We start from the raw sequence: 144,179 nt of genomic DNA on the forward strand, positions 1-144,179 counted from the left end.
AGGCAAGAATACTGGAGAGGGTTGCCATTTCCTTCTCCAGGGGATCTTCCCAACCCAGGGACTGAACCGAGGTCTCCTGCATCACAGGCAGATTCTTTTCCACTAGAGCCACCCAGGAGGCTGATACTCTTGGGTAACCAATACTTTTTCCCTGAACATTAAAGCTTGGCAGATTAATTTCATTTCCCAGTTTTCCTCAACTTCCAGCCAGTCATTCATTTATTCAGCAAATAGTTATCCCCCGTCAATGATGTGCCAGATGCTGTGCTGAGAACTGAGTCTACAAAGACCAACACAAGAGGCTCAAGGACTGCTGAGGGAGAAGGACTGATAATCACAAAGACTGTCCAGACTCTTCTGACTCCTGATATCATCCAAAGTATAAGCTGCTGTTGCTAGTAACTTTTTCATCTGTAGACATGACGTTTTGGGGGCTCCAAAAAAAAAAGTGTCATGTCCACAGAGGAATGACAGCAAGGAGATCAAACCAATCCATCCTAAAGGAAATCAACCCTGAATTTTCATTAGAAGGACTGATACTGAAGCTGAAGCTCTAGTACTTTGACCACCTGATGCAAAGCGCCAACTCACTGGATAAGACCCTGATGCTGGGAAAGACTTAGGGCAAAATGAGAAGGGGGTGGCAGAGAATGAAATGCTTGGATGGCATGACCAACTCAATTGGTATGAGTCTGCACAAACTCTGGGACATAATGAAGGACAGGGAAGCCTGGTGTGCTGCAGTTCATGGGGTCACAAAGTCTGACACGACTGAGCTACTCAACACCAGCATGACACGCAGGTTCTTATGTCTTTACGTAAACGACAAAGGAAATGTGGGGAGGACTGAGCGTGATAGCAGGACAGTGAGGCCTTGTCTGGGGGAGCTCTGCCCTCCAGCTACGACTCCACCTGACGATACGATGCCCACATTTCTGCACGGTTCCCAGGACCCTTTGTTTTGCTGAAATAAAGTTTCACTCTTTTTATTCCTCATAACTAGTGGCAAAGGAAATATACAAGAGAGGAAGGGAGGAAGGGGGAAGGAAGGAAAAAGGGAAGGAAGAGAGGGAGGGCGGGAGGAACGAGGAAGGCTTAAAATGAAAAAAAGATTTACATCAGCATCAGGTTTAAATAAATCCAGAATATGATGTGATGATGACATTTGAAGATTTGCCCATTCTGTTATTTTTTCATTTTTTTCGGGGTTACTCAAAAATCACCAACCGTGTTTCAACCATCACATACCAGCATGTCCTGGCTGTCCCCTAGGGTGCAGGAGGTCAGTGCTTGGACAGCTCGGTTCACATGATGTGTACTCCTGACTCCACTTCTCTTGAGCTTTGAGCATCCCTTAGAGAAATATTTTCCTTTAACAGTTCTGCTTGCCCTTTCACCTGCCAACATTTACACAGCACCCAGCAGACAATGGGCACCCACTGATGTAGCAGCACAGAAGAAGCCCCTGGAGGGCTCCCCTGGGCAGCACAGGACCCCAGGTTTCCCAGGGAGCTGGGAAGAGAGATACAGGGCTGGAAAGGAGACAGCTCACTTGGACCCTAGTCTTCCTTCCCCACTCATTGTGGCCTTAAACATTTAACATTGTCTCTAAAAATGTTTAAGGAGAAATTGAAGGAAACCTCCCCAAATCTGGGATGAAAAAAATTAAGAGAAAAAACAAGGGGTCCAACAAGTAACTGCTAAGACATAAAAGAGAAATTGGAAAGAAGGACATAAAGACTACAAGAATGCTTCTCAGAACTGAGAAACAAAGTCTCCTCTGGTCAGAAAGGCCGTGGATTCCAAGCCACATCGTGTGAGCTCAGGACCTTCACTCTTCCTTTTGCCTCCAATAGAGAACTATCCTCTCCAGATTGCTTCCTCCTCCTCCTCACTCCCCAGTCTCCGCTCTGACATGATCTCATCAGAGGGAGAGGGGTCTTCCCTGACGCCGTCCCACAGACGTCCTCCAAATTCATTTTCCTCTTCTATGTTCTTCACTGTCCTGTCACTATGTGAAATTATTATAGCTATCTGTGTATTTCTTAGTTTCCCCTACCCGATTATAAGCTCTATTGAGAGTGAAAACCTCATCTATTTTATTCACACATCATCTCCAGTGTTCTGAACAGTGCCTGGGACAAAGTAAATTCTCAGTAACTGGCAAATAATTGATTTCCTAATACAGCAAATGACAAGATGCCTCACTGAGTCATGAATTATTATAACAGCAAAGTTAAAGAGAAGATCCTAAGCGTTTCAGAGAGAAAAGGTAACCAATGCATTGGACATCCCTTGGGCAACATTAAATGCCAGAAGGCAGTGGTGCAAAATTCTACAAAATCTTGAAGGAAAAGACTTTTCAACCTAGGCTTCTATACCTAGCTAAATATCTACTACATATAAAGACAGATTAAAGATACACCCTTTCAGACATGAAAAGATTTTTTAAAAATTAATAATAACCTCCCACACATTTTTAAAGAAGCTTCGGGAGGATTACTAGTGCAAAGTAAGAGTAAGGATGAGAGAGGAACTGTAGAAACCAGAACAGGAGATACACTACAGCGAGTGACATGGAGTTCAGTATTACAACCAGGAGATGCCCTGGGTGCAGAGCTCTGCAGGAACCCAGGGACTAACTGGCATCCAACAGAGCAAGAAAGCAGGCTCCAGCTGATTTTTAGCATATACATGTAATATACTATAGGTTCCCAAATGTTATATGGTATGCTATTTTAAAATTTCTGCCAATCACTTTTTTCCATCATTCTCTCTATACAGTCTTAAAAAGTATAGTAGACATACAGTATTGTTACAGAGTGCTATATAATTACTATTTACTTTTATTCCTATGGATTTTAGTATCATGTACCATTACATGTACTACCTATTCAAAATGAGTATTTCCTAAAGGTTAGTTCAAAATGATGTATGGGTAAGGGAAGTCTAACATATATTGCAGACATTCACTTAAAGCCCACAAAGGCCATCCATCAATAGCTAGAGGGTCCCCTGAAAAACCACGGGAGGGCTGTTTCTGCCTTCAGTCGCCACAGGAGAAACCATCAAGCCCTGACCTCTAAAGAGTTTGACCTGATTTTCAAAGCCAGTTCTATTTTTATCAAAGGCCAATTAGTTACATACACATTTTTAATAGTATATTAATTAGACAGACTTAAGAGCTGAACCATAAAGGAGGCTGAGTGCTGAAGAATGGATGCTTTTGAATTGTGGCACTGGAGAAGACTCTTGAGAGTCCCTTGGACAGCAACGAGATCAAACCAGTCAATCCTAAAGGAAATCAACCCTATTTTGGAAGGACTGATGTTGAAGCTGAAGCTCCAGTTCTTTGGCTACCTAATGTGAAGAGCTGACTCATTACAAAAGACCCTGATGCTGGGAAAGATTGAGGGCAAAAGGAGAAGGGGGCAACAGAGGCTGAAATGGTTGGATGGCATCACCGACTCAACAGACATCAGTTTGCACAAACCCTGGGAGACAGTGAAGGACAGGGGAGCCTGGTGTGCTGCAGTCCATGGGGTTGCAGTTGTACATGACTGAGTGACTCAACAATACAATTTGACTGCACATAATCTAACACGGGATAAAATGACCTTGCCCTCTTCTGTCAGCTTCTAGCAGAGGACAGAAACCACCGGAGAGGCCCTCCAGCATTTCTGGTCCTCTGCTAAGACAGGTGAAGTTCTTCACCCTTGTCAAGGAGGACCACTCTCTCACTGATGGCAACCCAGTCATCTAGCCAAAGGCTACAGGAGCAAATCCCGATGAAAGATCGTGTGTGAATGTGGACTACTAAACACACTTACAGTTGAAATGTCACTATTATGAAAGCTTGGGTTTCACTAGAATTTGCCTGCCAGGTGGCCTTCAGTAGGGAGGATAGCACCAGCAAAGCTACAGCTTCACAGTTCTGAGACTGAAAGCTAACCCAAGTAACAGCCAGACACTGGGGAGTGGAAAATATTCAAACATACTTACTGCTTTAAAAATTAGGATTAAACTACAATTCCTAATGTCTTCTGAATGGGGAAATTTAAAAAGCCACCATTTGAAGTAAAAAAAAAAAAACACACACAAATAAACCTGTACGTTTTTGATGGGGATCAACTATTCATTTCAAAACAGGTCATGGGCAAGAGGGGCAGCTGGAGGTGGGGATGAGCTTCGGATGCACTCAACCTATTTGCCTGCTAGTTTCTCCCCACATCTTCATTCCCAGGGTCCTGACGACTCAGAGGAAATGTCAACTGAACGTGCCTGTGCTAGTCTAATTTCTTTTGACAGCCTGTTTCACAAATTAAAAAAAAATTCTGAAATTAAGGATCTTTGAAAATGGAAAACAGACAAACTGTCCCAGGATGGAGGGAGGGGGCACGCCATGGATAAAGTAAAAATTGTGGCAACCCAATTCGCAAAGGGTTGGGGGTGTCAGTGTTAGAAATGGTCTGAATTAAAAAACACGAACAATAGAGACTATCAATTAAGCACGAGGGCTCTGAGCCTATGTGCTGGCTCGTCTACAATTTTTTTTTTTTTTAATGTCTGGCAGAACGTTTTACAAACTAAAACCCAGCAAGACTACAATTCTACCAGAAGGTGCCTCAGATGGTTTTGCTAATAATTTTGATCAGCTGAAATGGAGAAAAGCATCATTTCAATTATTCACTTTTCAAAACCTGTCAATTTTAAGTTGGAATATTAAATGCCCCTTTTCTTTCTCCACCACCAACCAAATAAAACCAAATCCCAAAAGAACACTCACAGAAAGGAAAAGGGGGTCGACAGTGACATTTTCTAGTATGTTAACATAGTAAAAATCTTGATGTTGATTTCTTGCCACTCAGAAGGAAGTGGGAGTCCAGCTTACGTGTAACTTTGAGGGACAGAAAGTTCCTTGAGACAGAGCGAGCTAGGGGGGAGGCTGGCATTGCTCCTGCCGCAGAGATACAAGTGCAAACCACCATATATTGGCTTTTGTTTTAATAGCCTTTTAACCAACTTTGTTAATGGACTGAATGCAATTTAGATATGGAACTTGGCTAAAACGTAGCTTCAATTGGCTATTAAAATTTAAGAGCCAACTAAGATAGCTAATTACAAAAAAAAAAAAAAAAAGCTCCAGTGATAATGCTAAGCAGAATTAGTAATAGCAAATGACAGTCTGTCTGGTCTTATTCCCATAGGGAAAGAAACTCTTAACTGAAGTCAACCAGAGACTGTGCAGCCAACCTAATTGCATTACTGGTATTATGGCACACAAACCTGGCAGCTTGCTGGGACACAACAGCAAAGGCAGTCTATCCAACCCGAGGCAGAAAGTAACGACCCTCTTCTCCATACCAGTTACAACAGGTTCCGGGAAATTTTATTTTTATTCGGTTGATGGGGAGGTGGTCTTTCCTGAGGAATCTCCCGGTAAAACCCTGTGAGGAGTGAGGATGAAAGCAGACTCCAGAAAGCAGTTCAAAAGGAAAAGAGCCTTCGTGACACAGAATGAGATTCTCCCGTTAGATATTTAGGTCTGAAAGAGACAATAAATATCTGACTGCTAAAAAGTTGAGCTTGGGGCAGGGGGGTGGCGGGGGCGGGGACAGTGGTGGTGGTGAGTGTTGCACCTCTTTGCTTCATTACAGAACCCTCATTATGGCATCGGGGAAGTGCAGACCAGCTCTCCTGTGAAGATTTATCGTGTGTGGTGGCCACTTTGAATCGGAGGTGCCGGAGTCTTTAACATTCCCTAGTCAAGTGTCTCCCTGCTGCGTCTGTAAATGTCAGTCCAGTTTTTTCACGGCTGTGCGCACAGATTAGAAACAGCAGGAGAGCCGGGGAGTATGACTACAATACCAGTCAGGACACTTGTCTTCGTGGCACTGCTCAAGTGATTCTTGGAATGCAGGACCCTGCTGTTTTCTAATATTTACACACAACTGGAGTCATCAAGAGCAGTAAATGCAGTCTAAAGGCAGTCTGCTTCTTTTGTTAGGGACTTTACATTCAAATAGGGACATCAACAATAACACCAGGAAAAAGAAAAAAAAAAAAAAACCACCACCACCATTTTAAAAAGTTTCATATTCCACTCCACCTCCAACTGCCCCCACCCCCGGTTTTGCTGCTAAAAGACCAACCAGGTATTATCAGGACTGTTCCCTTAGCCGACCCTCTCTTCCGAACATCTGTGAGCATCACACAGTTCACTGGGAACAGCAGGGGTTCTGGATTCTTGACCCCGAATTGTGATTCTGCAGGCTGCGGTTCCTCTGACCTCCACACAAATAGACGGGGCCTTGGAAATCATTTTGATGTAATTTCAGCCACCTTTGCTTTCCGAACACTTTGCATGACATATCAAAGACTTATTTGGGGCCTTGTAGCACCTGGAATACAGACTTCTTTTTCAAAAGCATGGTTAGGAGCTTTAAGAAAGGGCGGTGTGTGTGTATGTGTGTGTAGGGGGAGCCCACTGTAACTGCGTGTGTATCTTAAGAAATGTCTAAACGATCCTATTTTAAATGATAAATTATAGGGTAAGTTATGTATTTGGTCTTAAGTTTTTAAACATCTGCCAAGAATTTTTGGAAGAGAAACCTGAGAGGTGCTTTTAACCTTATGAAACATACACAGTGATATTTGTCAATTATTTCTCAGTGAAACTGGGACAAAAAAACAAAACAACTTCCGTGGCTGGTAGAAGGTGATGGAGTGCTTACATGTGGACCACACATCACACACTTGGCAACCAGTACTAAACAGGTAAGGACGTGCATAGCACTCCTCCAGGTAGCCTGACTCATGGGTCAGCACCAAAATATTCTACAAGAGGTAAAAAAAACATGAAGATTTAAAAAAAAAAAAAAAAAAAACTCTTTTTTTTTTCAGGGGCAGTGCGGTGCGGAATCTTAAGTGCCTAGAACATGAATGTCTTCTTAAGGATCTTAAAGGCACAGGTCTCTCCCTTGAAAAATTCAGGAAATAAACCACTTCTCTCTCGGCCAGGCAATCCAACAGAACAATGTGTACTTCCAGTTGTAATCTTCCGAGATATACAGCCCTAGAACTTCACAGTGTTCAGGGTTAGCAGACCCTTCAGTTGCTTCACTATGAATTTCAAGTACATATCCAACCCGTATGAGGAAAGCTTGAGACATCTCTCACATCTGAGAATACCAAGAAGGTGTGCCATGAACTTCTGTACTATTTTTATGTTAAGGTCAGAAAAAATGTAAAATGCAGCAATTTTTTAGTTATTAAACAAACTGAGGCCCAGGTGTTATAACATGCTCGTTTACATAACTGCAATCACATCTCTACATTGCGACCACTTGCTTCTAAGACACCAGAAGCAGAAAAACCTACAGAAAAATGGAAAGATTTCAGACTACTGTCCCACCTCCTCCCGGCCCCCACCCAAGGCTGGATTTGAGCCTTTAAAATTCCTTCCTGCCTCTGTACTACCACAAAGATTATCTTATTTCCACTGATAACTCAGACCCCTGACAAATGGTGGACCTAACCAAGACAACAAGAAGGGTTTTTCTGAAGAGGCTTTTGCAATTCACAAATAAATCTGTACTTTGCTCAATGGAGAAATTTTATAGGTAATTTCATGACAAGTCAAGACTACAAAAATTCAGGACTACTACTCATCAGCTGCAAAATGTTACTCCTATAATAAAAAAAAGCTCACCAATATATGAATAACACAGCCTTAGTACAGAGGAAACAACAGTTATTTTATTTGTAAAATAACAACCAAGTGGTATGAGTTGCCTAAACCATCTGGGAAACAATATATTACACAGAATCGCTAATATAGTGAGTATGGCTGTATTTACCTAAAGAACCCCTTTCCAATGTTAATTCTTCAGTGTGTCTTGCATTTTTTATATCTGTAGAGCTTAATGAGTGATGGGTATATAGAATAAACTGTGGAACTTTAGAAGACACATATGCAAAACTTTAACAGTGCAACTAGTACAACTGGAAAAATTACATGAAACAGAAAAATAAGTTTGATTGTTGTGGCAGTGGTGAGATCATAAATGAATTTTTTTCTTTCGTTTTGATTTCTGTTAATGTGGTCTGGGCAGTAAATAAGAATTAATAAGTAAAACGGCACTAATTAAATCAGTGTGGTGCTGGCATAAGAACAGACAAGACAGATCAATGAAACTGAACTGACAGTCAGATCCTGGTATAAGAACTTAACATGTAATAAAACAGGCAAAACAGACCAGAGTGGGAAGCGGGTGGGGAAGAGAATTTAACAAATGGTAGTTAAACTACTGGTTAGCTATTTGGAAAAAAATCTGTTGTGATCCTTATCTCACAGTATACATAGCAAAATGAAAGTGAGGTCACTCAGTCGTGTCCGACTCTTTGCAACCCCATGGACTGTAGCCTACCAGGCTCCATCCGTGGGATTTTCCAGGCAAGAATACTGGAGTGGATTGCCATTTCCTTCTCCCAGGGTATACATATACCACACTAAATTTCATATGGATTAAAAATTCTGAAGCATTAAAAAAGAAAAAAAGCCCTGGTAAACATTTGATATCGGGATGCGAAATATTTTAAAACAGTGGCAGAAATTACAATGAAAAAGATCAATAGATGAAAGCCACAAAAATTAAGTCTTCAAAAAAAAGGTGGGGGGGGAGTCAGCAACAAACACGACAAAAGATCATTACTATACAAACAGTGCAAACACACACAGTCAAAAAGTGAATAGAATGATTAGTTTACAAATAAAAAATCGCTCAGGTTCACTAGCAATTAAAAAAAAATTACCTTAAAGTGTAAAAATTAGTAGTAAAGTATAAAAATTAGTAGTAGGATGACAAAAATGTTAAGCTGAGCACTGATTTATTGGGTACAGTGTTACATTAAGTGGTGTCCTTTTCCAAAGCAAGTTAGTAACATGCACCAATAACCTTCCATTTTCATAGTCTTTCACCCAAAAGTTTCCTTTTGAAAATCTAAGGAAATACTTCCAAACCTAGCCAGACTCTGAAATGTGTGTTAGTACTTTAGGGCTTCCCTGGTGGCTCAACTGGTAAAGAATCTGCCTGCAGTGCAGGAGACCCAACTTCAATTCCTGGGTTGGGAAGATCCCCTGGAGAAGGTAATGGCAACCCACTCCAGTATTCTTGCCAGGAGAATCCCCTGGATAGAGAAGCCTGGTGGGCTACAGTCCCTGGGGTCACAAGAGTCAGACACGACTTAGCAACTAAACCACCACCACCACCAAAGAAACACTTGTACATGTGGACAAAGACTTCTGCCCAATTTTATCCAAGAATATTGTGTATAATATCCTAATATTGAAAACAACGTCCAATATGAGGGAAACGGTTATAACAAATTCATAAGAAAAAAGTATTATGGAAGCACAAAAACTATATTTACAAAGTATCTGTAATAACATTAAGTATTTAATGTTCACTTTACAAAGCAGAATATAAAGATATGTAAAGTATGATGTTTAAAGACAAAAATGCATAGAAAAGATGTGTCAAAATATTAACAGCAGGTTGCCTGTGTGTGGTAGTAATATGGCTAGACAGTTTTCTGTATATTCTAAATTTTCTACAGTGATCATGTATTACTAACGCACTATGATGATCAGAAGAAAATAGAGCACTAAAAATAGAATTTTAAAGGACAAACAAGCATAACACACACAAATACAATGAGGTGTTTATATTTCCACCAATTATTTACTGCTATGCAACTTAAGCTCTTGATATGCACATTTAAGTTAGAAATTAAAGAAGTAACTGGGGCCGGGGAGGGTTGGGACGGGGTGGGACGGGGTTGGGGGGGAGTTGCTGCCCTGGCCTATTAGCGTTTGATTTGTCTTAAAGATCATTATTGAAGAACACCTAGGAGCTACTTTACACCAGGGCTTCGATGGTTATCCAAGATTTATCAGTTGTTTTCTAGAAAATACAGAGCACCTGTAGCTCCCGTTGTCTGAAGGCAAGTGCCTGGCACAGGTGTGGGTCCTCAACAGAGCTGCAACCCTTGCTCATCACTAAGGACCTAAGAACACAGAGGGGAAGGCAGGCCATGGTGGGGACAGGAACGTCCCACGTGGACGCTGCATGGTAAAGGAAGAAGGAAGAAAGGCAAATCCACTGGATGCAGGGACCGGAAAGCAACACAAGACTGAAAACAACAAGTATGGAACTGAAAAAGTCAAGGATCAAAAGCCTAACTCCGAATGACAAGGAGGTTATTTGACCACTTTTTAGAAAAATATATGGGGTAAGAAAATTCCGAGAGAGGTAGGGAACAGAAGAACAGCAGAACGAGGGGATGCAGCTGAGGAATCAAACTGGCTACTGCGGCTACTGGGTTTTCATTTCTGCAGCCCTGCCAATAGAGTAACATTCGAGAAAATGCCAGCACTTGTTAAAAACAATATGTGAGGAAATATTTGTTTTCTTAATATTTAACCAACAGGTTTTTGCTATGTTTTTGTGTTTTGAAAAATAAAAAGGCTAAGGCATATACACAAAAACACGCCACACACATTTTATCCTATTTTAAGCGTCAATGTGTTTGAAACAGAACTCGAGAGTCGATTTTAGGTGTTACAAATAAACTTGAGTCCATAGCACTGATGAAAATCCAGCAATCTACAGAAAACTGGAGGAGGTTCTGCCCAAAATCTAGTTCTCTATTCTGTAAAGACACAGAGCCCAAGAACTTCAGGAGGCGTTTAAAAGATTAACCTTCAAAGGAAAGTTGCAGATCTGCTTTGCATATTTCAATATCCAACCACCACAGTGATAAATGCTTTGTGTTGACAACTAAATACCCACATTGGAGAGCAAAGGGTAAAGTCTTTGTGTTGGTTCGGAGTGGCTCAAACCTGGTACAACCCTGACGATTTCTGGTATGTCTACATCCACCTGTACTATTATTTAGTTAATATTTTCTTCAAATCAACTTGCTTTTTGAAAAAACTCTAATACCTACTTTAGCCTTGTCCTAAGCAAGAGAAATTGCCAGTTTAATGCTATTTATATTCTGAATACATATTAAATAAATGCTTAAATATTTAAATAAAAGACCATCTAAAAACACCGTATAGGTTACAAGTTGTAAGGCATACCACTCTTAGAAAATCCAATCCGATTCCAATTTCTCTAATGAAGCAAATCTTGAAATTGTTTATGTTTAAATTCCAAGCTTTATTCCTAATTCAACTATAAAAAGTCCACATTTTAAAATTTCTAATCACTTAAACTCTGAAGTGTTTGGTTTTCTATACAAGTATATGCTATAAAAAATAAAAAACTTGTAAGAAAAATAATCTCCTGTAAATGAACAATAAGTCACATGTATATATTTGACAGTATTTCCTTAAAGGAAGCCAGTCTATAAAATCTTTGATCATGCCACCTTGTGATAACTGTTTTCTTATCATACAGCTTGCACACTTAACTAATTCTCATGTAATCTTTCAAATACATATTTCATTTCTCACGGATATACTTACTATTCTATGTTTTCTTCCATAATCCTTTCCCTTCTTTTTGTACCTCTCATTTCATACAGCAGGTGATTAATAAATGCTTGTGAAACTGAACAAAATCAATACAAACTAAAATCTTATGGTCACAACAAATTGTGTATTTGTACCAAGCAAAAAAGGACCTTTATTTTAAGTTGTGTATTTCCTTAAAAGTAAGGCTTTTGTCGGACATTTATACTCTGGAAAACATACAATAATTAAAAAGTGCAAACACACTGCGTGGGACAGCTTCAAGGGTAGAACCTTAAAATTGGTACATTTTATAAATTAGGCTTTGATAAATTGCATAAAGTATTTATTTAATTAAAAAAAGTCTGCTTTTCAAACACATAGGTACTTCATTGTTACCTCCACTTCCACAAGACTCACATGAAAATAAAACACTTAATACAGAAAAGGAGGAAAAGGTCAACTGGAAAGGAGGAAAGCCAAATGAAGGAAGAAAAGAAAACCAGTTCACAATATTTACTTCTGCACTCTCTTTCTGGTTTTTGAACCTTGAAGAGAAAACAAAGAGATTTAAATCATTAATCATTACTTTACAAAAGCAAAATAACAGATATATAAGCATTTCCATATACAGTTACTAATATTTAAAATCTAACTGTGATTTTGTGGAGTAGTCAGTGGAGATGAAATTCAGACACCAATTTATAACTGTTAATACCCTGAAAATCTTAGGAAATTGTGTCATTTTTTTTAGTGTGTCAAAAGACATTCTAACCAAGTCTACCTTCTACTTGGAGGTTATATGAGAATGCATCCACTGGTAAAATATACCCCATTTACACTGGTCATGAACTATTTCTCCCCCAAATTTTTACTGTGCAATTTAAAACATTAACTCCTAATATAAATCATAGCAACAAGGTAGGTGTTCCTTGGGGGAAAGCACTGAGTTACGCTATTATGAAAAGCCAGGAATTGTGCCTAGATGCGTTGCTTTTTAAAGCCTGCTCCCTCTGCTCTTCAGGCAGGAGAGCAGTGGGCTATTCTGGAATGCTAAGTCTTGTCCACTAGGAATTAAGTAGATCCCAACCAAGTTGCCTTCTAGAAAAGCGTCACATCTGACATTGGCCTACGTGCCTTCCAAAGATAGCTCCTGGGCTGGGAGAAACCAGCGCTTCTTTATCTGGGGTACGTGGATCCGCCTCCCCAAGGAGACTCTGTCCCCCCACACCCCAGGCCACCTCCACCTCAAGCACAGCAGAGGCAGAAGGACGAGCCCAGCCCAATCACAGCCGCCTGTGCTGGCAAGTGGAGTGTGCCTTCCAGGCCTCGGGCTTCCTTCCGCCAGGAGAGAGCAGCGGAACCAGGGTGAGGGCAGCGAGGAGCCCGCAAGTGATCAATGAGCGCACTGAACAACAAAGAGATCAATACTTCTTTTCTGAAGTGAACAAAACATCCTTTGAATCTAGGACAAAATATCTACCACACATGTCTAATCACACACAGTTTCTAAAGGCTTTCTGATTATAGGTTTATTTAGGTACTTAATTGGAAGATCAGTTGTTTTTTTTTTTTTAATTCTCCAGGTTCTAGTTTCTATTCAGTTGCCATACATTTCAATTCATGCAAACTTTAATCTTATATAAATGCCTTTTTTTTCACCACCACTCATAGTGCTCAGCCTATATACTATGGTGGGCTTAAGAGTTTTTCTTCAATTTTTGTGATATGGCCTTCTTTTAAAAATATCCCATGGCAGACTTTTAGGTTTTTACTATAATAACTTTGAAATTAATTTTGCATAGAAAACTGAAACCGCTGTGATTGTCTGAAACTGGCATAACAGAATAACACAAAATCAAGGTCAAAGGGAATACATCTACCTTTCAATAAAATCTGAATCTACTGCCACATTACAAAGGACACTAAAGTTAACAGTTATAACTACTTTCTCATTAATGTCCTAATTTGACATTCTACTCTTAAACACCGCACTGCTACTTATCCCCATTCAATCTAGATTTAAAGTTTTCCACTGCAACTAATAATGCCATCACCACCTAGAATTTATTATATAATAAGTATTATGCAACGTAGACACCTTGTTACAGGTATCAATTCAAAATGGCTCCTAATAATCAATTCTGACTGTTTCAAGAAAAAAGCTATTTCTCCTCCAATCCCTTTAAAATATATACTCATTTTCTTAATATTTTACTATGAGTAAAAGGCCCAATCATAAGACTAATGTGTAAAATTTAATATTTGAAAACTAAAATATACAAGATTGGGGTATTCTTCTATGATGCAGAAGGAAAAAAAAAAAGTGGGAAATTTCTTTGCAGGGTGCCTTAGAAATACCTCTTCCTTTACTAGACCATAGCTCTTCAAGGGGTAAACATGTCATGCTTTCCTCAAAGAACCCTCAGGAATAGTCCAAAATCCAAGGTACTTGAAAAATACCATCACCAAGAGTAGGCTGTTGAGTACTGTCTATTGTATGAACAGCAGGGACAAAGTACACTAGCCATAAATATCATGGCTATATTAACTAATTTTTAGTGCAATTCTGAAATATTGGCATGGTTTTGAAATGCCAGAATACATGTGGTTTTTTTTAAAGGTTTATCATTTTGTGGGGGAAAAAAATTACTTGCAGCAAATTACCAAATTTCCTCAATTGGTAAAAATTATGCCTTGCATAAAAATAAAAGGATTAGAGGCCTCTGTTCTTCCTGAAAACCACCCTGTCACCCCCTCTCTTTCTTCAAGAAAACCTACACAATACACATTTTGAAAGCTTTCAGAAAGTGTTCTTACACAATAGACCCCCAGCTAGTCAAAATGAGTTTAGGTGTATCAAGAAAATTATACACATTTTTAAAATGGTCTAAATAGATATTAAAGGAAAGTTGCTCCCATTTTGCTAGGCACAGCATTCTAAAAGATCACACAGTGAGAAAAATCTCTTACCATATTGTAAACCATAAATTGTGTTTGAAAATAAAATTGTTAATGAAGAAACTGACATTTCTAAAGCAGCTGTTAGAGGTAACCATTCTTGAAACATGTTTCTGACACAAAATCTTAAAGCTCTAGAAACACAGAATTCACTGAATCGTATTATGCATTTCTTTAAAAAATTCAAATGTAATAATGTGCCTTCTCCTTCAAGTTACTTTAAATTGATGAATACAAATACATACATTTTCATGAACCCCTGGATGGTTTTTTTTCTTTGCAAGAAGCAATAACATTTTACTATCTCAGGTAAAATTTCTGTCATTTATGAATATTTAGATAGCAAAATACCTTAACCAGCCTTATATTTTAATGGAGAAAAAGAATTACAATGGGAAAATAACAGCATTTAATTAAAGCAATTCAGAGTTTATATGAATAAAAGAGAATCTATTATCTTCATTTTTTTAACATCAAAAAAATCTGGATTGTTAAATTAGTGATGGAGTCTATTCTCTTCTTTTGTCATTAATAAATAAAACAAAGGTACTAATATATTTTCTTACAGTAAAAACCCATCAGTATAAGGATCTTAAATTAAAATTTTAGGTATAAAAAACACTTTTCATAATTATAGTCAAACTGAAAATCAGCACCAAAACAAATATCTCAGATGCTCATTAAGCAAAGTTCAGGGAACAAACGACCCTCAGGCATGAAGGGAGGCAGGAGGCTTCCCCAGGCACAGCTGGGAACTGGCTTCGGTCTACATGGGTATCAACCTTACTATAACAACACAGGCCCTCTCCTAAACTAAAATTGCCTGTTTTAAATGTAAGGGGTTTCTTTAGGTAAAAATATTGTTCGATCATTATAAATGCTCCTTGATTTGGCTCCCAGTCACCATCATAGCTGTAGCCACTAGCCTCTGGCTGAGACATACTTCCATGTATTGCTCCCCGGGACTCCTCACTTTCTAATAACAAAATGAACAAGACAGGGGAGGAGGTGGGGGGGAAACAAAAACAGGAGGGAATGGAAGACAGCAGCAGAAAAGTGAGAGGCACTGTTTCAAAGCCTTTAGCTTCCAGAGTGATGTTATACACTCCCTCTTCAGATGTCCCAAGGATTCTCTTGGGTAAATTCAGATAAACCTAAGGACGAACTATCCATAATATACAATGAAGAAAATGATCGTAAAATCAGGGTGAAGGTGATTCTCGCTCAAAAGTCAATTTCTGCCTTCCACAAACATGCACCAGTGCTACTTGTCTAAGGGAAGGGAAAACACAGCACTGGCCTGGCTCTACAGGGCACTGACAGTTTGATGAAATTTTTTCCCAAAATAAGCCTTTTCTTTCAGAAATCAGAAACATTTCAGGGCCAACAAACTAATAAATAAAAGGCAGACAGAGAGGAGAGAGATTTGGGGGGTGGGGATTGGGGGGTGAAGAATGGTACTGTAGCCAGCTCTGAATCTCTCCTCACCGAGGCAAGTAAACCATCTCTCATGGACCCTGGAACACTCCCCCCGCTTTCTGAGCCCCACAGGTGTGCCTACACACCACAGGCTGGCCGCTCACTAACCAGACCAACGTCCAACCTCGTCTTGCCCTTCGCAGTGCTGCCTTGCTGAGGTCACTTCTGGAAGCCACGCTTGAGGTGTTCTCAGAACCAGTGTAGGAGCCACTGAAGAAATGACTTTATACTTTGCTTCCTGTTTCAAGAGCTTGGAAAAGTGATGATTCGAGGCTTTAATTCCTTGCAGCCCAACTTGTTGACAGAAGAGCTGGCAGACCCTGCAGTAGGCCATGTATAACCACCTGACCTGACATGCCCCTTCAAGCCCAGAGTTCTGTGGCTAAGTGTGGGAAGTTGGCCAGAGAGCAGCCAGAGAAGTGTGTGTTCTGGTCTGCACATCTAACCCTTTCACAACATTCTGTCATGTAAATGCTCTGTGTCTTGGGCTCCATATCTGCAAAAAGAGACCAACTCCTGGTCCCAACTTCAGATTCCTGGAAACATGATCAGAGTATGTAAGACAATGTGTGAACAAGGACAACGTGATGGATGGTGTCTAAGACATTCTCTTACTTTTTTAATTATACAATAAGAATGTTACGACCCAAACAGTTAACCCTTTATTCACTGGGAAGAAGTGAAATTTGCGTTTATTATATAAGAACTAATAGACCGTTCAACTTACGGGTTTGTGTGGCCTCTTCTGTCTGTTTATCCGAGCATTCCATGTCTTCAACATTAGATTCTACGCTTTCCTCAGCTTCTTTCTTTCTCTTCTTACACATAAAAATTAAAAGAAAGAAAAAGAAATGTGGCATGATGATTAAGTAAATATACCAGATATTAGCACGAATCTATCTATACAGGATTGAGTGCGCCAAAACATACAGAATACACACAGCTTCAAGGGTGGGAGTCACCTAAGGAAGGGGTCAGGGATGAGAGAAAATCCGGTTAAGAGAAACTTTACCTATATAGTTAGCCTAGGAGTGGGTACATTTGCTATATCCACCTTTTTATGCTTCATATAATTTATCATTGAAAGTCATGTTTTAGCCACCCAGACTGACTATACAGAAACCCTTTTTGAAAGCAAAGTGTTTTACAAATTTAATACCATGGCTTGCTCAAGCCAATGATACTTACTTTTGCCATTTTACACAATGTGGGAGGGGTGGTCGGGGTGGGGGAGTAAATTCATTTAATAGGAAAATATATACCTGGCCCATGTATTGCATCAATGGTTATACCCTATAAGTTGGTTGGAAAATTGCATTCACTAATCAACAATGGCAAACTTCCAATAAATGGGTTTTTGTTTTTTTTTTTTTTTTTTAAGTTTAAGAAGGCCATAAACCTTACTGTAAAGGAAGAGTCTTAAAAGTATACAGTGCTCCTAAAATCTCAGAAACAGAATGGATTTTCTAATAGTCTCTCAGGCCTTTCCTGTTTTCTATGTACTTTTCTAGTCAAGTGTTATTAATACTTAGGAGCTAATGCCTACATTCTATCACAACCAATTCTTTCCAAATGTTCATATAACTTATTTTTCTTACTTTCTATCACAACTATAGTTTCTAACTAGTTCAATACTGTGTAAAACATTTTAAAATTCTTTTTTTCTTGTTACTTTCTTAATTTTATTTTTTATTGAAATACAGTTAAGTTACAATATTGTGTTAGTTTCAAGTATACAGAAAGTGATCCGGTTATTTTTTTTTAATGGAAGAAAATTACAATGTTATGGTAGTCTCTGTTGTACATCAACATGAATCAGTCATAATTATATACGTTTGTTATTATTTAGTCGCTAAGTTGTGTCTGACTCTTCTGTGACTTCAGGAACTATAGCCCACAGGCTCCTTTGCCCATGGGATTTTCCAGGCAAGAATACTGGGGTGGGTTGCCATTTCCTTCTCCAATCTCCTTCTACATATATATATGTGTGTGTGTGTGTGTGTATATATATATATATCTCCTCCCTAAAATTCGTAACATCTCTCTATGTGGGTATACCTATAGAAGGACATTAGTAATGAACCGAAAACTTTGTATTTTTCATACAGCTTTATCCCATGTAGTCTCAAATTTAAATGTGTTGAAATCCACATCAGAACTCAGAGCTTCTCTCGGCTTCCTAAAGTAAGTTTGTAGTATTTAGGAAATCATCTGATACCTCCCAAATCTCAGAGATTACAGCACATCAGAAGGTCCTTGTTTATATTTTCCTAACAATTAGTTTTAAGTTAAACTTTGTTGAAAAAATAATTTTCCCAGCTTCAGGCCGTAATGTGTACAGCTATGAAAGAGTATAAGGAATGCCTGCTGACAGGCCACGGTTCTTTTTCCTAATGGCAAGCATGGGTTCTGTTCCACAGACAACTACAGGGAAAGCACAACTCTATTCAAATGACATCATCTTAAAACCACCAAATGGTCAGAACTGGTGTTATCTATATACCACAATTAATCCCACTGTTCCAAAACACGCTGAGGGTGGCTATGGAAAGATGAGAACTCAGACATACCCACCACGGTCCTGAAGAAAATGCAATGCAAATATAAAAATAATATCCTGACTAAACCTTACGAAACTTTCAAAGGCATTCATTTAGCAGATTTGTATATGGAGGTATTGCTTCTCAAAAATAGCTGGAAGAGTGGCTGTAACTTCATGTAAGTGATGAGAGAAGGGGATAGTGCCTCACATCTTTCTTTTCCGAAGTGTTGCTTCATGATTACCATCTAAACCCTGCTGGGCTGAACAGATTGGTTCGATAATTACATACAATAACTGCAGTGGGCAGGTAACCCTCAGCTGGCACAGGGCAGCTCCCCTGTGAGAACTTCCATATGCAAACCGCACTGATGGAGCGCATTAGGTGCCTCTCTCCTGCGGGTGCACAGGCCTGATTAACGCCAGCCAAGACTCCAAGGTTAGCATGTCAGCAGATTTGTGATGCATTAGGCAGGAATAAACACAGACACTTTTGTTCGTTCGGACCAAAATTAAGGAGGAATATTTCAGTACTACGTTGCTTTCCATACGGGAGAGAATGCATTTTCCAGTTTTAGGAGAGCAGATTTTTAAATGTCTCATTATAAAGGGAGCTATCCAATACGTTCTACCCAAGAACCCAATGCATTCATCTTGTTTTCAAGCTTATTTAATAAGTAGGAGCTTTCTTTATCCCCATGCAGGTAAATTACAGAGGAATGAAAATCAGACAGTATTCAACCAACAAAAGAAACACCTGTGTTTGAGCAGGACGCACTGGGGAAAGCACTGCATTTCCTGAGTCCATGCTCCAGGTGGGTGTCTCTAGCCCGGCTCTTCTGACAATGCATACGGTAAGGATGGAAAGGACCAACGGTCTACAGACTAAGACCAACTAACAACAACAACCACCTTCATGTTAAAGAATATCTAAGTATGTTACCCATTTTACAAGGCAATGAGTACACTTCCTAACAATGTGCTGCCAGCTTCTTTCTCCTGATATCACCAAATGCTTCACTTTGTTACCTGACAGCATCCTGGGCTTCAGACAGTGCATTATTTTGGTTATCTGTGAACAGAAAACAACTTCACAAAGTGTGCTGAGCTCTGACTTTGACATATTCCGTATCAGGTCTCACAGTCTCTTTCTTTACATTTATAAACAAAACCAAAATATTACAGGACATACAAGAGTAATTCATAAGCTTAGGATAAGGCTTTCTTTCAATTCAGCATGGCTAAAATATCTTTTAAAAATTAGGTTTATTTCAAAGGGCATGAGTGCATACATTACACATTATATTTCTGAAGTGCCTAGATATGCTAGGCTACAACTTCTCACCACTAATTTAAAAACAGGAAGACAAATCAGCTAGATGCATTGAACTGATAACTTACTAACAGTCTAACTGAATGGAGGCCAGTTATAGACTTAAAGCTGTTTTAAGGGAAAAGAGAAGTCTTCAGAGACAAAAACCAAGGACCAATTCTTTGCACCCCAACTCAAACATCCAAAGATAACCTCTAAATGCTTTCAGCAACATCTAAGAGAAGCCAATCAAATTTATGGTTACAGCAAAGGAGATGCGTGCTCAAGGACTGCTGTTGGGTTTTCCCCCCCGTATTACAAAAGTCATAAATGTTTATTATATGGGACTTCCCTGGTGGTACAGTGGATAAGAATCCACCTGCCAATGCAGGGGACACAGGTTCGATCCCTGGTTGGGTAAGATCCCACATGCTGCAAAGCAACCAAGCCCCTGTGCCACAACTACCGAGTGTGTGCTCTAGGGCCCACAGGCCACAACTGCTGAGTCCGTCTGCTGCAACTACTAAAGCCCGCGTGCCTACAGCCTGTGCTCTGCAACGAGAAGCCATGGCCATGAGAAGCCAGTGCATGACAACTACAGACAGCCCTGCTCGCTGCAACTGGAGAAGGTCCATGCACCACCATGAAGGCACAGTGCAATCCAATATAAACAATTTTTTAAAAATTACTGTTCCCTCTATTCTGTTCCCTCCCTTTCTCATAGAAAACCATATTTCAAAAAAGTGTTTATTATAGAAACTTAGAATGCACAGCTTAAAAAGTTTAAATGTTTGGTATTGCACATGCGTCAAACAAAGAACTGTACACACAAACATGAGATTGCAACACACAGTTAATCTTACTGAACTTCTTTGATTAAGGCCACTGAAATCATCAGGCCAATGTCGACACTTTACAAATTACTATTATATTCCTTAATAGTAGCCAGAAATAGAGTATTTGTTACTAGTGGTAACTAAAAGGAAAAAGACAGAATGTATCTTCTATGACCCTAAAGAAACCTATGCGCTACACCACAGTGTTTATAAAACCAGTGGATCTTAGTTAAATTTCACTATCTAGGCAGAAAAAACTGAGGCTGGGACAGAAGAAAAGCTGGGAGAACCCGTTCAGTATTTCAATCTGGTGGGGGTAAGGCCAAGAGGACTCAGAGCTCGTGGTTCTTCTCAGAACTTCCTTCCACAGGACCATACTTCCTCCCACAAGACTTTTCCGAGTGACGTGGTGGTTACCAATAGCGGTGCTTTCACTGTAACAGACCCCTTCCTGGAGAGCCAGTGAGCACTTACATTCATGTGTTCCTGGCCAGCCACTGCCCACGCCCTCGTTACCTGCTCTCCCACCCTGGACCCTCCTGGGGGCAAGGGCACCTGCCATTATGCATGTTACACAGGCATACGTATCTGGGGTCTGCACCTGTTGAGCAAGTAGTCCACTACTACAGTAAAAACAAACAGCCACGATGCAAGCCCCTCAAAAACCATGTAAATGGACGACGAGTAATTATAGAAATGTTTTGAGAAAAAGTAGGAAAAGATCAGACATAACGGAAAAGAGAAGAGATGAAAAGATGGGAGGTGGGTTAGGAAATGAGTCAGTGACTTAAGAGAAGGGCAGATGAATTTAAAGAATGGTCTAAATGTTACCATACATCAAAGTGATTTATTATTTTAAATGAGTTTGTGTGTTAAAGGTTGTGATAAGAGTAACACATGCTGTAATTTCCTTCCACGGTAACCCTGATTCTACTGGAAAAGAGGCAGGAACCCCATCATGTACTTTCTAAGCACCTACTGCGTGCCAGGCTTCCCTGGTAGCTGAGCTGGTAAAGAATCCGCCCACAATGCAGGAGATTCCAGTCTGATTCCTGGGTTGGGAAGACCCCCTGGAAAAGGGACAGGCTGCCCATTCTAATACTCTTGGGCTTCCCTGGTGGCTCAGATAGTAAAGAATCTGCCTGCAATGTGAGAGACCTGGGTGTGATCTCTGGGTTGGGAAGATCCCCTGGAGGAAGGCATGGCAACCCATTCCAGTATTCTTGCCTGGAGAATCCCCAGACAGAGGAGCCTGCAGGCTGCAGTTCATGGGGTCGCAAAGGGTCGGACACGACTAAACGACTAACACTTTCAATGATAAGAAGTCATTTCAGAGTTCCATAAGTGAGTCCAATGTAATCCCACATATATAGAATTTCACTCTGTGAAGTATTAATTCATTTGTAAAGTGACACAGGCAACACGACATGGTCAAACCCTGATTTTCCTTACATGGCTGACAAAATGTGGAATATCTACGTCCTTCACCAGTTCAAGCTACCACACTCTTATGCCATGAAGAATGAAGCACTGCCTGTAATTATATGAAAATGGTGTGGCAAATATCATTGCTAACTCATGAGTGAGCAAATAAAACCAATGCACCTGTACACTGTCAGAATAGATAAACAAGTGGAAACATTGCAATTAGGTGGCAAGCACACGTGATTGCTTGCTCTATGGGCAACACATTTTTTAGCAAAAATTGCTTTCACAAAGTAGGCATAAACGTCCACTTGCTTATCTGGAGCGAATGTGTGTTACTTCTGAAGACCTAGAAACGAGCTGCTTTAGGCACCTACTGTCACCCACACTCCTAGAAAAATAAAGCCACTAAGCAGACAAGGAGCTGAAAAACAAGCTGGATCTGAGCACGTGACCTTCAGGAATACTACATGACTGAGAACTTACTCTCATCAAGTAATAAGGGCAATCAAAGCCTGGCAAGATCTCCCAATATAAGCACTTCGGGAAACAGTAAATCCATCTTCCACAGTGTTGGCAACAATGGCTTTTTGAGACTATCATCACTCACATCACAAGCACCACAAATATGATCAAACTTGTGATCACTGAACAACTGCGAGCTGTATCCAGACATTCAACAAGCAAACGTCTAAAGACACACACATGACAGTACTCTCTTCTGTGCTGGAATTAATATGACCTGAGGCTTCCATCACCTGTACCATTAATGTCAAAACTCCAGCAAAGTCACGGTCTTTCAAGGGCAACTTACAGGCAGAGGCAAATGCACAGCTAGTGATGCTTTAATTGTCTTTAATATTTTATATCTAAAACCACTAGGAGATTTTCAAGTGCCTTGAGTTCCTATGAGGGAAAAAACTATATAAATGCATAATAATAATAATAATTAATGGTTATATGGCCCTGAACAATTCATCTAACTTCTGATTTTCACTTTCATCATTTGTAAGCAGATATATTCTCATATCAGTGCTGTAAAGTATATGCAAAATAACGTAAAAGTACTGACAGACTGCAGAGTACTACGTACATGCTCAAAGGAGACCCAAGGCTGATATAACCAGCACTGAGCACTATCAAGTCCCCTGGGTAAATTTCAAACTAAGAATTAAAAGCACAAGACTCTGAAGTTGTAATGCTGCAAACTAAAGAGGCCAATATTTATAAAAATACATATTTCAATGAAAGCCAAACCCTCTGTATGTACTAGTGGGGAATTAAACGCTCTAAAGGCATTCATGAACAAGTTTCTTAAAAATAAACCAGGCTGCATTAGCGTTCCTATTAAAAACAGACTGTCTGACCTCCTCCCACAATACATCTATGCCACAACATTTCTAATCCTTAATCAACATGGGTGAATGGTGAACGCAGAATCCTCTGGCATCAGAAGGCCTCTGCTTTACATCAACTGTCTTGGTCCCTTAGTATCAATCAACAGCTTGAGGGAAGAAAGTTAACTTCAAACTCATTAATTTAACTATTTTTAATATGAGTGAGTTATGGAGCTCTATTTTGTAACCTTTATTTCACAGCAATTATCATCTTGTTTTTGTTGCAAAATCAACTTTTACCCATTCCCCATCATTTACTATTCCAAACCATCAACTTGAACACACACACTCACCAAGTCAATGTTAAGCCAGTCTTCACTCACATCTGCCCGATATACTTGATTGCATAAACTGAACTTTAATGATATATGATCTTAGTTGAAGGTGTTGAAAGATTCAAATAAAAATTATTTTATTTGAATCTTTATTTTCCTGACATCAAGACACCAGAAAGACTTGAGAAAATGTACTCAGTGAAACAACAGCATTAATGTTGCAGTTAACATTTACTGATTAACTTATCATGTGTTCAGCACTGGTCAAAGCACTTTCTAAATCTCATTTAATCCACACAACAATCTTATGAGCAAGATAGGCAATATTATTATTTCCACAGAAAGATAACTTTAAAAAAAACTCATTCTTTATTAAAAATGAATTCACACAAATGTTTAATATAATTCCTAAAAACTAGTCATGATATCACAGAAAAATGCAATCTTGGTCTAATACTGTCTTTTGAGATCTAAGTTTTGAACATATCTTATAAGCATATCTGTTTATTATGTCCAAAAATAAATCTCCCTACATACCATTCAAAGCACTTATATGATGCCAAATTTCCTTTTCTATCTTTTCCAATAAAAATTAAAACACGGCATGTATGAATAACTGTCTATGAATACAAACTGGTCATGAGGCTGATAAGTGCTATTATTCAAAGTCTTTTAGACTTAAATGCCCAATATCTGCTTTGTCTATTTGCAAAAGGAATGGTTTTCACATGGAAGCTAGAATTCTAAGATACTCAAATTTTGGTTGGCAGTGGTTCTCAGCTATGCCCGCACAACATAATTACCTAAAAATCCTGAGGCCTAGGTCTACTCCCATAGCTTTTGGTTTAATTGGTCTGGGGTGTAAGCCAGGCAATGGAATTTTTAAAAGCTCCCAGGTGATTTTAATATGCAGTCAAAGAGGCCACCCCCTGCCTTTCATTTGCACCAGAATCATCTGAGGCACCTGTGGTATGGTGCCCTCCCAGATCACAGCATGCAATACACAGCTGGAGACCCCACTGTGAAAGAAAACGCAGTCCTCCCCTCAAAAAGAAATCTTATAAAGTAAACTGGAGGCTTAAAAAAAGATTTTAACGATTAAAGAAATGAGAATTTTTAAAAAAGAAATAACAAGGAAACCAGATAGCTAATAAGCAGAAAAATAATCATTATAGAATTTATAAGTATATTAGAAATTTCGACAACAACAGACAGAGCTGACAACTAAATGACATGAAGGAAAGGTCTGGGATGATTATAGATGATGCAAAAGAAACAGACCAAGAATTAAGTAAGCAGTTAGACATGGAAGATGTGTATATTCTCTACATAGTCAGATGCAACCACAAACATCACTGAGGTAAGTGGAAGAATACCTAAATAAATACAGAGGTATACCATATTCATGGAACAGAAAAGAATATTGTGAAAATATCAGTTTTTCCCAAAAGTCAATGCAATCAAAATCCCAGAAGTATTTTTGTGGAAATTAGTAAAATGTATAGGGACAAAGGGCCAAAAACCAGAAAGACAATCTCATAGAATAACAAAGCTGGAGAACTTAACTATCAAATATTACCACAAAGAAGTAGTTCAAGCAGTTTGGCACTGATACAAATGCAGAAGAGCAGGCCTACAGTAGAGAACAGGGCATCTAGAAACACATTCAAACATGGGTGGCCACCTGAAAACCAGCTTCCTGCTCTAAGGACACTATGATCTTTTCTGTAAATGGTTCAGATCAGCTGGATAACCAGAGGGTAAACAAACACCAATTCACACCATTCACAAAATCAAATTATGTTAAATTACAGACCTAAGTGAAAAAGACAAAATAAAATTTCTTGACACAAGAATGACTGTGAACAAAATCTTTCTAGACTAGAATACACAAAGCACTAGCCATTAACAAACACATACACACCAAAAACCCCTGAAAAATTAGGCTTCATTAAAGTTAAGAACTTCTGTTCATCAAAGATGTCATATTAAGAGAGTAAAAAGAAAAACCACAGACTGCATTTAAAAAATGTGCAATACATATATGGTGTATATACAAAGTACTTAACTCAATCAAAGAAAAGCAGACAACTCAGACATATTTTAATAGACCTGAAATGCACTTCACAAAAAAAAGGTTATCAAGACTGATGTGCACATGAAAAGGTGTTCAAAATCAATATTCCCAGGATATGAAACTAAAACCATCAAGAAATACTAGTGAGCACCTACCAAAGTAGGTAAAATTAACATAATGCAATAACTAGCGTCAGAGAGCAACTGAGACTCTGCTAAGCTGCTGGTGGGAGAGCAGAGTGGACAGAGCCTTGGCAGGATCTGCTGAAGCTATTAAGCATACACAGACCCTACCCCCTGGTAGCTCTACTACAAACACACCCAACTTGAATTAATTATGTGTGTTTCCTAAAAGAATTTATAAGCGTGTTTTTAACAGTATAATTGCAATCACCGAAAACTGGAAACAATGTATATATCCATGAAGAGCAGAAGAAACAAATGAATCATGATACAGTCATACAGCAGAGTACTGCATGCGTGCTCAGTCACTTCAGTCGTGTCCGACTCTGCGACCCCATGGACCGTGGTCTGCCAGGCGCCTCCGTCCATGGGATTCTCCAGGCAAGAGTACTGGAGTGGCTTGCCACTGCCTTCTCCGTAACAGCGTACTATACAGGAACAAAAACCAAAAAGACTTCTGCTACTTGCAACAGCACAGACATTCGAAATACAAACGAACCAAAGACTCAAAAGTATACAAAACACATGGTGGTACTGCCAAGTATTTTTAAAACAGCAAAATGAACTCACGATGTTAGAAGTCATACTGTTGGTTATTCTTAATGAAGGGTAATGGCCAAGAGAGGTTTCAATGAATGATCCAATCTTGATTTAGGGGACATTTAAATGCATGTGTTCACTTTTGTGAAGTTCAAACTTCTCGCTTATTTGTGCACTGTGCTGCACAGGTAGAGCTTCCCTTGTGGCTCAGCTATAAAAGAATCCACCCGCAATGCGGGAGACAGACCTGGGTTCGATCCCTGAGTTGCAAAGATCCCCTGGAGAAGGGAAAGGCTACCCACTCCAGTATTCTGGCCTGGAGAATTCCATGGACTGTATAGTCCATGAGGTCACAAAGAGTCAGATACAACTGACCGACTTTCACTGCACAGATATCATAATTTCACTTATTTTAATGGACTTTAAAAAATTAGGGGCAAAAGATACTTGACAAAATCCAAATAAGACAACATTCAAAGTAAAGAAATCAATAATGGGATTTATTGATATAATGGGATTTACTGATTTATTAAGGACAGAAACAGTATGGACCTAAGAGAAGCAAAAGATATTAAGAAGAGGTGGCAAGAATACACAGAAGAACTATACAAAAAAGATCTTAATGACCCAGATAACCATGACAGTGTGATCACTCATCTAGAGCCAGACAGACATCTTGGAGTGCAGAGTCAAGTGGGCCTTAGAAAACATCACTATGAACAAAGCTACGGGAGGTGATGGAATTCCAGCTGAGCTATTTCAAATTCTAAAAGATGATGCTGTGAAAGTGCTGCACACAATATCCCAGCAAATTTGGACAACTCAGCAGGGGCCACAGGACTGGAAAAGGTCAGTTTTCATTTCAATCCCAAAGAAAGGCAATACCAATAAATGTTCAAACTACTGCACAAATGCACTCATTTCACATGCCAGCAAAGTAATGCTCAAAATTCTCCAAGCTAGGCTTCAACAGTACATGAACTGAGAACTTTCAGATGTGAAAGCTAGATTTACAAAAGGCAGAGGAAACAGAGATCAAACTGCCAACATCCGTTGGATCATCGAAAAAGCAAGAGAATTCCAGCAGAATATCTACTTCTGCTTCATTGACTATGCTAAAGCCTTTGACTGTGTGGATCACAAGAAACTATGGAAAATTCTTAAAGAGATGGGAACACCTGACCTGCCTCCTGAGAAATCTGTATGCAGGTCAAGAAGCAACAGTTAGAACTAGACATGGAACAACAGACTGGTTCCAAATCAGGAAAGGAGTATGTCAAGGCTGTATATTGTCACCCTGCTTATTTAACTTATAAGCAGAGTACATCATGAGAAATGCTGGACTGGATGAAGCACAAGCTGGAATCAAGACTGCCAGAAGAAATATCAATAACCCCAGATATGCAGATGATACCACCCTTATGGCAGAAAGTGAAGAAGAACTAAGGAGCCTCCTGATGAAAATGAAAGAGAAGAGTGAAAAAGTTGGCTTAAAACTCAACATTTAGAAAACTAAGATCATGGCATCCGGTCCCACCACTTCATGGCAAATAAATGGGGAAACAATGCAAACAGTGAAAGAATTTATTTTCCTGGGCTCCCAAATCACGGCAGATGGTGACTGCAGCCAAGAAAAGAAAAGACACTTGCTCCTTGGAAGAAAAGCTATCAGAACAAACCTAGACAGCATATTAAAAAGCAGAGACATTACTTTGCTGACAAAGGTCCATCTAGTCAAGGCTATGGTTTTTCCAGTAGTCATGTATGGATGTGAGAGTTGGACTATAAAGCAAGCTAAGCATGCAAGAATTGATGCTTTTGAACTGTGGTGTTGGAGATGAAATCAGTCAATCCTAAAGGAAATCAGTCCTGAATATTCATTGGAAGGACTGATGCTAAAGGCGAAGCTCCAATACTCTGGCCACCTGATGTGAAGAACTGACTCCTTAGAAAAGACCCTGATGCTGGAAAAGATTGAAGGCATGAGGAGAAGGGGACAACAGAGGATGAGATGGTTGGATGGCATCACCGACTTAATGGACTTGAGTTTGAGCAAGCTCCGGGAGTTGGTGATGGACAGGGAAGTCTGGCGTGCTGCCGTCCATGGGGTTGCAAAGAGTTGGACACGACTGAGTGACTGAACTGAACTGAATGGGATTTATAGGGAAAGGAATTCTTAGTAAACACCAAATCCACTTAGATATAGATTTAAGAGCAAACTACCATTAAAAAACAAAGAAATGTATCAACTGCAACAATCTGCTGCTGCTGCTGCTAAGGCGCTTCAGTTGTGTCCGACTCTGTGCGACCCCATAGACGGCGGCCCGCCAGGCTCCCCCATCCCTGGGATTCTCCAGGCAAGAACACTGGAGTGGGTTGCCATTTCCTTCTCCAATGCATGAAAGGGAATCGCTCAGTCCTATCTGACTCTTTGCGACCCCATGGTCTGCAGCCTACCAGGCTCCTCTGTCCATGGGATTTTCTAGGCAAGAGTACTTGGAGTGGGGTGCCAATAATTAAAATACAGTTTCTGCTATTCTATCATACAAAAACAGCTAGACAGACCTTCACCAAATTTAGACGGTATATTTGGAGCAATCTGACTTCAATTATGGGCTACATGGTGTAAATTTAATGATGCTGAGGTGTGATCACATCCAAGAGACACAAGTTGTCCACCAGAGCAGCTGCAGGCCACTGATGGGAGCTGGAAGACCTTTCTTTGCTCTTGTTCAGTCCTCTGTACCATGTTGCAGGCTGAGCGCCAGCAGGAATTTATTTATTATTTATTTAACAATGGTTAATGATTTTTCAGAGGAACTATGGAAAGGTAGACTAGCATCACATAACTTAGAAAAACAAAAAATTGGAAAGTAGAAAAAAAGGGTACTTGGACATCACTTATAGGGAGCAACAATATATACTGCTTGAAAATAAAAAATTGCAGGCCCATGCTCTAGACCTAGTCAGCAGATCTCCAGGGATGAGACCCAAGAGATTCTAATGAACAGCTCTTTTTGTTGGCTTGGGCAAGCAACTTAATCAAAACCTTATAAAAAAAATAGCTAATGGAGGTATTAATGTCTTTTAACTTGCTGAGTTCTTTCCAGTAAATTAAGCTGTTCTTAACCCAGATGGGACAGGGAGAAATTCTTTAAGGACAGAACTACATGTTATTGATCCCTGTAGCCCCGGGGACCTAGCCCAGATCAGGTACATAAATTAGACCTTACACATAATTGCTGAAAGGTGATTTAAGAGTACACAGTGAATCCAGTAACTGTTGCAACTATACCCACAGATTCTAAGTGCCCAGTTCTAATCAACACTTGAAATCTTTGGCTGCAGTATTTTTTAAGGAGAAACTAACACTTAGTATCTTTCTACTTCAGCTTTATGTCAAATCAAAATTCTGTGCTTTAAATAATACCCTTAGGTTACTGAGACCAAAAACAGTTACAAGTGGATGCATTCATATTTCACTACACTTTCCAAATTTACTGTACCACAATCAAGCATGGCTGTAAAATACTAGATAGAGGCCTTGCTTCATTTCACTGCTGACCAATTCTTATAGGTTTAAAAAAAAAAAAAACACTCTTATCTCTTAGGAATATAAAGAGAAATATACATTGAATTGATTAAACTCATCTCTTTCAGAGATTTGCTGCTGCTGCTAAGTCGCTTCAGTCATGTCCGACTCTGTGCAACCCCATAGATGGCAGCCCACCAGGCTCCCCCGTCCCTGGGATTCTCCAGCCAAGAATACTGGAGTGGGCTGCCACTGCCTTCTCTGTCAGAGATTTGAGTGTCGTCAGTACAAAGAATGTACACTTTAAGTTTTTTAAAAAATTATGACAAACGAAAAGAATAAAGAATAAATATGCAATTATAAGGATTAATACAGTTTCTATGACGAAGCATTATACTCAGCTCTGAAATTCTGAGAACCAGAGCAAAAAAAAAAAAAAAAAAGAGGAATTTCAATACATGTTCCTAAAAAAGAGATGGAATATACTAATTTCTCAGAAAAGAAAGCTTTCTCTTGTTGGAAGTCCTCAGACTCAAAAGTTGGATGAAGCTCTGCTTTTATCTGTTTTAGATGTGGTATATTTACAATTTATTTGAAGAAAGTGTTCTGATGCTTAAAAACAAAAACTAACTCTTTCACTTTACAAATAAAAAACAAAAGGCTAACAAAATCAACAATTAATCTACAGTTAAATGCCGAACAAGAAGCTTCAGGATCTTACCTAATCTTAACTTTGATTAATTTCTTTTCAATACAAAAACAGTCTTGTGCCAGTTTTGAGGTGGGGGGAAAAAAAGGGCAGCAAACCAATGAAGGAAACCTAACAGTTCAGCTTTTTATTCACATTCTTCCCCTAAATGAAGCTTTATACATGTAGGGGATGATCTAACAAGAAATTTCCAGCTTTCTGAACTATCCAAGGACACAAGAGAATTATAAGGTCACAGATGTTAGCTCTGCAGCAGACTGACCTATTCAGCTGTAAAGTCAGCCAACCTGGGGAAACAAAATTTTCTCCAGCATGTAGTTACAAACAACAGTGATTTGCACAGGGAAGGGAGATGGCACTGGACAAGTTCTCAGGACTACAGAGATCTTTATTTTTCAATCAGCAAAATTTTAGAGCAAAACACTACAGAAGCCAGCTATAAATATTAATGCACAAAAATCTGTCCTAAGCAAGATGTGAGCTGTATGTTTATACATATATGCAAATTCTAAGTTTACCACCTTCCTGAAGAATTCTACTCAGCCTTCAATTTATCCTCTTCACATAAAACTGGATATGTTTTTCCTCATGGTTGTTGACCACAAAAATGGAATAAGGTACAGTTGAGACAAAACTTATGAAAGCAAGAAGATGTATATATAGATGCATATGTATAATTTCAGATTCTGTGATGAAATTATAAAGAAATCTACTATTAGCCAAAAAAAGTCAAATTAATGATCCAATTTCAAAATTCCTATCTCCTCTGTAAATTAAAAAAATTATGAAAAACTTTTAATATGCTGCTTATTTTAAAGGGAGAAAATCTGTTTTTAACTCTTTATCTCATAGTTTGGAACATGAGACTTTCAAAAAGTCTACTGGAATTTACAGAGTTAATGACAATTAAAAGTCAATAATGTAAAAACATATTTTTCTTCTAAAAGTAGTCTTCCTTTTTCATATAAAAGTAACTAACACAATTTCAGATTAAAGAAGGAAAAAGTTAATCAATAATTATTAAAAATAACCAGTAAGATAATGCATACCTTAAAATCTGAATTTTAAAGTGATACCAGGGGTTATCTACAAATCTGTACAATACTTCTACCATAGGTTTATTATTTAACATCTTTCCAAAAAATTAATCTTCTTATATACAGATACACAGCTTTATGAAGTGACATTTCTGTAAAGAGCAAAATAATGTTTAAATGGGAAATATACCACACCAACAAATAAGGAAACTTTCAAATGCAATTTTCAAATGATAATTTTTCAAAACCAATTTTCAAATGGCAAATACTTGGACCACACCAATGAACAAGGAAAAAGTGAAACACGGGATCAACCGAAAGGGGCGACATGCGAGAAAAGGACACACAGTATGTGAATTGAGCGCCCCACCCAAATTCCTCTGCCAGATATTAGTAACCCAAGTTAGACTTGTTCAGGGAATTTCTTAACTTGCTACCGGACATAAGAAACACATACTCATTTTTCTAAAACCCTCTATGTATTTTTCCATATCACAAAGGTTTGCTTTTATGTAATGATGATAAATATTTAACTGCAGAGCAATCTGCTATTTTCTTTACTGAGCTACTGATTTACTTGCCTATATTTGTTGCAAACAGTCACAGGAAACCCAAAGGAAAATTCAATAACAAAACTCACTTTTGCCACTGGTTTTGCTTTCAAACTTCCATTCTCCACAACAGTGAGGTCCAGCTTTCCATCATCCTTACTTCCTATAGCTTTCAGTCCTTGCAAAAGAATATCTCGTAACTTTTGATAAAGAGGTTTTTCGACATAATCCAGTAGTTTCACTGTTTCCATGTACTTAGCAATTTCATCTAAAAGAATAACACAATTATTTTGTAGTTTTTATCATAAATACAACATACTTACCTCTTCTAAGAAAATGATCCACAATTATAGTAACATTAGAATGCAAATATATAGCTTGTTAAATATGTCTTTCTATCACGTCTTCATTGAAAGTATGCTTCTGAATTCAGGAATTGTCAGATAAGTCAAATAAAAAAATGTATTTTTAGATACAACACAAAAAACATCTTTTAATTCTGACAGTAAGAAAGAAGACAAGCTTAACATGTAAATATATATAAAAACAATTACTAATATAATTTTAAAGCTACTTTTTAAAAGGACCTAAAATAAATATTATGAAGTAAAATGTGCTTAAGTACAATAAATATCATAGCCAGAATTTTTTTTTTGCCACAGAAACCATTAGTTCTAGAGAAGACAGCTGCATTTTTTGGGTAAATGAAAAATAAAACATGAAAATCAGGTTGAAAAAAAGAAACACAAGGAAGCCCTGATTGTCCCATAAAAGAGAAAAACCAACTTGTGAATGATAAAAGGTCTACTGGACACTGAGGCAGAACCAAACCCATAAAAAGAAATCTTACTAGTCAAGATCAGCACCTCTCAACACCCATCTAAAAATCCATCTTTGGGTTAATGACTCATACATGTATATGCCCAGTCCAGCCTTTCCACTGACCTCCAGACTTGTATACCCACTGACTTCCACTGACTCATATACTGGCTGTGTAACCAGCATCTCACATGCCAACCAAATCCAAAATCCTGACCAACCCCTAAAACCTGCTCACCCTGTGTTTTTTCTGTCTGAATTATAGAAAATCCCATTCTCCCAGTTCCTCATATCCTCCTCCCACATCCAATAAATCAAGACATTATGTCAGTGCTACACACGCATTCATTCATTCATTCATTCAGACATTTTAAGTACCCACCACATGTCAAGCATGATTCTAAATACTTAAGTATGTGAGAAAAAAGAAACAAAAATCCTTCCTTTCAACTTTCTTAATCTGATAAAGGGGATCTACAGAAAACCAAAAGCAAACGTCACCAAGTGTGGTAAAATACTGGACTTCCCTTCTGAGAGAAGAAAACAGCAAGGAAGCCCATCTGTACCGTTTCCATGCTGCCTGAAAGTCCTGCAGTTTTTAGCCGGTGCAGTAAGGCAAGAAAAGAAACAGACAGCACTGAGTGGAATGATGCAAAATGGTTTATTCACAACATGAGTGCACGTAGAAAAGCCTAAGAAATCTATAAAAAAACTTCTAACCAATATGTAAAGTTAACAAGATCATAGGATATAAAGTATTTAAAAATCTTTCTATACACTAGCAACAAGCATTTAGAAAAGTAATAAAAACATATCATATACAATAGCATCAAAAAGCATCAAATACCTACAAACAAATATAATGAAAGATGGGCAAGATTTTTTCCAAATGAAAACTATAAAACACAGGTCAGAGAAACTGACACCAAATTAAATGAAAGCCATAAAGTATCAATTATATAAAGATGCCAATGCTCCCCAATTAGTCCACAGAGTCCCTGCGATCCCACTCAAAATTTCAGCACATTGCAGAGGGAGAGGACATGTGTGGCACTGACAAGGTGATTCTAAAATGTACAAATATACAAAGGATCATGCAAAACAGCAAAGTCAAGTTTAAAGAAGAAAATGTGCCAGAGGACTTAAACTATCAGAGAAAGCTATAGTAATTAAGACAGTGTGCCCCAAGAACAGAAAAAAAAAACAACTACTATGAAAGAGCCCAGAAACAGACTCACAGATTCGCACATGATTGAACACAAAGGTGCCATCACAGAGCAAGGCTGGTCTTTTCAAGAAAGGCCGCTGTTAACACTGTGAACTATGCGAGGCGATAGCGGTGCTAAATCCTGTTCATCGTTCTCCAGTCTGCATGTACAGGCAGGTCTCGGAAGACACCGCGGGTTAGCGCCAGACCGCCGCAATAAAGCAAGTGTCACAATAAAGCAAGTCACCTTTTCTGGTTTCCCAGTGCATTGAAAAGTGATGTCTATGCTATACTGTAGTCTATTATGTGTGAAATAACACAATGTCTAAAAAAACGTGCATACCTTAATTAAAAAAACACTTTATTGCTAAAAAGTGTCCACCATTATCCGAGCTTTCAGTGAGTCATAATTTTTTGCAATAATAATATCATTGATCACAAATCACCATAAGTATAATAATAATGAAAAAGCTTAAAATATTGTGGGAGTTACCACAATGCTTGACACAGACAGGAAGTGAGCAAATGCTGTTGGAAAAATCAGCACCAGCAGATTTACTCGACACAGGCTGCCACAAACCTTCAACTAGTAGGAAAAACAACACATCTTCAAAGTGCAATAAAGTGAATCGCTATAAAATGAGGTATGCCTACATAGCAAATCATCACATTATAGAATTATATTTGTCAATTATTCCTCAATAAAGTCCTTGATGTTGGAAGTTGTGCTAGTGATTCATTAGGCCAGAGGGAAAGGCTGGTGACTGGGAGAAGGCAACAGGGAGCAAATCTGAAAAAGCAGTAACATTCCATTTCCAGATGTGGTTGACAGGTTGCAAATTTAAAGAGCTTAAGCTCACACAGTAGACCTCCCTGAAAAGGAGACAACTGAGCAAAGGCTTGAAAAGACCTAAATATATCCAGACTGACCACTGCTCACACCTGCACTGCTACTTCCCTTGCTCGGATTATGGCGGGAGGCTTCCAACTAGCTCCTGTTTGTACCTGGCCTTGCCTCCTTAGCAGTCGATCTTCAAGACAGGAGCTGGAGAGACTTCCCTTAAAGATAGACAGTTCACATCCCTCCTTTCCTCCACACCTCATGCACTCTTGCTCAAAGTAAAAGCCAAAGCCCATGATGGCCTAGATGCAGGCATCAGCAGGTACTCATGCCCTTCCGCGTGGACACGTTCCTCCCCAGAGCTCACTCCCTGTCTCCTTCCCATAGCTGCTCAAATGGCACGTCCACAGGAGGACCGTCCCAGGCCGCCCTATTTACAGTAACAACCCACCCCATCCCTTCTATTCTATTTCCTGTGTTTGTCATTTTTGCCACAGTACTAACCATGCAATAAACTGTGCAATTTACTCCTTTACTGTCTACCTTTCCCAACTAGAGCTTCACAAGGACAGGAGTTTTTACTTTGATCCCTAGTGCGTAGGAGAGTCTGAGGCACAAAACAGAGCCTCAACTAAGAAAATAGCTGCATTACTGAATGAAGTTTGGTTCCTTGACTGAAAGCGCTGAATAACAAGTGAGTAAGGCCCACATGTGGAAAGGCCCACGTGAGCAGGCCCCAGTGAGACGGTTACACTTAACAATACCGAAGCTCTTACATTAAGCGTTGTTAGTCTATGGACCTCAGGAGGTTTCTCCTCTCAGAAAACAAAATTCTTATGAACACTGAAGAAGTCTTTGCTTACCCGGCTTGTTTTTCTCAGGAAAACATTTGTCCATCAAACTCGCAATATTTTCTCTGTATCTGTTAAAAATTAAAAGAATGAGTCATTGTTTGATGCTTGATGCCATGGAAAGTTATTAATACTTAATAACAGTAAACAGCACATTAAGCAGCACTGTGCTACATCCTAAATACACTTACGAACATTCTTCTAAAATAAATTCAACAAAAAGAAACCCAAGGAATCTTACTGTTAAACAAGCCCTTTCTTATTTCTACATTAGCGTCAGTTAAAGCCATAGTCCTCGTAAAGAAGTTCTGACCGAACATCTGCCTCATCATTTTGCCCGAAATAATTTACTGTAAGTTTTCCTTTACCTAATTTTGGAATCTCTAACGTAGTTAGGATCTTTCAAATTATCTTCCCACGGCAGATGGCCACTAAGCCACTGGATCATGCAATAACCAAGGATTTCCAAGTCACCGCGTCTTGATGGTGCTGTGAAACAAAAGAAGCAGATTCAGCACAGTGAAACGATGTTTAAGGCAGAATTTCAGGTATATCTAAAGCAATAAGGTAAAAAGAGTCAACCATATGGTCTTCTTTTTCATCATACAATCTTGACTCCATTTTGAAAAAAAACACCGAATACTGGGCAGTATCAAAGAACTCATTTATCTCCAACTAATAATTTACTTTATAACCCAAATTGGCAAAACTCTACAGTTTCAAACTGACACTACTAGTCTACGAAATAAATTATAAAGCAGTGACACATTTAACAGTGCCCTTGGAAAATGTGAAGATATTAAAAATGCTGCAAGCTATTAAGAGGCCCAGAGAACAGGGGGTTTTAGCTCCTCCACAGTGTTGGACGCAGAAAAAAAAGAAACGATGGCTGAAGAAACAGGCCAGCTGAATGGGTGACAAAGTAAGTCTACTGGTTACAAAGTTGTAGCTGCATAAGAAAACACAAACCTTTATGGAGGAAAGCCCCCAGCATTCCAATTAAGCTAAAGAAAAGCAAAAGAAGCCTCACTGCAGCTGACTGCACTACTTCGCCACTGACCCATCACGACCTCGGAAGGGTGAGAGGAAGACGGAGAGAACACAGGTGCCCTGTCCCTCAAACGCAGGAGCTTAGGCTCTCTCTCCTTCCCCCGCCCTATCCTGCATCTTCAGTTCTGATCCGCCTGCTTATCCACTGGTGCAGGATGAAGAGCCACGCAGGGGTTCAACGGAAAGCACTGGTGCTGTGGCTCCAGTTCAGGTGCCTCAGACGTACCCACACCGTTGTGCGCGTCGATGCTGGTGAATTCAACTGTGCCATCATGACATCTTTTGGGGTCTTCTTTGTATTCTTTATGAGTCCCTTCTGGGCAGTATCGATAAGCAAGGCCATAGTCTACCAAGTACACCTATAAATGTCCAAGCACCAAGATAAATTAAAGCCTGTAAAGCTCAGAAACAGAATACTGTCACTGGAGGGCAGATTCACCCACAAAGCCACACTATGACACCCCACATGCTTGATCCAACACGCGAACAACATCAAGTACTTAATTCTGAAATACCTTTTATTTAAAGAAAAACATTAAATGACCGTGTAGCTACAGTGCAGATAATACCACCTGACTGACTTACGCAAGTATGTGCTTTACTTGTAATAATCTTGTCTCCTCAACTTGAGCAAGGATCATAAATCATACACTTTTTCTTATGGCATCGAAAACAAAACTGAGCAGAGTAAACCATCAATACTTGTCTCGATACAACTGCCACACGCTGAGTGCAAGTGCTAACTCAGCTGACACGTGGTGTGTTCGCTTTTCCTCTCTTTACTTATAGAATAACCAAGTATCGATTCACTTCATAAAAATATTTTCAAGATTATAATGATGACCTGAAGAACTTTTAGATGAGGCTCTTAGGTACATTTAAATATTATATGTTAAAGTCAAGTCTTCATAATTAAAACTAAATTTTAATATAATGTATACACATATCTATGGGAATGTACATGTACATCTGATTAGCATACAAAGCTAATAAATTTGGCTTTCCTCTGTCCCAGAGCCACATATTACATCTCCAACTCCGGGTAACTGTCTCGCAGATGTATGCATCTGGTCACAGGAGGGAAGTGAAGTAAAAATATGGGTCTGGATTGAGCACATACATCTAATACTAAAAAAATTATCCCATCCAAAGCATATGCCCAAAGGATAGCCAAGCTGCGAAAATATTTCCACCTGAACAAAAGGCAGCATGTTTTAGTCAACTGTAAAAAGAAATTGTATTTGTGTTTATTACATAAGTCTGGTCTACTTCAATTAACGGAATCCTTACCATTCAGGTTCTTAGCTGTGTATTGTTTGCTTGCTTGCTTATTTTTAACCTAAATGCAAATAAAGTAAGTTGCCTGGAAATTCTGTGGCTGCCTTTAGGACTTCTCCATTGGCCTGCTCTAACCAGCAACTTTCTTCTGTGGTACGTACATAGCTCCTTACAGCCACCATAACACAGAGAGGGAAGGGGAGGACAGGAGAAGAAAGGGGAGCCAAAGGAGAAAGGGAAAGCTAAACAAGAGGAAGTCAAAGTCAGGGCTAAGACAAAGAAGAAAAAAGTACAGTATATTGACTCAACACACCTAAAGTGCCCAAGTGTCCCTTTCTTATACAAGCTCAAGTTAAGAAGTGAGAATACACATAAAACGGATCAAACACAGAGGCCCAACTGTGACTTCAACTAAACCTGTGCTGGAGAAGACTCTTGAGAGTCCCTTACACCGCAAGGAGATCCAACCAGTCCATCCTAAAGGACATCAGTCCGGGGTGTTCATTGGAAGGACTGATGTTGAAGCTGAAACTCCAATACTTTGACCACTTCATACAAAGAGCTGACTCACTGGAAAAGACCCTGATGCTGGGAGGGATTGGGGGCAGGAGGAGAAGGGGACGACAGAGGATGAGATGGTTGGATGGCATCACCAACTCTATGGACGTGGGTTTGGGTGGACTCTAGGAGCTGGTGATGGACAGGGAGGCCTGGTGTGCTGCGGGTCATGGGGTCGCAAAGAGTTGGACACGACTGAGCGACTGAACTGAACTGAAACCTGACTTTTACCAAAATCATGGAGTCGGCTTCAGGAAAATTATAAACCCCTCTAACTCCAACTAAATTGACCCAAATAAAGGTATAATAACATCAGCTTTTCTCTTTTCCTTAAAAAGTAAAAATTATAAAGTGAATATAATAAGCTTAAAAAATGCATATTTCAATTCCAAACCCTATACAAATTTAGACAGCTAAGATATTTCTGTAAACCAATTGATTTCAATAATCAACATGTTAAAGACCAAATTTTCCAAGTAACAGAACACTTACATTTGATGGATTTCTTGAACAAAGGAAATAAAAAAAATGACAAAGCAGACAGGCAAACATAATTCATTGGTGCACTATGTAATTTTAAGCTTCCACCCCCAAATAGCTATTTGAAATTCATTTTGTATCACAAGTACTTCTTCTGAATATTATTTAGGGCAAAATAGCCAACTTGATAAAGTGCCAACAAATCGCATCAAAAATGTAGAATGTTAACTAGATAAAAGTGTCAAGAAGAAATATTATTATTACCATATCTACTTCAAAAAGTAAAACTTCTGCATGGGTTCAAAAGTTCATAGCAACTGTATTTGTTTTCAAACAACAGGTTAAACAGTAGAAATTAAAGTTATAAAACTACCTGGTCAGGATTCTTGTAGCTTAGAAGAAGATTTGAGGCCTTGATATCTCCGTGTACATACTCATGCTCATGAATATATTCCAGAATATCCAGCTATGAAAGCATCATATACAATAAATTAATGCAGTACCTGACACCAACCAGCAGAGGACCAAGCGTCAACACAACTAGCCTTTACTGGATTAAAAATGAGAAGAATGTAGCTCACATACAATTCTTAAGCTTAGCTGCAAGACAGTTTTCCGAGAAAATCTTTTGGCATTTGCTTCATATATTTTCTGAAGGTCACTCCCAAAGCGATCTATTATCATAAATCTGTAACTAAAGACAAACAAGAAAAGTCAATGAACAGAATGTAACTCAGGAAAACCTACTTTGCCATGAGTACTCTCCTTTCAGAGTAATTTTTTTCAAGGCAATGTTTAGTAAGAAAGTAAAAAGTGAAAGGAAAGAAAGACATCTGAAATTAGTTCTTCCAATGAAAAATCTCAAGAGCTGCAAGGGCTGTACTGGTTTTGCCTCTTATCTTAGGGGCCTCCTGGTCTCAACAAGTTACGTGAGACAGCATTCAATGCAAGGAAAAAACACCCACAGAGAGAAGACAACAGACGCTTTACAGTAAAGATAATAAAATAATCTGAGTAAGGCTGATATCACTGATTTTTGTCATAGTTAAAGTTAATTTATGCTTCTGGATATCAGCTTCCTGTCTGTGACTGTTCTCTATTTTTAAGGGACATTTTAGCAGTATTAACATTCTGTTAAAATCAAGACTGTCAAGAGATGCTATAACAAAAGCTAAATGCAATAAAACTACTTAAATGGTATAAAAGAATTGTATACTAAGTACTCGACAGACAAGATTTGGGGAACAGTAAATGTACCAGAAAAACATAAAGATTTTCAGTTTTGCCACAAAACCAACTCTGTCACCTTGGCCAAGTCACATTTCTTGTTTGGGCCCCAATCTGCATAGGTGTCAAACAAGCCAGTAGGGCCTCATGCTTTCTAAGGTCTCTTCCAGCACCCAAACTCTATGACTCAATAACTATACAGATGTTTCTGTATGCTGTGTATACAGTATACTTCAGGGCACTGAAAAGCATCACCTAGTCACATGGTTCATCTTTTGCTCTGGGAACCATTTTTATCTTTATAGTTTTCCAAATTCTGAGCTGTCTAGTTAAACCACTCGATAAATCAATAAAAAACCAGGATGTATCAAACACTCAAAATGAAGCTATTTTCTAATGGGAATAAGATTAATAATCACTGTAACAACAACAGCTGGCATTTACTGAAATATGAGAATGGCCCTATTCTAAGCACTTTAGATGTATTAATGTCAGTGCATTTAAACCTCCCATCACCCTGATAAGGCAGGCACCCCCAGGAGCCCCATTTTACAGCAGAAGAAAACTGATCATTGGTCATTTGTCCTCTAGGAAGTGGTAAATTCACATTTTTGACCACCACACTAAATATATCAAAAGAAATAAACATAAGTAGGACACAAAAATCTTACATATTTTAGGTTTCTAAGATAAAAATACAGTATGACAATTCTATAGGAAAAAGGAAGAGCTAACAGTTAAAAGGCAATATGCCAAATAAAAAATCCAAGATTCTACCTATTCTTGAACTGGAAAAGAATTAGAGATCCTTCTAAACATCTTTTAATAAAAGAATTAACATTCATAGAGGCAAAATTATTTGTCCAAAGTCATGTAATTAGTCAGTGGCAAAATGTCTTCATTTTTCTAAGACCTTCAGTACCCCGACCTCAAACATAATAAAGAGGGAACACTGATGCTGACTTCCTGATTTCCTCTGTACAATAGGTTTTGAGAGGTTGAGGGAGGAAATCAAGGACGCATGGATGTGTCTGTTTTTACAAATGAGTGATATGATTGTGTAATTATTATAAAATAACATGTAGGTAACAAAAATACAGCCTCTGCTGACACTCTGAAAGGGAGCTGAAGCACACAGAATTTAATTCTATTGGAGATCTATTAACACATCACAGGACGTGGAGCTCTGTCTTTATTCACAGATCACCCCACCACTACTCTCAGCAATTCCTCCCTCTTCTCACCATGTCTGAACTACCCACATCAAATGAAGCAAGATTCTGTCTACTGCACAGAAATCTACCACGTTCTTCCACAAAATTATTTCTACCACTGAGCACTAAAAGAAAAGCTACTTCCAAGTAACTTCTCTAAAGTAAAACCACTGGTGTATACTTTCCTGGGGACTTGAATACAACAATGCAAATAATGGGAATCTATAAATCAGCATAAACGATTTAGTAACGAAAGCAGCCAACATTTTTACGAGCCTAACACTGTGCTAAGCACTGTATTCACATCACTTCAGATGAGTTACAGGAGGAAGTAAGGATTTCTGGCAGGGGAGGAGGGCGGGAAGGAGTCTTACTTTTTTTTTTTACTTTTGTAAGAACTAAAATGATTATTTCTTAAGAGCTTCAACCTAAAAAGTAAATAATTACCTTACGGGTGATGTACCTTCCCATTCAGAAGATATCTGCAGCCAACTCTACGTCACAGAAGACACGGGCTCAGTGGTAAGGTCACCAGGAGTCAATGGGGGGGTCAGCTGTACGTCAAACATGTCTGTTCCTTGCGTAAGCACCTGCAGTAGCTTCCAGCCACCTACTGCAAACAGGCTCCACACAGCCCTTTCTTCCGTGTCTTCATTACCTGCCTCAGCCTCTTTCTCCAAGTCATTTCCTTCTCTTTCTCATGTGTGTGCAATCACCCTTTCTTTGTTCAAGACAGATGGCCATGAGGCCACCCCGAAGGCCAGAAGCCTACTCTGCCTGTGTTCAGGTCACTCCCCGCTTGAGATGCTATTCTTTGTCTACAGTGCTTTTCTAAACCAGCAGTTCTTAATATTTAAGGGATTAAAGACCCCTTTGAGAGTAAAGCTAACACGCACACATTCTAACAGCTTTACATTTAATACTCTTTATTATGTGGGTAGGTGTTACTCTGCTTCACAGATGTGGTAACGGAGACAAGCAGTAACGTACCCAGTCATACACATTTTAAGGGGCAAAGCACAGATTTGAAACCAAGTGTCTGTGTCTAGTCTGCTCTATATTATTTCTCTAAAAAATTTCATGAAAACTACAGAAACTTGTCCCAACAAAACTATAACAAAATACTATCTGGCCATTCCCTGGAGTTGCTGGGCTCCCTGGGTTCCAGGATCAGAACTTCCCAGTGCAGAGCGCTGGCCGCCCACCAGCAGCTCCTCTGATCTCCATCTTGTCCAGAGGAGCCCCGCTTGGGTTCAGGCTCTCTGTCCTTTCCCCCGTCTCATCGCCGTGACCACCCTGCCCTTGCCAGTGGCTGGTTTAAGAATGAGCACTGATAAAACTCCAACAAAGAAAACATGGAGGAACGCCGGGCACAAGACCCCTGAGAATGGTTTCCCTGCCAGGAAACTGAAACTCACGCGAAGCAACCCTATTTTCTGCTGTGGGGGACCGTCTGCATATGAAGTCTAGAAACGGGCAGTCACCGTGAGACTGCACAATGGAGAATTAACAGAGAACAAAGCCAAAATAAAGGAACCGGGGCACCTGATGGTGACTTAAAGAGAGCTGAGTCAGTTTTATCTTTACCTGCAGCTGAGAGCATCCTAACCAGTACATCCCAGTTCCAACCAAAACGACTCTCCAAATCTCAGCTACCAGCACTGCTGAATGACACTCTATTCATTCAATCAAATATTTTTTAAAGTGTCAATTATGCATCAAAAGCATTGGAGGTTTCCTCCAACTCAACTCTGCCAACAATGTCCTCTCCTCTCTGAATTCCTAAGACACACACGAGGCAGAATCCCACAATTTGGCACTTAAACTGGTCTCTGGTTGTTTCAAACAACTCTGCTTTTCTCATCAGCTAGACTGAAACCTCATCAAGGCGGGCAGATTATACTGATGTCTCTAACAGGAAATGCCATGTTGAAGCCCGAGGGCTCCCTTTGACATAAGCAACATGAAGTTTTCTCTTTGCTTATTCATTATTAAGGGAAAACAAACAAACAAACAAAAAAAAACGCAGGCACATTCGGCTTTGTGTTCCTACTCGTCAGCTGGGTTCCAGGCAGCTGCTACCACTTGGGACAAGCCCCCCAGACGAGAGAGAACACCGTGTTCATCTCGGCAGGAGACACTCCACACAACCCAGGTGAAGGCCAAGCAGTACTGTAGGTAGGTGCTCAGTACATAATTCTTGACTAATCAAACTGAACAAAAAATGCTCAAAATGGGAGGAGAAAAACAAAATACACATGTTTTTACCTTTTTCCATTTTTGTCATGTAGACCAGACCCCCAATACTTAGGGACACCCAGGTACTTCAGTTTATGGGTACGGATCCATTTTTGAACTACAAGTTAAAACACATGCTTGTGATTTCAGTTTTGTTATACATAAGCAGGTTTTTATATCTTCAAGAACAGAATGCGTAAGATTCCACCTTAATTCACAAAAAATAAGTGAACAGTACATAATAGCCAATAAATGAAAAGTACTTTACAACTGAAACATTTTTATTAACCTACAAAATTGTGCTATCCTGCCCTAAATGTTGTCTTTAAAATGAAAAACCTGCAAAAGACATTTTTTTTTTAAGTCAAACCACAGTACTGCCATTAAGGTTAATAACTCCAATTACCTAAGTGTTTACTTGTTTCCACAGTCTTAATTTTTGCCTCATTCGAAAGGTCCTCAGCCAGGAAATCAAGCTCGAGGAGAGACAGAGCCTCTAGAGAGATTCCCAAAGCCAATACCAGCCTACAAGGAGACTCCCTGGATCTTCAGAGGGTATGGGACAGGGGAAGGGGACAGGAGGACAGGCAGGGTCAGGGGAGGGGGAAGAGACCTTGCCCTCTTCCTTGGCGGTCTGTTCTACTTCCTCGTGACGGCAACCCTGCAAGTCATGGTCTCCAGAACTTAGGAAAACACTCAAAAGAAGGTTTGGAGATCCCTGAGCCATTCTCATGGGTTAGGGCTAACTCTCAGTTTTTAACACCGTGTCCTAAATCATATATTATTTATTAACTCTGTATTATCAATATAAGTTAAATCTTATCATAACAAGTCCATTAAGAGATCAAAATTCTTTCACACAAATCTCAATAAATACAATCTGTAAAGTAAAAAATAACAAAACCATACTGCGCTAATATTGGCTTAAAACAAAAAACAAAACCAGTGGTCATCGTAAAAGTGCAAACACATGTGTACTGTATTTCTTACTTTGTTCTGGTTTGGCAGCTCGCTGGTAGAACTTTAATTCAGTAAAAAGAGGTCCATTATCACTGGGTTCCTTAAAATAAAAGAGTTCATTAGTACACACCGTAGTTAAAATTACTGAGTAATTTTCAATGAACCTTCAAAAAACACTAATAAATCAATTTTTCTTTCCAAACTCTTTGCGACTCCATGGACTGTTCCCCCAACAGGCTCCTTTGTCCGTGGAATTATCCAGACAAGAATACTAGAGTGAGCAGCCATTCCCTTCTTCAGGGGATCTTCCCAACCCAGGAACCGAACCTGGGTTTCCTGCACTGTAGGCGGATTCTTTACCATCTGAGCCACCTAGGAAGCCCTCTTCCAACAATATGATTTTGATATTTCAGTTTATAAACTATGTTTGAGATTAAGTAAAATGCTTGGATATGTTTCAGATAGTCTCAGAAGAGTCCATAAGCCTTGTATTTCTCAGGGTTCATTTCTACATGTGGTAAACGATACAAAATCAGATATACAGCCTAATCGTTGCAGAAATTTAAGAAAACTTTTTAACCTTATTTTCACCATTATTAAACTGTCTCTTAAGCAAAGATCAGCAACCATGTTAACTGTTTCACTAAGGGGCTACAAGATTATTTCTGAGATTTAACAAAAATTTCAACACCTGATTTAACCCATTCCTTTCCAATTTCTCATTACAGTTATATCTAACATCAAAACTGGCAGGAAACCAATCTTATCACAAAGACAAGTGTTCTGGAACCCCAGAGCAAGCAAGCATGTCCAGGTGACTAGATCCTTTGTCTTCATTCCTATGATTTTCAAGGAGGGAAGCCTACAATTTATTCCCCGAATGATTATTTAAAGTTCAGAGGGAAACGAGGCTCAACAAACACTGTTTTCCACCAATGTTAGTGGACTATACTCATTTCTTATTTTAAGGGATATGAACAGTTAAAACTATTTGTGAAGAGGCTTATATTCATAAAAAAGTACTTGAAAAATAAGAAACATCAGCGTGTTGGGAGTTTTGCCTAGCTAAATAAATCTGGGATGGTGGGAAACATAATTTTGTGAACTTTCTAAATAGTAAATTTTGTCTAATAAAACTGATCAGTATTTAATGTTTGACAGTTTATGTTGATATTATCTTAATTATTAACAGTCTAAAAAATTTTGAAAAGTATCAAATTTTCAAATAAGGAGGCTAATATTTCTAAACTAATTTTAGGGCTGTTTTCTTTTGGAGAAGTTCAGGAAGAAAGTTATTTCAGTCAGAATGTCTGTGTAACTGGAGTTTCAGGGTCAGTGGAGCATTAGAAGAAGCGGTAAGAGAAGTCTACTACCTTATCAGAGAGAGAATTTGAAGAAATATGTAGATTTCCACAAATATGCAAATACTTAATATATGTTCACATTTTCTTTATTCAAGATACTCTCACTGTCAGAGAGGTTAATTTTGCTCTTTAAAGTTTAAACAAAACTAGTCTAAATACACAGTTTAGTATCTCAGATTTCCTGTTATTCAGAAGAATAGAAATCCCTAGTTAAAGTACTTGCAGGAAGATTGATTAGACAATATGGAGAGTCAGGCAGTAGCCACTAAGAGTAAGTATTCCACAGCAAAAGAGCAACATACATAACACTGGGATCAGAACCGGAAAATAAGCTAGCCTTATTTGTTACAGGCAAGCTTTGGATGAGACTGGTATACACGGGCTGTATACCATGTATTAAGAAGTAGAAACTGACCAGTATACTAAGGTGTGCCAAATCACTACGTTATGGACTCACAACCTTAAGTTTTGCCATAACCTGTAGTTCTTTTCCTTGCAGCAATGGGAGCTAGACAGACACCTGTGAATGCTTAGAGCCCGTGGCTGAGAACAGGCCTGCAGCAGGAGTAACAGACTCAGTGTAAGAAATGGAAATTCAGGAGAGGAATTCTGGGAAGTATCTCTCCAAAGGCTAACTTTTAGAGTAGCTTATAACTCAGGTTTGAAAGGAGTTTCCTAAGACACATTCCTGGCTTATTACCATCTGTATAAAATTCTGATTTATTCAGTTTCAACCTATGTCATATCAACTTTAATTTTCAAGCTTTCCTTCAGGCAATAATTTATTAAACTTATAATAATAAGAATCAACCTATATAAATCAAACTATTATATTGAAAGTCCCATTACAATAAAGACTCTTTGATCTCATCTCATCCTTTTTTCTAATTCAATAAAATTCCATTATAACAAAATAAAGGACCTACTTCCTTGGCATTGCACTCCAGCCAAAGCTAGCTATTTCTGTTGAAGAAAATACCTTAACTCATAACTAAAAATTTTATTAACATACTTCAAATCTAAAATACTTTGCCAACTCTATAATAGCCAAGATTTAGAAAAGAAATTGGGACTGACATTTTAACTAGAATATCACTAAACGTTTCTTTAAGACTTCTAAGTGTCAAAATGAAGATGACAACAGAAAAAAAATTAAAATGTGATATATTTCAACGGCACCATCTAAAAGCAACTGGCTGCCATTTAAAAATGAAGCTGTATAAAGTTTCTCCTTCCTACCAAAAAATTATGATATATGAATTGAAAATTCAGGTCACTTCTCATAACATCAGTGTGGGAAATTAAACATCAGTCTTCAACTTCTTTCCAGAGAACTTCAGACTACAGATATCTATTAGCACATGCTGGAAACAGACTATAACATAAAGAACTGTTAGAATGTAAGATCCCAGAACCTGGCCTCTGCCCCCAGCTCTGCTACTAGCTCGCTGCCATGAGCACAAAGGGGACTGAATGAAGCGTCCATTATACAATCCGTTAGCAAGGAGACACAGAAGGAGGGGCTTCCCTGGTGGTTCAGTGGTTAAGAATCCACCTTGCAGTGCAGGGTTCATGGGTTCAATCCCTGGTCAGGGAACTAAGATCCCACATGCTGACAGGCAACTAAGCCCAGGACCATGACTACAGAGAAACTTGACTGCCACACCAAAAGAGAGTGAGTGCCACAACTAAGACCCCGTGCAAATAAATATTTTTTTTAAAAAATACACAAAAAGACGTTTTCCTCCTTGCATTATCCAATTTACCATTTCTCTCTGCACGTTTACTTTCCTGAAATAAAATACAGAGAGTGCCTCTCAGGTCTTCATCGCCGGTGCCCTAGCACCGTGAGTCCAGGACCACTCCCGTAAGTCAGTTAGGGTGAACCAGACTCGGTCACTGAGGAGGACAGAGACTATACCTGCTGCTGCTGCTGCTGCTGAGTCACTTCAGTCGTGTCTGACTCTGTGTGACCCCATAGACGGCAGCCCACCAGGCTCCCCCATCCCTGGGATTCTCCAGGCAAGAACACTGGAGTGGGTTGCCATTTCCTTCTCCAATGCGTGAAAGTGAAGTCGCTCAGTCCTGTCTGACCCTTAGCAACCCCATGGACTGCAGCCTACCAGGCTCCTCCATCCATGGGATTTTCCAGGCAAGAGTACTGGAGTGAGGTGCCATCGCCTTCTCCAAAGCATGAAAGTGAAAAGTGAAAGTGAAGTCGCTCAGTCGTGTCCGACTCTTAGTGACCCCATGGACTATGTAGCCCACCAGGCTTCTCCGTCCATGGGATTTGCCAGGCAAGAGTACTGGAGTGGGGTGCCATCGCCTTCTCCGGAGACTATACCTAGCATATACCTAAACATCTGTCTTAAATGTGTTAGTTGTTACTTCACTTCAAGACCAAATGTAAGAAACGCGTGGATTAGTATTTGGAGTTCTTGTGCACACCCTTTAACACTGCGAGCGCCGCAATCAAATGTTCCAACCAGGCTTCCACACGGAGACGGAAACCCTACCAGAAGCACAGGGTACCTGGTGCCCCCAGGGAATAAAAGGATACCAGGCAAAGGTAAGCACGGGCATGAGCACAGGATCCCACTGAAGACTTCAGAACTACGGTGCTCTAGGCGCCAGACCCCACCAGCGGCTCTCAACCTTGATGCACAACAGAATTTCTTGAGGAGACTTTACTAAATATACCGATAACCCAGCCCTGCACTTGGAGATTGTAATTATCCTGTGTAACCGGAGCTGAGACCACTGTTTGATTTGATATGCTATTAAATTATTAAGTCTAATTTCACATTAAAAATCAATTTTCCTTTATTTCTTAAATAATTTTTTTCTTTCTCTAAAGATAAAATACCAATTCACTTTAGAAAATCCGGAAATACTATATTTTCTTTCTATATATAGCTATTTTATTAAATTACCTCTGTATTATAGTTTTACATCTTGCTTTTTTGGGTAATTAATTACGAAGTTTCCCCCAAAGAATAGTACTTGTTCTTTGAAAAAAATGGTATTTAATAGCTCCTGATGTTTAAACGGCAAATGTTCATAAACAGTTCTGATCTTAATACTGGAAAGAGGTGATAGTCGTTTCACATGTTTGTATTTGATGAATCATTTGACTTCTACAAAGCTCTATGAGAATAAAAGAACTGCAGATTAGTAATGAACAGAGCTATGGCGCTGCCTGTCACAGGTGAAGGCAAATCACAGACAGGCCTGCGCTAGAAGGCACAGACGAGAAACAGAAATAGGTGCATCAGGAAGTTACAAGGTGGTAAGCAATTATGGCCAAAAAGTTTTGAAAAGAAAGAAACAGGAATTTAAGGGCGGCATAAAGAAAACAAATTTTAAAACAAGGTCCTTAAAATCTAGTTGGGGAGATAAAATTAACACATAAAAAGTAAAACAAGTAGTGCCATGAGAAGGATATTAGCAAGTGAAATTGTAAAACAGATGGAAATATACAGAACAGGGGCTCCAGCGGTTTAAAGGAGTTCAGGAAAGACAGGTATGAGGGAAGACGACCAACAGCAATCACTAAACCAGCTCTTAGAGAGGAAAAAAAAAAGTCAACATTATTTTGCTTATGGCATTCTTCCAGGATCACAGAAAACCAGGACATTGAAAATGTTACTGAAATATTAAATGCGAGAGAGAAATCAGCTGAATATTTATCATCGCCCTAATTACAAAGGGAAGACGTAATATGGGTGAATGGGAGTAGAACCAAATTAGGAGACAGGAGACACAGAGGCCTGAACCAGGGTTGATGACAAATGGCTTTTAACTTAGAAATGTAATTTGCTACCTTAAGCAGTGAGGAAATACTTGTTTCTACCCATTTTCTTTCATAATTCTGTAAGCGAAAAAGACACTGACTAACAAATAAAATTCTCAGAACTACTCATAGTGAAGAAGAATATTATAAGTCTAAAATAAAACATACGTTAAAGAAGCTAAGGTTACACAGAAGAAAAAGAGACATGGTTACACAGCAGCCCCACCTACAAGCCATGGCTCAGGCACTTTCCTCTGAGACCTGGAAATAACCATGCAGGTAAAGCAGCTGCCTGGTGGTCAGAGGCAACCGTATTTTCTGAACCCCACTATTATGACAAGTTCATAAGGGGACTTGTTTTTTTCCCACAGTGGAAACTATTTAAAGATCCTAAGAAGAGTCTCATCTTACCCATAGATTTTAATATTTTAATTTGTTGTATCAAAGACAAATGCAGATAATATTCCATGCAAATTCAATGCAAATGACCCAATTTAATAGTACAAACTTTTGTTCCTCTGATATAGCAGCAAACTAAGTATTTCAAAGGAATTTAATACATGAGAAGGAAGAAAAATCCAAAACGAAAAGGCATAGAAGAAAAGTGAAATGGCAGGGGAAACAAACCAACCACACTCACTTTAAAGTTACCCACGTTGCTTCCACCCACAGGCATGACGGAATAGCTGGGATCCAATTAGCCCTCTCACAGTAAACAAATATGAACACTGGACAAAATACAGGAAAATTACTATCCTCAGAAATCTGACAAAACAGGCAGTACAGGACTGTGACTTCTAAAGGACTGGAGACAAGCAAATGAGCCCCAAGACAGGACACTTGAGATGCTGTGGGGCCAGAAGGGGAGACCAAGCTCAGTGCTCCAAGAAGCCTGACACCGACACCACACAAGGAGATGAGAGATGCTTTCATTGCAGGAATATCAGGAAAAATTAACAACCAATATCCTTCATGAACAAAGATGCAAAAATCCTTAATGAAATATTAGCACATCAATTCCAGCATTATGCAAAAAGCATAATACACCGTAACTAACTGGAGTGTCTGATAAGAATACAAAGTCAGTTTACCATCCAAATATCAATCAATATAAATGCCACATTAACAAAATAAAAGAAGAAAATCCTATGATTCATCTCAAAAGATGCAGAAAAAGTATTCAGAAAATAAACAGGCAAACTGCAAACTAGGAGAAAAGATTTACAACACATGTATTTAAGAAAGGACTTGTATGCAGAATAACTCTTACACTGAATTATAAAAAGCAAAACTAGTTATTAACAAAAAGAGGGGGAAGGGCAGTACCAGAAGACCACAAAAGACTGAAGAGGCTCCACAAAGGAAAATATATCAATTGTCAATAATCATAATGCAAAAGTGCTCACAACCAGTCAGCAAGTAAATATAAGTTAAAACTATGAGACACTACTACATTTCTGATATCACAGTCCCAACAAACCAACAACATACCTGACAATTCCAAGTGTTAAAGGGGACACAGAGCAGCTGGAATTCTCACATGTTACTGGTGGCTGTGTAAAATAGTAACAACCACTTTTGAAATCTGGCTAGTACTTTCTTATAAATTTAAATATGCACCTTCCCTATAAACCAGTAATTCTAGGTACTGATCCAAGAAAAACAGTGAACAGAGTATTTACAGAAGGTCTGCTTATAAGAGCCCAAAACTGGAAACAATCCAAACGTCTATCAACAGGAAAGAGAAAACTAAGTCTAATATAGCTACCATATAATACTACGACATAAAGACTGACCAAGCAACTGAGATGCCAACAAGATACCCGAGCCTTTAAAACACTATGCTGAGCATAAGTAGTAAGAGACAAAACAGAATGTACTGCATAAATACCATTTATAGGACATTCTAGAAACAATCCACAGGGAGGAAGGAAACTCAGACAAGTAGTTTCCTCCACGGTGATCAGAAAATGACACCAGAATCTTTTGGGAGCGATAGAAACGCTCTGTATTTTAACAGAGGTAGGATTATACAGGCATATGCACTTGTCAAAAAGGATTCAAATTGTTTATTTCATATCTATTTCCTTATAAAAACTATACGTGAATAAAAACTTGGTGAAAACAATCAAAAAACAACTCAGATCCAAGAGTTATTAACTCAAACGGGATCAAATATATTCTTTTTTTTAAAAAAAAGAGAGTAAAATAAATCAATCAAAAAACCTTGAGGTAATTCTAATTCCAGAAATCTGTAGCCTTTAGGGAAAAAAGCAGCACTGGGGGGATTTTGTGGTAATCTGCCCAAATAAGAGACCCTGTTACTTCTTCTATTTAACAAAAACGTGTTCTTTATACACAATAAAGAATTTTGAGAGGGGAGTTACAAATGCTGGTAAGCAAAAAGATGCATACACCCTCACTTACTAACAAATAGTAGTTAAAATGCTTGTTAGTGCCAATATATAACTTGACCTGGCTATTCAGAGTATGCCTATGTTAGACAAGATATTGTCTACCTTTACCCATTACAAACTAATTTCAATGTCAGGATAGCAAAAAGAAGTTTCAAAGTGACCACAAATAAATAACTGTATTTACTAAAATGAAAGGGGAAGGAAAGATAACGGGAAATAAAAAGAAAAACTGACCAAGTGTAAGTTCAGAAGCAAATGCATGACAAAATACAATAAAGTTCATTAAAGTAGTATAATCTTGTAGGATATAAAAAAAGCATCTCATCTATTATAAATATAGCTGAAATAAAACGAAGGAGCTGAATATTTTTATTCCACACCTACAAACCTCCAGCCTTTCATTCATTTTTTCCACAAATACTAGTGCCACTCTAACTCAAAAGAAAGGGGAGAGAATTTTTGAATTCAAATTATTTAAAACTATAAAGCTATGTTTCGTCTCATTTAATAATTATGAAACATTATGAAAAAATGCAGTACCTTATGGTTTAATTAATTCTAGTTATTAAAAAGAATGTTTTACAAAATAAATACTACAACTAAATCAACAGAAAAGAAAAAAATCAGCTAGAAACATTTCCTTACCACTTTTACAACACAGGGTGCATCGTTGCCCACGGATTTTGAAGAATTCATATCAGCTGTTTGAAAAAGTGACATATATAATATCAGAACAAGAAGTAGCACTATTATAGGCTTTTACTAACCCTTTATTAATATTTAGATCTGTATATCTATAACCTCTTGGCAGAATAAATTTCAGTTCCCAAATATGTGTCTCAGGATATCATTACTGCATATTTCCATCAATTTTAAGACTTTTTCCCCACAATTTAACATGTCTGAAATTAGAAGTCATCTTACAATTGCTGCTATTTTCAATGTGATCATCAATTAAGTATGGAAAACTGAGTTAAAAATTTCTTTAATTCAAAAGTACTCCTGGTCTTTGATACGCTAATATATGCTCTGAATTCCCAAGAGGATGATAACTAATACAATTTCTTAAATTTAACAAACTAGGGAATCCTTTTAAGAAGTAGCATTAGGTAGGAAGGTAAGAAGAGAGGGAGCTAAAGTTCTAAAAAGCACTCGTTTGGGGTCAAGATAACTTCTCTAGATCAGTGGCTCAGGATATTGGCACTAGACCTTTGAAATGCCATCCAGAGTAATTTTAATGTGGCTGTCGTATTATTTTGTGCAAATAAGAAGCACAGTTGCCCTGAAATGCTGAATTAGGAAAATAAGGTTTCCCATACTCATTAAACATATATTTTTTACCAGATAGCTATTACATGCCAGTTTCTAAGAAATTGATTTAGCAATGAACAGGAGCAAACAATCTCTACTTTTATGATGCTAACATTTCAGTAGTTGGACACAGACAACGATTAAAATATAAAGTATTATTTGATGGCAGTAAGTGCAAGAGAAAGAAAAATGAAGCAGGAAAGGAAGGTAGAGAGTTGCAAGTTAGTAAAAGGAAACAGTGATAGGGTGTCACTGGAGCAATGGTCTGGAGACTGAGGGACAGAGCCATGGAAATAATCTGGGAGAACATTCCAGGCAGTCCAGCGCAAAGGCCTACATGTGCCCGGAGAAGAACAAGTGAGGTGCCAAGTAACAGAGCACAGATCAGAAAAGCAGCAGAGAACAAATACAAAGACAGGTGACCTAAAGCTGTGGCTATGAATGCGATGGCGAGCCACTGGAAGCTGGAGAAGAGAAATGGTAAGCTCAGACTGATTTTCTAAAGAATTCTGCAAGTGGCTTTGTGGAGAACGGAGGGTGGACAGTTAGAGCAGAGCAGAGGGTTAGTTAGGCTATCAGAGCACTCTGGGTGAGGAATGGTGGCAGCGTGAACCAGAGCAGCAGCACACAAGGCGGCGGTGAGTGGTCGGATTGTGGACATATTTTTAAAGAAGAGCCAACAAGATTTGCTGATGAATTAGATGCAGACGGTAAGGCGGGGTGGAGGGGAGAGGCCCGGATGACTCCAGGTTTGGCCTGAGCAACCAGAAAGAGGAAGTTGCTACTTGCTATGACAGAAAACTGCAGGAGGAGCTGGTGTTTTAGGGTCTTAAGTTTGAGATGCTTATTAAACATCCAAGTTCAGGTGTTAAACAGGCAGCTGACGTACATGTCCTGAGTTCAAAAGAGTGGTCCAAGTTGGATAAAGAAATTTGAGAGTCAACACAGAAATGCTATTCAAAGTCATGAAACTGGAAGGGCCCCTAGGGAATGAGTATAGACAGAGGAAAGAAGAAATCCTAGGACTGGGCCCTAAGGCATTCTCACATAAGAAGCTGAAGAGATGCAGAGGGACAGGCACAGGAAACGGAGAAGACACCAATCAGCTGGAAAGCAGCAGTACTGTGAAAAGGCTGTAGCTAAAATACTTCAGACAACAGAAGGAACACCAAGTCATAAAAATGGCTAAATGGGCAAGAGTAAGTCTGAGCTCCTTTAGGAACACTCCTGCTGTGGTGACTACATCACCCAGACACTGAATTAATAACAGAGCAAAGTTAAATTTTTTAAAATAAGCATTTAATGCACAAAGTGTTAAAATGAGGATAGTATCCCAAAAATACTTAACAATTCAAAGGGGGAAAGGGGGAAAGGGAAGTTCGATAATTCATTCAAACATATACTGAAAAATATGCCAGATACCAGCAAACAATAAGAAGAGTTGTTTCACTGCCAAGGAGGACATATTTATTCTGGGAAAAACAAAATTTCAGTGCACTGTGAAACACACTATGAAAGGATTAACAGAGGAACACTGTAATCAGATACCACCTGCCCTAAGGTCAGCTTTGGAAACATAAAGCAAAAGAAACATCACCTACAAAGATCAAGAGGCAAAGGGCAGCATGCTACTCAAAGACAGATTCTGAGGAAATAAAAGGGGTGAAGAAAAAAGTTACATAGGGACCAGACTGCGTGGAAGGCCTGGGATGCCATTCTCAAAGTCTGGCACTTCATCCTAAGGTCCCTGGGGGAGCCATCGGAGAAGCATCAAATAAACAGCGTAGATCACTCAAGCCACAATGTGAATAACAGGATGCAAGAGGGCAGGGCTGAGCAGAGAAAATTCACTGCTATAGTGAGAATCCAGATAAGACGTGAAAATGCCCTGAACCCAGGTAGGACCAGCAAAAGAGAGGGAGAAATGAATGTATCTGAGAAGTCTCATTGCTGAAGCAACAGCACCAGCTGAAATACCAGGAAGATTAGTGTAATAACACTTGAGAATGCTTTCCAGTATCTTGCTTGAGGGATGTCATTCAATCAGATCATCTTCTCCTGATCCTGACAGAATCACAAGATGGAAGATGATGATATAAATTTTAGACATGCCTGTGGGTCATCCAGAGATCCCTTGTAGGTCACTGACTATGGGCTTGGACTCAAGGGACCAAGTAAGTCCTTGGCTACTAATAAAAGATATGGAAATCAACAAAAAGAGACAACAGAAGCCAAAAGACTCAATGAGATCACTCAAAGAGACTACACAGAAGGCAAAGTGAGCTGAGAGCACAGAGGTAGCTACAAAGATGACTGAGCACATCAAGAGGTCGGAGGAAGACCACAGGTGAAGGTGTGTATTATGAAAGACAACAGGAGCAGTGTTTATGAGGAGGAAGGTAAACCGTATCAAACGCTGCAGGAAGCATCTAAACAAAAAAGCAGTCTTTCAGCAGAAAACCGTCAGTTAGCAGAAACTGCTGATGATCTTGAAAATGGCTGTTTTGGGGCCAGTGGGCAGACAGAGATAACGTGGAGGCTGCAATACTGAAGCAAACACCTTTTCCAGATCAATCTAGTTTTTAAAAAGTGAAAGCTTTATTACAGAAACCTGTCAAACCATTGATTATTAAAAATACTATTAGATGGCACTTTCTGATGAGAAATACCAATACAGATAAAACAGCTAGCACACATGCAAAGCAAGTTGCAAATTTGCCAAAAGCAACTTAACTAACACAAAGTGAAGAATTTACTTGCTTTAAGACAAGTTCCCATTCCTAACATAGGAAGTCTTCAGTATACACATTCTGCAGTAGAGCGAGCTTACAGAATTGCCATCTCTAAATTACAAGGTCAAAAATACAGACCTGGCTAGTACAGCTACTAACCTTTCATGACTTATGAAGGCTTTCAGTTTAAGTCAGATAGTCTAGGTCCCTGGGATGGGTTTGGTTCTGAATAAAACTAAAGAAACAATTTATTTCCCCTAAGACAGGTGCCACTGATCTAGAGACACAGTATTTATAATATACAGTAAAGTGCTGGTTTTCAAACTATGTTTCATGAACATTACCTCTACAGACAGCAGCTAACCAACTACAACTCATTGGTCCTGGTTGAGTCAGACCCCTCCTGACTAAGAGCAGCTGCTCTTTCATCTATGTCAGCGGTTCTCAAACTTTCCCAGGCATCTACCTGCACCACCTGCAGGGCTTTTTCAGTCACAGGGATATACCTTCTCCCTATAGCTGCTGATTCGTGGGTCTGGGGTGGGACTCAAGAGTGTGCATTTCTAACAAGTTTTCACACGATGCTAATCTAGTATTAACAGTAGTATTGTGAGGAAGATGTTGCTTGAAAGAAAAAGAAAGTTTTTAAAAACAAAATTTTATAAACCTCACACAGAAATTTAATAAATAAAGTTTAGAGGAGTAAGAATATATAACAGAAAAGTCAGAGAGAAATATCAAAAGCAATCATTAAATGCACTGTATCAATACTAATATTCTAAGAGAAACAGCTTTAGAAGCAATCAGGTAAAATGTTTTTCAAATGAACAAATTAGCTAACTTATAGTATCTCAGGGTTCCACAATGGGTCCCCTAAAATTTAAATAATGTGCTAATTAAATAGCACATTTCAGACTTAATATGCAATTTTTAGGTCATTCTCTTAAATTCCACCATGATGACTATTAAGGCTGCAGAGAAAGAAAAAATATCCATACCTATTAAAGATATGAAAAAATCTCCAAATTACACTAAACAAACAGAATGTATCCTAACTGGGTGGAGGTGGGGAAAGAAAGATATGGCTTTTTTGGGGTCTCAAAGGAGATTAACATCATATAGAATATCTATGAAATATAAAGCCTATGCTCACTAGTGGCAACACTGCTGCTAAGTCACGTCAGTTATGTCCGACTCTGTGCGACCCCAGAGACGGCAGCCCACGAGGCTCCCCGTCCCTGGGATTCTCCAGGCAAGAACACTGCAGTGGGTTGCCATTTCCTTCTCCCGTGCCTGAAAGGGAAAAGTGGAAGTGAAGTCGCTCAGTCGTGTCCGACTCTTAGAGAACCCATGGACTGCAGCCCACCAGGCTCCTCCATCCATGGGATTTTCCAGGCAAAGAGTACTGGAGTGGGGTGCCATTGCCTTCTCCAGTGGCCAACACTAGAGATGTTTTATCCTCTATTTCTACTGTGATTAAATCAACCGTCTTCTCCACTCCCACGTCAGAGAGGTATTTTTGCCTAATAATATTGACATAGACTATTAGGAGCATCCTGTAAAATCTGCAATTAAGGAAATATTTTGATAACAAACTTGTAAATCTTTGGACTGACAATCAGAAGTAGTAGAATACTTACCAAGATATATACAACCAAAGCCACCTTGGCCAATGGGAGACCCCAGTTTCCATTCCTTTTTGTTCATATCGGTGATTATCTCCCCGGCTGCAAAATGTTCTGCAAGACGTCTCTTTGCAGGGCCCTGTCTTCCAGCCTGAACTGCTTTTACACGAGGCATTTTCACTATAAAACAAAGCAACACTCAAAATTATAATCCTGGAAAAGTTGACAATGTTTTCACTGAGGAAAGCTTTCTATGCAAAGATGCTATTCAAATTCCTACTTACTCCAAACTTTAAATAAAGGACTCATAAGTGCTCAATTCTGTTTATCTCTTAACTTGGAAGAGGAAGCAATAAGTAACATGATCCATGCAATTACTTGCTAGAAAATATTTCAAGTTTCAGTGGTATAAATCATCAATGACTAAAAATGTTATTTAATGCTAACAGTGTATGGGGGTGGTGTGTAATTTCAAACTCTTAAGAATAACCTATTTTAATCTACTAATTGAAAAATACTTAAACAGTTTTCAGGATTCTATAGTTCCTTAAAACTATATTATAGATATAGTAAAGAAAGAGATTGATAAAAGCTGTAAGGTAGCCTGCAACATCTGAAATGGGTATTCAGATAAACGATGTCTGTTAAAATTTGACAGTTTACGTAAGTAGTTTTGTTTTGAGCCTAGATATTCTAAATACATACACACCACATTAGACTGGAAAATTTAAGCAAGTATCTACCCACTATCATTCTACATACACAAACTCCATTTATGCAAATGCTCTTTATTAATTTATTGGGAAATTTTTAAATTTAACTTTTCCTGACAGAGTACTGATATATATCTTCATTGTCTATATCCTAAGTTAACAAAAAAACTTCAAAGTAAATGAATGTGCTTATTATTTCTTCGTATCAATTAATTCTCTTAATGTGTTTGTAATCATTAAAAGAGTTTCCTGAATGGAATTTCAGTGCAACCATAATAGCCCACATTCAAAACACCAAAAAAAGGTGATTTTGACAACTACAGTTAAACAGATTGAGTATAATAACTAAAACACACAGTACTATCAAATACTAAAAGGAATGCCTTCTAAATTTTATCAACTTTATCAAACCACCAGAGTAATCTATTAATTTCCTTACAGCATTCAAGACAGTCTAAATGATTTAATTAGAGAAGATTCCTGAACTTTAAAAAAAAATGTGAAACTATAAAAATGAAAGATCACACCCACATACTAATCAACCCAGGATGACCAGCTCTAAGATACAGCCTAGTCTGGTAAAATTACTGAAATTAACAATAAAAGAAAATATTCTTTGTGCTTCCAGGCCAAAAAGAAGATATTCTGCAAGGAAAGTAAAATCATATTCTCATCACATTGACAGCAACACTTTATGTCAGGAAAAAAGGGAAGTAACATATTTAAGACTCAAGGAATGAAAATACAAACCAGAGAGTCTATACTCAATTAAATTTCAAGTCTAAAGACTTCAAAGTGTTATCAACATAGAAATGGGGGAAAGGAGTAAGAATCTACTAAAAAGCAAGTCTCAGATACACCAAATGACTAAAGAAACATCACTGTAAGAACTGACAGTGAGCAGTAAATAATTATTTGCAGAACTGAGTCTCAAGAAGGGTTATAAAGGAGATGATAGAGTATATAATAGGTATATGTTCTGACAATGCAGACATAGTACAACTGCAAAAAACGGGAAAACAAGCTGAAAATAATCAACTTTCGCTCATATTGTGATGATCCTTGGTTTTGTTAACTAAGGATATTGCAGGCAGACATGGAATAATGCAAATGAATAATTATGTGATGTTTTAATTCTACCATTGCTGTGTCCTTAAAAAACAGGATTCAAATATGGAAGGGGATGCAGATGAAAGAAGAGGCAGGATTGTATTTGGAAGTATCATTTTTAATTCAAAAGGTATTTTCTCTTTTACAGAGAGAATATATATATAAACACACACAGACATATACCTCTGTATTCCCAAGCCCCATTCACAAATAAAAAAGCTGAGAAAAAGAAACAACACAGTAGTAAACAAAGAGCATTCCTAGTACACAAACTGTATTCTTGAAATACTATTTCCTGTTAAAACGGTGCCTTGAACAAATGACTGATTTCAGGTCTGGAGCTAGAAATGTACAAGATAATCCTGGAAGATCTCGTCATTTCTAGATGTCAAGGACGCTATCAGAAACTACTCAAGTTATGTCAGATATGTCTAGGGAGTCAACCTGGAAGATGCTACCACTAACCAAAGATGATCCAATTGAGTCAATAAAGATAATAACCATAATGGATTAAAACACACAAAATGGGGAAATCAACGAGTTTATAACAGTAAGAAAACTTAAGTGGTCACCTCCAGAGGATAGCAAGAAACCACTCAATTTTGAAAACCAGTGAATAAAGGGAAACAATCAAGCATCCATCCTTCCTTTCGTATACGAATTGTATCACTAGGTAACCAAACAGAAGAAGAGAAATTTCTCCTTACACAGAAAAATTTCAGCTAGTAAGGGAGTAAGAATGGTTTTAGCTTAATCCCACTTCCACCTCCTAATGAATTAACGGATCCAGACACTGAGCACTGATAGACACTACCATCAAAAGGAGAGAACTATTCAGACAGTATATGCTTCCTGATAAAAGAACACGCCACTAGCCTTGAAGAAATCCTGCCAAAAAAGAAATAATAAACAAACAGAGCCTGAATCTGATTCAGCCTATCAATTCACAGGATATGAAGGGACCAGAAGAATACGATAAACTATGACACGGGAATGCAATCAGCAGAATTCTAACTGCGGGAAGGAAACCCTTATGGTGCATATGACCTCACTTCTTCAACAGATAAAGGAGGGAAAAAGAGATGGGGGAGAAGAAAACTACATTTTAAAAGACTTTAAAGCATATCTAACAAAATCTGGCAAATCTAAACCACAGTGTTGAGGGATACACATTTGAATGATAAAACTATAAAGAAAAGAAAGCCATTACCAAAAAAGCTGGAGGTGACTTTGGGGAAGCATAAGAAAGTTGGGATTTGGATGGGGTCCGTGGTGGGCACATTTTTCTTGACATAAGTGGTGGTTATGATAAAAGTTCCCTCTGATTCATTATGTCTGTATGTGTATAATAAGGTTTTCTGAATTGTGACATATTTTATGGTTTTTAAACTTTATTTTACTTTTTTTTTAGGATACCTTTTTATTTTTTTTTATTATTTTTTTTACTTTACAATATTGTATTGGTTTTGCCATACAAATGACTGTTCCTATAATTAACAATCACCAAGAGATCAAAATTGGAAATCCTTTCATATTCTATGAGCTTGGTCCAATCACACATACACACACAAAGATTCCGAAATAAAACCTGTACTTCATTTCCTGTGAATTACTGGTGGTCTTTTGCTTTTTAACTCATGGGCACTTCTTAATTATTTTATATGTATTAAAGAAATTAGTTCTTGGCGTTGCAACTAATCTTCCCAATTTATTTGTCTTTTGACATTGTTTATTTTCAGTTTTGGAGTTTTATGTCATCCTTAGAAAGACCTCTCCCAGTAAAACTTTTTTTTTTTCAAACATATCCCATGTTTTCCTTTAGTTATCTTATGGTTTCATAAAATTCTTTGCTAATTTTTTTTGTCTGTCTACACTTATACTGGTATAAGATATGAGGTGGGAATCCAGCTTTTTTTCCCTTTTAGTCAGTCATCCATACACATTAGGGAGATGCACAAGTACTGGAGAAACCCACTCCAGTGTTCTCGCCTGGAGAATCCCATGGACAGAGGAGCTTGGTGAGCTACAGTCCACGGGGTCTTCAGAGTCAGACACGACTTAGCGACTAAACCACCACCATATATATCAAACCAACCCAAGTAAACTAACTATAGAAAACAGTTCATATAACTTGTATAATATAAGTCCTTTGTATCACCAGTTTCTTTGGAATGGAATGGAATGGAAAGTTGGTTTCTAGTTAGTATTTGAAACTAACCTCATCCTTGGGTTAAAACTTCCCTCATACCTCTAGACTACTCCACATGAATGTGAAGAAGTCACTGACATATACTCTGCTGCTCTTACAGAAAGGGGCCACTACAACACAGAATTTTCTTTAGAATAATCCTAACTGAAACTCCTTTCCTCCAGTGGCTTTTTTGTGGAAAAAGATACGGCGGTCCCCATCCAGGCAGTCCTACAATCTTAGATGGGCCACAGACAACCAACAGCCATGTCAGTGCTCAGAGCTGGCTTCTGCTGGGTGTGAGAGGGTGACAATGACGGTGGATTAATAAATAAGCATCTGGTCAGTAACTTTTTAAAACATTTACTTTTAATTGAGGGCTAATTGCTCTACAGTGTTGTGCAGGTCTCTGCCATACATCAGCACGAGTCTGCCACAGATGTGTCCCCTCCTTCTTGAACCTCCCTCCCATCCCACCCCTCTAGGTTGTCACAGAGCCCCAGTTTGAGTTCCCTGAGTCATAGAGCAAATTTCCCCTGGCTATCTATTTTACATATGGAATAACCTATCTTTTAAAATGTGAGGACAAACAAAAAACTTAAACAAATGCAGCTGGTTATGCTCATTTCATAAAAAGACTTTTAGAAGTTTGTCTTCTCTTACCACAATATAAAGAGTTTAAACAGCATTTAAATTATCTATTCCTAAAAAGTTTGAAGATCTGCACTGTGAAAGCCTGACAATACCAAGTACTGGTAAGGATGCGGAGCAAACAGAGTTCTCACACACGAGCCAATGTTTCAACCACACTGAAAATCTGTTGTGCGGCAGCTGTGACCCGACAATTCCTCTCCTGTGCACGTGCCCAGGAGAGACGGAAACACATCCACCAAACACACGTTAGAGGGTCCAGCAGCTTTACTCAGAGCGGCCGGACACTGCAAACCCACGTGTCCATCAACAGGAAACAGATACAATAAAATACATGAACCTCCAGAAACATCACTTTGCCAACAAAAGTCAGTATAGTCAAAGCTTTGGTCTTCTCAGTGAGAACTGGATGTGAGAGTTGGACCATAAAGAAGGCTGAATGCTGAAGAATCAATGCTTTCGAACTGTGGTGCTGGAGAAGACCCGAGAGTCCCTTGATCTGCAAGGAAATCAAACCAGTCAATCCCAAAGGAAAGTGAAAGTCGTTCAGTCGTGTCCAACCTTTTGAGACCCCATAGACTGTAGCCTGCCAGGCTCCTCTGTCCACGGAATTCTCCAGATCAGAATACTGGAGTGGGTAGCCATTTCTTTCTCCAGGGGATCTTCCCAACCCAGGGATCGAACCCAGGTCTCCTGCACTGCAGAAGGATTCTTTACCATCTGAACCACCAGGGAAGCCCAAGAACACTGGAGTGGATAGCCTACTGCTTCTCCAGGGGATCTTCCCAACCCAGAAATGAACTGGGGTCTTCTGAATTGCAGGTGGATTCTCTACCAGCTGAACTACAGGAAAGCCCATATTCTAAAGGAAATCAACCCTAAATATTCATTGGAAGGACTGATAGGAAAGCTAAATACATTACTAATTATGTATTTAGTATACATAATTAGTATCAGTATACTGATACATTAGCCATCTGATGCAAAGAGCCAACTCACTGGAAAAGACTCTAATCCTGGGAAATTTTGATGGTAAAAAGAGAAGCAGGCAGCAGAGGATGAGGTGGTTAGATAGCATCAAACTCAATGGAGCTTGATAGCGCAAACTCCGGGAGATAGTGGAAGACAAAGGAGACTGGGGTGCCCATGGGGTCGCAGAGTCAGACATGACTTAGTGACTGAAGACCACCCACCAAATGGTATGTTGATAGAAGAAGCCAGACACAAGACGACACACTCTGTGATTCATCTCATTAATCCGTGATGTGCTAAGTCACTTCAGTCGTGTCCTACTCTTTCGACTCCATGGACTACTGGAACCCAGCAGGTTTCTCTGTCCATGGAACTCTCCAGGCAAGAATACTGGAGTGGGTTGCCATTTCCTTCTCTAGGGGATCTTCCCGATCCGGGGATCGCACCCTCATCTCTTGAGTCTCCAGCACTGGCCAGCAGGTTCTTTATCACTAGCGCCACCTGCGAAGCCCACTCCGTAATAACAGAAGTCAAACAAGCAGGATCACGGAGTTAGAAGGTTTCTAGGGCTCTGGTCATGTCGTATACCCTAGTCTGGGTAATATCTACATTGTATGTTCACATCATTAAAATTAATCAAGTTATACACGACTTATTTCATGCTATTTTCAAATTTATGTAAAATTAACAGCTGATTACACAAACCTTAAATGTTATTAACAGTCAGGATCCAATCAGGAGTTAAAATGCATAAGTAAATTAAAAAAACTTATAATAAAAAATTATTAATTTGTAAAAGGTACTACTGAAGATTAAAAAGGGTAAGAGAACTCTAAGGAAGAGCAAAGGCAGGGAGCAGGTACAATCTACAAGATCAAAGGAGAGAAGACAGAAAGGAATTCCTCACTGGATGGGCTGTGGCCACAGCCCACTGGGCGGCAGAGCCCTGGAGGGTGCCTGCTGTACACAGGACTCCACCTGCTGGGGTCCTGGTGGAAACAAGATAACTGCTACTGGGATGCTAAACAAAGCCATGGAGGATAATAAGCATGCTTTGCTCATCCACTCTTTAAAAGGGTGGCAGGGGCGGGGGGCGATGGGGGTGGGGGTGTTGGGGAGACCAAGCACACTGCAACAGCAAGAGAAGCCCCTTCCCCACTCTGCCTAGCAATGTCCCTCCCTCGCCCTCTACTGACTAACCTAACGTTGTGCTGGAGAGGAAAAATGCTTACAGGGTCTAGTTCAAGCATCATCAACAGAGCAAAGAAAGATGTTTATGGAATTGAGAGCAAATAAATTGATAACCTGCATAAGTTCCACAAAGGCTGACAAATCTCTGTACACGCACACACACTTGGGTACCAACCACATTGGAACGTTTTCACCCAGCAAGTGTCCCTGGGCCCTCTTCTGCTGCCACCCACTCCTGTTCTTCCAACAAAGGCTACTGGCGGTGCCCTCGGGGTGGGCCACTTCCTTTGGAGAACCTACTCTGCCAGCTCTGCCTGAGACCTGATCAGGCCTCAGACCTGAGGGAGCCCCCTCCTGGCACCACCTGCACCTTGTCTGACCTTTGCTCCACTTGGTCACTCCTCTTATTCTCTGGTTCAGAGTAAAAGATGTCTCTGAGCTTCAGAGAATATGAAGTCTCAATCTCCTTGTCCTTTTAAGAGGATTTCTGAAAAGAAGAAAGGAAAAGTACTTAAAATCAGAAGTCTCTGGTCAAAAACTAATAAATAACATGACCATAACCATTTGCCTCAGTAAAGACCTTAAAATATTCACTGGAATTAAACAATTGCTTTAGTATATTATAGGTTTCCCTTAACAATGAAATCAATACCTACATTAAGGTTTCTATTAAAAGAATAAACCAGAGGGAACAAACATCCACCAAATTAAATCTTTCTGCATAATTTCTGCCCAGCTGGAGCAAAGCAAATCCAAGTTATGATGCCCAATCCAAGAGAGAGATTTCAAAGAAAAGAAAGTTCACTGACACTAACCATTATATAATCTGACCACTTCTTCTCCCACTGACATTAAATGAAATTCAGATTCAAGTAAAAATCACATGAAAATGTAAATCAACACCACCCTTTACTGAAATCATTCACTGGTATATTCCATATTAGCATATTCACCAAAACTTAATTGTAAACAGAGTAATTATGGCACTAAAGTTATTAAATACACAAAGCAAGCTTGGGACTATACATATTCAAATAGAAATTCAGTGGCAGATCAACTTTTATATCTGAAACAATACCCTAATTAATAGTCAGCTCTGATAATAAAATGGTCCTCTGTTTTTCAGATAACATTCCAAAAAAAGTTCTGCTATGAATATTAAAAGAAAGTTTTGTGAAAAGATTCTTAAAATTTCAATAGCTATATTTATCACAATATGGTACTGTATTTAGACAACCGGCATTTTCCAAGTCCTGGATTCAAATTTGGAATTTTTTTTTAATCCTCTGTTGAAGAGAGGAAAAAAAAGCTTGAATGAATCCAACAATGCCGCTTACACTCAATGAGCTCTGAATTCATCATATCCAAACTGGGAAATTACAATGCTGTATAAAGCTTGTCACATATTGGATGACTAGCCATACATTTTCCCTAAAATAGGTGTGTACTTGAGTTTATCTGAGGAGATCATATATTTTTACGAAATTTTCTTTCAAGTCATTAAGTTCTCGGACGCTTTTAAACTGCACAGAGACACGCTGATTCAAGGATAATTTTGAACAACCTGGACTATTCACCAGGCCATTAACATGGCACCAACATATTGTTACCTCTACTCTTTGCAGTAGAGAGCACTTTCTCGCCCCCACTCCCCATATACACTTGCTGAAAATATTTTCCATACACAAAGATCTAGCTCTTCTGCAGTCAGACATGACCTCTCAAGTTTCAGTCCTGTTCTTACTGCTTATTGCATTTGATAAATGTTCCCTATAAGTTTATGAGCTCCCTAACTACGAGACCTGTCTTACAATACACTGCACTTGGTAAGAATTCAATATACGTGTCAAGTTATACAGCAAAAAGGTTAATAAGTTATCTTTTCCTCAAGTACCTGACATCTAACTTTATGCTTAATATACATCCAAATGGAGTGGACAGTGCCACTCCTTTGAAAAGCCCAGCAATTGAAATCCACATCAAACCCTATTTAGTAGTCTCCTCAAAACTGTAATTCTCCTTCCTAACTCATAATTCTCAACAGATGACCTCTCTCCTAGTTCAGAGAAAAAAGCCAGAAACTTCAATGGGAGTTCCTCTATCTTTCTAAGATTCAAACCCACAAACCACCTGCATCCACTTCAAGTCCAACTTTCCGTCCATCCTGTCCTCCTCCTCCATCAACACCAGCTCCTTCTTCACCTGCATCCCACCCCCTCCTATGTCCTGACTAAAACTATTAACCCTTCTCTCAAATATTCAACATCTCCCTCAACTAGAGCCTTCCCATCAGCTTTTAAATATGCTCATGGCATGCCTGTTAAAAAAAAACAACTTTTTAATTCCCCTCTGCTATCATCAGTACCAACCATCTTAAACTTACCTGTACTTACTAATGTACCCTTTCGCCTCATGTCACCACAACTCACTCCACCTGGACCATGAGTCCAGTCCGACCACTCTCGCTCAGGGCACTAAACCCAAGTACCCTTCGAATCACCTCACTCACCCTGCTCATTCCCCAGCAGCACTCAACACTGCTGTTCACCCTTCCTTTTGCTTTCTCTTGCTTTTCTTGCATTTTGCTTTCATTCTCTTGCTTTTGCTTTCTCAACAGAACACTTCCCTGGTTCTTACTCTACTGCTTCTGGCCCTCACAGCCTAGATAATTTGGGAGACACAGCAGTGAATAACAGCTCATTCTTTCAAGGAATTTGTTCCACTTTTTGAGTATATTTTTCCAGGATTGCACCACTCTAAAAAAGCAGACCATCTATATTTCCACAGTTTACACAATACAAATTTTATAAGAATAGATTACATAAAAGAAAAACATGCTGTTAAGTAAAATTAAGACCTCTGGAAATAAAGTTAAGAGCTTTAAAAGTAAGATGGAGGCATATACAAAAAATATAACTGATTGATGTGACTTCCTTAAGCTAACAGATCTCAAGAGTTCATAGCCTTCAAGCAGTACGTGCACACCCATGCTCCAAGCAGCACTATTCATAACCACCAAAATGTGGGAGCAACCGAGGTGCCTGTCCATGGGTGGGTGGATACACAAAATGCGGTATAAACATGATGCAGTATCTGCAGCCTCATAAGGAAGGAAATTCTAACCCAGGTTACGATATGGAGGCACAAAGACCAGTGCTGTTATTTCAAACGTTGCTCCTGTAGATGTTAATTACACAAATCTATCCATTATCACAGCAGTAAATAAAGGTCAACTGTGAATGACGTGAACTCAGGAAGGAGAGGAATGGTTTGTTCATTCATTCATTCATGCACTCAGCAAGCACTCACTGATAACCTGCCACACGCCAAGCACTGCTCTAGTTCTCCTCTAGCTCTTCACTGCTCTCCAAGGAACCAGACAAAGGGCCTACCTTTGACACTTACATTCTAGAATAAAGAGAATAAAACCTACCAGAACGGGAAAACTATCTAATATTTTAGAGGATGTACAGGGTGTGTTTAAAGAGAAGAAGAGCATGTCAGGGGACAGAGGACAGGGAGAGCACGGTGGCTGGGGGCGGCGTGCAGTGTCAACAGAAATGTCACTGGCAGCCCCCCTGAGAAGGGGAGACCCGAGAAAGGGCAGGAGGGACGTGGGAAAGCTGGCCATGAGCATCTGGGCAGAGGGCTGAGCAGTGCAAAGCCCCAGAGTAAGGAGTGTGCCATGCAAGCAGAGACAGCAAGGGTCCCAGGTGGCTGGTGTGGAGTGGGCAAGGGGAAAGGAGAAGTCAGAGAAGGAACACAGGAGCAACAGATCAAGGGGAGCCCCAGGGGCCACTGCAAAGGCTCTTCTGACTTTAGCAAAAGGGTAAACATGATACTAGGAACAGGTATTATTGCATCTTGATTCACAATCTTTCAAATCAGTCAGGATGAAAATCATACTCTGATAACTCAAGTCAAGAATTCTCCCACTGACCAATTTCTCACCAAAATTTTTACATTTTTTAAATATTTCTGGCTAATGTGAATTATTCCATCCTCAAAATTTATTCCGTCTATAAGCTGAACTTGATATAAATCTAAAACCTTAAGTGCTTTAGTCATTAAAGTCACCTCAAGGTAGGACTGGTTTTATAAAGGACTGAAATTCATTTCCCAACAGCATAGACTAGGACTAGACCTTACCCTCCCTTTAACATACAAACAAATCACGTGGTAGTGCTATTAAACTCAGTGGCTGCAACTCTGGGACAGGAAATACAAAACTTTACTATGCTATGCCTCCTTTAAAATTTAAAATAAAAATAATACTGAATCCTACAGAATTCTGTACTACAATATATAGTGTCTGCTTCATTCATTCATTTGCTCAACAAATATTTACCTCTGTGCCAGGAACTGCTCTAACAGACGGAAATAAAGCAGTAAACAAATCAGACAAAAATTCTGCCCTCACGGAGCTTATACATTATTTGAAGAGAGAGACAATTTTTTTCAAATCTGAAACATGTGCTATGTCCACTGGTGACAAGTACTGATGGAAAAAATAATAAAGGAGGAATAAGGGGTGGGGTGGGGGAGCTGGGGCTGAAACTGAAATGTAATCTGGTAAAGCCGCACAAGAAAGTGACATTCAAGCAAAGACTGGTGCTTCCCACGTGTCTTGGTGGTAAAGAATCTGCCTGCAATGCGGGAAACATGGGTTCAATCCCTGGGTCAGAAAGATCCCCTGGAGAAGGAAATGGCAACCCATTCTGGTATTCTTGCCTGGGAAATCCCATGGACAGAGGAGGCCAGCGGGCTATGGTGCATGGCATCCAAGAGTCAGAGACGACTTAGCAACTGAACAACAAGAAAGCAAGGGAAGCCGGCCAGGCGGTGATGGAGACGAAAAGCATCTCGTGCTGAGGGAGCCACACGCACAAAGGCCGAGGGCCATCGCCTGCCCAGCACAGCAAGGAGGCTGGCGCAGCTGGCAGAGCGCGCACTGGCTGACGCCAGACGCGTAAGAGGGCCAGGTGCGGCCATCACATTCAGGACACAGGCCACTGTGAGGACTGACTCTGAATCTCAGTGAGGTGGGAAATCATGGCAATGTTTGGAGCAGAGGAGTGGTATGCTCTGATTGAGGTTTTCAAAGGACCACTCTGGTAGACGCGTCAAACAGACTTCAGGGGCAAGGAGAAACCGCTACCAGGAGAGCGTGGCTACTGGAATACCCAACGCCTGCCTTCATGCTGCTGACTAGTAAGAATGGCAAGCTTTTAAAAACTGATTTTAAGCCACCAGAAAGGGATACAGAATAACAGGAGGTTTTTCCAACCTTTTTTTTTTTAACTTTATACAAGCTATCCACTCCCAAGAAAACAAGTCTCCAGTGCCAAGTCGAAACAATCAATATTAGTGACAGATGGTCTAGGAAACATGCTAATCATCTCTTACTCTAGATTTTCTAAGCTCTATCTTACGGCAAGTTAATTTACCAGGAAATGAAACATTTGAACTCATTTATTCCAAAGGCCTTTATAAAACACCTCCAGTATATGTGCTGGGCAATGTGCTGGGGCTACAAATATAAACACAAATAAAATGCAACCTTTGGCTTGAAGAAGCTGCACTTAGCTTCATGCAGAAACACCATCACACAGTTAAGATTTAATATTAGACCATCAGCTTCAAACAAGGATCAATAAAAAGCTCGCCAGGTAAAGAATGTTTCTGAATTCTTTGATAAAAACTATTTATTAAAGAAAGTGAGCAGTTGCAGACATCTACAAGATCAACCTTTATTAGTTTCATGGTGGGGAAAAAAGTGCCTCTTCCAGTGATGGAAGTTTTTAAGCCATTAAGAGCTATGAAACTCCTGTTTCCCCTTTTTCAGAGTGGCAGGAAGTTCAAAAGAAAGGTATAAACTCGATTACATAACTACCCATTGTGGGAGGCAGTAATTCTCAAATCCTGGCTACACATCATGATTACCGGTAGAACTCTGAAACACTAACGGCCCTATTTCACAAGGGCCCCAGTGCCTTATGTTTTAATCCTGCACAGGCAGCTGTGAAGTGCAATCTGGACCACTGGTCTATATACATCATCCCTCCATATCATCAGGGGATTGGTTCCTCCACCCCCTTAGAAAGCAAAACCCACTCAAGTCCCTTACATAGAATGGCACAGTATTTGCATATAGTCTGTGTACATCCTCCCATATACTTTAAATCATATCTAGATTATCTACAATAATACAATGCAAATGCTATGTAAACAGCTGTTCACATGGCAAATGTAAGTTTCACCTTTCGGAATTTTCTGGAAATTTTTTCCGAGTATCTTTGATCCACAGTTAGTTGAATTCACAGTTGACTGAACCTGTGGATGCAGAACCAATGGATATAGAGGTCAACTGTATTCTGGCGCATCTTCCTTTCCTCATTAAGTCAATCATTTTCAATTAAGGGCTCTATTACATACAACTCTGTTGCATCAGAAAATTTTAATAAAAGCCTCCTTCATTTTAGAAGTTGGGTAAAATATATAAAGTAGTGAATGAATGCTACTGAAGGACTCCCCCAGCCCCACCCCACCCAAATCACCTTTTTCCCATCCCACCCCAGGCCAAAAACCTTCATTCATATTTCAAACTTATTTGAAATTAAGAAATAATTACATATTTGGTATAAATAGCTTCCTGCCTGTCTACAATAAGTCAAAGAATAAAATCAACTAGAAGATAATCAGTCAATAAGAACTTCATCATCTCTTTTGCTAAATTGTATCAAGAATAATTTGAAAGCAATACATCTAAAGACAATTCTCTTACAAATGAGCCAGCTAATCAGAAGTTGATTAATGATAAGTATGAAGAAATCATATGAAAAATAAAATATAGAATCTTGAGTTTATATACCCTTCCCAACAATATACAGTGTCTCTTTCATATATTTAATTCATTTTATCCCCACAAATCCTACAGTTGAGACAGAACTGTGAGAATGACCACAGGAATGAATGCCGAGTTACTACCAATACCATTTACCATAAACTACTGAGAAGCAGGAAGGTTTCCTCTGACTTCCTGTTAGGGACACCCAATCAATCTCCTGGGAAAAGGCAATGGCACCCCACTCCAGTACTCTTGCCTGGAAAATCCCATGGATGGAGGAGCCTGGAAGGCTGCAGTCCATGGGGTCGCTGAGGGTCGGACACGACTGAGTGACTTCACTTTCACTTTTCACTTTCATGCATTGGAGAAGGAAATGACAACCCACTCCAGTGTTCTTGCCTGGAGAATCCCGGGGACGGGGAAGCCTGGTGGGCTGCCGTCTATGGGGTCGCACAGAGTCAGACACGACTGAAGTGACTTAGCAGCAGCACCAGTGAGAAGCAGGAAGGTCTCCTCTGACTTCCTGTTAGGGACACCTAATCAATCTCCTGGGCTTCCCTTGTGGCTCAGCTGGTAAAGAATCCATTTGCAAGGCGTGAGACTTGGGTTTGATCCCTGGGTTGGGAAGATCCCCTGGAGAATAGAAAAGCTACCCACTCCAGCATTGTGGCATGGAAAAGTTCATGGACATTATAGTCATGGGGTTGCCAAGAGTTGGACACGACTGAGCAACTTTCACTTTCCAATCAATCTTCCTAGTTTCACTTAGAGAACCATGCGTGTCAATAGAAGTATGAAAAGTAATCATGGCTGTTATGAATACCCTCAGCAACACTAACAAGTTAGTTAGTGTTAGTCACTCAGTCATGTCCAGCTCTTTGTGACCCCATGGACTACAGCCTGCCAGGCTCCTCTGTCCACAGAATTCTCCGGGCAAGAATACTGGAGTGGGTTGCCATGACCTCTTCCAGGGGATCGTCCCGACTCAGGGACTGAACAAAGGTTTCCAGCATTGCAGGCAGATTCTTTACTATCTGAGTCAAATATAACACAACAAATCATGCGAATTTAGAAGTGAACTTCCGTAGATAATGATCCTATCAATTCATAGGTTTATGCCTGAAAAACATTAAGCTAAACTCAAAGAAACATTAAGCTAAATTTAAGACTGTGACACAATCTTCAGAAGCAATTGTCATACTAGTCATGTTTTCACACCTAAGCTGCAAAGAACTAGGTGAAGACTCAAACTTCTAACTTGGAAAAATAAAGTAGATTATCTTCATAGAAGAAAAATTTCCTCCTAGTCAGATTTTTTAAACTTGTATTAAAAGTGATTAACATTAGATTTTTGTAAAAAGTTTTAGTACGGTGAATAAAATGTTTAAAATACAGTTATCAGATGTACTTCAACTTTTATTTCCTTTAAATGACATCCAAAAGTTCTAAAAGAGGAACACTAACAGCAGAACTAAATTTAACCGAGAATATACAGCGTGGTGCAGTCTAAAACACAAGCCCCAGACACCTCACCACCACCACTTCCCCCCAGAAGGAACAATTTCATGCGGTTTCTGCTGTGCACTTCTCCTTCCAACTTCTGATGTAGTGGTTAAAGGATCCAAATAGGTCTCCACGAATCAACCGTGAAGAAGACCCTACAGTAATACCTGGAAAACTCCTTGCTTTGCCCAGACGAAGGCATCACCTCAAAGAAAGGGGCAAGCTTGAAGATGCCGAATTCAAAGGGAGGTGGCACCTAGCTCCTTGATCCGTAAGCTCTACAAAAAAGAGCTAAAAGGAATGCTTCTTTACGTAAAGAAAACACTGAAAATTTTCTAAAATTAGAAATTTTGAACTATATTGCTAATTTTTAAAATAACATTTAGCACACTTTGACGATCTTGTTAAATGATAGATCTCCCACCATTAGTTCTGCTATTGGGCGGGGGAGAGTGGGAGGGTGGCGTGGCGGCAAAATTAACTACCAAACTTTGGTCATGGTAATTCTCCAGGTGTTCACTATTACATCTCTACAGGATAGCGAATGAACAACATCCTTCCTTGTATATTCTTGCAGCAGGGCTCCAAGGAAGACTACTTCTAAAAGCTCTAAAGGAAATTAAGATGACCAGTCACAGTAAATCAGAATAGGGCTACAGTCATTAAAAAATTCTGCATAAAAATATAATAAACTTTTCAGAATCCCAGAGAAGGGTTTTTCTATGCAACACACAAAATAAAACACAGAGGCCTAAAGAAAATTGATAAATTTGACAAAATAAAAACTCTCCACAGATTAAAAACACCATAAACAAATTCAAAAGACAAATGAAAAATATCTACAGAATATGTGACAAAAGGCTAATTTTCTCAGCACATATTAAAGAATCCTATAGATTATAAGACAAAAACCCAACAGAAAAATGGCAAAGTGACAGAGAGAGGCAAATTCATGGAAAAGGAAATACAAATAACCTTAAGAAAAAAATTAGAGGAATTAGCAAATGCATACAAAGTAAAAAAGTGATCTAATGAACTCCTATGTACACATCACCCAGTTTCAACAATTATTCACATATCACCAGCTGGTGTACCAATTCATAGCCCCTCCCAAGATATTTCAAAGCACACCTCAAATATAATACTTCATATGTAAGAAGTATTTACTTCTAACAGGGACCTTCTAAATATACAGCCACATTAATATTGTCACACCTAACAAAATAACAATTCCTTAATATCACTTAATAAATAAATGTTCAAATATCCCCAAGTGTCTCCAAAAAAAAGTCTTCCTATAGTTGATTTTCTAGTCACTGTAACTGGCTAATATGTCTCTGAATCTCTTAAGCAGACAGTAGGTACCACCTCCCTCTTTTTCTTTCTTTCCCTTGTTGGTGTTCCACGCTTTGGATTTTGCTGATTATCTTTTAATTGTCAAACTTTACCCCTGTAGTTTTCGTTACTGTGATTGCTAAAACTGCTCTATCTCTGGTGTCTGCCTTTCAGCAAGAGACCACCAGAACACACCTAGTCCTGTGAGTTGGAAGAACACACACCCACGGAACAGTGGGGCATCTCGATAAGACATGTTGTAAAGAACTCGCTGGGGGTACAGTGGATAGGAATCAGCTTGCCAATGCAGGAGACATGGGTTCGATCCCTGGTCCAGGAAGATGCCACATGCTGAGGGCAACTAAAGTCTGCACGCTGCAATTACTGGAGCCTGTGGGCCTAGAGCCTGTGCTCCGCAATGAAGGGCAGCCTCCGCCCACCACTAGAGAACAGCCTGTCCGCAGCAACGAAGACCCAGTGCAACCAAAAATAAACTAATTAATCTAAAAAAAAAAAAAGAATCTATGACAGGATTTGGGTTTTACTTGGGTAAGCCAGGGGAGGGTCTAGGAGGGAAGCTTCCCTGATAGCTCAGTTGGTAAAGAATCCGCCAGCAGTGGAGGAGACCCCGGTTCGATTCCTTGGCCGAGAAGGTCCCCTGGAGAAGGGAAAGGCTACCCACGCCAGTATTCTGGCTTGGGAGAATTCCACAGACTGTACAGTCCATGGGGTCGCAGAGTCAACACAACTGAGTGACTTTCACTTTTCAGGGAAGAAATGGCACCCCACTCCAGTACTCTTGCCTGGAAAATCCCATAGACGAAGGAGCCTGGTAGTCTGCAGTCAACGGGGTCGATAAGGATTGGACACGACTGAGCGACTTCACTTTCACTTTTCACTTTCATGCATTGGAGAAGGAAATGGCAACCCACTCCAGTGTTCTTGCCTGGAGAATCCCAGGGACGGGGGAGCCTGGTGGGCTGCCATCTCTGGGGTCGCACAGAATCGGACACGACTGAAGTGACTTAGCAGCACAGGTTCTCTAAACTGGATGCAATTAGAAAGTAGGGGGGTTCTATGTTGGGTATCTCAATAAATCTTACTTGAGAGGAGACAAGAACAAAGTGGTAATTGGTAAAGAAGCTGTGGTCACTCATTCTAGCCAAGTATTCTGTGGATGGCAGCAACTCCAGCTTTGTTTGTGCTTTGTCTCGTTTTTTGTGCTCTCGGAGAAACCTGGTTTGAGGCGTTCCGTGAGGCTGGCTGCTGAGCTGGAGGACGCAGGGCCAGCTGTGCCCCAGGCCAGCTCCTAACGCCGGGCCAGTCCTCTCGCTTTTCTTTTGCCCTCAACAATGAAGCCCTTCCAGCTGGCCACCCTATCCCTCTGACTCGACCCCAAGAGCGTTGGATATTTTTCTGGTCTTACAACCTGGGACGTCAACAGGGCCAAGAATAAAAAAATATGGATAGCAAGTATAATTTTTTGTAAAAAAATGCCTCTTTTGCTAATTAACAGAAGCAGTGAGAGAGTAGAGTGCATACTGCAGAGTCATTTGCAAAATGAAAAGTTTTTAGGTGGTAAAATATTTGCTTTAATGACTAAAAATATAAACGTCATAAAAATAGTATAAAAGACAAAACAGAAACATATCCACGTTACTACAAATACACAGCCTACTGTTAAAAGAAGGATGACTTCCAAAGATCAAGAGGACAAAAGTAACAAAATAACCGATGTAGAACTCGCCAGAAAAAAGCTTTTAGTTGCGGTTTACTAATACAAAACATGACAAAAATTCAGCTGGAAAAACTTGATGTGATAAACTACTGCAGAATATATGATAAAACAGTTAAGAAAATACTGTATAAAAATAGCACGAAGAGACTATCTTCTAGATTCCACTGAAAAACGCTGAAGATTCTAAAGTCAGTTTCTTCTGCAACCTCAGCATCTGGATGATGGCATTTTTGTTACCATTCCTTACTGAGTGGTCCAGATAAAATCAAGTACTCAAAAATCTACATGCAAAAGAAAAGTGAAAGTCTCAGCACTGAGTGGAGTTAAGAGCACCAGACCATACCTCTTTGCACACCTCTCACAATGCCTGTGACACTATCACCATGAGTTGCATATGTGCTGTGCTTGTTTGATGTATTTTATGAGGATATGAAGTCAGGGAGTCTATCTTACCCCAGTATCCCTTGAGTCTAACGTATCACTTGGTGAGAAACCAACAGCTATTTCTAAAACTAGGCTGAATGAAGTCATGGTCCAGGGCCACCTGCTACGAACTGAGACAAGGCCCAACTTCTCCAGGTCCTTTTCCTTAACTAAAATGGCCTGAGTTAAAGTTTAACCCGGTGCTTTACCTACCGGCTTGTAAGGGAAGAAGCATGGTTCATTTTAGAAGTAGGATGAACTACAAAAGGATCTATTCCAATAACCAGGAGATGTATATTTTCCATTCTAAGGTATTTCACAGTTAAATATTTTGCCAATGGAATCTGTTGCCAAGAAAATGCAAAAGGGCTAGAGAACCTTCTTGACCTGCCTGCTCACTTCAGGAAAAATAAATGGTCCCTGAACAAAAGGAAAGAAATATAAAGGAAGAAAAATCGAGGGAAAAATGTTTCTAGTTGCAAATACATCAAGGTGATTCAAGGTGCACGTTAGAAGGTTAATGAACTCAATAAGAAAAAGGCAACCAATTTAAAAACACACAAAGGATTTAAATAGACATTTCTCCAAAACAGATAAACAACTGGCCAAGAAGCACACAAAAAGATACTTGACCTCATTAGTCATTAAGAGAAATAAAAATCAAAACTGCAATGAGATACTACTTCCCACATGCTACCACGGATATAAACAAAAAGACAAAAAATCACCAGAACTGGTGAAGATTTGGAGAGACCCGAACCCTCAAACAACTGCTAGTAAAAATGTAAAAAGATGCAGTCAGTTTGGAAAACAGTTTGGCAATTCCTAAAAAGAAGTTAAACAGAGTTTCCACATCACCCAGCAGTTCCAAGGGTAGTATATACTCAGGAAAAATGAAAACGTGTACACATAAAAAACCTGTGCATAAATGTTCACAGCAGCATTACTCATAATAGTCCACGAGTGGAAACAACTCAAGTGTTCTTCGACGGATGAATGGATAAATGTGACATACCCATACACTGGGATCTTACTGAGCAATAAAAAGAAACAAAGCAGATTCTGCTACAACACAGATGAACTTTAGAAACATGCTAGGCCAAAGAAGATGCTCACAAAACACCACATATTGTATGACTTCAATCATGTAAAATTTCAAAAACAGGTAAATTTGTAGAGACAAAAGCAGATTAGTAGTTTCTTAGGGCTCTAGGGGGTGCTTCCCAGGTGGTTCAGTGGTAAAGAATCTGCTTGCCAATGTAGGAGATGCAGGAGACACAGGTTTCACCCCTGGGTCGGGAAGATTCCCTGGAGGAGGAAATGGCAACCCACTCCAGTGCCTGGAAAATCCCATGGACAGAGGAGCCTGGTGGGTTACAATCAATGAGATCACAAAGAGTTGGACAGGACTCAGCAACCCTGAGCATGCACGCAGGGTTCTGGGGAGCATGGGAGAGAATGAAGACTGACTGCTAGCTAGTTAGTGGGGGAGTTCTCTTAGGGTTGATGAAAATATTCTAAAATTAGATTATGGTGATGGTTACAGTCCTGTGGCTATACTAACACTGAACAATACCCTTTGAGTGAGCTATATGATAATTGAACTGTATCTCAATAATGCCTTTTTTTTTTTTTTTTCCTATGACAGGTGGCATTTGGGATCTAAGTTCCCCGACCAGGGATTGAACCCGTACCCCTGCACTGGGAGCGCAGAGTCTTAACCACTGGATTGCAAGGGAAGTCCCAATAAAATAAAAAAAAAAAAAAAGTTAATGACAGGGAAAATGTGATATCAAGAATGACAAAGAAGAGGAGTTATGACATTCTGCATAAAGAAACTATACTTTCTGAATGAAGGACAGAAATCACCCCAACACAGGCTACCAAGAACACTGAGGAACCAGCTAAAGGCAGATTTTGCTACGTCACCAGCGTGGGTCCTGACCGCTCCACTGAAGGGCACCAGTACAGCACACAGCTATTTGCAGGCACTGCCACATGGGACAGAGAATTCACCGAGACCATAACTCATTTGATCACGAATGACTTCTGCTGATCCCTGAAACTCTAACATTGTTATCTGTGGTTCTTAGGAGTTCAAGTGGGAAACCGAAGGAAAGGTCAAGGGAAATGAAAAGCTGTGTCTATGTGAATAACATTCACCTGAAACTGGCGTCCTGAACCACGGCTTACCAACACAGGGCGGTGAGCTCCTGGCAAGGGACAGAGTACAGCAAGATCAGGAAAACACGTGTGGGGCAAGGACCTGCCACCGTGATGAAGAAAGTTGTCTTTTACCAGTAGCTCAGATGAAAAACTAGATGGCAGGCTCACCATAGCTGGCGATCACATTAAGCTGGGGGAGATCAGGGACACATTAGGTCCCGGAAACCAGATTCATGAAGATTCTTACAAGCCTAAATAAAACTGCACACTGGGCAGAACGATTCAACAAACAAGAGCCAGAAGGAAGACCAGAAACATTTCATTCAGGTCCTTCATACTGCAGCTGAAGCTGAGGCCAGACAGTTTTAATAATGTGCCCAAGTTCAGAAGGTGCCTTAAAGGTAGATGAAGGCTGAGGATGCAAGAATGCTAACTCTCAGGCTACCTGCTACCAGCTGTGGAGATAAGCAAACGGGGAGAAAAGGAAACTTGGCCCTCACCTCACCACACACAAAAAATCAGTTCCTGGAGACTGAGACCTAAATGTGAAAGGTCAAAGGATAAAACTTCTTGAAGATAACATAAGAAAACATCTTCAAAACCACAGAGTAGCAAAACTTTGTGAACAAGACACAGAAAACACTAGTCAAAAAGGAAAAGACCTGTAAACTGAAATTGATTAAAATTTAGAATTTCAGTTCATCTACAGACACAAGAGTGAAATGGCAAGCCACAGGGTGGAAAGAGATTTTTACAATTCATATTTTCAACAAAGACTTCATATCCAGAATACATAAAAACCCCAACATTTCAATAAGAAAAAAAAAAAAAGACGACAATTTGTTTAAAATGGGCAAATGACACTTGAATTGGAGAAGGCAATGGCAACCCACTCCAGTGTTCTTGCCTGGAGAATCCCAGGGATGGGGGAGCCTGGTGGGCTGCCGTCTTTGGGGCCGCACAGAGTGGGACACAACTGACGTGACTTAGCAGCAGCAGACACTTGAATAGGCACTTTATAAAACAAGATATTTAAAAGCCTAATAGCAAATGAAAAGGTGCTCAAGTCACCAGTTAACAAAAAAAATGTCAATTAAACCACACTGAGATCTTCAACACAACCACAGAATTGTTTAAAAAAAGAAAAATGTAATGTTTAAGCGATAGTACCAAGCACAGGTGAAGCTGAAGAGCAATGGGAACTGTGTTTTCTGGTAGAGGCATGAACTGGTACACACTTTGGAAAACTGGCAGTACCTATCAAAGCTAAAGATACACACACACCGGACTAGCAATTCTACTCTTAGTATACGCAACTAAAATGAATACATACATGAACCAGAGATAGGAACAAGAATGACTTCAGCAGCATTATTCAAAACTTCTCCAAAGTAGAAACTATTCCAATATCCATCTACAATTACAACAGAATGGATAAATTAGTCTACAATTTATGGTGGTTTTTAAAAATTGTCACAGAACTTTTGACACACCTTTCTTAAGATGTGAGGTCTAAGTTCCTTCCCCTTGAATCCAGGCAGACCTGTGTCCATTTCAACTAACAGAGTACAGTGGAAGTGACGCTGTGTGACCTCAGGATGAGTCACTCTCAGCAAGCTTCCAGTGGGGATCCAGTCCACATGCTTGAAGAGCCAAAGGCCCCGTGGAGGACCTGGAGCCAGGGCACAGCCACCTTCAGAGCAACCACTATACCAGTGACCACCTCTCCGTCTCAAAGGAAATCTCTGCTTCTGGATACAGATGATGACTTTCCTCTGGTTAAAGGCCATCATCGGCCCCGTTACACCCTTTCCAGCAGCAATATCTGAACACTATCCAAACGATCTACTCAAAAGTTGCAAAGAAGCAAAGCAAGTTTCAAGTAGAAGTCTTTGCCTCCATTCAAACTGTTTTAGATATACCGCTGGAAAAACAAATAGCCTGTTTCAAAAAAAAAAAAACAAAACAAAATGTAAGTGCTCCAGTCAACAATCCCAGATGGTCCTGGTCTTCATGACATCCCAGCCAAAGCACCATACATGTGAGTGAGGGAACCCTGAAACAACAGGGCAAGCTGTCCTAACCAAATTCCAAATCCATGAGCATAGTAATACAGTTGTTGTTTAACTCCCACTAAGTTTGGTGTTAGGTAGTAATCAATAATCAAAAAACTCATGTATTATACAATAACAGTTAACCAGAACTAGAAAGCTACTACCAACACAGGCAACATACTATATGCAGCATGAATGAATCTCAGATGTGCGCGTGCTCACTCAGTCATGTCCAACTCTGTGACTACAGCCCACCAGGCTCCTCTGTCCATGGGATTTTTCATGCTAGAATACTGGAGTGGGTTGCCATGCCCTCCTCCAGGGGATCCCAACCCAGGGACCGAACCCAGGTCTCCCACACTGAAGGCAGATTCTTTACCGTCTAAGCCACCAGGGAGGGTATGAAGGTAAAATAAAGAGTAACTCTAGGTTTTCAGGCATAACTGACTAGGTAATACCATTAATACCATTAACTGAACAGTTAAACCATGGGGCAAATAAAGACAGGAGCAGAAAGCAGGGACGATGTCCTGTTCATTTTGTATTCAAGGATCTACCCCAGTATTTAACACACAGTCTCTCCAGCTTCCAAGATAAACTCATTTTCACCCTACTTTTTTTGGCCCACCCCTTCCTGGTCTCCTCTGTTGCCTCCTTTGTGTCCAGCTGCCTCTTAATATCAGGGTTCCCAGGTTTCCATCTCCAATCCCCCTTTCAGACACGTGCACATGGATACATGCACGCACACAAACACATACCTTTCTCCCATATTTTCAATCTCAGCTGATAGCATCATTTTCACCTACTTGCTCTTTTAAGCTAAAAACTTCAGAGATGACCAAGAATTTGGATTGCAGTTAGCTAAATTAAAAAAACAAAAAATTAACAGGATAAGCAGAAGTTATCATGCTTAAACACCAAAACTACTGCATAAAAACAGGCTAAAGAAGTCATGGCTTAAATACATCTAAGGGTTTTACTCAACTCTAGGTTCAACATATCATGTGGTCATTAAGAGGATACAGCTGATAATAAAGGATCAGCTGAAAGCACGTAGATGATGAAAGGTAATCTTTCCTATCCTAATAGAAAAGTGTTGTATCTAAAGTAAGGGATGCAACTCAATTTTTTTTTTTAATTTATCAAGCCCTGCATGGAGTACTGCATTCAATTTTAAGGACTACCATTTAAAAAAATAAAAATAAATTAAATCAAAGGAAAGTCACTAATGTGGTGAAATGACATGAAATCAAGACTTGTAAGAAACAGTTAATGAACTAGATGACGTTTCAACTCAAAAAGACTGAGAAGACTTGATGACCATTTTCAAGTATTTGAAAGACCATAATGTGAAACAGGAATTGAGCTTGTCCTACATGTCTCCAAAAGACAGAATTGAGTAGGAAAAAAAAAGACTTCCACTCAACCTAAGAAAGTACTTACTAACAGTCAATACTTCATTAAGAACAGCAGAGAGCAGTGGTTCTCAAACAGGGACAATTCTGTGCCCCCTGGCCGGGGACGGTGAACACCCAACAATTCAGAGAGCCCCCCCACACAGCAAAGGACAACTCATCTAAAATGTCACCAGTTCCATGACTGAATAACCCTTTTCTATAGGTAGTGAGCTCCCCGTTGTTGGAGGCATTCCATTATAGACGAAACAATGTGATGATATCCAATACATGACTTTTAAGAATGGTATTAATAGGAAATGAGTGGAAAAAAGATTTCCCTGTTTCAGTAACTCTCCAGAGAAAAATGCCCTCAGGTATATTACAGCAATGATGATGATGATACACGCTTATTGAACACATACAGGGGACCAGTCATTACACCAAGCAATTCACTGAACATGTTTCACAGGCCATTCTCACAACCACCCTATGTAACAGCTATTATTTCACCTTGATGTGATGGTAAAATCAGCTTACCCTGATGTCACACAGCCATCAGTCTGTGAACTCCGGTCTACCTGACTCCAATCAATTATGTACATCATTGTCCAAACCATAAATACCTATGGCTTCAGAGCTTCTTTACGCTAGAAAAAAATGCAACAGTATATATTCTAGAAGTATTGGGACCATGTCTGAACAGTTTTGTACTCACTGCAAACCAAGTTGGCTAGGAAAAAAAGAAAAGGATTATTTGAAGTAGTCCTGGGATGAAGGAGAGGACAATTATCCTGATTGTCCCCAACTGCCTACTTCTGTAAGCGCCAAGAAGCTCTTAGATACCCATGGAATCTCAGTCAGAGGCTGAGATTAATGATGACATCCCTTTATCCATAGGCGTGAACGCTCAGGATGGACAGACGTTTGAACATCCCCGACTGGGAATCCTGCCCTTAACAAATACACTAGATGCAGATACATGGTTTCTTGGCTGCCTCCACCCATGCCCATCTGTCAGGATGGCAGTGTGCCTGCTCACATGCTGGTCAAACTGTCACTAGGGCATAGGTGCCAAGCAATGATAGTTTTAAATGGGCAGCTTGCATAGCACTGTAAGAGCTTGCTCTTCTACAGAAAAAAAAAATTCCGTTTTAATACTGAAGGGTTGAGATCATGAGTGAAATAGTTTTGGTCAATCTAAACACTTCAGTGGGAAAAAGATCTAGACTTGTAGAAAAGAATCAGACCAAGAAAATTAAATCAAAGAGAAAAACTGCTCTGAAGGCAAATAAGTGATCGCACGAAAGCTTCTCACACTGCCAATCTTTCATTAATACATGTCACGGTAATCTCTTATGCAGTAAAATCCTTTGCTCAACAAGTCATCACTGATGTTTTATAAAAATGGGATGATACGCTTTTCCATGTTCTAAATTAAAAAGTAGAAATGCATGGATATTTAGCAGTTTGATGTTAAAAAAGTTCTATTTGTTGAGAAGCTATTTTTTTTTAATGACAGAAGTCTAATCTACATCTAAGATAATCTTTTAAACGCACAAGAGAAGGCAGAAACCAAATGAGATTCCCAAAGGTGAACAGAAAAATAAATATAATTTGTTCAGGGCAAGAAATCAAGAACAGGAAGTGGTTGTTAAGAGAACAGAAACTGAGTATTTCTGGTCACAAATTAATAAATTAGGACTCGGGGGCTGTCACCCATCACATCCCCAACTATAAGAAAAATGTTCCTAGACTACATCTAGGCTTCCTATTCCCTCTCTAAAGACCCTTCCATTACTGGCAGGAAGCATCTAATGTTATCACTGCCTGGAAAGTCCTTCCTCAGACTAAAACCCTCATCCTGCCATCTGAGCTGTCTGTCCTTGCTCAGTCCTTGGTGACTCTGAAGAACAGCTGGTCATCACCACTCTCCATGTGGTTCTTCAAATACAAGTATCAGGATGTTCTGATTAAATAACCCCTGAGTCTGCTCTTGGCCGTGATAAATAAAGGAGATTCCATTAACTTTTTCTCATTGGACCAATTCATCAACTCTTCTATGTTTTCATCATTTCAGTTGCTCATCTCCTGCACTCCTTTTAGGCCCGATAAGAACTGTCACCAAAGTCAACAATGAGCCACACACACAACTTACTAAAGGAAGCGTTGATGTGAAGGAGTTAGAAAGTCCAGCAGAGTTCTCAGGAGCCATCACTAAGGTGAAAAGTCTGAAAAAGTGGCCAAAGTCTAAAATCTACCAAAGCCCTTCTGAGAAATACAAAGGACTTACTGTTATAAAGTAACAACACTGTCAGGGTCATGGCTGCATCCTCTTCCTACTAACCTAGCACTGCCATCTGAGTGCTTGCTTAGTAACTCAGTCATGTCCACCTCTTTGTGACACCATGGACTGTAGCCCGCCAGGCTCCTCTGTCCATGGGATTCTTCAGGCAAGAATACTGAAGTGGGTTGCCATGCCCTCCTCCAGGGGATCTTCCCAACCCAGGAATCGAACCCACGTCTCTCATGTCTCCTGCATTGGCAGGCAGGTTCTTTACCACTAGCACCACCTGGGAAGCCCCATCACTGCCATACATACCCCTAAAAAAAAAGTCTCTTGAGGACTATTTCTACCATATCCTTCTTCCTGCTCCAGAACCTACAGCACCTTCTAGCAGTCAATAAACTGATTATAAACTAGCCAGCAGTTTCCTAGACACATGAATGAATTATCCTCCCCCAATGTCCCTCCTCTCCTTCACTTCCATGACACCCCAAAACAGCCAGTTCTTATTTTCTCTAGGACCTAAATTTGCTCATGCTATTCTCTAAAATGTTTTCCCACTTCCTCTCAAATCTATACATATTTTTTTCAAGACTCAAGCCATGAGTCTTTATACCTTCAGACATCTGTATTAATTTCCATACTTAATTGCTTATTCATTTTGTTTGCAGTTTAGAGCCAACTGATTTTTGATAAAGATTTAAAAAAAAAAAAGACTCAATGGAGAAAGCATAGTCTTCTCAACAAATGGTTCTGGAACAAGCAGACATCCATATACAAAAGGAAAAGAAAAGAAAAAGACCTAAAAGTCATACTCCATGCAAAAATTAACCCGAAATGGATTCATTAATCTAAATGTAAGACATAAAATTATTAAACACTTAGAAGAAAACTTGGAACATCTACCTGACCTATGGTTCGGTAGAGTTCTGAGACATGCATGACACCAAAAACGATCCATACGTTGGTAAGTTGGACTTCATGAAAATTAAAACCTTTTGTGCTGCAGAAGACACTGTAAGAGAATGAAAAGACAAGCCACAGACTGAGAGAATACATTTACAAATCACATATCTGGCAAAGGACTTGTATTCAGAATATATAAAGAATGCTCTAAATTCAACAGTAAGAAAGCAAATTAGAAAATGGGAAAATGATTTAAACAAAGTAAGATATGAGTATGTGGGAAAGAAAAAAATATTTTCTCTACCATTCTAGGTTCTTTTGCTACTGCATCAATTAAACTGGCCTAAGACAAATTAAGAGGAGAAAAACAAATTTAATTGTACCTGCACAAAAATATGGGCCCCAAGGGCAGGTCAGGCTACGGAGACTTATTTGCCATCCTGAGCAGAGGAAGGGGACAGGGGGCTGGGACTTCAAAGAGGAGAAAGGTAACTCAGACACGTGATCAGATGTTTGTTATTAGATGCCACACAGTTAGGCCTTTCAGTTAAAAGTTATCTCTGGTAACAGCTGTCTCTGAACCAGGCTCCTTATCTAAACTAACCTGTCAGTTGAAGTGAAGTGAAGTCACTCAGTCGTGTCCGACTCTTCGCGACCCCATGGACTGTAGCCTACAGGCTCCTCCGTCCATGGGATTTTCTAGGCATGAATACTGGAGTGGGGTGCCATTTCCTTCTCCAAATATGTCAGTTGAGGGGGCAGTAAAAAGCTCTGGAATCTTTTGGGTCTTCACTCTCTCTGGCTTAAAGTAATCCACTTGCCATAATGACACATTTTGTGGAGGCTTGTTCTGAACCACTTCAAAGGACAAGCATATGGAAAGATGTTGAACATCGTTAGCCATTAGGAAAATGCAAATTAAAGCCATTCTGAAATACCAATACACACCTATTAAAATGGCTAACATAAAAAATACTGCTAACACCAAATGCTGGTAAAAATGTGGAGAAATTGATCACTCATACAGTGATGACAGGACTGTAAGATGGCACAGCTCTGGGAAAGCTTGCAGTTTCTTAGTGAATAAAACCTATACTTACTCCTACAACCCAACATCATGGAGCATAATAGTGATCAAAATTAGGAAACTCACTGATACAGTGTTAGTAACAAAAGTACTTATTCAAACTTCATTTTTTACCATGTGCGTGTGTGTGTGTGTGTGTGTGTGTACACCTTGTGACATTTCATCGTATGTAAAGATAATTAAAACCATCACAATAACCAAGCCACAGAACTGTTCAATCACCCCCAAAGAAACTCCCTCAGGGTACCCTGCTATAGTAACATCATACTCCCAACCCTCACTGTGGCAAAACTGAGCTCTTCTCCACTACTGTACCTATATGGTTTCGGGAACGTTATACAAAGGAATGTTAATCACACCACCTTTTCACTCAGTACTGTGCCCTTAAACTCCATCCAAACTGTTGCTCGTGTCAGTAGTTTGCTCCTTTTTGTTATGATTTTGTTTTGTTTGCTCCTTTTCGTGTTCCATTATATGGCTAAACCTCACTTTATTTGACCATTTACCCACTGAAGGATGCGTCGGCTGTCTCTGAGTTTTGGCTTTTATAAACGAAGCCACTAGAACATTCACATACAGGTCTTCATGTGAACGTAAGCTTTTATTTTCTGAGGATAAATGTCCAGGGGTGTAACTGCTGGGTCATGTGCATGGTGTATGTTCAACTTTTTACGAAACTGTCAAACTAAATCCCAGAGTGGCTGCACCATTTCACATGGACTGCAACATGTGAAGTAATGCATTTGAAAGTCACAATTTCTACAATATTTTCTATGCTATGCTAAGTCACTTCAGTCATGTCCGACTCTGTGTGACCCCATAGACGGCAGCCCACCAGGCTCCCCCGTCCCTGGGATTCTCCAGGCAAGAACACTGGAGTGGGCTGCCATTTCCTTCTCCAATGCATGAAAGTGAAAAGTGAAAGTGAAGTCACTCAGTCGTGTCCGACTCTTAGCGACTCCATGGACTGCAGCCCACCAGGCTCCTCTGTCCATGGGATTTTCCAAGCAAGAGTACTGGAGTGGGGTGCCATATAAAACCAGTAAGCAAGCCTCTTAAATGTTATAACCTGGCCTTGGTTTTTTTTTTAATGCATTTCTAGAACTTTTTCCCTGATTTCCAAAAAAGACTTTTTTCCTTACTACCTCTAAAAAAGAATGCGTAATTAGATATAATCTGTACGGTGATCGCTCTGCTACCATGTTAAATAGTAAATTTCAATAACAAGTGGAACAAAAGCAACAATTCCAGCAGAAACAGCAAAAGTTTGTTTCTCTATGTTCCTGACAGTCTATGAAGACTGAAGGCTTAATGGCACTTTCTAACATGCCATGTGATCACAGTGCATTTATACACAGCATTATCACACAATGGCATTTGTTCGGCTGTTATTAATACTTCGTAAGACAATCTGAGGAAAGCAATTAATCTGAAATAAAGCTGTAGTTATCTTAGCTCTAAGATTTCTAACTTCATGACTTTTTTAAAAATTTTGGATCTAACTGACAGAGATAACAGAGCCTCTCTGGGATTCTTGAAACAAGGACCTAGCACTAACAAGACTATCTGCCCCAAACGTGAACAGCAGCAAGACCGGTACTCTGCAAAGAGAAAACTAAATAAATGCACAGAAGGAAACTATAAAGCCGTGAAAAGTAAAAGATGGTGCTGCCCTTTGCCCACTGGCTTTCCAGTTCTCATTCAGACTGGGTACTAAGCTCTGTTAAGACAACTGTGTCCAGAACATTCCCAAATCTCAAATTAACAACCCTGCAACTTAATTACATGACTTCCATTTAGTGTATCTTCCCACTTAATACATACGGCTTCCTGATCAATACTTCAGTCTATGTGGAGGTTTAATATTCACCCTAAACATTGGCAGTGCGGACAGCATCTCATTTTCAAATCGGAGATGGTTCCTTTCTCTTGGGTCAAAGACCCATGGAGAGACAGGACTAACTGCAAAGAGTCATGAAATCCATGTACCTCCATGAAGACTAAACAAACAATACAATTCAAACCAAGCTGACAAAGACACTGTGGCTAATAAAATTCTTGATAAATTTACCAATGAATGTTACTAGAAGTAGTTTCCTGTCATTAGTGTTTATCAGTGAATATTAAAAATCAAACTCCAATTACGGGGGAAGGGCAGATTTCATACCTATCCACACTCTAGAGAGCTTTTCTTTCAAGTGTTGTCCACATGTCATCCAGAAAAGAAGAGTAGAATGTGCTTGAGTTTGAGTTCAAAGATTTAAGATGACATTGGGAGAGATGGAGCACTGCATGAAATTAGTTCAAAACAACAACCGTGGAGTGTTAGGTACTTAAATATCATTCAGAAGCTAAGGGGGCAAGATATTAAAGGGCATGCCCCTCTTTACATCTTTTTTTTTAATTAATTTATTTTCATTGGAGGCTAATTACAATATTGTGGTGGTTTTCGCCATACATCAACATGAATCGTCACGTCTTTATAAAGGCAAGTAAGAACATATTCACAGGAATTTGGGTCAAAAGGGCCAAATGTATCACAGAGTATAAACACATCTAGGTTACACCACCCAGCTAATGCTTTAGCAGGATTCCATCACTTTTCCATATTATCCTTACACCTTTATTAAAAATTTCCTGTTTTCTACATTTTACCACTAACAGTATAGTTTTTCGAATGTGCCATACACATTTGACTTCTCTTGTGCTGGGTGCTAGATAACCAAAGTTCAAAACAATGACCTCTATTAGCTTAAAAGAAAAGTTGCTTCGACAAGACTCTACAATCGCAAGAACAGATTCTGCCTTCAGCACAGCTCCTGACATACAGCAGGCACAGGACGTCTGGTGAATAAACAAGTCCATCTCTGCTCACTCTGAAAAATAAACTCGGCAAACGTGCAAAATGTACTACCAGTCTGAAAAATATTCTCCAGGCCTATTCGGTAATCCATCCATTCTTAAAACTTAGGAAGAACAATTTCCATGAAAGCCTCAGTCACACACACACAGAGGCAGCACTTAATTTCCATTAGGTTCAATGCCTGATCTATGAAGATACTAACATTTGCATAAATTCAGGAATCATCCTTCATTTTGATATAAGGTAAATTTTCAAGCTTTGCCTCATTTCCAGTAAGTTTTATTTATCAAATAAAAATACTTTCAAAGTTTTATTTTTTAAACCAAAATTCTATTCATAGCACATCATATCTTATTAGGGATGGCTTTAAGGAAAAATATGTATATAGCTGTCAAAATAAAAATCGTATTTTTCTTTCCAAGACATCTGGGACCCTCACTTACATTATTTATTATTATTTCACATTAGCTCTCAAAAAAAAAAAAAAAAGAAAAAGCCTGGCCTATTTAAGAAATTTAATTTTAGGGTCTGTCAACATTTTCAATGCACTACTATTAATTTTAAAATATACAACTTGCACCCTGGAATAAAACTTAACATAAGCTTTCCACATAACCATCTCCTGGGCACTTACTAACTTATTATATGCCAGGTTCTACAAATGTTACATTCCTTCATTTTCTCATTTGTTTAACAAATATCCTCTCACAATTCTTGCTGTGCTTAACATAAGCCATTACACTCTAAATCTGGTATTTGCACTAGACTGTTGTTGCTGTTTAGTCGCTAAGTCGCGTCTGACTCTTTGTGACCCCATGGACTGTAGCCCGCCAGGCTCCTCTGTCTACGGGATTTCCCAGGCAAGCACACTGGAGTGGGTTGTCATTTCCTTCTTCAGGGGATGTTCCCGACCCAGGGATCAAATCTGTGCCTACTTGGCAGGAGGATTCTCTACCCACCTGGAAGCCCTTTTGCATTAGATACTAGTGTAATAAATGGACAGTAATGTTTAACACAACCAGTCCATTCTGAAGGAGATCAGCCCTGGGATTTCTGTGGAAGGAATGATGCTAAAGCTGAAACTCCAGTACTTTGGCCACCTCATGCGAAGAGTTGACTCATTGGAAAAGACTCTGATGCTGGGAGGAATTGGGGGCAGGAGGAGAAGGGGACGACAGAGGATGAGATGGCTGGATGGCATCACTGACTCGATGGACGGGAGTGTGAGTGAACTCCGGGAGTTGGTGATGGACAGGGAGGCCTGGCGTGCTGCGATTCATGGGGTTGCAAAGAGTCAGACACGACTGAGCGACTGAACTGAACTCTTAACACAAGTTTACTGTCACTAGATTCAAGCTGGGTTACTGTTATCCCAGAATCTGATGAACAATGTTGACATGACATAGCACCTGTAGCAGCAGCTTCAGCAGAGAAGTTTTGTGTTAAGTGACTACTGAATTCCCTTCTACAGACAGCTGATGAACATCATCTTATCTTGGAGGAGAAAATGGCAACCCAACCCACTCCAGTATTCTCCCTGGGAAATCCCACGGACAGAAGGGCCTGGGGAACTACAGTCTGTGGGGGTCACAAAGAGTCGGACACAACTGAGGGACTAAACAACAACATAAAGAACCCCTGCTGCCCTCTGAAACTTCTTTAAGACTGGAGATTAAATTCTTCCCCAAAAGTATCACACTCCGCATGTCATGAAAAGTAAGGTGCCTTTATTCTGAACTCTTAAAAACAAATGCTGCCTATTTATTTTTAACTCTTGCAAAGTTCAGACTCCACAGATGGGCAACTGCAGTTAAAATAGAAAGAAATTTAAAAAACAGTAATTAATGAGGCTCTTCAACAGTTCCTTAAACGCACCACCTTCCCAACAGCAAAACTGGTTATTTCCAGGTTGTTCCAAGAAAAGGAGATGGCGAAGGGAGAGGAAGAGTCAACACCAAGCAAAAAAAAAAAAAAAAAAAAAAAGGCAGGGGGGGAGTGAAAAATGGGTGGCCTCAACAGGAACCTCGTGTCTGCGTCCCCTTCCTTCCTCTCTCTCTCAACCCAGAGACTCTGATGCTTTTTGTCTAATTTAAATAAATGACCTATGAGTTTTGACACCGGAGCCAAAAATTATTCGAAAAAGGAAAAACTACTTGCTGTCCTTGAATATGGCTACATCAGCAAAGGGTGCCAACCCGTAGCTACGGAGGGGCAACAAAAAACCGTCAGAAGGATGCTAAAATCCCTTGTAAAACTCTCCTACAGAGCTTCACAGCCTTGAACCTTGCGGTCAAATGCAAGCAAGCTCTTACCCGGCCCCAGCCGGACACCGACTGGTTAGAAACGCCTGGAACGCTACCCTCTGGGGAGAAGGCTCCTTCGCCCATCTCAGGTCTCAGGACCAACGTCACCTCCTGAGATGCTCTCCGTCACCCCTACCACTCCGGCCCACCGTCGCCTATCCTATTACTAGGGAGCTTTTCGGCATCTGCAAATGGTCCTATTTGCTTCTACTCCGATTCCCCTGCAGAGTATGAGCTCCGAGAGGGAGGAAAGACCCCGGCGGTCCAGGCTGGCCTTACAAGGGCCATCTCCCAGACCCGGCCCGAGCTTCCAGGACACGGCGCGAGTCTGACCGACCTACGTGCCGTCCAGAACCGGAAGCTGAGCCTCGGGCACCCCCCCAGCCGGTGCAGGAAACCCAGGGCCGCAGCGGGACCTGAGGGAGCCCCGGCGGGAGAGGACGCCGGCGCCGCGCCGCCCGCCGCCCTCGACACCGCCCGAGGGCACGGCCGCCCGGCAGCCCCACGCTAGCCCAGCTCCCCGGCCGCCCCCTCCACAGACCCCGTTCGGCGCCGGCGCCCTCAGACCGCTTAGCGCGCGGCCGCCCTACCCCAAGCCGCAGACCGTCGCCTTCTGCCCAGTACGAACTTCCCGCCGCTTTCGCCGACTCGCAACTCCGCGGCGGCGCCGGCCCCGTCACACCCTGCAGTATGGGGCCTTCCCATTGGCTCAGGCGAGAGGGAGAGGCGGAGCGAGCGGGAACGCGCGGGATGGGCGGAGCCCGCGCTGGCTCCCGCCGGCCCCCGAGGAATGCCGGGAGCAGCCGGCCGGCCCTCGCACTGCGTGCTGGGAAATGGAGTCTTTCACTGGCAAAGCGAGATCGTGTTGGCTCGGCCCCAGTGGGCCTCTGGGAAATGCGGTCTACAGTCTCTTGAATCCGTTCTTATGGTCAGATGCTGTATCCGTCAAAGCCCTAGGAACCGAAATAAATATCGCCCGTGTTCGCAGTAGCTTGATTTACTAAATAATGTGTTGAAAAGAGTTGGATGTAAAAGAATATTCCTGTTTGGCCAAGTGGTGCTTCCATTTTCCCACCTACTGGTCCACACCTGCATGCTTGTCACACAGCCGCTTGGTTCAGTATATTAGGGCCTGGCTCTGGAAGCAAACAGCTCGCGATCAAATCCCGGCTCCTCCACTCTCTAACTTTGTGAACTAAATGACTTAACCCCTATGAGTCTCAATATCTTGTTTTTGTCAGGATTAAATGAGATATCCTAGAGACAGTGCTTTGTCTGTAGCAGATGCTCAATAAAGAGCAGAGAGTATTATTCTCGCCACTCATAGCCACGCGTCTAAATCCTGTCTGTCAAAGCCTATATCCATGCCTACCTAATCTGTGTATTCCATCCGTAATTATCTTATGCCATAGTTTGCTTTGTAATTCTAATCAGTTGTCTAAGCCTTCGGTAAACCATATCCATGAGACAGTAACCTTATTTAGGGCAGCGGTGCTGTTCTAGGTCAATCTCCCCCAAAGTCATAGGCGGAGGGAGATTTACAGTGAAACTAATGAGGCTTAAGCACATGTCTCATCCAAAGCGTTCTGTTAACCATTTTAGTGGGTTTTTGTTTTTGGGGTTTTTTGTTTTGGTTTTGGTTTTGGTTTTTTTTGCCAAGGTAAGATATTTTTGTATGATTTTCTTTAAGCAGACCCCCAAAATTGTGTGAACTTCGGACCTCACAGAACCTGGAACCCCTATCCACTGGACAGTGCAGTATTTTGCCTGTCGGGCAGCATTTGCCCCTCCAAATACCCTCCAATGCTCCAGATGCTCCTCCAGCTTGCCCCCCGCCCCCTAAGCTGTCCAAGCCAATACCAGGTTCCTGGGCTCCAGGCTCCTGGAGGATTTGGCTGGTACGGAACCCCACAGAGGAGTGGAAGGAAAGAGAGCTGTTGCTGAAAGTAAGTATTCCCCTCAATCCTGGTTGGCAAGGTCCCCTGCAGTCGGCTAGGCCCTCAGCTGAAGGCCACTGCTGCCTGGCCCTGCTCTCCAGCTTGCAGTGACAGCCCCCTCCCTCTGTGCCTCAGACCTGCAGCTGAAAACCCCAGGACCGCTGCTGCGCCAAGGTTACTGCTCCATCCCCATGGTTCCCACCCTCACACTTTTGCCAGTAGTCTCATTGCAAATAAACCCTCTGCAGATAAACTCTGTTTTAAATGTGTCGTCTGCTTCTTGTGGAGACTCTGATGGCAACACATACACAAGGCGAGCGCTCAGTGAATACTTGTCAGCGAAGAGGTCTCAAGAGTCACACATCTCACGGGTGTGGAATTCCCCAGCAAGAATCTGTGGCCAAAATCCACTGAGAGAAAGATAGTCTACATATGGACACACACATATGCACACACACATACACATGTGCACACACATATACCATATATACACATATGTGCACACACACATAGACACACATATATACATACACATGTATACACACATACACATATTCACAAACATATACACACACACATACACACTAAGGAGTCTTGGAACAGGACTTATTTGTCACACCATCACCATGTTCCCCTAACCTCACCATACATGTGCAAAGGGTCCCTCCTTTCACACCGGGTTGAAAACTGGCTGGCCTTGAAACACACTTAAATCAACAGGGCCTGGAATATTCCAAGGTGGGAATGGAAGGTATTTATTCACAGCTCATGACTCCTTCACCCTCACTCAGATGACTTGCTGTTAAACAATGCTTAGATCCAACCATGCGCCAAGGCAATTGACAACATCTTCAACACCACACACAGGTGCTGAGATGTCCTACCGGTGCATGGCAGGACATCAGTCCACACTGCTATCACAGAGACTGTGTGTCTGACTGTGTGTCTCCTGTACGTACAGTTATAGCCCTGGGACACAGGAGCCCTCAAAGGATGATTATGCATTGATACCTTGGTATCAAGATCAGGGTTCTGCAGAAGATGACCCATGAGGACTTGATGGATCTGGGCTTTAGGATTTAAGAATTGAACTTGAGAGGAAAAGTTCATGAGTATAGTCCTGCCATATATTCAAAAATATGTATATCATCCAAACAAATGTTTCTTGTTGTTCAGTCACTAAGTCATATCTGACTCTTTGCAACTCCATGGACTGCTCACGTCGGTGATGCCATCCAACCATGTTATCCTCTGTCATGCTAAAATCATCCCCTTCTCCTCCTGCCCTCAATCTTTCCCAGCATCAGAATTTTTTCTAGTGAGTCGGCTCTACACATCAGGTGTGACCAGGAGTTGGGCAAACCTCTGGGAACTCTGGGGTTTCCAATTTAATGATTGTTTACTGAGGTCTTACTATGTATTAGGCACTGCCCTTTTTCACATGCATTATCTCCGTTCTTAAAGAGGAAAAAAAATAAAAAGCTTTACGTGATTCCAGGCCACCTGAATCTACTTCCAGCTTCCAAATGTTTTTTTTTTCTTTTACCGACCCTTTATGCATAACCTCAGTACATGAGGATACTTCCTAGAGGGAAATAATTTCAATGCTGTGATAGAGATTTATGGAAGATGCTGGCTTTTAGTTGGACAATGGATCATGGTAGATAAAGCAAGGTGAGTCATGAGTGGGTTCGGCCTGATGAATAAATTTTTTTCCTCCTGCCTGGCAAGAGCAGATCAGCTGAAAATCTATGCATGGCATCTGTGTTGATTTGCCGCATAGTCAGGCTCTGGAGTGCCCTCCTTTATTTTCAGGCACTCTCCAACCCTGGTAACATGAGTATAAAGACACAGACGGGAACAGTAACACAGGGTACTTCGGGAAAGGGAGAGGAGATTGGTAGTAGCTAGATCATAACAGAAGCTTAGTCTGTGAAGTTTAAACAAGCATGAATGTCATTAGCAAGCAACACTGCCCTGGCAGGCTTCAGCAGCTACTGGACCTAACAATGAGTCAGTTTATGAGTCTTTGCCCTTGTTGTTTCCATCTATAGAATGGGCACAAGCATCCTGGACCAACCAGTTCTGCACCTCCCAAGGCCAATGAGAGGGAGATGAGGTTGTGTCTGAGAAGGGCTTTGATTTTCATGAAACAAAGCTGCTAGGGTATCCTTGCTCAGTGTAGGCATCCTAACAACAACCCAAGAAATTATTACCTCCTGGGGTGAGGGGAAAGGGAGAGGAATGAGGAACAGAATATGTTCAGAAGTCTTCAGAGTGCCCTGGACAGGTTCCTACCCCTCCATCCCCTTTTGATCTCATCCCGGGGGTCCAGAGCCCCTATTTCCATTTTAGCAAGGAATTTTGAGGATAAAGTTGGCACTTTTACCATGTGCCAACCACTTGATACAGTGGTTGATACAATCTACAGTATCCTAACAGATTTATAATCCAGACATGATTATAGACATGATTACAAATTCTAGTAACTATGATTTTTATGAGTATTTATTATATGCTGGGAAAACTATCTCATGTAACTCTGAGAGGTAGGTAATATAATCCCCAGTGTCCAGATGAGGATACAAAATCCCAGAGAAATGAAATGATTTGCTCAAGGTTGCACAGCTAATGGCGGCCAGTAGGGCTGGCAGACTCTAAATCCATCTTGGTATCAGTCATACCTGCTGACTCTTAGAAAATGTAATGAGATAATATGGTGACTCTTAGACTCCGTGCACTGAGAATGCAGGAAGAACACACTGTTCTGCCAGACCTCATAGTCAAGGTAACACTGACCTAGTTACTCAGCTGAACTAATATAGCAACTCTCACAATAGAAGAGATAGGTTCTTTCAGATTTAATGATACAATAATCAATGATTACAGGCTTCCTTAGTGGCTCAGTGGTAAAGAACCTGTCTGCCAATGCAGGAGCCACGGTTAAATCCCTGAGTCAGGAAGATCCCCTGGAGAAGGAAATGGCAACCCACTCCAGTATTCTTGCCTGGAGAATCCCATGGACAGAGGAGCCTGGCGGGCTACAGTCCATGGAGTTGCAAAGAGTCAGACACGACTGAGCGACTAACACACTGAGGTCAGAAGTGGATGAAAGAGGCTTTAAAGTCCTAGGAAACTGTTTCCTTCACCTTTCCTTCATCCTGATAATGATGACATTGATGATGATAATGATAATGATGATGGCTGCATCCATTTATTAAATTTTAAGCACTTTCCAGGAATTGTGTAATAATCTACAAACATTTCAAAAAATCTTCACAATAACCCCTGAAGTTTGATATTATCCATCCCCCAACTACAGAGATAAAGAAATTAAAGCTCAGAGAAGGTAAGTAACTGACTCAAGGTCACACAGCTAGTGAGTGATACATTTGGACTTTAAGCCAAGGTTTAGACTGATCCAGAAGACCAAACATTTAATTGCTCTCCATGCCGTGCACAGACCATTCATCATTTTGTGTGTTTGTATCTCCTGAACGGGTTTTAAAGGTGCCGTAGCTATTTGTCTTCCCCAAGATTTGAGAAATTAATGGTACAGAAAAAATTTAACATGTGAGCCTCTGAGAGTGATTGAAATGTTTCACACTCTGCTGGTGAAATTCCCTGAGCTGGGGGTGATGTGAGTGGTCAGCGGATGGGTTGCTTTCTGTCCACTTGTCGGGAGGAGTGGCAGATATGGTACTGACGCTCACACACATTTCTACCGTCTTCTACTGTCATTTCCTGCTGCAGGGGCTGCAAATCTAAAAGCTGTGTTTCCCAGGCATCCTAGTGCTTAGGATTCTGGATGTAAATTAGGTTCCTCCCATGAAATTCCTAAGGGAAGATTTGGAGGCAAAGTGAAGTGTCAGTCAGTACAGTCATGGAGTCTTGGGATTTTTCTGCAGCAATGTTTCAGTGCCATGTGTGTAATGCCATGTGTGTCAGAAGGCAGCTGTGTGGGTGGAAGTAGGAGCTTCCTGGTTGATGGGTGGTGGGTACAATTGTGAGTGCATCCTAAAGAATTTAGCCTTGCCTAAAGACAGCTCTGGCCTTTGTCCTCAGCAAGGTGATCTCCAAGACCTTGGAACATCAGTTAGGAGTGTCTATGTTTGCTTTGGAGCCTTGGGTCACCAGATTGTCCCACAATATGACTTGATGTGGTGGCTGGCCATGCTAGAAGGATCAATAATGCAATCTACGTGGATTCTTTGGGTCATATGGTATCAGTCAACCTCTGGAGGGACTGGAGACTGAGCTCAGCACATGGACAATGAATCACACATTTGTGATGGAGCCCTGGTAAAAGCCCTGGATACTGAGACTTAGGTGACTGGTTGGTAACACTCCATGTGCATGGTCACATGTTGATGCTGAGAAGGTAGAACTGTCCTAACTCCACAGGGAGAGGAGCTCCACATTCAGAAATCTCCTGGGCTCTGCTTTTGCCCTTACAATTTTAATCTGCATCCTTGGCCCACAATAAAATGTATCCATGAGTGCAGCAGCTTCTGGTGAGTTCCATGAGTTCTTCTAGAAAATTATCAGAACTAAGGGTGGTTTGGACTATAGGATGTTTCACCCCAAAAGAATGAATTTCACCTTTTTCTCAAGTGCACACAGATCATTCTCCAGGATAGATCACATCCTGGGTCATAAATCTAGCCTTGGTAAATTTAAAAAAATTGAAATCATTTCAAGCATCTTTTCTGATCACAATGCAGTGAGATTAGGTGTCAACTACAAGCAAAAACTATTAAAAATACAAACATATGGAGGCTAAACAACACGCTTCTGAATAACCAACAAATCACAGAATAAATCAAAAAGGAAGTCAAAATATGCATAGGAACAAATGAAAATGATAACACAACAACCCAAAACCTATGGAATTCAGTAAAAGCAGTGCTAAGAGGAAGGTTCATAGCAATGCAAGCTTACCTCAGGAAACAAGAGAAAAATCAAATAAATAACCTAACTTTACACCTAAAGCAACTAGAAAAAGAAGAAATGAAGACTCCCACGGCTAGTATAAGGAAAAAAATCATAAAAATAAAGCAGAAATATATGAAAAAGAAATAAAGGAGACTACAGCAAAAATCAACAAAACTAAAAGCTGGTTCTTTGAGAAGGTAAATAAATTAGACAAATCATTACGCAGACTCATCAAGAAAAAAAGGGAGAAGATTCAAATCAATAAAATCAGAAACAAAAATGGATAAATCACAACAGAGAACACAGAAATACAAAGGATCATAAGAGACTACTATCAGCAACTATATGCCAATAAAATGGACAACTTGGAAGAAATGGACAAATTCTTAGAAAAGTATAACTTTCCAAAACTGAACCAGGAAGAAATAGAAAATCTTAACAGACCCATCACAAGTACAGAAATCAAAACTGTAATCAAAAATCTTCCAACAAACAAATGCCCAGGACCCGTTGGCCTCACAGGTGAAATCTACCAAAAATTTAGAGAAGAGCTAACACCTATCCTACTCAAATTCTTCCAGAAAATTACAGAGGAAGGTAAACTCCCAAACTCATTCTATGAGGCCACCATCACCCTAATACCAAACCAGACAAATATGCCACGAAACAAGAAAACTACAGGCCAATATCACTAATGAACATAGATGCAAAAATCCTCAACAAAATTCTAGCAAACAGAATCCAACAACATATTAAAAAGATCATACATCATGACCAAGTGAGCTTTATCCCAGGGATGCAAGAATTCCTAAATATTCACACATCAATCAATGTGATACCACCACATTAACAAATTGAAAGATAAAAACCATATGATTATCTCAACAGATGCAAAGAAAGCCTTTGACAAAATTCAACATCCATTTATGATAAAAACTCTCCAGAAAGCAGCCATAGAAGGAACATACCTCAACATAATAAAAGCCATATATGATAAACCTATAGCAAACATTATCCTCAATGGTGAAAAATTGAAAGCATTTCCCCTAAAGTCAGGAACAAGACAAGGGTGCCCACTCTCACCACTACTATTCAACTTAGTTTTTAAAGTTTTAGCCATAGCAATCAGAGAAGAAAAAGAAAGAAAAGGAATCCAGATTGGAAAAGAAGTGAAACTCTCACTCTTTGCAGATGACATGACCCTCTACATCAGATCAGATCAGATTAGTTGCTCAGTCGTGTCTGACTCTTTGCAACCCCATAAATCACAGCACGCCAGGCCTCCCTGCCCATCACCAACTCCCGGAGCTCACTTAGACTCACATCCATCGAGTCAGTGATGCCATCCAACCATCTCATCCTCTGTCGTCCCCTTCTCCTCCTGCCCTCAATCCCTCCCAGCATCAGGGTCTTTTCCAATGAGTCAACTCTTTGCATGAGGTGGCCAAAGTACTGGAGTTTCAGCTTTAGCATCATTCCTTCCAAAGAAATCCCGGGGCTGATCTCCTTCAGAATGGACTGGTTGGATCCCCTTGCAGTCCAAGGGACTCTCAAGAGTCTTCTCCAACACCACAGTTCAAAAGCATCAATTCTTCGGTGCTCGGCCTTCTTCACAGTCCAACTCTCACATCCATACATGACCACAGGAAAAACTACAGCCTTGACTAGACAGACCTTTGTTGGCAAAGTAATGTCTCTGCTTTTCAATATGCTATCTAGGTTGGTCATAACTTTCCTTCCAAGGAGTAAGTGTCTTTTAATTTCATGGCTACAGTCACCATCTGCAATGATTTTGGAGCCCAGAAAAATAAAGTGTGACACTGTTTCCACTGTTTCCCCATCTATTTCCCATGAAGTGATGGGACCAGATGCCATGATCTTCATTTTCTGAATGTTGAGCTTTAAGCCAACTTTTTCACTCTCCACTTTCACTTTCATCAAGAGGCTTTTTAGTTCCTCTTCACTTTCTGCCATAAGGGTGGTGTCATCTGCATATCTGAGCTTACTGATATTTCTCCCGGCAATCTTGATTCCAGCTTGTGTTTCTTCCAGTCCAGCATTTCTCATAATGTACTCTGCATATAAGTTTAAACAGGGTGACAATATACAGCCTTGACGCACTCCTTTTCCTGTTTGGAAACACTCTGTTGTTCCATGTCCAGTTCTAACTGTTGCTTCCTGACCTGCATACAAATTTCTCAAGAGACAGATCAGGTGGTCTGGTATTCCCATCTCTTTCAGACCCTCTACATAGAAAACCCTAAAGACACCACCAGAAAATTACTAGAGCTAGTCAATGAATATAGTAAAGTTGCAGCATATAAAATTAATACACATAAATCCCTTGCATTTCTATACACTAAGAATGAGAAAACAGAAAGAGAAATCAAGGAAACAATCACATTCACCATTGACTTTCTTCATCTACCTAAAGAAACAAAAGACCTATATATAGAAAACTATAAAATACTGATGAAAGAAATCAAGATGACAGAAATAGATGGAGAAACATACCATGTTCATGGATTGGAAGAATTAATATAGTGAAAATGACTATACTACCCAAAGCACTCTACAGAGTCAATGTAATCTGTATCAAGCTACCAACAGTATTTTTCACAGAACTAGAATGAATAATTTCACAATTTGTATAGCAATACAAAACACTTTGAATAGCAAAAGTAATCTTGAGAAAGAAGAGTGGAACTGGAGGAATCAACATGCCTGACTTCAGGCAGGTTGATTCCTCCAGTTCCAGTCATCAAGACAGTATGGTACTGATGCAAAGACAGAAGTGTAGATCAATGGAACAAATAGAAATCCCAGAGATAAATCCACACACCTATGAACATGTTATCTCTGAGAAAGGAAGCAAAAATATACAATGAAGAAAAGAACAATCTATTTAACAAGTGGTGCTGGGAAAACTGGTCAACCACTTGTAAAAGAATGAAACTAGAACACTTTCTAACACTATACACAAAAATAAACGCAAAATGGCTTAAAGATCTGACTGTAAGACCATAAACTATAAAACTCCTACAGGAAAACATAGGCAAAACTCTCTCTGACATAAATCACAACAAGATCCTCCATGACCCACCTCCCAGAGTAATGGAAATAAAAGCAAAAATAAAAAAATGGGACCTAAGTAAACTTAAAAGCTTTTACACAACAAAGAAAACTATAAGTAAGATGAAAAGCCTTCAGAATGGGAGAAAATAATAGCAAATGAAGCAACTGACAAAGAATTAATCTGAAAAATATGCAAGTAGCTTATGCAGCTCAATATCAGAAAAATAAATGACCCAATCAAAAAATGGGCCAAAGAACTAAATAGACATTTCTCCAAAGAAGGCAAACAGAGGGCTAACAAACACATGAAAAAATGCTGAACATCACTAGTTATCAGAGAAACGCAAATCAAAACCACAATGGGGTACCATCTTACAAAAGTCAGAATGGCTGCTATCCAAATGTCTACAAACAATAAATGCTGGAGAGAGTGTGGAGAAAAGGGAACCTTCTCACACTGTTGGTGGGAATGCAAACTAGTACAGCCACTATGGAGAACAGTGTGGAGAGTCCTTAAAAAACTGGAAAGAGAACTGCCATATGACCCAGCAATCCCATTTCTGAGCATACACACCAAGGAAACCAGAATTGAAAGAAACACACGTATCCCAATGTTCATCTCAACACTGTTTATAATGGCCAGAACATGGAAGCAACCTAGATGTCCATCAGCAGATGAATAGATAAGAAAGCTGTGGTACCTATACACAATGGAATATTACTCAGCTATTAAAAAAAAACACATTTGAAACAGTCCTAATGAGGTGGATGAAACTGGAGCCTTTTATACAGAGTGAAGTAAGTCAGAAAGAAAAACACCAATACAGTATATTAATGCATATATATGGAATTTAGAAAGATGGTAATGACGACCCTGTTCATGAGGCAGCAAAAGAGACACAGATATAAAGAACAGACTTTTGGACTCTGTGGAAGAAGGCGAGGGTGGGATAATTAGAGAGAATAACATTGAAACATGTATATTACCATATGTGAAATAGATCACCAGTCCAAGTTCAATGCATGAAACAGGGCACTCAAAGCCGGTGCACTGGGACAACCCAGAGGGAGGGGATGGTGAGGGAGGTGGGAGGGGGTTTAGGGATGGGGGACACATGTACACCCATGGCTGATTCATGTCAATGCATGGCAAAACCCACCACAATATTGTAAAGTAATTACCCTCCAATTAAATAAATTAATTTAAAGAAAAACCCTCCCCCAAATTGCAATTGCTGTTGGAATTGAGAGTGGTGGGCTGTGTTCTCTGCAAGTGACTAGAACTCTGGCAGAGTTCCTGAACTCTCTAGTTCCCATGGCCGCCTCCTCATTCTTCCTCTTTTTGATTGTAGCAGAGCAAGTGGCTTCCCAGGTAAAGCAGTTTTGTCGTGCTTTCACTAGCGTCCGCTACTCTAGCCCTTCAGCAATTTTACAAGTACCTAACTCCCTATATTAAATCCCTTTGTGCTTAAAATACCTGGAATGGTCATTGCACCCTGCATTAAACTTCAGCTATTGTGGGAGAGCAACAGTTAGAACTGGACATGAAACAACACACTGGTTCCAAATAGGAAAAGGAGTATGTCAAGGCTGTATATTGTCACCCTGCTTATTTAACTTCTATGCAGAGTACATCATGAGAAATCCTGGGCTGGAAGAAACACAAGCTGGAATCAAGATTGCCGGGAGAAATATCAATAACCTCAGATATGCAGATGACACCACCCTTATGGCAGAAAGTGAAGAGGAACTAAAAAGCCTCTTGATGAAAGTGAAAGTGGAGAGTGAAAAAGTTGGCTTAAAGCTCAACATTCAGAAAATGAAGATCATGGCATCCGGTCCCATCACTTCATGGGAAATAGATGGGGAAACAGTGGAAACAGTGTCAGACTTTATTCTGGGGGGCTCCAAAATCACTGCAGATGGTGACTGCAGCCATGAAATTAAAAGACGCTTACTCCTTGGAAGGAAAGTTATGACCAACCTAGATAGCATATTCAAAAGCAGAGACATTACTTTACCAACAAAGGTCCGTCTAGTCAAGGCTATGGTTTTTCCTGTGGTCATGTATGGATGTGAGAGTTGGACTGTGAAGAAGGCCGAGCACCGAAGAATTGATGCTTTTGAACTGTGGTGTCGGAGAAGACTCTTGAGAGTCCCTTGGACTGCAAGGAGATCCAACCAGTCCATTCTGAAGGAGATCAGCCCTGGGATTTCTTTGGAAGGAATGATGCTAAAGCTGAAACTCCAGTACTTTGGCCACCTCATGTGAAGAGTTGACTCATTGGAAAAGACTCTGATGCTGGGAGGGATTGAGGGCAGGAGGAGAAGGGGACGACAGAGGATGAGATGGTTGGATGGCATCACTGACTCGATGGGCGTGAGTCTGAGTGAACTCCAGGAGTTGGTGATGGGCAGGGAGGCCTGGCGTGCTGCGATTCATGGAGTTACAAAGAGTCAGACACGACTGAGCAACTGAACTGAACTGAACTGAATGTGGGAGAGGAATTGACCCTGATAAATGATGTCTTGTATCAATTCTAACAAGAAAGCCTTTCACATTTTAAAATGTGAAAAGTCTTTAAAATCAGAGTATGTCCTATAACTGATCAATGCCATTGTAACTGGTGTTGGTTTTATTTTTTCCCTATTAGTAGCACATGAAATAATGGGTTATTTTACAACTGATGGAGCCTTGTGTGTGTTAGTCACTTGATCGCATCTGACTCTTTGCAACCCTGTGGACTGCAGTTTGCAAGGCTCCTCTGTCCATGGAATTCTCCAGGCAAAGATACTCGAGTGGGTTGCCATCTCTTCTCCAGAGGATCTTCCCAACCCTGGGACTGAACCCTGGTCTTCTGCATTGTGGGAAGATTCTTTACCATCTGAGCCACCAGGGAGCCTTAGAATTTATTCAATTCTAGGGTACTTGGTCTCTGCTTCCTCAGAACTTCTCTGCAGACCATCTCTCCTCTTTGTTCCACTCCCCACGTTGCACATTGGATCTGACACTCCCGAACTCTCTCAGTGATGTGGAGCTTTCCTCCTTTCTCCCACCCCATGCTTTTTGAAAGTGAAGGCAAATACCCTTAAAGAAAGGAGGAAGCCGTGTGGTAATGTTGATAGGAGTGTAGGTTTCATGAAGGAAACAGATTCTGGGACTTCTTTCTACATTTAATTGCTGCATGACCTTGGATAAATTATTGACCTCACTGAGCTTCCTCCCTCATCTGTAAATGCTAGCAGTGGTTGGGATTCAATGAAATAGCATGTGTAACATTCCTCGCTCCTGGTACGCACTCAGTAAAGTTTTTGTCTCCTCCTCCTCCTCATCCCTCTCTTATTTTCTTCCTTCAAAACATCAGGAGGTGCACTTCACTCCATCTCCAAGAGCCAAGCTACAAGCAGCTGCCATTGTGGATTGTCAGGGGTTTGCCATGGACCCAGGTCACATATACATACATGTTCACATCCAGCTGCCAAGTTGCAAACTAGGAAAGTTAGAAGAGCTTTTTCAAAAACAAAAGCAAATTGTTGCTTTTATCTTTGCAACCATCCAATTCTTGTTATGTTTTGATTTCAAGACTGCTCCAAGATTCTGAGACAAAAGGCACTATATATAAGCATTATTATGAGACTGAAAGGGTCTCTGAGCAAAACAAAATCCTTTCATGACAAAAGAATTAGAGAGATTTGATGCTAAATATAGTCACTGTGTGGAAAGTGTTTTTCCTTTTTTCCACATATCATCACCATCACCACCTCCTGGCTTTAACTAAACCCACAGCCTATCAATTAGTCTACAGCAAATATTTCTAAATAATAGCAACCAACATATCTCAGCATCGGACCTTCTATCACTGGTGATAGAAGCAAGGTCTGATGCTGTAAAGAGCAATATTGCATAGGAACCTGGAATGTCAGGTCCATGAATCAAGGCAAATTGGAAGTGGTCAAACAGGAGATGGCAAGAGTGAACGTCAACATTCTAAGAATCAGCGAACTAAAATGGACTGGAATGGGTGAATTTAACTCAGATGACCATTATATCTACTACTGTGGGCAGGAATCCCTTAGAAGAAATGGAGTAGCCATCACGGTCAATGAAAGAGTCCGTCATGCACTACTTGGATGCAATCTCAAAAACGACAGAATGATCTCTGTTCGCTTGCAAGGCAAACCATTCAATATCACAGTAATCCAAGCCTATGCCCCAACCAGTAACTCTGAAGAAGCTGAAGTTGAATGGTTCTATGAAGACCTACAAGACCTTTTAGAACTAACACCCAAAGAAGGTGTCCTTTTCATTATAGGAGACTGGAATGCAAAAGTAGGAAATCACGAAACACCTGGGGTAACAGGCAAATTTGGCCTTGGAATACAGAATGAAGCAGGGCAAAGGTTAATAGAGTTTTGCCAAGAGAAAGCACTGGTCATAGCAAACACCCTCTTCCAACAACACAAGAGAAGACTCTACACATGGACATCACCAGATGGTCAACACCGAAATCAGATTGATTATATTCTTTGCAGGCAAAGAGGGAGAAGCTCTATACAGTCAGCAAAAACAAGACCAGGAGCTGACTGTGGCTCAGATCATGAACTCCTTATTGCCAAATTCAGACTTAAATTGAAGAAAGTAGGGAAAACCACTAGACCATTCAGGTATGACCTAAATCAAATCCCTTATAATTATACAGTAGAAGTGAGAAATAGATTTAAGGGACTATATCTGATAGATAGAGTGCCTGATGAACTATGGAATGAGGTTCATGACATTGTACAGGAGACAGGGATCAAGACTATCCCCATGGAAAAGAAATGCAAAAAAGCAAAATGGCTGTCTGGGGAGGCCTTACAAATAGCTGTGAAAAGAAGAGAAGCAAAAAGCAAAGGAGTAAAGGAAAGATATAAACACCTGAATACAGAGTTCCAAAGAATAGCAAGAAGAGATAAGAAAGCCTTCCTCAGCAATCAATGCAAAGAAATAGAGGAAAACAACATAATGGGAAAGACTAGAGATCTCTTCAAGAAAATTAGAGATTCCAAGGGAACATTTCATGCAAAAATGGGCATGATAAAGGACAGAAATGGTATGGACTTAACAGAAGCAGAAGATATTAAGAAGAGGTGGCAAGAATACACAGAAGAACTGTACAAAAAAGATCTTCATGACCCAGATAATCACAATGGTGTGATCACTCACCTAGAGCCAGATATCCTGGAATGTGAAGTCAAGTAGGCCTTAGAAAGCATCACTACGAACAAAGCTAGTGGAGGTGACGGAATTCCATTTCAAATCCTGAAAGATGATGCTGTGAAAGTGCTGCACTCAATATGCCAGCAAATTTGGAAAACTCAGCAGTGGCCACAGGACTGGAAAAGGTCAGTTTTCATTCCAATCCCAAAGAAAGGCAATGGCAAAGAATGCTCAAACTACTGCACGATTGCACTCATCTCACACACTAGTAAAGTAACGCTCAAAATTCTCCAAGCCAGGCTTCAGCAATATGTGAACCGTGAACTTCCAGATGTTCAAGCTGGTTTTAGAAAAGGCAGAGGAACCAGAGATCAAATTGCCAACATCCGCTGGATCATCGAAAAAGCAAGAGAGTTCCAGAAAAACATCTATTTCTGCTTTATTGACTATGCCAAAGCCTTTGACTGTGTGGATCACAATAAACTGTGGAAAATTCTTCAAGAGATGGGAATCCCAGACCACCTGACCTGCCTCTTGAGAAACCTATATGCAGGTCAGGAAGCAACAGTTAGAACTGGACATGGAACAACAGACTGGTTCCAAATAAGAAAAGGAGTACGTCAAGGCTGTATATTGTCACCCTGCTTATTTAACTTCTATGCAGAGTACATCATGAGAAACGCTGGGCTGGAAGAAGCACAAGCTGGAATCAAGATTTCAGGGAGAAATATCAATAACCTCAGATATGCAGATGACACCACCCTTATGGCAGAAAGTGAAGAGGAACTAAAAGGCCTCTTGATGAAAGTGGAGAGTGAAAAAGTTGGATTAAAGCTCAACATTCAGAAAACTAAGATCATGGCATCTGGTCCCATCACTTCATGGGAAATAGATGGGGAAACAGTGGAAACAGTGTCAGACTTTATTTTGGGGGGCTCCAAAATCACTGCAGATGGTGATTGCAGCCATGAAATTAAAAGACACCCCTTGGAAGGAAAGTTATGACCAACCTAGATAGCGTATTGAAAAGCAGAGACATTACTTTGCCAACAAAGGTCCGTCTAGTCAAGGCTATGGTTTTTCCAGTGGTCATGTATGCATGTGAGAGTTGGACTGTGAAGAAAGCTGAGCGCCAAAGAATTGATGCTTTTGAACTGTGGTGTTGGAGAAAACTCTTGAGAGTCCCTTGGACTGCAAGGAGATCCAACCAGTCCATCCTAAAGGAGATCAGTCCTGGGTGTTCATTGGAAGGATTGATGCTAAAGCTGAAACTCCAATACTTTGGCCACCTCATGTGAAGAGTTGATTCATTGGAAAAGACTCTGATGCTGGGAGGGATTGGGGGCAGGAGGAGAAGGGGATGACAGAGGATAAGATGGTTGGATGGCATCACCGACTCGATGGACATGAGTTTGAGTAAACTCCAGGAGTTGCTGACGGGACAGGGAGGCCGGGTGTGCTGCAATTCATGGGGTCGCAGAGAGTCGGACATGACTGAGCGACTGAACTGAACTGAACATATCTCAGCAGTTACCATGCACAAGACATGGTCCCAAATACTTCACATCTAGTGTCTCCTTTCGTTTTCCCAGTAGCTCTGTGAGGTAGGTACCATAATTAGCCAATTTTACAGATGTGGAAATTAAGTCTTGGAGAACTTAGGCAGGCAATTTGCCCAAAGTCACACAACCAATAAGTGGTTGAGGCAGGATTTGAACTCAACTCTGAGATGTCAATGACTATGCTCTTCCTACCTGGGCTATAGAATGCGTTCAATAAACCTTTGTTAAACAATAAATGAATAAACTTCGATTTACACGAGCAGATTCCTTGAAGGGCTCTGCACTGTGTCCTGAATCCTCTTAAAGTTGCTTCACAGATTTTTAAACCCCCTGAGGTTTTTGTCTCTGTGCTGTAAGACCAATGATGTCAAAAGGAATGTAGAACACACGTGGTCCCAGATCTTCAGAAATCTAATCACTGACATAAGTGTCAAGATCAGGTGGAGATTAACAGAATTCCTAGAAAATAGCAAAATGGGGCTGGAATGAAAAGGCATTGCACATCTGTTATGGGAGGCATTGAGAAGTGGCTGACTTACGTAATCCTTATTATCAGTCCTGAAAGGCAAGCGTGATTATAATTTCCTACTATGTGAGAATAGGATCTTTAACCATGACTGTGGCTCATTGGTGACAGTGGGCTTTTATACTTGGGATTCTTTGACTCCAAAGCCGTGATAAGTCCACACTCCCTACTGAAACTAGGTTAGTGGGCTTTTCCCCACTCTTTTTCTGCATCTATTTCTCTGGATAATACCTTGAGAGAGAGTGAATAATCAGGCTGTTGATAAATTGTATGCACGTCAAGCAAACAAGTCAATTGTTGTTTTGCCTCTAACAGGTGTGCCTTGATTGCAGACCATTAGTGACCATTATAAAAGAAACCCAGGTTGCAATTTCCCAGGATTTGCATTTCTCACCAGGGAGCTGAGCTCAGACAATATTTTCAGAAGCAAACACCTGCAGCAGAGGCAGAACTCATGACCTAACAGAGGTAACATTTATCTTTGGAAATTAAAACTAAGCCACAGGATAATCTGTGAACTAGACCATTGTTTCCTCTGCCTGGCATTGGTCTTACAGCATAGAGATAAAGCCTCGGGTGTTTTAAAAATCTGTGAAGCAACTTCAAGAGGATTCAGGACACAGTGCAGAGCCCTTCAAGGAATCTGCTCATGTAAATTGAAGTTTATTCATTTATTGTTTAACAAAGGTTTATTGAACACCTACTACAGCCGGGGTGCTGTGCTAGGTTCTCAGGATAGGAGAACAAGACAAGACCACTGACCCACGGTTGGCCCATTATCTCTCCTTAAAGCATGTTCTCCTCCTGAACATGCTCCTCCTCCTTATTATAAAGCAACAAAAAATTAATTTTAAAGAAAAGAAATGATAATGGGTCTCTATAACACTAGAGTCTGCCTTGGTTCCACTTTCCTTTTCTGAAAACTTTGCAATGCTGCCTGCTAGCACTTCTTCTTCAGCCTCAACTTCTACATCTTTAAGGCCCGTTGCTCTATCTTTATGTTCGTATCTATGCAGATTTCAGAGGGTAAAAAGAAAACCTTGGGAATCATCATCGCATAGTCAGCTTGTTAGAAATGGAAGTGGACAATAGAATATTATGCAGCCATAAAAAAGGAACGAAATTGGGTCGTCTGTAGAGACTTGGATGACCTAGAGTCTGTCATGCAGACTCTAAGTCAGAAAGAGAAAAATAAACATTGTATATTAATGCATATATGTGGAATCTATAAAAATTATATAGATGATCTCATTTGCAAAACAGAGACACAAACATAGAGAACAGTATGAACACCAAGTGGGGAAAGAAGGGAGAGCGGAGTGAACTAGGAGACTGGGATTGACATATATACACTATTTATAATTTGTATTAAATAGATAACTAATGAAGACCTCCTGTATAGCTAAGAGAACCCCACTCAGTGCTCTCTGAATGGGAAGGAAATCCAAAAAAGAGGGGATATATGTATACACGTGGCTGATTTACTTTACTGTACAGTAGAAACTAACACACGGAGAAGGCACTGGCACCCCACTCCAGTACTCTTGCCTGGAAAATCCCATGGACGGAGGAGCCTGGTGGGCTGCAGTCCACAGGGCTGCTAAGAGTCGGACACGACTGAGCGACTTCACTTTCACTTTTCCCTTTCATGCATTGGAGAAGGAAATGGCAACCCACTCCAGTGTTCTTGCCTGGAGAATCCCAGGGACGGGGGAGCCTGGTGGGCTGCCGTCTCTGGGGTCGCACAGAGTCGGACACGACTGAAGCGACTTAGCAGCAGCAGCAGAAACTAACACAGCATTATAAAGCAATAAAAATTAATTTAAAAGAAAAGACATGAAAATGGCTTATCCGTGAGGATGGATGAACTAACCCAAGGAGGGAATGTAGATCAAAAAAAAAAAAAAAAAAAAAAGTCAAAGGACTTCCCTGGTGGTGCAGTGGATAAGAATCCTCCTTCCAATGCAGGTGACATGGGTTCGACCCCCTGTCCAGGAAGATTCCACGTGCCACAACCACTGAGCCAGTGCACCTGAAGCTCGTGCTCTGCAACAAGAAAAGCCACTGCAGTGAGGAGCACACGTGCCTCAGTGGAGTAGCCCCCCATCACTGCAGCTAGAGAAAGCCCACATGCAGCAACACAGACCTAGCATAACCAAAAACAAAAACAGAGAGTTCCAGTGGCAATGGTGGACTCACTTACGTCATGCTCATCTCCCACAGGACAGTAGCCAACAGCAGGCAGACTGAAGGGGATTTGACCCTTGAAACAAGGGAGCCAGTGTGTGGGAGACCCATGTTTATCAGACCTTTCCATTGAGAACACTCCACAGTCTATAGGCCACAAGGTGGCTAGAACTCAAGAAGAAAACCACAATCCTTTGAGACTGAAGAGTCAGCTGCATGAGAAAACCTCCAAGGTTGCACAAAAGGGAAGCAACAATTGGAAGGTTGAAAGAGCAGGCAGAGCCAGCTGCTGCCCCTTGCAAAGGAGACTGAGTCCTACCCAAGTCAGAGGAGCTTGGTTATTTCAAGTTAATTTCTGGTTCATTACAGGCTACCCATTGAAAACCTAAAACTACCAGGCCTGAAGGGCTTCCTAGGTGGTGCTGGTGGTAAAGAATCCGCCTGCCAATGCAGGAGATGCAAGAGACTTGGGTTTGATTCCTGAGTCAGGAAGATCCCCTGCAGGAGGGCATGGCAATCCACTCCAGTATTCTTGCCTGGAGAATCCCCCTGGATGGAGGAGCCTGGAGGGCTACAGTTCATGGGGTCTCAAAGAGTCAGACATGACTGAGCGACTGAAGTGAACTGAAGGATTATAGAACTGAGAAAGGGAGCCCAACAATGTCAGTAGTTTATTTTAGGCACACAGCTAAAGTGTGGAAGGGCTGGGACTCAAATCCAAGGATTCTGCCTCCAGAGCCCACGCCCTCAACCACTGCATTCAACTTTACTCTCTCAGCACCCTGTATTCTTCCTTTAAAGCTCTCACCTTCAAAGTCAACATCCAGAGTCTTCGCACAGTCAGTTGCTTGTCTCCTGCATGAGAAGAAAGATTCCCTACGAGCAGAGGGCTTTCACAGTGCCTGGTACCCAGGCCCATAAAAATCTGTTGAATGAACAAGTGAATAGTTTGAGGTGGCTGACTCACCAAAGCCTATGCATGTATAATGTATTGATATGTTTGCTATTAGTAAACACATATCATTAAAAATGCAGTCCCGCCATATAATTTCACTCCCTGTTATGATCCTGGAGGGAATTAAATCACCAATAATCACTCTGGTTGTAGCTGGGTTTATTTGCACGTATCTGTTACTATGTTTAAGCACCATCAGGAATTTATAAGCATAATATGAATGACTCAGTATTTTGATTAATCAGCTCAGTAGGGGAAATTTCCATGGGTAATCAGACTGAACATAAAGATCGGGCACATGCTGAGAATGAATCGAGGGGAAGGGCGAGACAGAGAGAGAGATGAAATTACTTTGTAGTCAGAAAGGCAGTTTGAGTCAAGGCCACAGAACTTGCAAAGTTTCTGTTTTTATCGTTTATCTGTTTGGCTGTACTGGGTCTTAGTTGCAGCATGTGAACTCTTCGTTGTGGCATGTGGGATCTAGTTCCCTGATCAGGGATCAAACCCGGGGCCCTTGCTTTGGGAGCTAGGAGTCTTAGCCACTGGACTACCAGGGAAGTCCCACAAAGGACAGAGCTTATGAAGGCGAGCAGAACAGACAGTAGCTGGAAGGTTTTTGTTGTTGTTGTTTTGTTGCTAAGTTGTGTCTGACTCTGTGACCCCATGGACTGTAGCCCGCCAGGCTCCTCTGTCCATGGGATTTCCCAGGCAAGAATACTGCAGTGGGCTGCCATTTCCTTCTCCAGGGAATCTTCCCAACCCAGAGATCAAACCTCCATCTCCTGCTTGGCAGGTGGATGCTGTACCACTGAGCCACCTGGGAAGTCCCAAAGTTTCTGTTTTATCATAAACTTAGATTGGTAGCTCTATTAGTTTCCTGTGACTGCCATGACAAATTGCCACAAACAGGTGACTTAAAAGAGCAGAAATGTATCTCTCATAGTTCTGAAGACCAGAAGTCCAAAATCAAAGTGTCAGCAGGGGGATTTCCCAGGTGGTCCAGTGGCTAAGGATCCAAACTCCCAACGCAGGGGACCTAAGTTCAATCTGTGGTCAGGGAACTAGATCCCACATGCCATAACTAAGACCTGGTGCAGCCAAATAAATAAATACAATAAATAGTAAGAGAACAAATGAAAAATACAATCCCCCAAAGTGTCATCAGGATCAAAAACTAGGGGAGAACCTTTCCTTGACTCTTGCAGCTTCTCGTGGCTCTGGGCATGTCTCAGCACTCCTTGGCTTGTGGCAGCATCACTCCAATCTCTGCCTCTGTCTTCTCATGGCCTTCTCCTCTGTGTCCATCAAATCTCCCTCTTCTTTCTCTTTTAAGGACACCAGTCCCTGGATTTAGGACCCACCCTAAACCCAGGACGATCTCATCTCAAAATCTTTAACTTGGTTACAACTGCGATGACTCTATTTCCAAATATTTGCAGGTACAGGGATGAGGACTTGAACTTAGCTTGCTGGGGACATGATTCAACCCATAACACCAGAGAGGCAATGTCACTGCCATTATTCCCTTGAATGGGATACAGAGAGGGGGCTGTGCTGACAATTTCCTTCTGACTTCAGGTACTGCTGGGCATGGCCCCTGCTGCCACGTGTCCTCCCCAGATTGGATCCTGCTCTGGCACAAGCACAACCACTCTGAAGGATCCCCACTCTCCAGAGATGGAAACAGAGGCCATCTCTGGTTTTACCACAAGTTTAAGGTTAAACCAGCTGGAGGAATCAAAGTTTGAACCCAGGTGTGGTCTTCTCCAGAGCTGGGTATATGTCCATCCCACACGACCTGGAACACTCTCATTATAAGAAAGCCCCTGTACCCTTTAAATCCTTTGTTAAAATACAAATTCTTCCTTAGAGAAGTTAGTCAAGCCTTCATGGAAACCTCGATTGTGGAGGAATGTATTAGATGAACTTCTAGAATACAACACCATTTAATACATTCCTGAGATGTATTCTAATACACTCAAGAGATCCCCCTGGGAGGTCTTCTAGAACACAGGAGATCCCGGGGCTACCTGTGGGGAGACAGCAATAAGGAGGCACTCTGATATAAGGGTAAATTTACAAATTGAGAAACTGCTGCCCAGAGAGGTTAAGTGACCTGACCAAGAGCACACAGCAAATCAGTAGCATAATCAGAAATCATATCTGAGAGTCCTAACTGTTGTGAGGAAACTCAGAAGGCATCAGCCAACCTGAAATATTCAAATTTGCTGTGCCGGAGGGTTGCTGTCAGCGGAAGCTAGTATAAACAGCAAAGCCTAAACCAGACCAAGGAGAGGCTCCCACGGGTCACCCTTTCCAGGAGGCCTCTCTTGCTGCAGAGTTCAAGAGGAGAGTCCAAGAGCATGAAGCTGAGAGTAAGAGACCTGAATGCTTGTGGTAGGCCTGCTACTGAAGACTCAAATGACCTTGAGTCAGTCACTTCTCCCCTCTGAGCCTCAGTCTCTTTAACTTGAAGCAAAAACATGGGATTTAATCATCTCAAAAGTGCCTCTGGCACCGGGCATTTCTTATTCATAAGCGTCGACAGCTTGAGCAAGCCTCCGGGCCAGCTAGAGCGAGTTCAACCCCAAACTCATATCTGCCATTTCCTCTGCCCACATCCTCTCCTCCTTCCTCTATGAGCAGCTTCCTAGGAGTCCAAAGGGAATCATCCTCTATAACTTTTACTTCACAGCTGAAAGGTGCAGACCCCACTTCCTGCTTCCACGCTGGGTGGTCACGTGACCCAGGCCTGGCCAACTAGTGTAAATTGTACCCAAAAATGCTGATTGGCCCAAGGAGGGACACATGATCCAATCTGAGCAGATGAGGTTCGACTCAGGGGCTTTGGTGGGAAATACTGAGAAAAAGTTCTCTTTCTGCTCTCCTGGCTGAGAATGTGAACTTGGGACAAAGGGAAGGAGCTTGACCGACCACGATGTCAAGAGACAGAGGGGCACCAAGTCCTTGTAACATTGCTGGATACACGGTGCCCTGAACCAAAACACTCCAAGGTTTGTAGAGACATGAGCCATGATAGTCACTTTTTTTTGTTTTTGTTTTTTTTTGCTTAAGACAGTTTGAGCTATCACTTGTAACTAAAAGTTTCCTGATTGATTCGAAAGCCCTCATTTTAAGAATGAGAAAATGGAAACCAAGAGTAGGAAAATGACTTTTCCATATAATCTGACAACAGGAAGCACCTCAGTGCCCATCAACCCCAATTCTTACTACTCACAGATAAAGAAACTGGTGTCCAAAATGAGATGAAACTTCTTATGCGTACACAGCATACTCACATACACACAGAGTGGCCTGAATCTTATTACAATGCTGAGAAACTCTGTTTATCATCAAACATTTCATATATCCTATTACACATGAGAGTATTATCTAGCCTGGTGCCGTGAAATGCTTTTTCCCATAATGGAATTTTACTCTGGAAGTGTATTTTGGTATTAAAAGGTTCCACTTTATAATGTCGATGGTTCAATCTGTGATCTAAAAGGCACTTAAACGCTTTGAACAAGAGGCATAAAAAGCTTTTATTGCAAAAGCCTTTCTGGATCTACCAATTTTGCCATTGATCCTTTTCCCCAGAAGGCTTCTCTGGAAGCAGCCCAGGCAAAAGCAAACCCCATGGTGGGACTGGACCTCCAGCAAGTGAGTAAGATACATTTCAGAGGACTGCATCTTCCATACACCCATTTGCAGATATTGAAACTATTCTGGTTGGACTGCAGCAAGCTTCTTCAGGCACGTGCCTTGAGCAAAGACATCCAAGCCATCCAGAATTCAGAATCAAGCCCAAGAAGCTTGATTCTAACTCCCTTTGTTACTCCCAGTGTGTGTTTTTGGTTGGGTCACTTCATCTGTAACATTGTTGTATAGTCGCTAAGTTGTGTCCAACACTTTCCCACCCCATGAACTGCAGCATGTCAGGATTCCCTGTCTATCTCCCAGAGTTGCTCAAACTCATGTTCATTCAATCAGTGACACCATCCAACCATCTCATCCCATCCTTTGCTGCCCCCTTCTCCTCTTGCCCTCAGTCTTTCCCAGCATCAGGATCTTTTCCAATGAGTTGGCTCTTTGCATCAGGTGGACAAAGTATGCACGCTGCTTCCGTGTCCTCTCTCAGGCAAAGACAACACCTCAGAAACACAGCTCCTGGGGCTTCCCTGTTGGTCCAGTGGTTAAGACTTCACCTTCCAATGCCAGGGGTGTGGGTTCAACTCCTGCTTGGAGAGCTAAGATCCCACCTGCCTTATGACCAAAACGTGAAACAGAAGCAGTGTTGTAGCAAATTCAGTAAAGGCTTAAAAAACATAAAAAGAAAGAAATATGGCTCCTGGCTGCAAGGAGCTCATTGTCTAAAAGGGAGGAAGGATGCATGAACAGATATGACAACGTGCATGAGATAAAGGCACACCCTGAAGGGTGGGCTGGGGTGGGGCGGATGTCAGAGATGCTTTGTCTGAAAGATGAGCTGCCGCTGGAGGCAATAGTCAGAGGAGGCAGGACTGCTATGGAGGCAGCACGCGTAAAGCCCCCAGATAAAGACAGGGGGATTTCTGGAATGACAAGTACAGTGGCCTTTGTATCTGCAGGTTCCAAGATGAATGAATCGGTGAATCTAAAACTGTGGATACAGAGGCCCATTATATAAAAGGGGCTTGAGCATGTGAGAATTTGGTGTCCACAGTGGCAACGGGGGCTGGAACCAATTCTCCAGTGGATATGGAGGGAGTAGTGTGACTAAATTAGGACGGAGAACAGGAGATGAGGGAGAGGAGTAGAGAAGTGTGTAGAGGCTGGGCCCTGAAGAACTTCCTGAGCTGTGAACACCAAGGGACTCGGGGAGCCTTCAAGGGAGATGATGACAAAGGTTGGGACCTGGAATCCTTTGTTTGCACCTGGACACACCTGTCATCAAGCAACAAGATACAAAGAAACTGTATGGGACTGAAAATAACTGCAAGCCTGCACATTTGGCATCACTGACTCAATGGACATGAGTTTGAGCAAGCTCCAGGAGATGGTGAAGGACAGGGATACCCGGCATGCTGCAGTCCATGGAATCGCAGAGTCGGACACGACTTAGTGACTGAATAACAGTGCACATTTGGGGCAAATTCAGAACAAAAGATACAAAGAGACCAAAAAAATTTAACTGCCACTTTTGAACAGCCTAGAGCAAAGCCAGGGGGTTGGGAGCAAAAACAGGGTACCGCACACGTCCCTTGTACACAGTACCGCCTGGTGGGGAGGGCAGACCCCCTAAGCCACCCCTCTGGCCTGATCCCTGGACACACCCTGCTCTCATCCCATATGAAGGAAGAAACTTGCCTCCCCCTCAAGAAGAAAGCAAGCAGGGGCCCCAATAAAACCTTGCCTGAATTTTTCCTCTGGTCTCTAGTCAATTCCTACTGATTGGGGGAAGGCCAAGAACCCTGGTTGGTAACAACTGAAGAACTCTATATTTGTGAGTGTGTGTGTGCATGCACGTGAGTGGGTATGTGCAGGGGGCAGGAGGATGACATGGTTTGATCTGTGGTTAAGAAGGATGGTTCTGGGACCCTGCGGAGAAGGGCATGGAGAGACCACCAGCTGGAACACTGAGTCATGGCGGATAGGCAGGATGGGCTTTAAAGCATAAAGATGGCTGCTGATTCTGGCACTCTGCTGATGGAGAGGTGGAGTTTGTTTCCCTTCCTCTGGAGCTGGGACTGGTCTTAGTGACTTGCTTGGTCAGCAGAATGTGGGAGGAAGAACACTGAATTCTAAGTCTAGGTGATAAGAGCCCTTGGAGTTTTGGTTTGGCCTTGGAGTACTCACTCTGGAAAGGGGCCAGCGGTCCAGTTCACCTAAGATCTCCATGTTGGAAGGATGCCTGAGCTAGCCACTCAGAGGCGTGTACTGGGAGCAAGATGCCAAGCTGGGCCTGGCTGTTCTAGTGATCCCAGCCCAGTCATCAGACATACGAGCACAAATTCATCTTGAGTAATCCAGTCCTAGCAAACACGGGGTGGAGAAGAGGCAAGGAACACAGCCTGCAGCTTTGGTGGAGCTGCTTGGCCGTCTCTGATTCTACAAGACGTCCGAGCTGAGGCCAGCCTCTTGTGGAGCACAGATGTCTCCATTCCTAACCCACAGAATTGTGCCTATAACGGAAGGGCTGTTGTCTTATGCCACTAAATTTTGGGGTGGTTTAGTGCCCAGAAAGAGATTCACAGAACACCAGACAAGCTCAGAGCATCAAATAGAGTAAAAAATCACCTGTGTGTGGGCACACACACACTCTCTTAGGCTCGTTTCCTAGTTCCTAGTTCCCTCCCACCCTGCCTCCTGCCCCAGCGGCGTCACTGCATTTAGCCACAGTTCTGAAGTCACAGGGACAGTGGCCCTCTTGAGAAAGTACACGGCATACATCCGAACAGCATTGTCAGCGGGTGGATTTCACTAATCAATGAGAATTTGATGCAGTTCCAGGAGCAAGCAGTAAACACCATGTCAGCTGGTATTTCATTCCCATGGCAAGGTCATCTTTGCAGCAAGTTCTTATGTTCCTGAGTCAAATCCAAGACCTTGCGTCAAAGCCAGTGAAAACCTCCCTTTGGGGAAGGCATTTGCGGGGGATTTCAAGCCATTTATATCCTCCCAAGGCTCAGAGTCTACCTGGAAGAGCTAAGGGAGAAGCTCGGCCTCGCCTTTGTCTTCAGACTAGAAATGCTGGGGCTGAGAGTCCTTGAGGAGGGGAGGCCATTCCTCAGAGGGAGAAACAGAGTCCTGGGGGCCTAGCGTGAGCATCCTTGCCAGGCCACTCCTGGAGAGGCTTGGGCCCTGCTCCGGGAGGAGAGAGTGGCTCACAGATCCTGGCTCTGAACCTAAGAGCCTCTGCAACGTGAGAGCTGGTTATCTGTGGCTCTCAGTCTCAGGCAGGGTGTGGGCCTCAGTGACCTTACCGATTGTCTCTTAGGTCTGGGAGAACGAGCCTTGAGACCAGCTTTCTAAGCAGTTGCTGTGAGTTGAATTATTGGGTCTCCCCAAATTTCATGTTTAAGTCCTGACTCTCAGTACCCAGAAAGATGGCCTTATTTACACATGGACTCATCGGAGATGGAATTTAAATTCAGATGAGGTCTTCTTGGAGTAAGGAGGGCCCCTGCTCCAGAGTGACTGATGTCCTTATAAAAAGGGGAAATTTGGATACAGACATACCCACGGGGAGACCATCACGTGAAGAGTGGAATTCTGTGAGCACAAGCCAAGGAGACACCAGCAGCAGGAGAGAGGCCTGGAACCCATCCTCCCCAGAGCCTCAGAGAGCACATGGACCTCTGACACCTTGACTTCAGCCCTCTGGCCTCCAGAGCCATGACACAGTGCTTTCTCTTGACATTTACCACCCAATTTGTGGTACTCTGTTATAACAGCCATAGGAAGGTAACACAAGAGGTTGTTTGTTTAACAAAGATGCATCTGTCAAGCTCATTCTATGTCCTGAGCCTCATGCACGGAGGTGGGTAAGACATAGTCTTTCCTTGCACTCACGAGTCCTCTTGAGAGGGATACTCACTACACAAGTTCAAAACAATGGAGGCGCCGTGGTGCAGAGAAGAGGCACCCACCCCCGTCTAGGGACTCAGGGAAGGCTCCTGGGAGGAAGTGACCTCTAAGACTTGCGTGACCCCCACCTGATGCAAAGAGCTGACTCATTGGAAAAGGCCCTGAGGCCGGGAAAGATTGAAGGCAAAAGGAGAAGGGAGCTGCAGAGGATGTGATGGTTAGATAGCGTCACCGACTCGATGGACATGAATTGAAGCAAAATCCAGAAGATAGTGGAGGACTGAGGAGCCTGGCGTGCTGCAGTCCATGGGGTCACAAAGAATCAGATGAGACTGAGCAACGGAACAACAGCAGCAATGATAGGGCTGTGAGGGACCAGTTGCCCATTGGATAAGTGCGGCTGTGTCTCACCTGAAGGGTTCTGGCACTTGACTCCTGCTCTCTTTTCTGAAAACAGAACCCAAATGGCTGGATATGGCCAAGATATGAATCCCTTTTCCACATAAGGGTTCTCATTAGCATAAGAACAGCTAAAAGTATTGGAGAAGGTCAGTGAGGCCTTCTTGTGGCTCCACATGAATTCCACATGAATTTGTGGGGGCAGGGAAGGGTTGGAATTTTAGAGATTCCAAACCCAGCAGGGTCCAGATCAGAGCCTGGCACCTGGTAGGTTTCCTGAAAGAGTTCACTGAACAGAAAGAAGAGAGTGCTAAACCCCAGCCCAGGCCATTCCTGGGGTCACCTAGACAGCTGTGACCGCCTGCTCCTGCACATCTGGCAGGGACCTGCTCATCAAGCCCACCCATCTGCAGCCAAGGCCATGGGTAGAGGTAAGAGGGAGGGAGTTGCAACATACCTAAGGGCAGCCAGTTGGGGGTCTGATTGGACATCTGACCAAGGTGAGCTAGTAAATCCTTTCCTCCAAGGGTTTTTTTTTTAATTAATTTATTTATTTTAATTGGAGGCTAATAACTTTACAATATTGTGGTGGGTTTTGCCATACATCGACATGGATTCTTAATCACTGGACATGATATGACATACATTGACATGAATCAGTCATGGGTGTACATGTGTCCCACCAGCCTGAAACCCCTTCAACCGCCCTCCCTACCCCATCCCTCTGGGTTGTCCCAGAGCACCAGTTTTGGGTGCCCTGTTCCATGCATCGAATTTGCACTGGTCTTCTATTTTGCATATGGTAATACACACGTTTCAATGCTCATATTGTCCCACTCTTGCCTTCTCCCGCATAGTCAAAAGTCTGTTCTTTACATCTGTGTCTCTTTTGCTGTCTTGCATATCGGGTCGTTACTGTCTTTCTAAATTCCATATATAAGCGTTAATATACTGTATTGGTGTTTCTCTTTCTGGCTTCCTCCAAGGGTTTTGAATTGAAAGGTGGGGGAAAGAGATGATGAAAGAGAGACAGGTGGACACCAAGAGAGCCCAAGACAGAGAGTGAGAGAAGGACTTCCCTGGTGGTCCAGGGATTAAGAATCCACCTGCCAATTCAGGGCTCATAGGTTTGATCCCTGGTCCGGGAAGATCCCACATGCCACGGGGCAGCTAAGCCTGTGGACCACAACTACCGAAGCCCGGGAACTCTAGAGCCCGTGCTTTGCAACAAGAGAAGCCACAGCAATAAGGACCCTGCACAACACAGCTAGAGAGTAGCCCCGGCTTGCCACAACTAGAAAAAGCCTGGGCATAGCAAGAAGCATTGCAGCCAAAAATAAAAAATAAATAAAATTGTTTCAAAAAGAAAGAGAGGGAGATGGAGAGAGAATTTGAGCGGCCCCTGTCCTTGGTACTAGCCGCTGAGGCTGGTAAAGTTCACCAGAGGCAGGCTTTCTTTTTTCCTTCCTCCAATCCCATTGGCCCTTGTAAGGAAGACTACCTACCACCAGGTGCCTTGGTGGGCTCTTTCACAACAACACAATGAAAACCGAGAGAAATCTTGGCAAACTTTAAAGAAAATACAGTTAATTGCCGCTGACAGTCTCCCTTTAGCTGCACAAGCAGGTCCTGGGTTTAATCACATGCATTACTGTAATCAGCCTGCCAATCACATTTTGAAATCTTTCATTTTTGACATAATTACAGTAGAATACCCACAACCCATCAATAATATGGATAAGGCAAGACTGATATTGTGTTTCCAAATGGGACCTGACAAAGCCGTCACTGCTTTGTTCAGAGGAAGAAAGGTGGGCCGGCTAGCATCTCCCTCTCATGTCGGGCCTGGGCTGAGCGGGCCTGTCTGGCTCGTCACTCACAAGAGCCTGGAAAATCCCACTCGTCAGAACCGTGACTGGGAATTTTCCGTTATTCAAGCCTCAATGAGTGTGATCCTCATTGAGCAACAAATTCCAACTGAGTGCTCCAACCAGGGGCTTTTATGCATAGACGGTATTGTGAAATGAAAGTCTATCGTGGATCTCTGTTTTTTGTTAATTTGCCTCGTTTTACTTGTTAGCTCCTTGCTGTAGATCAGTGTATCCTCATCTACTACTCTTAAAAAATAAAAAGTGTGAGGGACTTCCCTGGTGGTCCAGTGGCTAAGACTCTGCATTCCCAACCGAGGGGGCCTGTGTTCCATCCCTGATAAGTGAACTAGATCCCACATGCTGGAATTAAGATCCCACGTGCTGCAATTAACAGATTTCACCTGGAGCCACTGAGATCTGGCATAGTCAAATAAATAAATAAATACAAAAAAAATAAAAACATACGTATGAGAAACTGTAAACTTTGAACTTAGGAGTTTTCCCAATAATTCAGCCAAGACGGGTAGTACCTCTGTCTCCTATCCTTTAAATCTTGTCTTTTCAAGCTAGAGCTTTGTTTTTATTCTTAACAGTGAGTTTTAGAAGCTCTGAAAGCATGGGCTTCTAGAAAAAAAAAAATTTTTTTTTTTTTGCATACAGAATTCTGTTCCTTCAGGAGAAGGAACATGATCCATGTGGCCGAAGCGCTTAGGTTGGGAGAAAAGGAGGTGGCTCAGGAGAAAGGTCTGGCTGGCTGGAGTCCATAAGATGGCAAAGAGTCAGACATGACTGAAGCGACTTAGCACGTACTCACACAGGTCTTAGGAGAGTGTTCTCACTCAGACCTTTTTTCTAGAAGCATCCCAGGTGGCTCAGATGATAAAGAATCCGTCTACAATGCCGGAGACCTGGGTTTGATCCCTGGGTCGGGAAGATCCTCTGGAGGAGGAAATGGCAACCCACTGTAGTATTCTTGCCTGGGAAATTCCATGGAGAGAGGAGCCTGGCAGGCTACAGTCTGTGGGGTCGCAAACATTTGGATACGATTGAGCGACTAACACACACACACACACACACGCATCCCTCATTAAAGACATATGGTGGGTGCCTTTGAGCAACTGAAGGCGGCATGAAATAGCTCAAAAGCAAGTCCTGGGGAGCTAGGACAGAGTCCCAGGGGGTCAGCAGTGTGGCTCTGAAGCCACCAGACCTCAAATATCTTCGCTGACTGCCCACCCTGAAACTCAAACCCTTCTCAGTAGGCCAGGGCCCCTGCAAACCTCCCCCAGGGCCCATACCGTGCCTTTAGGCTTCGGACCTCCAGAACTGGCAGGGAAAATGCATTTCTGTTGTTTAAGCCGCCCATAATGTGGTGTTTTGTCACGGTGGTCCCAGTAGCTCCCGTATACCCAGGAACGCAGGTGCCCAAACTAAGCAGCATTTTCCGCTGTCCCTCCATTCCTGGTTAGTCAAGGCTGACCTGCTCTGGGGCTGGAGGAGGCTGTCTCCTGTTACTGAATGCAACTCCTGAGTGTGCCTCCTGGGGCCTCCCTTCCCCAGCTGTGACCATTTTAATAGCAACCTGGTGTCATATTACATGGTGTCATGTATAGAAGGACCCAGAGAAAAGAAAAAAGAAAGGAAGGGAGGGAGGGGAAAGAGTTTTCCAGGCAGATATCTGGAAAAGAGCAATCCAGGCAGAGAGAACAGTAGGTGCAAATACCCTGGCTGAAAACCATGCCTGGTGTGTTTACAGAAGAGGCCAGAACGACACTGACAAGAGACAAAGAGAAAACAAATATATACAATGAAAAGGAGAAAGCAGTACAACTAGGGAAAGAAGACTTAAAAAATAGAAGACATTGAAATGGTGGTTTTTACTAATTAGATGACTTCCCTGGTGCCTGGTGCCTCAGATGGTAAAGATCCACCTGCAATGCAGGAGACTTGGGTTCAAGTCCTGGATCAGGAAGATCCCCTGGAGAAGGGAATGGCTACCCACTCCAGTATTATTGCCTGGAGAACACCATGGACAGAGGGGCCTGGAGGGTTACAGTGCATGGGGTTGGGAAGAGTCAGACACGACTAAGTGACTTATGCTAATTAGATGTGGGGTGAGTGGTTATAGCAAGAACCCAAAATTAGTGGCTTAAAAGAAAATCAACTTTCCACTAACTGTCCAGAGCTGGCATGGCACTAAGAACTCAGGTTCCCTCTGCTTTATTGATCTCCATCCCAGCTCATTGTCAGCTGCCTTCTCCTTGGGTTCACTTTATAGGCAGCACATTGAGGGAAAGAAAGGGAACACTCTCACCTTTAAAGGCATGTGCCAGAAGTTGTACACAAGTGTGTTTATAACCTGAATTCTGAAATCTTTCACCACCTGAACTTTGAAACTTGGTCACATCCAGCCACAAGAGAAGCAAGGGAAAGTTGTCTCATTCCAGGCACTTATACCTAGCTACAAATCAAGTATTTTTTAAGTTTAGCTTTAAAAGAGGAAAGAATAGATATTGTGGACAATTAGCAGTCTCTGCCACCCTGGCTGAAGGTGGCAGAGACTTTTTTATTTCTAAAAAATCACTATGCCAAAGGGTTTGAAGAACAAATTCTTCTAAATCACCAAAAAAAGAGTTTCACAAACATATTAACTATAATAGAGCATGGAAAAGGACAGAAAATTTCCTAGTTTATCCTTTCGGGTTGGCATGGCCCTGATACTAAAAGCAAGAATAGTGCACACATTAAAAAAAACCCTATAGGCCAACATTGTTCATAAATATAGAAGCAAATCCTAAAGAAAACATTATCTAAAAATGGTACAAATGAACTTTTTCAAAACAGAGATGAAGTCATAGATGTAGAAAACAAATTTATGGTTACCAAGGGGGAAAAGTGGAGGGGAAGGATAAATTGGGAGATTGGGATAGACATATACACACTACTATATATAAAATAGATAGCTAATAAGGACTACATAAAATAGATAGCACAGGGAACTCTAGTCAATACTCTGTAATGGCCTCTGAGGGGAAAGAATCCAAAAAGGATTGGATATTCTGTACAGCAGAAACTAACAACAATGTAAATCAACTATATTCCCATAAAAATTATTTTAAAAAACTATCACTGGTTGATTAAGGAAAAAAATGAAACTTGATCCAGTAGAGTGGAATCCCAGATATGTACTAATTAGTTCATAGGCTAAATGGTAAAACAAAAAGACTCCAAAATACTGTGGCTTAAGTAAGACAATGCTAATTCCTCTCTTACGGGGAATTCACAGTGATAGTCTGTGCCCTGGCTAATATATTCATGCGGTAGTTACCAGAAATCACCACAAATATAATTTCCAGTGATGAATCAGAGAAGCATTCTCATTAAAATCAGGAACAAGAAAAGGATAGCTGTTCTTTATTATTCAACACTTTCCTGGATGTCCCAGCCAAAGCAATTAGGTGAGAGTAAAATAATAATATTAGAAAGGAAGATTAAAATTTCCATTATGTGCAGGCATTATTATCTGCTTTCCTACTAAAAAGGACTAGAAATGATAAGAGGTTTTAAAAAGGGCTGGAAGATAGATAGATATAAAGAGAATAGGTTTTCTCTACATAACAGTGACCAATTTAAAAATACATAGGAAAATTTTTATTCATCAAGAGCCAAATATTGACAAACAAACCAACAGATATATAGAAATAAACTTTACAAGCAATCTGCATATCCTCTTTGGAAAAAAAAAAACAAACCTAAGAAATCAATAGCATACTGTTTTAGATGGCGAACTCTGCTATAAAGATGTTAATACTCCCTAAGTTAACCTTTAAATGTTATGCATTTCAATAAAAATTTTATAGAACTTGGTAAGCTGATTTCAAAAGCATTTGTAAAAGAAAATACAAAAGAGAGTCTAAGAAAACAAAAATATCAAACATCCTAAACGTGTATGTTTAGTATCAAACATACTAAAATATTATAGTAGGTGAAGTAATATAGTATCAACACAGAAATAGACAAATGTATTAATGAAATAAGATACATGGTGCAAAAAAAAAAGAACCGTTGTATAAATGACAATTTGGCTTGTGTTAAACATGGCATTTTAAATCAATGGAAATCATGGAACATTCAGTAAATGACTTTGGAATTACTGAGTCTCCATTTAGAAATAATTTTAGTACCCAATATCAAACCATATGCAATGATCAATTTAAGATAAGTCAAAAAACTGAGTGAAATTCTAAACTGTAAAAGCATAGGAGTAAAACATCAGAGAACATGTTTTAGAGTGCTGAATGGGCAAAACCTCTCCAAGCAAGGTACAAAACCTAGGAGCCATCAAGAGTAGATCTCAAATCTTCAGGCATCTGGCAGCTTAAATTGTTGTGAATCCACTGGGGGTGAGGTTGATGTGGGATGATGGTTATCTAGTCGCTAGTCACATTTGACTCTTCGTGACTGCATGGACTGGAGCCCACTAGGCTCCCCTGTCCATGGGATTCTCCAGGCAAGAATACTGGAGTGGGTCGCCGTGCCATCCTCCAGGGGATCTTCCTGATGCAGGGATCAAACCCGCATCTCCTGCATTGGCAGGCGGATTCGTTACCACTGAGCCACCTGGGGAGGGTAGAAACCAGACAATTAAAAGGTGTGCATGACCACCTGAAGAGTGAAAGTGAAGTCACTCAGTCGTGTCCAACTCTTTGCAACCCCGTGGACTGTAGCCCACCAGGCTCCTCCATCCATGGGATTTTCCAGGCAAGAAAACTGGAGTCAGTTGCCATTTCCTTCTCCAGGGGATCTTCCTGACCCAGGAATCGAACCTGGGTCTCCCACATTGCAGGCAGACTCTACTGTCTGAGCCACAGGGAAGTTGCATGACCCACCTAAAGGCATCCAAAAATTAAATGTTAAAGCTTTGTTCAGACTAATAAAAAATATTCTTGGGACCCGGATACAATCCACTGGTTGTCAGTTTGTAATCCCTGTATTATCACATAAAAGATGAACAAATTTGATACCCTCCAAAAAATATTAAAATTCTAAAAGATAAAAAGACCATTGTAATTAATTAAGAATGCAAATAACATACTAAAGAAAAGATTTACAAGATTGTAATAGACCATGAATTAATGGCTGACCTACAGTGCCTATTATGGGTGGAATTGTGTCCCTTAAAAGATAGGTTGAATCCTAACTCCCAGTATCTCAAAATGTAACCTTAAGATGAGGTCATCAGGGTGGGCTCTAATCCCACATTGTCTTCCCTGATGGCACAGACATTAAAGAATCTGCCTGCAATGCAGGAGACCCAGGTTCCATCCCTGGGTCAGGAAGATGCCCTGGAGGAGGCAATAGCATCCCACTCCAGTATTCTTGCCTGGAGAATTTCTTGGACAGAGAAGCCTGGCAGGTTATGGTCCACAGGGTCTCAAAGAGTCAGACACGACTGAAGTGACTTACCACAGTAATCTAACAAGACTGGTTACCTTACTGCTGCTGCTGCTGCTAAGTCGCTTCAGTCGTGTCTGACTCTGTGCGACCCCATAGACGGAAGCCCACCAGGCTCCCCCGTCCCTGGGATTCTCCAGGCAAGAATACTGGAGTGGGTTGCCATTTCCTTCTCCAATGCATGAAAGTGAAAAGTGAAAGGGAAGTAGCTCGGACATGTCCGACTCTTAGCGACCCCATGGACTGCAGCCTACCAGGCTCCTCCGTCCATGGGATTTTCCAGGCAAGAGTACTGGAGTGGGGTGCCATCACCTTCTCTGGGTTACCTTACTAGACAAGGGGAAAAAGCACAGAGATCCAGAGACACATGGAAGGAAGATGGTGTTCACAGAGACACACAGGGAGAAGGGCATGAGATGATGGAAGCAGAGACTGGAGTGATGTATCTGCACGCCAAGTAATGCCCAGGACCACGGCCCCGCCAGAGTGAACAGAAAAGCTTGGAACAGAGTCTTTTCTAGAGCCGTGGGAGTGGCCAGAACCCTGATGACACCTGGATCTCAGACTTCCAGCCTCTGGAACGGTGGAGGAATCCATCTCTGTCATTTCAAGTATCCCGATTCGTGATGCGGTGTTACCACAGCAGTCCTAGGGAACTGGTACAATCCTTATGCACTGGGACCCCTCCCTTTCCTCCCTGGCTCCAGCCCCAAGGGTCTACCAGCTATTCTTGAATATTCCTAGGCGTTCACCTCAGGGACTTAGCACTTCCCCAGGTTTCGGTTTGAATGTTATCTTTATTGATAAGGGTTATCCCTGGTGGCTCAATGGTAAAGAGTCCATCCACCTGCCAACGCAGGAGACATGAGACATGGGTTCAGTCCCTGGATCAGGAAGATCCCCTGGAGGAGAAAATGGCACTCCAGTATTCTTGTCCGGAAAATCCCTTGGATAGTGGAGCCTGGCAGGGTACAGTCCATGGGGTCACACAGAGGCAGACACAGCTAAGCACGCATGCCTGCATGCATTCCCGACTACTTTTTTAAAAAATAGCAACCCCATCCCCACCCCACAGTTCAGTTCCAGTTTAATCGCTCAGTCGTGTCCAACTCTTTGCAACCCCATGAACTGCAGCACGCCAGGCCACCCTGTCCATCACCAACTCCCGGAGTCTACCCAAACCCATGTCCATTGAGTCGGTGATGCCATCCAACCATCTCATCCTCTGTCGTCCCCTTCTCCTCCTGCCCTCAATCCCTCCCAGCATCAGAGTCTTTTCCAATGAGTCAACTCTTCGCATGAGGTGGCCAAAGTACTGGAGTTTCAGCTTTAGCATTATTCCTTCCAAAGAAATCCCAGGGCTGATCTCCTTCAGAATGGAATGGTTGGATCTCCTTGCAGTCCAAGGGACTCTCAAGAGTCTTCTCCAACACACAAAATGCTCACCACAAAATAAAGAAGAAAACCTGACAGAAAACAGAAAATAGGTGTGTATGGACATTTCATCAAAGAAATAGAAATGGTCGATAGATATATTAAAGGTGCACATTACTATTATATACCTAATAGAAGTTAAAACAACAATGAAACATCACTTTTCATCTAAAATTTTTTTTAAATTTGGACCTCTGAGCCAGAAAGACATCAGTTTAAGTCCGTGTTCCATCACTTATTAAGGCTTTCTGAGTCTCAAATCTTTGTTTACAAAATGGGGAACATTTTTAAGATTAATTTTTGTGTGCCTTTTGTGACGTCTCCTGTTGGCTGGAGCATCAGCGGCAAGGCTGATAGTGGACCCTGTAGACGAATCTCCCCAAAACCCTTATGAACGCAGCCTTTAAGCAGTTCCACTTCTAGGACTCCATTCTAGAGAAATGTATACATGTGTACACAGAAACATACAGCATGAGCATGTCCACAATAGCACTAAAAACAGCCCACTTGTTCATCAACATGGAAGGGTAAATAAATAATCATAGCTCTGTACTGTTTGAAAAGTATGTACAAGTTGAAACGATTTGCTCCCAGAGCAGATTTTCAAGAAAGATGCAAAAATGGGAACACAGAATCATACACAAATATATCCTATTTATGTTTTTAGAAATTTTAAATATTTTCATGTATATTGTATATGTTTATAAATAGTTACAAAAAGGACCAGAGAGATACATGGGGAATTGACCAGGTTATCTGGAAGGGCAGTGGTATTGGGAAGGCATGGGTGAAGGTTTGGAAATTGTACTTATTATTTAGTTCAGTGGCCCCAGGCAAATACTGTGCTTGGGTGTGATAACACAGCTAAACCACGTGGAACATGGGACAAAAATTGGGCCCCTCGGTTCCTAGTCCAGGGAGTTTTCCCTGTTCCACAATGCCTCCCCAGAATAGCATTGTGAACAGCAATGTTAATGAAAAGCCTAGGTGAGACATCACACCTCTCCCCACAAACCTAAAATAGGGTAGGTCAGAAGCATCCAATAACAAACACAACCAGTGTTATATTTTTTTGTACACCAAATGAATCCCCTGAAATAACTTTTGGGTGTCTTCAAGGCAGTCCTTGCAACATTCCTGAAGCTGACATTCTAAACATGCCGCTTCATCTGCAGCTATTTATTTCATTGCAGGCCATGTTTCAGTGGACAGGATTTGGACATCTGAACCAGAGAGACAGCAGTTTAAGTCTCTGTTCCACTACTTATTAAGCCTTTTTGAGCCCCAGTCCCTTGTTTACAAAAGGAGGATAAGAGTTCCTCATGGGATTATCATGACGATGAAACGAGAAAATGATTGGAGAACGCCTAGCAGGACGCCTGGAGGAGAGCTGGTGCTGTGGCTCCAGTCGTGCCCACCTCTTTGCAACCCTGTGGATCCTGCCAGGTTCATTTGTCCACGGGATTCTCCAGGCAGGAACACTAGAGTGGGTTGCCATTCTCTTCTCCAGGGGATCTTCCTGACCTAAGGCTCAAACCTACGTCTCTTACATCTCCTTCATTGGCAGGTGGGTTCTTTACCACTAGCGTAGTTCATTCAGTAAATACATTCCTTCCTTTCTGTCTCATTCAGATATTATTGGGAGCCTCACACATCTATCTATTACAAAAGAAAGAACGATTTCTTTCCCAGAGCACTGAAAGTAAAATAAGTCTCCATTGCTTTTCTGTGCTGATGCACTATATTCTGTACAAGAATATATGAAGTAAGGGGCTCTCTGCTTGGAAGAAATCTAATAGATGCATTTGTCCAACAACCTATCTATATCCTGAAGCCTCTCTACAACCTGTGCTTGAAGGCTGCGAATGCCAAATAAAGCATTATCCTCTAGGAGGATATGCCCCTTCAATCCATCCATCCCCTACCCAGCTTATCCATCCATCCACTCATCCATCCATTCATCCATCCACCCATCTACACTTCCCACCCAGCCATCCATCCACCCACCTCATCCATCTATCCATCCATCCATATATCTATCTACCCATCATCCACCTCATCCATCCATCCATCCATATATCTATCCATCCATCCATTCATCTACCCACCTCATCCATCCACCCACTTCATCCATCCATCCATCCATACATCTATCCATGCATCCACCCACCCACCCACCTCATCCATGCACCCATCCATCCATCTACCAACCCCACCCATCCATCCATTCATACACCCTCCAACCTCATCTATCTATCCACCCATACATGCATACAAACATCCATCTACCCACCTCATCCATCTATCCATCCATCCACCCACAGCCATATTCCACACTTACTGAGCGTGTATCATGGATGAGGCATGGTGGTCGGCACTGGACCTTCTATATTGAACATGTCACAGTTGCACCGTAGTGTGTGTAAACAAATAACAATAATACACTGTGACAAGTGCTATCATAGACGCCTCCTTAAATTACTGTGGGAGGATGGAAATAATAACTTCTGGGGGTGTCAGAGAAAGTTCCCAGCAGGGATGGTATTTTAGCCAGAATGTCTAAGAGATATTCCCTAGGCAAAGAAGAGAGGAAGCACATTACAGGCAGAGGGAACAGAAGGATGATTACAGAAAGGTACGCACACAATATACTCAGAAAAATGCACATAGTAGGGCAGGGTGAGGGTGCACGGGAGGGAGAATAGTGGGGCAGGAGGGGGAGAGCCAGTGGGCTGCGAAAGGTGACGGGAGGTGACACTCTGAAAACCTTTGCAATCCCCACTGAAGTTAAAGTTCGGTTGAGTAGAATAGTTACTCTCTAGAAATCTCCTTAAGAAAATATGCAAAGAATCCCCATGATGTTCTTACATTAATCTGTGCTGCCTGCTTGGCTTTAGATGCAGCTCCGCAGAATATATTTTTTAAAGTTTCATTATGCCACTGTACATCAAAATAGGCCAATATAAATTATAATACGGTCATGCCAATAGGACTTGCAAACACAATATTTTAAGTTTATATTGCATTCCAAGACCCATAAAAATTATTCCGAATGGCTGTTTGCTTTTTGAAGCCAAATGAAAAGGTATTTGCAATTTGATTATTAACAAATCAAATCACTGATATGATATTGGATTCGGTACATCTCAAACTGACTGAGAGCGAAAAAATCCTCAGTGGTCAATTATGTAGCATGGCTGGTTTATAGTTTCCTGTGTGTCATCAAGAATAAGCACCAGAGCCAGCTCTGACTTTATTTTGATTTATTTTAACCGTTTCCCTGCTCTGAGAATTTCTCTCTGGGCTTCAACTGTGCATTGGAGGTTTTCTCTGACTGAGGCTGGTGTGGGTATGACCAGATGGATGGCTGACTGACTAAATACAACAATGGGTAGATAAGCAGGTGAATGAATGAATGAATGAATGCACCACCATGTGGCTTAATGCATGTGTACCACTTTAATGCACACCAGGCTTTTAAAAGTATTATATATTTATATGTCTTTATTGAAGTATAGTTGATTTACAATGTTGTGCTAATTTCCACTGTACACCAAGGTGATTCAGTTATATGTATATATATATATATATATATATATATATATCAGTTCAGTTCAGTCACTCAGTCGTGTCTGACTCTTTGTGACCCCATGAATCGCAGCACGCCAGGCCTCCCTGTCCATCACCAACTCCCAGAGTTCACTCAGACTCATGTCCATCGAGTCAGTGATGCCATCCAGCCATCTCATCCTCTGTCATCCCCTTCTCCTCCTGCCCCCAATCCCTCCCAGCATCAGGGTCTTTTCCAATGAATCAACTCTTCGCATGAGGTGGCCAAAGTACTGGAGTTTCAGCTTTAGCATCATTCCTTCCAAAGAAATCCCAGGGCTGATCTCCTTCAGAATGGACTGGTTGGATCTCCTTGCAGTCCAAGGGACTCTCAAGAGTCTTCTCCAACACCACAGTTCAAAAGCATCAATTCTTTGGTGCTCAGCCTTCTTCACAGTCCAACTCTCACATCCATACATGACCACTGGAAAAACCATAGCCTTGACTAGATGGACCTTTGTTGGCAAAGTAATGTCTCTGCTTTTGAATATGCTATCTAGGTTGGTCATGACTTTTCTTCCAAGGAGTAAACGTCTTTATATGTACATATACATATACACAAACATATAATATATATTATTATATGTATATAATTGTATTATATATATATATACATACAATATATATGATGATACAGATATGTGTGTGTGTATATATATGTATATATATACACACATTCTTTTTTACATTCTTTTCCATTATGGCTTATCATCAGATATTGAATCTAGCTTCCTGTGCTATACAGCAGGAACTGTTGTTTATCCATTCTATATATAAAGTAGTTTGCATCCGCTAACCCCAAACTCCCACGCCAGCCCTCCCCCACCCTCCCTTCCCCTTGGCAGCCTCAAGTGCGTTCTCTGTGTCTGTGAGTCTGCTTCTGTTTTGTAGATAAGGTCACTCGTGTTGTATTTTAGACTCCACATATAAGTGATATCCTATGACATTTGTCTTTGTCTGACTTGCTTCACTTAGTGTGATCACCTCTAGGTCTACCCATGTTGCTGCGAGCAGCACTGTTTCATTCCTTTTATGGCTGAGTAATACTCCATTGTGTACAGGCACCACATCTTCTTTATCTCTTCCTCTTGTTGATGGACATTTAGGTTGTTCCCATGTCTTGACTATCGTGAACAGTGCAGCCATGAAACCTGGGGTGCATGTCTCTTTTTTAATTGTGCTTTTGTCCAGATCCATGCCCAGGGATGGGGTCGCTGACATATGGCAACTCTATTTTTAGTGTTTTGAGGAACCTCCGTACTGTTTTCCATAGTGGCTGCACCAGCTTACGTTCCCACCAACAGTGTAGGAGGGTTCCCTTTTCTCTACACCCTCTCCAGCATTTGTTATTTGTAGACTTTTTAACCATGGCCATTCTGACTGCACACCAGACTTCTAAGAATTAGAAGCTCAAGACCTGAGTTGCTTTTGCTGTGGAAAGAGCACTGATATTCTCACTTTCATGGTTTCATCTTTTTAAAAAAATATTGTAAAATATAATTAAAATATAAAAGTACCCTTTCTTTATATATGTTGGTGCTTTCGAACTGCAGTGCTGGAAGAGACTCTTGAGAGTCCCGTGGACAGCAAGGAGATTCAACCAGTCAATCCTAAAGGAAATCAACTCTGAATATTCATTGGAAGGGCTGATGCCGAAGTTGAAGCTACAATACTTTGGCCACCTGATGCGAAGAGCTGACTCATTGGAAAAGATCCTGATACTGGGACTGAGGGAAGGAGAAGAAGGGAGTGGCAAAGGATAAGATGGTTGGATGGCATCACTGACTCAATGCACACGAGTTTAGGCAAACTCTGGGAGATAATGAAGGACAGGAAAGCCTGGCGCGCTGCAGTTCATGGGGTCCCAAAGAACTGGACATGAACAACAACAAAAGGGCGGGATTCATCTGAAGACATCTTAGAGACCAGCTACCAGGAAAGGTTAGAGTCATGCGCCCTGAGATGACGAGCCCCACACCCGCAATCCCCAAAGCAGGTTTAAGCAGAACCTGGATTAGGATGCAGGCCTACTTCTGCAAAATCAAACATGCTTCTGGCTGTGCCCCTCCTCCAGCTCCTACCCCTCTCCAGTTCCTCCTCCCCCGTCAGAAGTAATTACCTCCTCTGGGTGGGTTAAACTGCACTGTTGGAAATCAGCAGGAGAAACCAGACGCAGCCTGAGACACCACTGAGGCTCAGTCCCCTGCTTAAGCAGCTCTGGAAACTGAGGCCCAGAGAGGTCATGCTGCTGCTGCTAGGTCACTTCAGTCGTGTCCGACTCTGTGTGACCCCAGAGACGGCAGCCCACCAGGCTCCCCCATCCCTGGGATTCTCCAGGCAAGAACACTGGAGTGGGTTGCCATTTCCTTCTCCAATGCATGAAAGTGAAAAGTGAAAGTGAAGTCACTCAGTCGTGTCCGACCCTCAGCAACCCCACGGACTGCAGCCCACCAGGCTCCTCCGTCCATAGGATTTTCCAGGCAAGAGTACTGGAGTGGGGTGCCATTGCCTCATGAGAAGCTACCAAAGTTGCCCCGCAAGTTAGGGGACTGATTAGGGAAGTGTTTGGAGCCCAGGCTGGTAGAATGGATGCCGCATAGGTATCTTGCTCTCTCTACTGGATGGCAGACGCCTTATAAGCAGAGACCACCTCTTCCGTTTCCATCTCCTCATGGTTCATTGAACAGGTCTTGAACAGGGAGGACTTTCGATGTTTAAACAAGTGTTGTTTAAAATGTACTGAGGTGGGACTTTCCTGGTGGTCCAGTGGTTAAGGATCTGCCTGCCAGTGCAGGGGACATGGGTTGGATTCCTGGTCCTGGAACTCAGATCCCACGTGCCGCAGGGCAACTATGTCCATGAGCCTCAACTATTGGAGCCTGAGCAATCTAAAGCCCTTGCTCTGCAAGCAGAGAAGCCACCGCAATGAGAAACCCACTCACTGCATCTAGGGAGGAGCCCCCACTTGCCACAGTTAGAGACAAGCTATGAAGACCCAGCACAGCCAAAAATAAAATAATATTGAATTTACTGAGGCAACTTTCACACTGAGAATGTCTCTGCCATACTCTGCTTTATGCTGCTGAGTGATGCCTGGGGAGTCACCCCTCTGCTCCCCCCCACCCTTCCCTAGGAAAGGAAGACAAGGAGGGACAGAAGACAGCTTGGGAAAGTAAAAGGCAACCCTTAGGCTTGGCATCCCAGGACTGGGTTCTAACAGAGGCTCTGCCAACCATCTGGCGAACCTCCATTTTCTTATCTGTAAAATGGGCTGCAATGACCATATACCCCCAGTCTCATGGCTGCTGGATGCAATAGCATGTACAAAGGGTTTTTGAAAACTCTAACAAGCTACACAAAATCAGGGGATTGAAGGCACCATTAATAGATTGGGTCGCATGGACTCTGTTGTGCCGGCGGATCAGGGCAGGGGCTGAGGACCCAAGGGGGCCCCTGATCCTCCCAAGAGCTGGAAGCCTCCCCCTCATCTGCCCCGCAGCCCTCCCCAGGCCCAAAGGATGAACACTGCCCCCAAAGCTGTGTTCACAACCCAGGCTGAAAGGAGAGACTGAGTCCATCCGGCTTCTTCCCCTCCTTTGGGGCTTCCTCCCCTCCCCTCACCCATTATTAGCCCCAAGTGGGGACAGAGACATGAGTGATTGTGCCCACAGTTGCCTCCTGGCATGGACAATTAGCCACCTGCATCTAATTCTGAGGGACCCAGAGGCTAATCGCATCTGCCAGACTCCACGGGCTGTGTGTGTGTGTGCGTGTGTGTGTGCACGCACGTGCGCTCAGATGTGTGTCTCCTTGAGTTGTCAGTGGGCACCGGAGCAGGGGCTGCCAAAGTAAGTGGGTATCATTGCATTTGACATCTGCCGAGAGCCTGCTGGCCCCTGAGCACAGCACCAAGGCCCAGATCAGGACATGGTCCTTCCCCAAACAGGGGGGACAAAGGAGACTTTCCCTGGAAAATGAGAAAAACAGAGTCCTGGGGCTGGAGGCACCCTGGGGTCATCCTGGGGCAGTGGGAGGGGTCCCTTCAGAGCTTCCCCGGATCAGAATCCCCTGCCTCAGGGTTCTGGTGAGATACCCTCTGGACCCTCCACTACACCATCTCCTCCCCGTCAGAGCAGCAGGCACACTCTGCTTTGACACAGAGCCTCCGAGCCGGGATGGAAGCATCTCCAAGGCCTCTAGAGCCCATGTGTGTCTCAGGCTCTCCCCGGGGTCAGGGCCGGGCAGGGGTATTGAGGAAAGGCGTGCAGAATGAATAAATGAATGAGCAAGTGAACGAATGACACCCACTGCCCCGGAAATGCTTCTCAGGCTTCAATCCCATGCTGTTAGGACACCTCACACCCTCTCGCCTCACCCACCCTCAGGGGCAGCGAGCCGAGACCACCCATGGCCCTGGTTTCCATACTCAGCCCTGGGGTCTCACGACCCCCTCCCGCCCAGATCCAGACCGAGCCCCTAACCTCTGCTCTCAGTCCTACAGCAACAGCTCTGCCCTCCCTTCTGAGGACGCTGGACCCCATCGAAGGGCTTCAGGCTGGGACTCCCATCCTTCTCTGTCGACTTAACACCTGCTTAGGAAGGGTGCCTGCCCTGGTGGGTCCCTAGGGACTCAGCATTACTGGGCCAGTTTACCTGACTGATCCCAGAGAAGCAGGAATAGGGGTGCGGAAGACCACCTCCTCTGGGCCATGTGAGCCCCTCCCTGGCCAGACCTCCACGTGCTGCCCTGCCTTCTCCCCCTGTCCCAACTCCGTTTAGCCTCGAGAGCCAACCTGAAGCCTTCTCCCCTGCAGAGCGCTCCCCCAGTCCCCACTCCTGGGAGAGACAGGCAGCTCTGCTAGGGGTGCCATCACATACCTTGCACCCACCCACACTCACTCTACTCTCCACTGCCCACCTGGAAACCCACCTGCCCTCGGTTGAAATGTGTTGTCCAGAAAAGATATGCCAGAGTCCCATCCCCTAGGTGCTTCTGTATTTGGAAATAAGGTCTTTGCAGAGGTCATTAAGTCAATCTCAAGATGAGATCATCCTGGATTTAGGACTGGTGTCCTTAAAAGAGAAAGGAGAGGGGGATTTGACATACAGACACAGGGAGACTTGGGGAGAAAGCCAGGGGAAGATGGAGGCAGAGACAGCAATGACACAACCCCAAACCAAGGGACACCAAGGACTGGGGGCAGCCACTAGTCGCCAGGAGAGAAGCCTGGATCAGATTCTCACGCACAGCTTCTGAAAAGAACCAAATGTGCTGACACCTTGATTTCAAACGTCTGGCCTCCAGAACTGGGAGAGAATACATTTGTGTTCTGTTAAGCCACCAAAAGGGCTGTTACTGGAACAGCAGCCCTGGAAATCTAACACATCATCCATGCAGGATCTGACCACCGTAAGCAAGCTCCATTTCCAGGAGCCACATCTCCGATGCCTGAGAGGTGATCTGATTACATGTGAGACCAAAGAGAGTGCCAGGGCTTGCGTTGAGCATGAGAACATTTGCCTCTTTGAAGAACACTCAAGCCAATTTTAGAAAGAAAAGAAAGCTTAAATGAAATGCCGTAAGAGTGAAACAAAACACATCAGTGGTGGAAATTTGGTTTGTAGCTAGGGTGACCATATGTCCTGGTTTTCCCGAGTCAATCGAGGTTTAGCCTATTGTTCCAGTGTAATTGTGCATGTGTCCCTTTCACTCTCAGATATTCAGTGTGGGTGGCAACTCTGTGGTCACCATACCCATGGACTGCGAGTTCTCTGCTTCCTTCATAATAGGCATTCATAACTTTGCCCTGTTTCTAATCATGCCCCCCACCCCATTAATAGATCAGATTACTGTTCAACAAAATCCATTCCTTCCTCCTCCCCACCTCCATGGGAACAGTTTTCTCTGTCCAGTAGATGTAGGATTTGGTCACTGGGACTCTGCTTGGCCTCCTGGTATACACGGGCAGGGTGTCTTCCCTGCTGCTGGATTCTGGTTCCAGCCACGTGACTTGCTTTGGCCAAGGGGATGTTCCAAGCCAGGCTTCAGCAATATGTGAACCATGAACTTTCAGATGTTCAAGCTGGTTTTAGAAAAGGCAGAGGAACCAGAGATCAAATTGCCAACATCCACTGGATCATTGAAAAAGCAAGAGAGTTCCAGAAAAACATCTATTTCTGCTTTATTGACTATGCCAAAGCCTTTGACTGTGTGGATCACAATAAACTGTGGAAAATTCTGAAAGAGATGGGAATCCCAGACCACCTGACCTGCCTCTTGAGAAATCTGTATACAGGTCAGGAAGCAACAGTTAGAACTGGACATGGACCAACAGACTGGTTCCAAATAGGAAAAGGAGTACGTCAAGGCTGTATATTGTCACCCTGCTTATTTAACTTCTATGCAGAGTACATCATGAGAAACGCTGGACTGGAAGAAACACAAGCTGGAAGCAAGATTGCCGGGAGAAATATCAATAACCTCAGATATGTAAATGACACCACCCTTATGGCAGAAAGTGAAGAGGAACTAAAAAGCCTCTTGATGAAAGTGAAAGAGGAGAGTGAAAAAGTTGGCTTAAAGCTCAGCATTCAGAAAACGAAGATCATGGCATCCGGTCCCATCACTTCATGGCAAATAGATGGGGAAACAGTGGAAACAGTGTCAGACTTTATTTTTTTGGGCTCCAAAATCACTGCAGATGGTGACTGCAGCCATGAAATTGAAAGATGCTTACTCCTTGGAAGGAAAGTTATGTCCAACCTAGATAGCATATTCAAAAGCAGAGACATTACTTTGCCAACAAAGGTCCATCTAGTCAAGGCTATGGTTTTTCCAGTGGTCATGTATGGATGTGAGAGTTGGACTGTGAAGAAGGCTGAGCACCAAAGAATTGATGCTTTTGAACTGTGGTGTTGGAGAAGACTCTTGAGAGTCCCTTGGACTGCAAGGAGATCCAACCAGTCCATTCTGAAGGAGATCAGCCCTGGGCTTTCTTTGGAAGGAATGATGCTAAAGCTGAAACTCCAGTACTTTGGCCACCTCATGGGAAGAGTTGATTCATTGGAAAAGACCCTGATGCTGGGAGGGATTGGGGGCAAGAGGAGAAGGGGATGACAGAGGATGAGATGGCTGGATGGCATCACTGACTCGATGGACGTGAGTCTAAGTGAACTCCAGGAGTTGGTGATGGACAGGGAGGCCTGGCGTGCTGCGATTCATGGGGTCGCAAATAGTCAGACACGACTGAGAGACTGAACTGAACTGAACTGAACTGAAGGGGATGTTATTAGATGTGACTGAGCTAAGGGCTACAAATTATTTGTACATGTGGGATTTGCCTCTTGCACTATATCATCAAGTGAGAACTTTTCCCGCATCTTAGTTCCTGGACCAGGGACAGAACTTGCATCCTTAGCAGTGAAAGCATGGAGTTCTAATCACTGGACCACCAGGGAAGTTCTTTGGTTTCCCTTTCATATCGTCTTTAAAGTTCAGTGTGAATTTAACTCGTGTGGCCATCTCGCCTCGGACTAGCCACATTTTAAGTGCTCAATAGCTACATGAGCTGCTGCTGCTTTGTCCTGGGTCCTGGCATAATGCCCTTGGAGCAGACCTAAGCACTATCCTCGGGGAGAAGCCAAGTCCAAGTTAGATCAGCCACACTAGCCAATCTGCAGAGATATGAGTGAGATATAAATGTATACTTTGCACACTGTTGTATGTCTCTGTGGTTTTGTGATTGTTTGTTACACAGCAAAAGCTGACGGATACACCCTCAAACCAGCATTTGACCCCAATATATTTGTGTTCTCTCTCAGTTCCCTGGATCCCAACTCCAGACTCATGACGCCAACTTCAGAGCCTTTGCTGACCCCTACATCCTGCATCTGAGGTCTATTCTCCAAGTCAGGCTCCAGTGACAGGGGGATCTAGAAAATTATAGCACTCCATTTGTTGTGTCATAATTAACCAATTGTATGTCTGTGAACCATCTAGATGCCTTCTGTCCAACAAAAATAGAATACGAGCTTTATATGGAATCTAAAAGTTTCCAGTGGCTACACAGAAACAAAAGTGGGGAAAAGCAGAAGGTGAAATTCACTCTAGTAATAAATTTTATTTTACCCAACATATCCAAAACACAATTATTTCAGTATGCAACCGACATTAATTTTAACTCTTTATTCTTTATTTCTAATGCATTTTATACATATATATAATTATATATAATGCATTATATAATATATGCAATATATAAAATTATATAATATATAATTATATATAATGCATTATATAGGGCTTCCCTGGTGGCTCAGACGGTAAAGCGTCTGTCTACAATGCATTAGAAATAAAGAATAAAGAGTTTGCTTCCCTTTCCATTTGTTTGTTTTTTGGCCAAGTGGCCTGCAGGATCTTAGTTCCTGGACCAGGGATTGAACCTGCATCCTTAGCAGTGAAAGCATGGAGTCCCAGTCACTGAACCTCCAGGGAAGTTCTTTGCTTTCCATTTCATACTGTCTTTAAAGTTCGGTGTGAATTTAACTTGTGCCCCATCTCACCTCAGACCAGCCACCTTTCAAGTGCTCAGTAGCCACATGTGGCTTGTGGCTACCATATTGAATAACACAGATCAAGAACATGGAAGCTAGAACTCAGTGTTGCCAATGTTTAGCATGGTACCCGGACCATAGGAAAGACTCAGTACATTATTATTGAATGAATGAACTAATGATAAACACACAGACACTGGCTTCAAGCTGGTGCTGATGAGTAGAACTATTACCCAAGTTAAAAACACTCATGGCTTAAATATATCAAATTTTCATTCTAAAGAGTGGTGATGTTTTGAAGGAGCAAGTTGGCTGGTGCTTCATCTGCATTTCCACGTAATAATCTTGCCCAAAGGGGGCATACTCAACTAAGATATAACCTCAGGCAGTATTCCCCAGCTTGCTTGACCATGGAATATTGTTTAAATTGCACTGTTTTGTCAGGGTGCCCATAGGAGGCTCACGAGATACCATTTAAATGAAAGTCGACAGCAAAAAAATGGTCTCACAGTTGAATTAATTGTGAAAAGAAATGATCAAAATTTGATCCATATGCTTAATATAAAGTAAACATTGAATAATTGCACCAATAAATGTTAAAATTATGAGATAAAATGCATAACAAAGACCGGCAATTTTTAAATAGAAAACACACAGCTTGGCAGCGGGAAGGCAACATGTACAACCCGCTGCTAAACATCGCACTTCCTGCATCCTGCGATCTGTCACGTGATTTCCTTCTGCTGTCAGGGGCAGGAGAGCTTTTCCCAGAGGGGGACGATCACTCAGAAATAAAAACTGCCACTAGTCAAAGGCTCCCTGGGTGCCAAGCACTGTCCTAAGCCTCTGAGGCAGATGCTATAATTAGTGCCATTTTACAGATGAAGAAATTGAGTTGCAAAGACATGGAGTCGTGTCCCAGGTCACGTTACACCCAGGGACTCAACACCACCATGCAGCCACTCTTGTTTGAATGTTAGAACAGCGTTACCAAAACTCTTAAGCAGATATTTTTCTAATGTCTACTTTAAAATGCACCAAAGATGAAAAGATGCCCCCAGCTGGGACTGTTCCCCTGCTCTGGAACAGCTCATGGAACCTCTATGCACCAGGGAACAGAGTTTGGGAAATGATGATCAGGAGCCATATGCAGACTCAATGCTGCCAGAAGCTATTGTAAGCCCTTCATGGACTGACAATCACTGGGCTTTCGCTCTACTCCATATCTAACAAGGTAGCTTCCCATAAAACTAGAATACAATCAGAGAAAGCAGGGGGGTATAATTGTTCAGATAATGCTACAAAAGGTCTCCCCAGATGGTGCAGTAATAAAGAATCCACCTGCAATGCAGGAGACATGGGTTCAAGCCCTGGGTCAGGAAGATCCCCTGGAGATGGAAATGGCAACCCGCTCTAGTATTCTTGCCTGGGAAATCTCAATGACAGAGGAGCCTGGTGGGCTACAGTCCATGGAGTCACAAAGAGTCAGACACGACTTAGCAACTAAACAACAGCAACAATGCTACAAAAACGAAGCCTAAACTTAGCTTTGGGTTTCCCGACACCTGGATACTGGAGGGAAGGATGGCAGGCCATGGGGTTCCTATTGTCTAGAAGTACGATCCAGCCTGCATGTCAGGAGAACCAATTTTTCTTGGCCCAGCGCCCTAGAATGCATTTGTCATAGGGACATTTGCATAAGTGGCATTGAGCAGCGCAATGAATTATGTCCCCAATAGTCATTTTACAAAAAAAAAAAAAAAAAATGCAGAGAAGTTCCCTGGGTGACTCTCCTGATATCATTGGGTAACCTTTGCTGAGAGCAAAATATTGAAGTGTTGTTTAGCAAAGGCAGTTCTAAAGAGGAATTTAAGTGACTGCAATGCCTTAATTCAAAGGCGCACACAGAAATCATTCTGGAATTTCAGGTTAAGCTGCTTTCAAGTCTGTCCACTCCTCCTGATCCCTACTGCCCAGGCCCCAAGCCAGCCCCTCCTCGTCACTTTCTAGCCTTTCATGGGAGTCGCCTCAAGGACCTTCTAACCCCGTCCCCTTCTCCAAACTGTCACCACAAGGACCGTCCTAAAACTCAGATCTGAGCATGCCCCGTCTTCTTCAAAACCCTGCCACTATTCCACTAGAACATAAGAATGACCACCTCATCCGCTTGGTTCATCCCTAACACCCCAGGGTCTGGCACATGACAGGGCCTCCAAAATGTTTACCACCACATAAAGGCGTCATTCAAAAATAAAAACATAAAACCAAAGTACAAGCCTCCAAGTCACTTCTGCCAATGTTCTGGTCCCCAAACTCTATGCCCACTTGCCTTTCTCTGTGTCTTTTCTCTTACTGGCCAAGCTCCATCAGTGAACGTCAAAGTCAAACGCCATCTCTGCTGTGACATTTTCCTTCTTATCCCCAGAGGGCAGGAAAGTTTCCTTGTCAAGGTCTCCGTGGCATCCAGCCCAGCAGGTAAAAAGACACGAGTTCCTTACCAACAACACAGAAACAGACTGACCGACATAAAGGACAGACTTGTGATTGTCGGGGTTGCGGGGGAGAGGAGGGATAGCGTGGGAGTTTGGGATTAATGGCTGCAAACTATTATATATAAAAGGGATAAGCATGGTAATGTATATAATTCAAGGCTACTCTCTTAATTTGTCCCACCCTTTCCTTCCCCTGCTGTGTCTACAAGTTCCTTCTCTACGTCAGTGTCTCTGTTCCTGCCCTGCAAATAGGTTCATCAGTACCATTTCCCTAGATTCAATATATATACAGAAACCAACATAACACTGTAAAGCAATTATCCTCCGATTAAAAATAAAAATGAAAGAAAATGGA

General features: G+C 41.5%; 1 protein-coding gene and 1 long non-coding RNA gene across 7 annotated transcripts in view; both read right to left on the minus strand.

Annotated features, from left to right (window-relative positions):
- Positions 1 to 11,847: 11,847 nt before the first annotated feature.
- On the minus strand, positions 11,848 to 92,806 carry VRK1 (VRK serine/threonine kinase 1). 5 transcript variants are annotated; one of them, XM_045163838.1, is made up of 14 exons: positions 73,523 to 73,528; positions 71,253 to 71,255; positions 58,351 to 58,515; positions 53,313 to 53,368; positions 45,124 to 45,193; positions 44,164 to 44,251; positions 40,040 to 40,148; positions 39,828 to 39,920; positions 37,365 to 37,497; positions 36,457 to 36,577; positions 36,101 to 36,159; positions 32,460 to 32,638; positions 16,686 to 16,776; positions 11,848 to 12,066 (listed from the first exon to the last, which is right to left on the minus strand). In XM_045163838.1, the coding sequence occupies exons 3-14, from the start codon at positions 58,508 to 58,510 to the stop codon at positions 12,035 to 12,037; spliced, it is 1,191 nt and encodes a 396-aa protein (XP_045019773.1). In that variant the 5' UTR covers positions 58,511 to 58,515; positions 71,253 to 71,255; positions 73,523 to 73,528; the 3' UTR covers positions 11,848 to 12,034. The 5 variants fall into 5 exon arrangements, with proteins under 5 accessions (XP_045019773.1, XP_045019771.1, XP_045019770.1 ...); XM_045163836.1 differs by lacking the exons at positions 71,253 to 71,255; positions 73,523 to 73,528 and adding an exon at positions 92,657 to 92,806 and having other exon boundaries at positions 16,686 to 16,773; XM_045163835.1 differs by lacking the exons at positions 71,253 to 71,255; positions 73,523 to 73,528 and adding an exon at positions 92,657 to 92,806.
- Positions 92,807 to 141,238: 48,432 nt separating this feature from the next.
- Positions 141,239 to 144,179, minus strand: part of LOC112580851 — a 13,553-nt gene continuing 10,612 nt past the window's right edge. For both annotated transcript variants that reach the window (XR_003105169.3, XR_003105170.3), the window contains exon 3: positions 141,239 to 144,179. This exon is cut by the window's right edge and continues 1,400 nt beyond it. This is a non-coding gene — a long non-coding RNA (uncharacterized LOC112580851).

This window comes from Bubalus bubalis, chromosome 20 (genome assembly GCF_019923935.1).
Source record: "Bubalus bubalis isolate 160015118507 breed Murrah chromosome 20, NDDB_SH_1, whole genome shotgun sequence".
Taxonomy (NCBI): Eukaryota; Metazoa; Chordata; class Mammalia; order Artiodactyla; family Bovidae; genus Bubalus; species Bubalus bubalis.

What these genes read in the sequence shown, in the direction of transcription:
- VRK1 (XM_045163835.1), bottom strand. Translation starts at nt 92,771, where the DNA reads ATGGGAAGGCCCCATACTGCAGGGTGTGACGGGGCCGGCGCCGCCGCG. An exon ending in CTTTGGTTGTATATATCTTG is followed by an intron (nt 53,369 to 58,350) that starts GTAAGTATTCTA and finishes TTTTTCAAACAG; the next exon opens with CTGATATGAATTCTTCAAAA. An exon ending in GTTAGAGATTCCAAAATTAG is followed by an intron (nt 36,160 to 36,456) that starts GTAAAGGAAAAC and finishes AATTTTTAACAG; the next exon opens with ATACAGAGAAAATATTGCGA.